This window comes from Cydia amplana, chromosome 2, assembly GCF_948474715.1.
Source record: "Cydia amplana chromosome 2, ilCydAmpl1.1, whole genome shotgun sequence".
Lineage (NCBI taxonomy): Eukaryota > Metazoa > Arthropoda > Insecta > Lepidoptera > Tortricidae > Cydia > Cydia amplana.
In genome coordinates this window covers 21665697-21788144 of record NC_086070.1, presented here as the reverse complement: position 1 = coordinate 21788144, position 122448 = coordinate 21665697, and the positions used below count along the sequence as shown (strand labels likewise).

At 35.3% G+C, this 122448-nt stretch overlaps 2 protein-coding genes and 1 non-coding gene across 9 annotated transcripts; 2 read left to right on the top strand and 1 right to left on the bottom strand.

The window, feature by feature from the left end:
* Positions 1 to 19833: 19833 nt before the first annotated feature.
* Trnaq-uug (transfer RNA glutamine (anticodon UUG)) lies at positions 19834 to 19905 on the top strand. Its single transcript has one exon. It is a non-coding gene; the product is annotated as a tRNA-Gln (tRNA).
* Positions 19906 to 42674: 22769 nt separating this feature from the next.
* Positions 42675 to 46995, bottom strand: LOC134662206 (uncharacterized). The gene is made up of 8 exons (XM_063518473.1): positions 46933 to 46995; positions 46647 to 46760; positions 45735 to 45834; positions 45130 to 45278; positions 44632 to 44709; positions 44422 to 44504; positions 43724 to 43846; positions 42675 to 43058 (listed from the first exon to the last, which is right to left on the bottom strand). Exons 1-8 carry the CDS (start codon positions 46979 to 46981, stop codon positions 42717 to 42719), a joined length of 1038 nt encoding a protein of 345 aa, XP_063374543.1. The 5' UTR covers positions 46982 to 46995; the 3' UTR covers positions 42675 to 42716.
* Positions 46996 to 63890: 16895 nt separating this feature from the next.
* Positions 63891 to 121985, top strand: LOC134660085 (uncharacterized). 7 transcript variants are annotated; one of them, XM_063515801.1, is made up of 3 exons: positions 63891 to 64045; positions 120481 to 120606; positions 121642 to 121976. In XM_063515801.1, exons 1-3 carry the CDS (start codon positions 63925 to 63927, stop codon positions 121842 to 121844), a joined length of 450 nt encoding a protein of 149 aa, XP_063371871.1. In that variant the 5' UTR covers positions 63891 to 63924; the 3' UTR covers positions 121845 to 121976. The 7 variants fall into 7 exon arrangements, with proteins under 7 accessions (XP_063371871.1, XP_063371863.1, XP_063371879.1 ...); XM_063515793.1 differs by lacking the exon at positions 63891 to 64045 and adding an exon at positions 67783 to 67937 and having other exon boundaries at positions 121642 to 121979; XM_063515809.1 differs by lacking the exon at positions 63891 to 64045 and adding an exon at positions 101914 to 102072 and having other exon boundaries at positions 121642 to 121979.
* Positions 121986 to 122448: the final 463 nt, after the last annotated feature.

The window sequence follows — 122448 nt, the reverse complement described above, 5'->3', positions numbered from 1 at the left end:
TCTTTTCTCTCGAGCGAACATCTTTTTCCTCACCTCAATATAGTGTTGAGTCGCTCACTCGTGAGGCACCTCATTTGTACCACTCATTTTGTTAATTTGTCGCAGTACTTCGTACCGCAAAAATGTCTTACTTCACTATTCATTTTACTTGATTCTAAAATTATCTTTCTCCTAAAAGTTCTATTCTTAACCTCCAGAATTGCACTCCAATTAAATGTTACTATTTATTTATTTATAAAGGAAGTGATGAATACATAAATATGTATATACATTAAATATTTTTGTCGCCGTTGGAATTAATGGAATAGTCGACGCTGAAAATATGCTAGTACCTCACCTCATTTGAAGTAAGACATTGTAACACCTCATTTTAGAAAATGAGGTACTCATACAAACTCATTTTAAATTGATGTCCTACCCATCACTACCTCAATAAGTGCACAGCGCCGCTAAAGAAGTTTTCACTTCAAAAATATAATCAAAATATGTACCTACATTGCAAATGTAGAACTCCCAAGTTGGAACCGTTGACTCCACTACGTTGTTTATACAAATTAACTTGACATTAACAATCTTAATAGCATTCTCATGTACCATTAAAGAAACAGACGAATAGGTACCATACCTACCAGCTCTATAAGGTGATAGATATCTTGCCCAGATAAGAATACATGGAAAGCTTTTTGAGAATTATGTAACATATGTGAACTGGGTTCTTGAAGATATGATTTTGCAAGTGTTTATTTATTTAACCTTCATTGCACAAAACATGAAAGTACAAATTGTGGACTTAATGCCTTAAGGCATTTCCAACATATTATTATTTTATTATCTTAGTCCACGTAAATTAAGTATGTCTTTAAATAGGTACATATTCTTACGGGATGGACGAATAACTTCAAATAACTCATAGAGGTCGTGGGGGTTATGAACATATTGAACATATGGTAGCAGTGGCACCCCTAGACAGGGAGCGGTATGCTTATGTGACACCAACGTACTCGTAGTACCCAAAACACTTTTGTATGCGGCCTAACAAGAGAGCCTGAATCACCAATCCAATTTAAAATAAAAATGTGCGGTGCTGATAAGTACGCCCCTGCTACGATATTTCCTAACATCTTAACTTAATACTTATTCAAGTCATTAACTTAATACCTATATTTACGTAGTTAACTTAACAAACTGTCTAACAACATAACTACCGAAATGCCTGAGGCAATAGCGGAAAATGTGGAATATAAATGGGTAGTTATAAACCATAAATAATGGTAAATGTAAACACTTGTGGTATAAATTTGCGGTAATATGGTAAACGGATCGCAGCTAAAGACCGATTTAGATTGATCCAGTGAATAAAAAATAATTTGGGCGTTGATTATTTAGGTAATAAGTACCTACGCAAATATTTTTTGCCAAGAGTTTCATTTTCTACACGCTTTTGGTGCTGACTGCACTGGGGGTCTAGTCAAGATGACAATCGTTGATAGAAAAAGCCAATCGAAACTTAAATAGACGAGGTTATCCTCATCTATGTTCGAAAGTGTTTCAGTACAATAAAAATAAAAACCGGCCAAGTGCGAGTCGGACTCGCGTTCCAAGGGTTCCGTACATTAAGTCCGACTCACGCTTGACTGCACATTTCTAATAGGTTTTCCTGTCATCTGTAGGTAAAGAACTATTTTGTGTATTTTTTTCAAAATTTTAGACCCGGTAGTTTCGGAGATAAGGGGGAATGGTCATTTTTTGCCAATTTTCTTGAATCACTGCAAAACTATTTATCCTAAAATTATAAAAAAATATATTGGAGATTTTTACATTGAGCTCTTTTATTTGATATGTAACACGATATAGTTTGAAAAACTTTATTTTTTAATTTTCTCATTTACCCCCCAAAAATGGCCTCCATATGTAAAATTCATTTATTTACGTTATACGTCCATCTTTGGGTCACAAACTTACTTATATGTGTGCCAAATTTCAACTTAATTGGTCCAGTAGTTTCGGAGAAAATAGGCTGTGACAGACGGACGGAGAGACAGACACACGAGTGATATATCCTATTAGGGTTCCGTTATTTCCTATTGAGGTACGGAACCCTAAAAAGTATTGCAAAAATGCAAACTCTAGTGAAGACGCGTATTTAAAAACCTTGCAAATCTTGGTGTCAGTGGCGCCATCTAAACCATGAAATACAGTGTTTTGTTATTTACATGTCTTTGTTAAGACAAAACAATTGACTGGGCACATAGCTGGCCGCTCTGGTAACATTCACCTGTTATTCCTTAGTCGATAACTAAAACAGGTTTACGATTGAAGTACAACAAATCCACTGTCTTGGCTCAGTAATGGATCACTGCGCGATGTGAGAAGATTGGATGTGACTTGCCATTTGCAACTTGGCCCATACATTATTTGCATCCGGTCTAAATGCCATCTTCTATACTGACAACTGATTTTAAGTGCGCCCAGATTTGGCAAATCGCCGCTTGCAAACCTTATTACGAGTATACTTCAATCCAAGACAACAAATATAGGTAATGTAATAGTATCTGATCTGGATGTACCTTTTGATTTGTTGTGAAGCATTGTCGTTGTGTGCATCGCGTTGTCGCGTTTGTCGCTTCCATATACAAGGCTGTAAGTTTTAAATACTAGTGCTATGACAATGTTTGAATAAGCCGAAAGGATCTCGGCTTTATAGGGATCATGAGATGTAAGGGGCTATCCGGCATAAGAAATTAAATTTAAATATTTGGTCTAAGTTTGGATTGGATTTAGTGCTAAAAAGAGTCCCAATTATATTATTATTTGTATATTATACATACATGGGAAATGCGACGAAATTGTATTCCGACATGTCAGTTTATAAATGCCAGCCAGCCAGCCAATTTATAAATTCGGCCAGTTTACAAATGAAGCTAAATTTATATTTATTAGTATTACAAAATACCCATAAATCAGTAGCAAGTGCACTTTGATTCCATTCCAACCCCCATGTTTGAATTTTATAGGCCATAAGATCGAAAACAACAACTAATTCAGTGTAATTCGAACAAGACCAAGCAAGGTCTGTCTTGAAAATGCAAGTGAAAAAGGACTTTCGGAGCAATTCAAGAAAGCTCAAAATCAGTCGATAAGGATGATGTTTAAAATACTAATAATTGCTTGTACTAAAGCTTATTAGGCTTTAGTGTTTTCGATTACATCTAGAGTAACCACAATCAATTGAAGTTAATAGAATTTACTTTCGTGGAAAATTCACCGAGGTAAGATACTTTTGGTCCGTTGTTTCATCTTCTACTATTGATGCTGACTGTAATACTGTTTCGATAATGCTTTCTAAGCAGGTACACTACTACTACTTTTACAAGGTAGTAGTAGTGTACCTGCTTTGCCTCTTTTTGCGTAGTACTACAATCGAAATCCAAGTTCCAGTGCCCGAGGTGTAAAATTCGAACAGGCACCATCAGGAATCGCGGATGGCGCCCCTAGCCCACCCGGTGATGGCGGGATGTTTAGCATCCGTCCTAATTTCCTGACCATATAAAAGTCGATTGCTACGGGATTTTAATACATACATGTAGACTAGGCGCATTTATGCATATAATTTTTGTACAAATTTTAAAATTACCAAACGCCCCAGCAGTTGCTGGAATTGTAGGTAAACGTGGTAATACAAAGAAATTAGATCAAGTGTTTTTACATACAAAACTTCTATTTACTATATTTTCTTTGTATAACAATTTATTTTTATAGCAAAGAAACCAGATACTAGTTATAGATATATATGTTATTTAAATGTTAATTTAATTTAAGCATGCGGTTTTAAAATAAGAGTGTAACTTCCATTTTATGGGAGCGGCTTTTAGCGGCGGGTTCGTGTGACCCTTAAACGTCATGTTTATCACGTCACGTCAAAATCGGTGCAGAGTTAGCTGAGACAGTATAACAGCTATAGTTTGTCAAAGGACTCTCTCATTTCAAACTTAGACTGAGAGAATCATACTATCTTTGTCTTACACTAGTACTAGCACCCAAAAGAAAAGGATGAGTATAGTTTTATGTGTTCTTATTTCCTGACAAAATGGTTTGACCAACTATAAATTTGCACTACAGCAGCTATGTCATAGCTTCACGGCCCGGTATTTCGCGGCGATGTGCGACGTCGATTAGAACAAGCAACTGAGACAACGCGCTTTAGAGTTATGTTATGGCCTGTAAAATAAATATATATTAAGAGTTGTTGCAACATCCGTGTTTGTGTAAGCTTGTCGAGACTTGCCAAGCGTGTAAACGTACCATAATAAAATTAAGAAGTAATGTGAGTTCGCATTCCCATACAAAACCAATATACCTACAGTCCTACATACGTCAAACTCGCGAATACGTCCGAGAATAAATTCACAGATTTTTGGTTTATTTCTGTTTTTAACCACGATGGAGAGTACTGGATATTGTGGACATACGAATAAATGTGTATCTAGGTTGGTGTCTATAACGAATCGACCGACATATCTGCGTATTTCTGTGAACGATGTAAGATTCAAAAATTGCTAGATGAGACTTTTGTAATATTAAAGTCAAACGTTTTTATTAGCTTGATGGAGTTGCATAAAAATACATTGATTAAATGGTCATTAACCCCTTTCAATTCTTTACAAAAAGTCCACTCTACAAATTTATTTCGTGTTACAAATTTATAAAGGCGTCAAAAGTCTGCAGGGGTATACACAGCTCCATGGAAAACGGATCAACTCACGCGCAGTGTTCGGTTCAAGTACCCGTTTTCGATTATCGAGCTTCGACTCCGGTTAATTAATATCTTGGCCCGCCCGCTAGCGTAAACATTGTTAAGGCTAAGTGTATGTGTATAGCTATTCTAAACTATTCTTGTTCTATAATTAAACTAGAAGTTCACCCCGAACAGAGTCTTTGCGTTAGGTAAGTATGTGCCAGAAACGTGCGCCATGCAATTAATAAAATTCCAGTCAGGGCTATCACCGTGAAAATCGAAGTTCGCAAATTGCGGGCATTATTCTCTCTGTCACTCTAATTACACCTTCATTTGAGTAAAAGAGAAAGATCCCCGCAATTTGCGAATTACGTTTTTCGCGGTAGCCCCTGAGATTATTCACATGATTTAGAGAGATATATGTATAACCACAGATTTTATTAGCATCTTATACCTTCTTGTACCTATATCTTCGCGCGCGCACCAAGCTGCTGCGCGAGGCGCCGATGACGCGCGCCGTGCGCACCCTGAACCTCATAGCCTCGCATATAGACCTATTTTCATGTACGACGAGTGAATTCACTAAAGTAGCTTTAATAACTCTTTGTTATATTGAATAGGTAAAAATATGATTTGTTAGATATAGGTACTTGTGTATTTGTATGTAATATTTTGCTACATTATCGCATTGGGTGCAACCTGTAATGATAATTGTATGTGTGTAAATAAATAAAAAAATAAAAAATAAAAAAAAATCTTATAATAATGAGTCTCCATGTTGAAATTTAAAAATTGTACATACCTAATATTTTAAGATACTCTTACAAACATTTGGAACCTAGAAATATCAAACGGTACTTGCACTCCTATTAGGTTGCGCCTTGCATCGATTAGTCGAAAATATTTTAGTACCTATTAATCCACAAACTCATATTTGTTTATTTATTTGAATTATGTGTCACATATACCTGTACATGGATTTGTATTTAATATTCGAAATAAAACACAGGTATCATAATGGTCCAAATTTCTAATTTCTCGGTTCTCGGTCTGATAACATTGTTGTTAATTTGGTTACCTATTTATAATATCAGATAATTGAAAAGGGTACTTTTTATACGTATGGGTCCCCAAAATAATACCTATTTATTTTTGAAATTGTACCTACTTGGTTTAGAATTACCAATTCATAAGAAGCCACGAAAAAAATGGGATGCATTACCCTTAAGAGTCGGTCACCCATCGAAATCTCTTGGGAGTTAACTAAATATTTGTCAATCGGTCATCGAAATTATTCGGCATAGACCAATCAACGAATCTTTTGTAGGTTTGTCATGAGTGTTTATGTTTATTGTTTGTACAATTACTGAAAGGTAAGTATAATATGTGGACCTAATGTAAAAATAAATTCATTCATTCATTCATAAACTTTTTAAGGACATCATATAATGGAATTCAACTTTTGCAAAGCTTAGGTACTTACTCGAAATTTTGTCACAGCTAAAACGAAATTTAGAGTTTCATGGTAAAAACAAATCCTAAGTATTTATAGTTGAAAAAAGGTAAGACTATTTAAACCATTTTTATATAAGCTTATTTGGCTGTTTAAATTTATTTTATTTAGTCCAAGATATATTTTAAAAGCTAAATAAATTTTGTATTATTTTTACTTTACGTGTATTAAGTTGAACATTTTATTCTTATTACCGAAAAATTTAATTTTTAAAGATGCACCTACTCGTATTGTGATGATCACACATCTTTCATTTGATGTAATTCTAATTACTTAAGTAAAAAATGAACCTCGTTGATTGTGTTACTTGAGTATGGCTCAGGGCCCTACGAGAGCCCGTTGCTTAATGAACTTTAATTATTTACGCATAATTAACTACACACGGCTTTAATATGTATGTACTGATTTAATTAATACTATTAGTAAACATTTGTATGTCATCAAATTATTACTAAAATGATAATAAAAATGGAAATGATGTTTCTAAATAATTAAAAATTAATGAATTTTTGGGAATATCTGGGACCTCCCAGTTTGCACCACCTGTATGGAGGTACCTATATATTTATAATTTAATGGAATAATGGTTTAAGCTAATATGTATCTAAGGCTAAAAAGCCATTTGTGCTCTTACAACGATCTAGTACCCTAAAAAAGGAAACAACTCGATGTCACCGAATAGGGTGTCAAATTGTTAAAATAAAAACTAACGCTTTCTATGTTCTGATGAAATGACATTGTCCGGGAATTGTGGACATTTACCAATTCGATAGCTGAGGAGGCGAAAAAGCTGGCTTCCAGTTCAATAATTTAATGACGACTAAAAACAAAGGTATTTTACAAAAAGAGTGACAAATAATAATAGACAAAAAGGTATAAAAAATATAAATCATACAAAACCTATTTAGTCCTCGGCAGATATGGATATCGTTGTCTGGTAAGTATATAATATTTTACTTTGGTTCACTAACGCGTATACATACACTCAAGATCATTATGTACTTTTGTAGAACACAGATTAATTAAATAAACACAAAAATACTACAAAATGCAAGTATGTAAATAACCAAAGTGCCTGTTGCCCTGACCTTCTAACTAACTGCTCTGACCAGATTGTAGAACAGATTTGACAAAAATAAACGTCTTTCGATTCCAAATAAATCACCACAGATTTACGCACGGCTCCAGTTTTACAACTGACATGCCGACAGCGCATAAAACAAAATCGCACTTACTGCTCCCATAGTATTAAAATACCGACCCCCTAGCATGATAACATTTATAGAGTCGGACCAAGACAACTCTGGCAAACAAAGTTACAGAGTGTGGGAAGTGCCACCAAAAACATATTGTCAATTCAAAGTCAGTACAAACTACAAAGTAAGCTTAGGTACTTTGGCTATAAACAGATATGGATCAAAACTTCTACGTATTAACCAAATAAGGTTTTTTTGAATAAGGGGAAATGGTATCTAGGTATTCGGCAATATTGAAAACTGCGGGCGGGGTACAGCTTGGCAAAAAAGCGGCCAAGTGCGAGTGGGACTCGCTCATGAAGGGTTCCGTATTTAGGGGATTTATGACGTATATGAGCCAGAACGCTTATGGTGACGTCACATCGTGGGATTTGACAGGTTAAAAAAAAAACTACTTACTAGATCTCGTTCAAACCAATTTTCGGTGGAAGTTTGCATAGTAATGTACATCAGATATTTTTTTTTGTTTTATCATTCTCTTATTTTAGAAGTTACAGGGGGACACACACACGTTTTACCACTTTGGAAGTGTCTCTCACGCAAACTATTCAGTTTAGAAAAAAATTATATTAGAAACCTCAATATCATTTTTAAAGACCTATCTATATATATCCCACACGTATGGGTTTGATAAAAAAAATATTTGAGTTTCAGTTCTAAGTATGGGGAACCCCCAAAATGTATTGTTTTTTTCTATTTTTGTGTGAAAATCTTAATGCGGTTCACAGAATACATCTACTTACCAAGTTTCAACAGTATAGTTCTTATAGTTTCGGATAAAAGTGGCGGTGATACGGACGGACAGACAGACAGACAGACAGACATAACGAATCCATAAGGGTTCCGTTTTTTGCCATCTGGCTACGGAACCCTAAAAAGAGTAGGAATTAAAAAGTGGCAACACTGTAGTGTCGTCTCGTTTTCTTATATAAATTGGTTTGAAAGGGACGACACTACAGAGTTGCCACTTTATAACTTTTTTTTTAATTTCTACTCTTTTTTGCCAAGCTGTATTTAATACCTTTAAACGAGCAATTCTTGCATATTTATTTATTTATATGTTTATATATTTATATGTATCGGTATATATTTCCGGGATCTCGGGAACGGCTCTAACGATTTCGATGAAATTTGCTATATGGGGGTTTTCGGGGGCGAAAAATCGATCTAGCTAGGTTTTATCGCTGGGAAAACGCGCATTTTTGAGTAGTAGATAAGACCTAGCTAGATTGATTTTTCGCCCCTAAAAACCAAAGTATAGGAAATTTCATCGAATTCATTAGAATCGTTTCCGAGATTCCCGAAATATATACATAAATAAATATACAAGAATTGCTCGTTTAAAGGTATAAGATTAGATTAGATATTCATATGAACCGTTTCTAAAATATACTAAGAACTTCGTGTATAAATATTCCGTCGCTGGTTCAAATAGATGGAAATGATGTGTATGTAACCGAAGGACCACAAACAGCTAGTGCTTATCTAGCATTAAACTCCGTTGACGGACGGCGATGAAGTTTAGACAGACAGCCATGCAGTATTGATTGATTGTACTGAAACCAGATTGCGATCGAATAAGGCAAGTCGTAAAACGTTATAGGTCCGCATTCAGCCGTCGGAATGAGGTGCATATTATGCGGATTATGTATACTTGGTAGTTAAAATTATCTTTTGAAAATTGTTTTTCACAGCTTAGCTATTTCGTATGCTGATTGCTGCCTGTAATACGGGCACATCTCAAAATTTATGACTTATGGAGGTTAAATATGTATTAATTAAAAAATAAAGAAAAGTAATATCCTTTGGGAGTCGTTGCAGACTTATCTTGGTCTACATATCCTTATGGGCTGTTTGGCAAAGAACCTTTTTCATTCACCAATACGACGTTTTGTCTGTCTGTCGAATATCAATCAATTAAAAATAAAACGTTTATTTTATTTATTGCTAATAGAATACACGAATTATAGTGATACTAAAAGCTAACCGACCATTATTTCATTAACTGAAAGAATTGGCAAAAATTGCACTTTCAATTGGCCAAATAGGTTCACCGTTACACCTTTGTCGCTGTCAAGTCATGAAGAAGTTTATAAACAACGGATACTTTTGGTTAAAGTGAACCTTGTACTTCATTTCCAGCTGACTAATTGTGCAACTTCGCGGAGACGAAAATAAACTAACGGATCGTCTATTCCTGGAAATTCCGAGCAATTGAATGGAACTAAATTTAGCACATTTTAGGACTTAGGTGCTGTTTGATTAAACAGTAGTTTCAGAACCTTACGTTGTAAGCATAGTAGAAAACAAATAACTACAGAACATTTAACGTAAAAGCTGGCACATTGAGATTGTTTTTAGAAACGTAGGCGATGCGTGTAAATAAAAAAAATAAGTAAAAGTATTACTACAATTTAAATGGTTCTTTATTGTAATTATAATTCGTCGTTTTTATCACATCAATTCAAAGTTAGCACAAAAAAATGCGAATGTAGTTATCAATATACTGACACGACTGACCGATTTGATTCAGATGTTCTTTAAGAGGATTACTGTCAATCTGTAACGAAAAACATTTATATTTAACCACTTGACACCGAAAAAAATATGATTAATTTAAACGCTCTTTAAAATAACTTGCAAAGGTTTTATTTAAATAAAATGTTCTATTGCCCAACGAATTTAATCATTCGTCATTTAAAATAAAACCTTTGCAAGTTATTTTAAATGTCAAATGATTAAACTCGTTAGGCAATAGAACATTTTATTTATTTTAGACTCTACTTCGTAAAACTAGCTGGAAACATTTACCATGTCTCTTCACAACAAAATATATTTTTGCAAACTACCTAATTACATACTTAAGTAGTTGGAATTTAGTATAGGTAAGTATACAATCACCAACGAAAGATAATAGTGCAGATCTTTATTTAGGTACTGTTTATAATAATTAACAGTAAGTAAGTTGTAAAAAACGGGTCAAAACTGGATAGGTACGTGGAAAGGGAGGAGGGAGGCCTTTGTCCAGTAGTGGGACACTGTAGGCTCATATTATAAATAATAAATATGTTGTAAAAAACCGGACTATTTAGGCTTTAACTTACTTTACCCAAGAGATTTATCTACATACGAGTACAGTATCTGTGCTTGGATCACCAAAAATATTGAGTTACAATAAAATGATTATGCAGCTGTTTAAAATCCGCTATTACGCAACACAAATCGTACTGACTCCTAAAGGTTTATAATCTAAAGTACCGTTAACAAAAAACAGATTAGTTACGGAAGGTTTCGTAATCGAGTAGCAAAAAAGATGGTAAAGGTACATCTTAAAGTGGCCCCAATCATTCACAAAACATGTTTTCTGACCGTTTCCGATACTATCCGTATAATTGTGTGCTTTTGGAGATCTTCTAACACTGGTTTTACTAAGGTGTAACTTTTGTTAATAAGATACCAGGTTATGTGATTGGGGCCTTTCAGATGAGGAATGTCGTTGTTATTATTATGCCTTATCATTGGTTGCAGTTTGTACTTTTTAGAGGTACATATAAAACGCGAAAGAGTTTTACCTTAAATGAATCTCATGAACCGTACAGTACAAGTACAACTCTTCAATTGTATAAGTATTAATACGACGTTAGCTTAGCTATACAAATTACAAGCATAAACATAACAGTATTGTAGACAATAAACAACAAAACTATAGATCATAACCACCTCCACTATTGATTAATGTAATATTATAACAGCCTCATAATGGCTAATTAAAACCCAATGACATCTTTAGTGCCGTAACTTTGTCGTAAAATTAATACAATTTGCTAATAAATTAGTTATTTCAGCGTCGTATTCGTTTTTGGGTATAATTAAATGATTGTTGCTAGTTTAGGGATAACGGCCAATTAGACGAAATCGGCCGCTTCTGTTTAGTCATAGAGTAGAGAATGATTTCGAGCTAACAAAATGTATGGTAGAAATATCAAGGTATTCGAGGTCTTTGGAGAGTTCTATTTTCAAAATCTTAGTACTTTTTAGGTTGCATCACATGCATCCCACAAGAAAGAAAAGAAAGCTATGTGCATTCGGTCCCGGTCTAAGGAATTTTACCATGGACTCCATGCTCCAGGCTAAATGTTAAATGATACGCATACGAAATTCATTAGTCCGATGATTCTAATTCCATTCTATTTAGAGTACAGATTATAATTCAAATAAATGATATTGATTTCGTTAATGTTGAGCACAGGGCATCAATATCAAGTTCATCATCTTCAATCATTTTTTAAATCTGAATGCAGCAATTTGAAACTATATTATTAAGTAATAAATTTCCCTAAAAAAATATTATATTTGTTTGATATTTGCTGCTCAATAGATATAGCGGTATTCAGTAATAAAGTATAAGTACCTACACTAATTTACCAGAAGTTAATTTAAAAATATTACCAAGTAATAGTTTAAGTTACTTACTTTCTTTGTTGGACCTTTATTCAATTATTTCAACCTCTTTACATTTATAATTTAACGTAAAAATTGTCTCTAAAAACTGCTCTCAACTTGCTATACCCGACTCTGCATAAGTAGAGTATTATATTCTTTGATAAGTAGGTAGTTAAATATGTGCTACCTACTTTAGTCTGCCAAATCGTCGTCTGCGCAGCGCGCACTGCATCTCTGGAACCGCTCATTATATTTTATCTGTTCGGACGTGACGTGTATCTTATGCGTGCTTTGCTTACGGCAATCTAGAAGCATACATGAAGCATATAAAGCTGGTCAAGCAAAACTTGTCAGTAAAAAAAGGCGCGAAATTCAAATTTTCTAATATGGGACGATATCCCTTCGCGCCTACATTTTTCAAATTTGCCGCCTTTTTCTACTGACAACATCTGCTTGACCAGCTTTTATGTATAAGTAGGAAGTTCTGAAAAATAACTTAGTACTTTTGCTTAAGTTGTAAATGCGCCTAATGAAAGTTGTCAAGGGCGAATTGAATTGTGTTATTGTTGTTTAAGTTAAGGTTGTGAGCTTGTGCTACATTTTTTTATAGTACAAAAAAGTTTATGTCAAGCTAGCCTCCGCATGCAAAGCAATTTTGATATAGGTATCCCTATTTTAATACATGAATTTATCGCTATGGGGCGAGAGGTGCAGTTGCCGTCTCCTAGAGATTAAAAAGTTGTAGCCAAATTCATCCATATAAAGTTGATTCCGTAGGCTTTAAGGGGCCATGCTCCATCCATCTCAATCTCATTTTCACCCTCATTTCGGGGTTGAATTAGAAAATACCCGTAGACATCTACAACATACGAAAAGTTTCAAACCTCCTTCAACGGTTTAGGTAGTTAGATATAAATTGATAAAACGGCTATCGATGATTCACTGATAAGCAATTACGCCGTCGATAGCATCCAGGCCTATCTGTAATTCCGTATGACCTAGACTTGCAATTTACGCTGTCTAGACTTGTTACAATATTTATGAAACTGGCCGATAGCTATAAGTTCCAAGGTGTGTATAAAACTTATATTTTTCATGTTTTTATTTAGACAATAAATAGAAATACACGTCTATTACTCGCATTCATTAGTTATTACCATGTTAGTAGTTCTAGTAAAATAAAGTAATCCCATTTTGCAATTTAAATGCAATTTCAATTTTAATATCCTGTACGACTGTGAAGACCCCTAAACAGTCCTTTGTATGGAAATGCGACGACAAAGTCCCTTAAATCCTTAAGCGCCCTATAAGTAAGTGCATGAGCTTAACACATGCAGGACTTATACAGGGTGTATTTGACCTAGAGGCCCATAATCTCATTAGTCAACGTTATGTCTTTCAAAACTTGTATGTACTTATTCAAGTAATAAAAATAATAGACTTTTAATCTCCATGCAAAGCTTTACAACTACATACTATAAGTAGCTGTGATTGCTCATCTTACTGAAGTTCCACACTGTGACACAACCTGGCAGCCATATTCGAACTTTTTAAGATATGTTAAATATTAGATATCTGTTAGACATCACCAAGATATGTCAGTGTCAAACAAGTGTCGAAAATGACGTTTTTGTTTGAAGAAAATGGTTGCTAAAAGCCCTAAAATCTTTTTAGAGATTTAGACACAAAGGACATGAATGCGTTTCAAACTCAACAAATATACTTAAAATGATGTCGAGACTCCGCCGACGTTGCTCCTAGCTTTGTATGGAATCGACACTATGTATGTTTGATAACTCGTCTCTGAGTAAGCAAGATATAATATGTAGGTATACAACGTTAAGCAAAGTAGTAGCGTTAAAATAAACCCTGTAAAACTGAACCTTATTCAAATGACCATAAGATCATGCTATTTCCAGATTTTATATGTATTTATACAATGATCTATAATAGTGATTTAAATTAATTGGCACAGTTTTATGGGTAGTAAAATGAATTATAATTTTATGGCAGCTCGTCATAACAGTTGTTTATTAGTCTGTGGGCTTCTTCAGATTCAATCTGCCGTATTCGAACTTCAAGATATTCACAAGAGACGACACGTATTAGATCCATTCTAGATACGTTATACATAGTTTAGATTTCAACTAGTTCTCTTTTGCAGCGCAATTCGGGCAACCAATGTCACTTTTACGTTAGATAGAGTTAGATATCTATTAGATGTGAATTGGATCTCTAAGCCATATCTGGTGGAAATCGTTCAAGAGTATCTCCAGAGGGCATACCGCGAACCACGTTCGACATGTTACCTCCCTGTCACACTTACGTACGAATTTACAAGTGCGACAGAGAGGCAACACGTTGAACGTGGTTCGCGGTAGGCGCTCAGAGTCCAGAATCGCGCAAATGTCAAATTTGACAGGTTAGATCTTAAACATATGGTTATCGTATCTTGGCGATGTCTAAAAGATATCTAACAGATGTCTATTTCAAAATCTGAATCGGGCCCAATGTCGTTTATGTTATGATTTATGTTACCTGTTGTAAAACAATTAAGATGTATAATGTATTGAATATTTAAAAGGTGCTTTAGGTTAATTCCAAACTATTTATTGGTAAATATTAAAATATATTATTTAATAGTGAAAATAATATTTTTTTTTATACATATTAATATTATCTTGATAAAAACACGGTTCGAAAATCGAGATGTTATAATTCAAAAATGCATTTAATTCAGACAAAATAATCCATATAGGTAGTGTTAGTAGTAACATATATAAAAAAATACTTAACTAAGTATGTTATCACCTAAACTTACCTAAATGTTGAGAGGTCCAGTGCCTGATTAGGGAACTGTCCCATCTGTCTACCACAACGGGTTTTATCAGAAACTTATTCATTTAACAATATTTATCATCAACACAACTGTACAATTTGTAGTTGTGTGAAAAGTATGGCTCATCAGCATAACGGACGATATCGGATAGGTAAGTTACGGCGTAACGTTACTCATTCTGTAAGCGTTATTAGTTTCATCTTGAGTATGGATATAAAATTATGTTTAACTTTACACTAAATAACCCACTTGAAGTGCATGAGTAACAGACTTAGCTGAGTCATCTCAAAAGGAAATCTTTTGCAGGTGGTTGGAGCTATGAGAAAAACCGCAAGCAGGTCTAGTTATTTAGAAATACAAGGAATTAAGAAAAATATTTCAAGTTTCTTGAATACCTTCCACACGCGTGGACGCTACAACATAGTTATCATCAGAAACTGTACTGTATGTAAACCTATCGCTGCGAAATGCGTTCGGTCCACCCAACTATCAAATTTAAGTGGAAATATGTACTCGTAGAAGCCAAACTTTCCAAGGTAAGCTATTAAAAAAATGTCGGATACTAGCCATTAGTCACGGCTTTCAAGTGTTATATCAAATCGTACATGATTAAAAGTAAATACTGGTTAACTACACCCAATTAATAAAACGAAACGAGACGAAAATGCGATAAATGTCAGCGACCAGCTTCTTTACTATCATTTCGCTTTACAAACTTAGTTTTGCGACTATAAAAGTCTCGGAGCGAATCTCAAAGTCATGGTAGATCTTCACAGCAACGCTTTTAGCTGACCATTGATGAACTGTATGTCGTTGCAATAAAGCTTACGAGATATCAGTTAACAGGCAGATGGTGCTGGTTTGCTCGCGCTAACAATGGTCTTCAGTGATATATTTAAATAAGGCTTACAAATTATCAGTTAACAGTGAAGACGATGTTTCTGGGTTGCCCGCGCTGACAGTCTTCAGTGATATATTTTCAATCCAAATGTTTCTGCTTAAGCAGTATGTGTTACACCTTTAGTTCCTCAAGTTTCCAAGGTAAATGTAAGCTTGTCGAAGTATAGCAACCGTCGAATGACAAATTTACGCTTACCTTTCGATATTTCGCTGCAATCACTCTACGGACTTTAAATAAGTTTCGAGGCTATGTAAGTTACTTTTCCCAGCCGCATTTATAAATTTGTAATGCAATGGAATGAATTCTCCAGCCTCAAAACTGAAATGTCGTATCTCCATACATGTTTCATAGGGCATTAAGATTTTCTTTTTTTGGCCCGAAGATGGCACCGGAGAGACACAGGTTCGACTAATCTTATCCAAATTTATGCAAATGTATAAATATGTATGAGAAAGATTACGATTTCGTGTATATCGAGTATGCACTTATTTTGATGGCGGATTTGAGGTTTTCGTCGGAAAATTATGTGTGAGAAGTTTTCGTGTCGTAATTCTGTGATGAAACGGAAAGGGCTTAAGAGTCAGCATGAAGCGAATCTAAAGCTTCAGCGTAGGTACAAAGTTTTAAAACGATATGTTATACAGTTATTATCATTAAGGGCGGTTACAGACTAGCGTTTTATTTCTGCGCGTATACGGTCGTTTCAGTTTAGCACGCACGCTACATTTCACTACATTTGGCCTGTACGCGGCTATACGTGCTTCCAAAAAACGTATAAACGCTAGTCTGAAACCGGCCTAATAACCGTAACACGAATGAATGTAGCATTTTCTATCTTTCTTTTCGATATATTGTAAGAGAATTGTTGTTGTTAAATAACGTCCTGTGAAAGAAAATTAGCACTGTAAATCAGTGGTTCATATTTATTTACAATGCAGCACATAATTTTATTTAAGTAAACCCTGATATTACCTAATAGAAAATAGTTTTAAAAGCCAAATATAACTGGCATAATTTAAAAAAAATGCTGTAGAAAATTACCTGACTTAAGTTGAATTTTACCTATTCTTGGACGTTAGCCATTACACAAGTTTGAAATTGCATCATAGCTACTTCATCTTTAAAACTATTATTTTTATGGCAATATTATTTAATATCTAAGAATGTTTATTTACTATTGTTTTGCCTGCTAATAGCTTGCTACAGGTAAATACATCGTATCCACAGTAAAAAAGTGTAGGTTAGCAGAGGCATCTGTCTCTGTGGGCCCGATTCGGATTTTGAAATAGACATTCTATAAGATATCTTTTAGTCATCACCAAGATACGATAACGATATGTTTAAGATCTAACCTGTCAAATTTGACATTTGCGCGATTCTGGAGATACTCTTGAACGATTTCCACAAGATATGACTTAGAGATCTAATTCACATCTATTAGATATCTAACTCTATCTAACGTAAAAGTGACATTGGTTGCCCGAATTGCGCTGCAAAAGAGAACTAGTTGAAATCTAAACTATAACGTATCTAGAATAGATCTAGTACGTGTCGTCTCTTGTGAATATCTTGAAGTTCAAATACGGCAGTGTGTCTCTAATTACACCTTCATTGGAGTAAAAGAGATAAAGATCTCCGCAATTTGCGAATTTTGGTTTACGCGGCAGCACCTCTGTACAAAATTTTCGGTCATTTGAGTCATTTCCGCCTGCATCTACTTACTTCCGTCCATCAAACCGAGGACAGGTTAAAGGGCAGGTTTTTATATAAGTACTACCTATTTACCTACCTTTAACGGTCGGTTATATTTTTAATTTATTTCATGATTTAGGTGATCGTAGGTCCGTAACCGAATTGTTACTTGTACAACTAACTTTGTATTAAATAGGTAAGTATATATGACGTAGGTATTAATGTATTTAATAAATTAAAAAATAATATTTTCCGTATGAAAGTTACTTATAGGTTACTGAATGATTTAAATAGTAGGTAATAAAGTACTTCCAAGATGCTTTACCATAATTCCTCGGACTAAGTACAATTATGTATTGCCCTTAAATCATGGGCGTTGGACGCGCATTTTGTTTTCCGATAGAGCATTTTATAATTATTATGTCGGTCATAGACAATCTTACAGTATATGTTATTTTGGTCAAAAAGAACATTTGGTTTCAACAAAAAAAAATATTATTAGCTATTAGCTGCTCTAATGAACACCGATCAAGTATTTTTTATAAGTATCGCTTCTTAAACATTTTACCCAATTCATTTTTATCTGTATTAAAAATATTATATTAGGTAAAATACATAGAAAACCTGCAAACTTATTCCACTCAAGCGAAAACTCAGCAACTGGCAAAACTTTTTGTAACTAAGTATTTAAACTTAAAAAACTAAGAAAAAATTACGTCATAAAAAACACAAACCTTCGCACTTAAAAAAAACAAAACACAGTCACCAACTGTCACTCTGCGTCGGTTTGAATTCGGAACTCGTTCGATACGGGTGGCGCGTGCGAGTCGCGCGGTATCCCAGCCTCCACTGGCGAGTGGTCCATCCGTCAGCACTAGGCTCTAGGCTTGCCTTAACCATGCCTTAACCGAAAATTCTGTAACGAGGGGTGTCTATTATCTATGGTGCTTGAAAAAGAGCCGTCGCTCTTTCAGATATTTACGAGTATGTGAGACCAAGGCCGATATGTCAAATCGATTTTTTGAGTGAATATAGAGTACTATAGAATAAGAATGATTTATTGCAGTACTGTGCACATTTGTCGATGGTAATCATGGTACAATTTGTTTCAACAGTTACCCATTTCGGGTAACTTAATTAACTTATTAGTTTGTCAAAGGACTGTATCATTTTAAACATAGAGAGAATCATACTATATTTGTCTTACACTAGTACTAGCACCCAAAAGAAAAGGATGAGTATAGTTTTCCTGGTTCTCACTGACTGAGAAATTAGTTTGACCAACTATAGCTTCCGTACAAAATTTCGTTTGTGGAATGATGACGACTATGATTGATTAAAACTACCCTATGTCCTTTCCCATTCAAACTCGATCATTCATCTCAATCATATCCATACCATTTTATTTAAATCGTTTCAGCGGTTGAAGCGTGAAAAGGTACCTATAAGACAGACAGACATTTCGCGTTTATAATATTATTACATCTAGTCATAAACTATTTTTTTCTACTCCCGTACTTTTATTTGTCATTTAAAGGGTCGTGCACACACCTTTTAAACCCTACCTTATAGTTGTCAAGACAAGTCTTTAGTCTATTCCCCAAAAAAGCATTTGGGCATACACATACACGCAGTATCTTTTTGGCACTTTTTCGATACTTCGTGTAATGACCACTTAAAAAATATTGAATGAAATACAATGTTGCCAACCTTATTTTAAATGTCATCTCTGATAAATAAGTGAACCATAGACATGTTTTTTTAATATCATTATTTTTTTTCCCGCCCGTACCCTCCATTTTTGCTACTGCTTGAATTAAAAATATTTGTTAAATTTACAATTTTATTTCAAAGTAAGTGCTTTGTCGTAGAAAAATTGTATGCAACGTTGTTTAACCGACTCCAAAAATACTCGTGGCGTCTTTATTAACAATTTTCGGCTCCGCCTCAAATTGTTACTCACGCCACTCGCCTTTTTTGACCTCTCTTAAACAACGGTTGCATAATATATAATACTATTTTAATCGTGTATTTTCTTAAAGCCGATTTAACGAATTCCGGAAAACCAATTTAATTTATACATAGCAACTAATCCTATTACACATGCAAATATTCCCAATATTAAGTTTATATTAGTTTCTTCTTAGACAACAATATTGTTATTACTTATATTTGTTAATTAAGTTCTAAGCCTTAGATATTATGGAAGAGCGGTGTCTTCTGTTACAAGTATTTTATACTTACTAGAAGACTCCAACCTTTACAACTGTACTGTGTTAACAAATAAACGTTTTTCATTTTCATTTTCACATGTGCATATAAATGACATAGATAAGGTAGGTAATCACTAATCAGTGTTTTGTCTTAGTTACACCTGAGTAAACATTTACCTCGACGTTTTGTATTCGACGCCAATATACCCAACAATTTGTGTTTTTTGGGTGCCTGGTATCTGGTTCCATGGTGTAATGGTTAGCACTCTGGACTTTGAATCCAGCGATCCGAGTTCAAATCTCGGTGGAACCTGTATTTTTAAGCCCCGACGGGGTGTTATGTTATGAAAAATGTTATATTATGTTATAAAAAAGAGGAGTGTTATAATTTTGACCGATATGTGCATCCGTATGTGGCACTGTATCTCTTAAATCGCATGTATCGGTTTGTTTGCGGCTTTTATTATTTAAAAGCAGGTGGTAGTTCTAAGACATGTATTATCGAAATCGGTTCATTTGTTTCATTGCGTTGGGGGATATTTTTAAATTTTTAATTACGGCTTAAATTATAAATTGTATAAATATTCAGAAACGCTCTATTGTATCAATTGTATGGGTTGTTGGTACACAACCAATTGAGCGAATTTATCGTATATGGAAAAGGATTAAAAACTACAAATGTTCAATATTTTGTCAGTTTAGTTCCAAAATATTAAACGGTGTGATTCGATTTTTTACATTTTAACAATCATGAAATGGAGCATTTTTTAGTAAAAAGTTGACTTTGACTCTAATTCCTGACATTTGTATAATTTGAAAGTACATAGTTTATCCCATATTAACATATAAACAATCTTGTTGAAAAAAGTGAAACACGCCAAGAACATTATTGTAGCAGCGATTTCGAAAAATGTTCAAAAGAAAATTATACCACATCGGTACTTAACGTAACTACTACATCCATGAAACACGCCAATTCATACATAAACAACGATCAGAAACTCAAGCGCAAGTCAAATCTGGTCTTGGCTCAGTTTTTACGCGCACCTTTTCTGGACTTGTATTAACTAATACGTCGGGAAAGTATGTCTGTGCGTCCGGCGTGGCGATATGTTTGTAAAAACTTGGCTGGTAAATATGTCCTGACAATTTAGGAGGGAGTAAATTAAACTTGATTTTATAATAACACGTCCGAATCTACGAATTTACGTTGACACATAATGTTAAGTGTTGAAGTGCTTTTATGAAAATCTTCACATACGTCAAGTCACATAATTGGCTATTTTACTAGTTATCGTAAAAATAAAGTGGAATTACGCTCCTGGCAAATGTAACTTTATTATAGATGGTCAACCAAATCTTGTCAGTAGAAAAAGGCGCGAAATTCAAATTTTCTATGGGACGATATGCCTTCTCGCCTACATTTTTCAAATTTGCCGCCTTTTTCTACTGTCAAGATCTGGTTGACCAAGTATATCACATATAAATCTATATCTTTTGTGCTTATCAATTCTTTACGGAGAATATAATAGACAATTAATCGACTCACTATAATATAAAATATAAACATATTTTCTCATATTATAGCAGTTAATTATGTAATTATTTTCAAATAGATTAAAAGTTTAAGTAGCTTCTTAAGTTATACTTAAACTTAAAGCCCGTTGATGTCTTTAACTCACAAGAGCGTTCGGTTTGCATCACAACTAGAGCGGTTATAACCACTCTGCACACACTCTCTCTCTCTCTCTCTCTCTCTAATGGTATTTATAAACTAGGGAATTAGTACTAATAAGTCTAATAACCAATAAGGGGCAATAACTTCAACAACGGGATCATTTAAAAAATCGCCAATACCTGCTAAATTAAAGTTTAGTTTTGATGTTTGGATGTGGATGGTTTTGGCGAAAGTTAGCACACAGATAATTTTTGGATGTGGATAGTTTTGGCGAAAGTTAGCACACACATAATTTGTAACCTGGAAAATGACATGGAATTCATACTTTTATCCCAAAGTTTAACTTCTATGGGGATGTGACGGGGTCGAGGTGGAAGCTTGGTCATGTAACGCCTATTATAACTACGACTACGACTATTATACATACGTGCTATTTACTCGTAAGACAGGTGAATTTAAGTAATTCTAGGAATGCACGTATTTCGTAATATTACACGTATCGAATAGCAAGTAAACCGTATGTGTGTGTATGTAAGTTAAACTGGAGGCAAAGTGAGCGGCGGTATTTTATTACACTGTATTTGACGATTGGGTAGCGTCGGTAAAAAATCCATACTATATAATATTATAAATGCGAAATTATGTCTGTCTGTCTGTCTTTCTGTCTGTCTGTTACCTCTTCACGTTTAAACCGCTGAACGGATTTAATTTAAATTTAGCATAGAGATAGTTTGAGTCCCAGGGAAGGACATAGGATAGTTTTTATGTCGGAAGTCATCCCTAAAGTGGGTGAAAAGGGGATAGGAAAGGAGAAAATTAATGAAACGCTGGTTAATTGGTATAAGCAATTAAGCATATACTCCAAATGACCGTAGTTCTATAGAAAGCGACTAACTTTTTATTTTTGTCTAAGTGACTTACACCCTAACTCAGTAGCTTTGGTCGCATTCTGCATTGATAAAAAAATTGAGTTGGTCGTTTTCTGCATAACTACGGTCAAATTATTGCCATTAGTTTTATCCAGGCGCTATACTTACTAATAACTGCTGGAACTAATTCCACGCAAACGAAGTCGCGGGCAAAAGCTAATATATAATATTGACTGATATACAGAGTGATTTTCTTAAGTCTGGCTATACTCTGAGGTTTGAATATGTAGGTTATATTGAAAAACCTTTACTATGAATTCAACCTCGAACACGCAAAAAAAGAACTCCTGTCTGATTTAGGCGAATTACCTTTCAATGTTTTCTATCGAATAGCAGTTTTTTTAGGAATTTTGGAGTTGGCTCTTTAGTAACAATTGTTCAGTATTACCTATGTTCACCATTCAGAGTATGGTCAGATCTAACAAAATCAGCCTGTATATGATTACAATGTTTATCAATCCTCACAACTTATTTTGCTGACGCTACCTAGATTAGGGAAAGCTGCGGTTGCGGCTGAAACTAACCCGCGTGGCTGCTAACGGTACAACACATATGGAGCAGCATTCGAATTTCAAAAGCCTGATCTTAATTTGATATTACTCGCAGTGTATCTTGCCCGTATCAATAAACAAGTGCGACCGAGATATACTGCTGAAGAGTGACTGCTATCGAATTAATATAAATACTAGTAGTTCGCCCCGAACTGAGAACTCGCGGTTAACCAAAAATTATATAGAGCCATTGAGTTTGTTCATTAAACGTTGCACCTACTTAATTTACTCTGAGCCTACTTAGGTACTCGTATAGTGCGACATAAAATAGTAGAAAATAAATGAGGGCGCCACTTTCTACGTAACTGTCACATTTTTGAAGTAAAATGTTTACACACAACAATTTAGTATGGACATTTTTGAGTTACTATTTTATGTCGCACTATAGGCGGCAATGAATCAAAAATCACGTGGATTTATTGCAAGGTCTGTGTAGCCCTTAACTGTTAGATTTAAGCAGGGTAGGTATTTATTAATACACGAAAACAGATTAGGTACTTTTAACTTGACTGTTGATGTAAATAAAATAGGTACCTATCATACACGGCTGGAATAACACACAATTGACCACGAAACAAAATTACACGCAGCAGGTTGTGCATCTACCCGCCATGATTTTTTGTGAATTTTCTGGTAATAAAGTTTTCAGCAACTATGATGGCGTATGAAAACTTTGTTTCATTTAACATTGTAAAACCGTAAGTATTTTTATTTATCTGAATTATGTCGTAGTAGGTACAGACAATAAATACGGTGTTTTAATATTTTGAGTTTTATTTGACTAAGTTCTTTTTTGTGACAATCGTCTCCATGGATATACTTGGTCAAGCAAATCTTGTCAGTAGAAAAAGGCGACAAATTTGAAAAATGTAGGCGCGAAGGGATAGCGTCTCATAGAAAATTTGAATTTCGCGCCTTTTTCTACTGATAGGATTTGCTTGACCATCTATAAATAATCTTTTCTATCAGATGTTTTTTGTTTGTTTCATGCCCAGCCCTAGTAGCACGGTCGCATTTTTATCGTTTATCACCATGCCTGTCACGTTCTAACAAGTATGTAAGTGCGAAAGTGACGGGCATAGTGATAGTCGATAAAAATGGAACCGTGCTGAGCCCGCTGGATTAAGACGTTTTGACGAAATAAAGTGCAGCCATATTAAAAAAAAGTATAGCGTTAAGTAATATAGATGGCGCTATTTTTTTTTAAATAAAGGGCTTTATATACGACTGTCCCTCCCCTGGATTTAAGTCACCATAGAAATTGAAATAAACTGTATCTGTGCTAAGCCGAAATATTTCCTGTCAAATGTCAAATACCTATATTATGTTTATATTATTTTATGTTTATCTTGCTAATTATTTCAAAATGGTAAATTTAAAAACGATATTATAAAAGTGTAAACCGAGCACTTTCATTTGATACTAAACTCGACCATGTTTTTGCAAATAAAATGACCAGAATAGCAAGACCTCTCACAAACAGCTTTTTGGCCTTTTAAGCTCTTCAATCTCAATAATCCCTTGATCGAGCCTGCTCATAATTTAATGACTAAAATATAATGCCCTCGACTACACGTTTACCCAATTTCATTTAAATTAGAACAAATTTACTTAAGTTCTTGAGTATCAAACTATCCTCTGACAGTTCAGCTTAAAAACATCGAAATGCCGGGACGTGCCGCTAGCCGGCCGCGTGTCCCAAGTCGAATGTAAGAACTTCGCTCGCTCGTTCGACAAGATTATATTTTTGAAGTTGAATACCGCTCATGGATGTTTGTTCATCAAGATCATGTTAACTTCGACATCAACTCATCATGAAAAAACCGGCCTACTCGCGTCCCCAGGGTATCCGTACATTACATTTTTTTTCCTATATGGTCACGCTCATAACTTCTAGTAATAAGTTTTCTATTATACTTAAGTAAATACCTTTTTCTTTAATTTTAGACCCATTAGTGTAGAATATGAATTGCGACGTATAGGCACTAGATATGAGCGCCGCGCCGGCGCGCCGCCGCCGCCGACGAAATTTTCGCGCCGCCGCCGCCGACGCTGCCCTATCGGCGTGGCATCGGCGTGACCTTGGTAGTTACTATCTACTTTCAGAGGTTTCAGAACCAGATAATATTATATTCAATCGAGTTTAGATGTTTAACGGCGCCACTTCGAATAGTTTATAGGCATTCAAAAGGTATTTTAGGCCCATATAATTCAAAAATATCGAAGGTTATGCAAATTTATCTGTCTAGTAACCGCGCTACTAGTCTTGGGGAAACGAAATTATTTAATATCAATTTAAACATCAATATACTCGTAATAAACATACTGATTTTCTTCAATTTTTATTGTGGAACGTTCTACATTACAATTTATAGATTGTATATACACTAGACATGTCAATCACAATGAAAAAATTACCTGTGATCAACTCTGGCTAACGTGAGACTCGAACCCACATCTTTGGATTATCGACCCAATGCATAACTAATTTCGCCAGCTATTAACCATCCGTAATTTACCGCGAATTTAACCATTGCAAGCATGATTAAACGTCTTTAAAAGGTTTAAAAAGGGGCTAATTTTGAGATATTAATGGTTTTCACGTCCAAATGTCCGGCCGTTGGCTTCGCACGGAAGGGCGTCGGAATCGGGTCTTATTTAAACTTGGCCACTGTCAAATTTCAAGCTTTGCTCTCTCGCAGCTCAGTCTTTGGCCTTGCATCGCTTGCATGGAAGTAAGCCGCTATATGAACCTGTAAGTTTTTTGCCCTGTTTGGAGCTCAACTTTCGGCCTCTTTTAAAACGCTTGAACATTGGTCCTTGTCTGATCTTAGCTCCATTGCAGCTCGGCCTTTGGCGTCGCACGAATGCGCCCGCAGGAAAGCTCCAGATCTTTAACACTATGGCTTCGGTCTTTATCGGCCTTCGCCCTCGCTCTGCTCTCTTGTAGCTCGGCCTCGCACAGAAGCGCGCCGCAATCAGCGCTCCAGGCGTTTGGCCGACAGCCAAGCTCACACTTGGCGTTCGATTCTTAGCTGTATGCTTACCTGCAGCTCATCCTCTGGCCTCGCATTGGAAGGCGTCGAAATCAAGTCTTCGGTGTTACATGGAGCTCGGCCTTGGGCCCCACTTTTTGACATAAATCGGTTTTGTTGGGTCGATATTGGTTAATGACGGAGCTCGATTTTCTTTGGACTGTCGACAAGACGTTTCCCTGATACAGTATATCCGCAATTTTTAACTTAGCACAAAAGATAAGGGCCTCGCTAAGATCTTCCGGCCAGAACCTCGCCAAGATTAAGACCGCCTATCCACAGTTTATACGATATAAAACTTTTTTCGTACCATTATTCAATAAATTATCCTTGAAAAAAGAAAAAAGCATTTATTTTATAACTTTCTTACAGCAAAAACATGTTTTTCGGTAACATTTTCGTTTGAATCGTTTTTTTCATTAATCGAAGGTGTTTCAAGGCCACGCCGCCGATTCGCCGCCGCCGCCGACCAATTTTGACCGGCGCGCCGCCGCCGGCTTAATGCCTATCGGCGCTCATATCTAATAGGCACACAAGTGATCCTGTGAGGGTTCCGTTTTTAACTACGTAAATATAACACATATATGTTCATAACTAGTTTCATGTCATTTACTTATGAATGTCGTTTATATGTTAGCGTAATTTCGATTGTATGGTATGGTGCCCTTAGATTGATATTCACAGGTCGTATAAACGAAAATTTCCCGTCTGCTTCCTCGATGCAGTTATGGAAATTAAGAAATTCTGGGTCGTCTCACTAAACTCAACTTAATTCATTACCATCAAATTGAATTTCAGTCTGATATACAATCTGCGGTTTAGCATACAACCACCGCTTTATATAATTTATAAATGCTCGCATTGCAACTGCCACTTCAAATGAATATCAACTCTAATTTACCTTACTATAAGATTCAAATTTAAACGAGCTTTCAATGCGACATATGACGGTTGCCTTGAATTATGTAGTTGTTACTGGGTGGCACCACGTGGTCTAATTCATTATTAATTGGCAATTGTAATGCTAAACTTAACTAACTGGGCGAGACTTTACCTCTGATTCGTAGTATAGTCAGATATATGCATATTTACGGCTGAGTTAAACTGACCTAGTCCTGGATTCGAATCCCGGAAAGGGCATTTATTTGAGTGATGAGCACGATATTTGTTCCTGAGTCATGGGTGTTTTCTATCCATCTTCCTCGCGTTGTCCCGGCATTTCGCCACGGCTCATGGGAGCCTGGGGTTCGCTTGGCAACTAATCCCAAGAATTGGCATAGGCACTAGTTTTTACGAAAGCGACTGCCATCTGACTTTCCAACCCAGAATGGTCATGGGGGTTTTCTATATATTTAAGTATTTATATACTATATATAGCGTTTGTCTGGGTACCCACAACACATACTTAAGCCTTCTTGAGCTTACTATGTGACTAGGTCTATTTCATAAATCATAAATTATTTATTAGCGTAAATAGGGTCAGATTACAGTTGTCAGAAGAAATGCTCGTCACGCAAATATGTTCCATTACTGGACTCAAACCCAGATCCGTCATCTTTGTACTATTGTTTATGTATGTCTGACCGTACGAACATAATTTAAACTATTTGTCTACGACTAATCTATGCGAAATACCTTCGTGCACCGCACATGTTGACAAGGATCGATGGGGGGCTATAGATCATCGATCTGGATTCTGGGGCGTGCACGAGCCGATGATTCGCTGCGCGTGCTCAAAGCGCTAGCACAGAACATATTGTACCTATAGCTTGTAATCTATATACCTCTTTAGACCTACATCTATCTTTTTTTGTTCGCTAGGTGCATTGGTGGTGCCCTCACACTGGCATCTTGGCTGTGTACGTACCGAGCACCGAGCTCACTCCGAAAGCTCACGTGAAAATTATTGAACAAAAAAACAGATTTATTCGTAGGTAATGAACTAATGAATTATACAAATGAAATACATATTTTTTGTGCTCTTTAGTTATGTATGAGTAAAACTTATCTAAGTTAATCGATATTAAACTTTCGTGAGACATATTTTAAACTCAGTGCACGAGTTGCAGTCGCCGCGAGCACTCGAGCCTGAAGAAGGACCCCTGAAGGGCCCGAAACATGTGGCCAATAGCGATTAGCGACTAAAAATTCAAGTGAGTGAAACCGTTGTCATCTAAACAGTTTATCTAAGTTATATGTAAGTTATTATTGATTATATATGACTTATATGAGACTATTTAGCTATTACTTGTCGATAGTCCAATACAAGATCCACTCGATATTGAAATCGTTTCGCGATATAAATTCTGTTTGCACATAACGGTTCAGGTAACTCGATGAGTGATGGCGCCGATTACCGTGTTAAGGGGTAATCTATGCCCTGCTTTATGCAACATGATTTGGTCCGTATTTTAATAGAAATGTCTAGGATTTAACCCCTTGAACGCCATGCGTATCGTACGCGCCGCGATTATGAATCTTGTCGGAATGCATAAAAGTTGATATTGGGCTGTAGCCTGTAGCCGCGCGCGTCAGTTGACGTCTTTGGCAGTCAAAGGTTTAAGACAAATGGATCACAAAAGCACGGAGAAAAAAAATTGTTTTTTTCCATTAAGTTAAAGTTGCTGGAGCCTAATTTCTCGTTGTGATTTAAGTTGGCAAATATTGTGAACATTGGCTTCATCAATGTTTAATTTTTTACTTTCGAGAATAGAAAGAACAAACTATAACTTATCTCCTTACTGCACTGACTTAATATAAAAGAAATAGACACACAAAGCAGAACAAAAACGTCAAGAAATGTGGATCCCAATGACGTTTCGCACCATTTGCATTGATGATAAAAACGCTTACGTAAATTTTGAGTCAAGATAAATGTTTCGTACAGAAAAGAGCTTAATGTCGTAAGCATTAAGTGTCAAATTTGCAAACATAAGTACCAAAACTGTTAAAAAATTTAGTCCGATGGCACTAAACGTAACGTATTTACGTCAAACAACGTCAAACGAGAATAATGAACGAATGGAGCCACTTTGGTACACTTTAATATGTATTACTGTACAGGAAAACCAATTGAAGTAATAAATAAAACAAATTTAATTTAATCGGGAGCTCAAATAAAATTAATTCGTAGTTCAAATTCAAACAAATTAAATTTTTAATTCGTAAGTATACGTCTTTAAATACTAATTTCCTTGAAATAAATTCTACTTATTAAATAACTGTGTATTTAAGATCTACATTTACTCATAGCACGGGTGCACGGGGAAATTTAGATACTGATTGGATTTTTTTATAAAGTCTACCTATACTTTATAAAAAAAATCCTGTGGTTGTCACTGTGTTCCGACAGGTTTAGCATTTACAGTTAGTCGATATAAGCCCTTATTGGTGGTGTATATGTCGGAAACAGGGAAATGGGCCGAACACACAAGTGCCGTTTTGCCTTGTTTAAAACTGCATCACCCCTATCTCTTGCTATAATTAAATAGCAGTCCACTTTGCACGTCGCATAGGTTTTCTTGGAAATCTTCAATTTAATCATAATATTATTTCTTATGAATTCCATATAAAAATAAATATTGACCTCACATCGACTCATTAGAATTTTGTTCCTTGACATCCCTTCTTTGGTACTAACAAATTAATTTATTCAAAACCATAAAATTACCACCAGATTACATAAATTATGTAATGCTATCCAAAGAACTAACCGAAAGAAATACATTCCATCCTTTTTCCTTGCTTTATCATTGTTATTTTTACATATTTTAACGGCACATTTCGTAATTGTTGACAACTTCACATTTGAGCGTTTCAAACAAGACTAAACGAAAAAGTAATGCATGATCTGTTTTGACATCACTTTTGTGGGGCCATTTTTGGCGGCTGATTGGGTATCCAGTTCTTTATACTATATCAATGCCTTACTGCATGTAATAAAAATATTTGTTTAAATTTGAACTTTAATAGCTCTCAATAGAGTTGAATATCATATCCGCCATTTATAGCTTCGTATGCGGTAAAGGGCTAAATGTCTGTTCGTCATACTAGGGAAATATTAGGTCATTAGAGGATAAAGTGGCTATCTACATATTAAACGATGGAGTTATTAAATAATTTATTTTGGAAAGTCATTTACGCATTGACATAGATATCTAGGGACTGGCTTTACGGGCAATAATAATGAGGCATGACATAGGCCAGTACAGCGGTGTGAAACCGCTACAACCATAACAAGTTTATTTTTTAGGAAAAAAGTGCAAGGTTGGTTATATTATAGTGTGCTATTTGAATTATTATTATTTAAAGAAGCAATTATAGATTCTATGTTAATTATGTCTTCAATTATATAAGTAAGCTAAGAGATTTAAATACCAAGTTACAGAATTATATAATTAAAATATTAATGTTAAATAGCTAATTAAATGTATGCTTGTACAGTTTCGCATTAAATTACAGTAAGTATCGCCATAATTTAACCAGTAGACTTTATTATTTACATATTAAGATGTTTTAATGCAGTCGGCTGTAATAACTATAATATGTCTCGTTTTATGAAGTACCTAGTAGTCATTATTTATGTTATGAGCGGGAATTATTTCTACATCTAAGTATTTACGCAATTAAATCGTTCACAGCCTTACTTCTAACAGGACAGTGTTATGGAAAAGCGAACTAAGCGCTACCGAACTAACTGTCGCTTGATCGCTTATTTCATAACACTGTCCTTATTATTATAATAAGTACGTATAGTATAATAATAAATAATGTTCTACATGACATTAAAGCTCTCCAAAGGGCCTCTACGTGTTGGATCTATATTCCCACGCATGCCTATCAAAAGACCGGGATTTATAGGCCCGTGAAATCCAAAAAAAATAATAATTCAGCCTGTATACGTACGTACCCTCAAGTAATAAGTACGTATCTTGTCAAAACTTTAAGATTACCTATTATGTAATACTTTACTTAGGTACCTACATATAACAGGCGTGGCTCACTCCGCGATTTCGTCGCTTTGCAACAGATAGCTACAAGTACATCCGTTCCATACCAATTTTGGTGGCTAGCCATAAGCCGCGCGTGGCGCTGTCGCCACCTAGCGGCCATATCTCTCCTGAGGGCCTACCGCGAACCACGTTCGACGTATTGCCTCTCAGTCGCTCTTGTAAATTCGCACGTAAGCGTGACAGGGAGGCAACACGTCGAACGTGGTTCGCGGTAGGCCCTCTGATCGTAACAGACGCGTTTTGTTAGAGAGTGAGTCTTCTGTACCTAGTACTATTATTTATTCTGTGCTTATAATACATTTATCTTTATTATCTCCTGTGTGGTTCCACGGCTCGCCAAGGGAGTCTAGGGTCTATTTGGCACTAAGGTCACAAAAAACTAGCTACCGCCATAAAATTAAAGTCACGCTTTCATTATAAAACAAAATTAATTAATATGATATAGGCACTAGTTTTCGTTGCTAGAAATTGTAATACAAAAAAGAGCTAGTAGAAGTTTTACATGCAAAACCTACTGTTAGTTAATTCGGATTTAGTAGATATTTATCAGTTATTTTCAAAATTAGGTTAATGCACTTTACTGAAAAGAAACTTGTGCAAAGCAATGATCCCGGAGTGAGTTAAGAGTCTCGCCCGAGAAGTAAATTTTTCCACTTTTCATTTATTTCTAAGCATGCAAAGCAATAATAATGTTACTGTTAATGTGGTATTGTGTTTGCAAACTTAGCTTTAAAGACTTATTGCTCCATACATTATAGTCAATCATATCGTACGAGTGTGTCCAGTGAAGGACCTAGGTTGTCTATTCCGAGTCTGAAGCTAACGGCTCTAGACAAACCATCTAATAACTAACCTACATGGAGTCTTTACTTATTTAGATGAAGCTTTAAGGCAGATGCGGGGTTTATTGTAATTTTATGATAGGCAAATGGTGTATTAGAACACGAATTATTAGACAGACAGACAAACTAGAAGGAAATTTTTCGGTAATAATATTATAAATGCAAAAGTAAATGTTTTTGGCTGTGTGTCTTTCTGTTACCACTTCACGCTTAAACCGCTGAACCAATTTAGATGAAATGTGGTATGGAGATAGTTTGAGGCCTAATTTAAAGGAAAGACATACTTAGGATAGTTTTTATCAATCGTCATCATCATTCTACGCAGACGAAGTCGCGGGCAGAAGCTAGTACCTATAGGTTATATAATATTAATATGAAACTGAATTATTATTTAATTAGGAATATTATTAACATTTTGCGTAGTTTTTTAGGGTTCCGTAGCCAAATGGCAAAAAACGGAACCCTTATAGATTCGTCATGTCTGTCTGTCTGTCTGTCCGTCTGTCTGTCCGTCCGTATGTCACAGCCACTTTTCTCCGAAACTATAAGAACTATACTGTTAAAACTTGGTAAGTAGATGTATTCTGTGAACCGCATTAAGATTTTCACACAAAAATAGAAAAAAAACAATAAATTTTTGGGGTTCCCCATACTTCGAACTGAAACTCAAAATTTTTTTTTTCATCAAACCCATACGTGTGAGGTATTTATGGATAGGTCTTCAAAAATGATATTGAGGTTTCTAATATCATTTTATTCTAAACTGAATAGTTTGCGCGAGAGACACTTCCAAAGTGGTAAAATGTGTGTCCCCCCCCCGTAACTTCTAAAATAAGAGAATGATAAAACTAAAAAAAATATATGATGTACATTACCATGTAAACTTCCACCGAAAATTGGTTTGAACGAGATCTAGTAAGTAGTTTTTTTTTATACGTCATAAATCGCCTAAATACGGAACCCTTCATGGGCGAGTCCGACTCGCACTTGGCCGCTTTTTAAAATATTTATAGAAGTTTCGAAACCCGTATCTACATATAATGTCTGCTATCTAAGGTTAAAAGTTAAGGCGCCGCGTATGTAAATAGTTACAAATCACAGCATAATGTTAAGTAATGGTTAAGTTTATTATTTCGCGTACGCTGTCTTGTTAGAGCTTGTTGGCTATCTGCCGTATCGGCCTTCTTCGGGTACCTGTAGGGTCTGCAAAAATGAACATTACTTTCGTACATAATTACCATCTTATCTTACCCTGCATTTACACATTCGAGGCAATAAATGAGCGATATTCAGGATTTACGTTCTCACATTCACGTTGCTATTAAATATAATGAATTACGAAGCGACTAAAAATTATTCGCTTCGTAATTCGTACGAAAATGAAACAATTAAATGCCAACGCAATGCAATTCATTTGGTAATGAGTATTGATCAAATAAATAAGGTATTCCAAAATAAATACGATTCAAATAAAAATGGAATCAAAAGCGTATTGGCCTAGGTATCATCAATTTCCGGACACTGATCTTTGTGTTTAGTGCAAATCGTATGTTATTTTATTTTTTAGGCTTAACACCGCAGATTTTTTTACACCATTTAAATTTAGTTTTCACTATTACTTAATTTACATTTAGATTCAAAATCTCAGCAATATTGTTTCCAAAATGATTTTTCTGTTCGTTTTTTAGCCGTTGTCCAAAAAATCATGGTTCACTTTTAACCAAAAAGTTATTAAGTTCGTAGTAGTAAGTGTAAGTTTCTTGTTATGTTAAAAAAAAGAAAACATTTGTGTTGTTATACACAAATGCCTATTAGTATAAAACACAACTTTTTATGTCGACGGTATCAATAAGTCCCAATCGCCTATTGTTCAACTTTGCATTTCGCAAATTCTCCGAATCGGGAGCTATTTTGCTATCGGTACGCATCTCAATGTCAGGGGTCTGCGAGGTCAAGCGTGCCTTTCTTTTTTGTCTCTTTCTCTCCTACCAACCGACGTGCGTCAAAATATTGAGTTAATTTGACGGTGATATGGGATTAAAGTGATAATGTTGGCAGTAATGGAGATTATTTTGTTTTACAGTGTTTATGTACTTACACACACAAGAAAACAACGATTGGTGAATGTGTAAAATAATTATTTTTATAGAGCCTTTTTGCGTAAAGGTTTGAAACAGCAAAATTAGACTTGTAATTAGTCTGTCATCAGAGAAATTTACCTCATGACAATGATATGTGATGTTTTAATTGACATATTATAAGTACCTACAGTACATAATTACCTCTATAATTCAAAAATGGTAAGTTGATATGGTTTATAAATATTCTTCTACGTTTTATGACATAAAGTAGGTATGACAAAATACCTGTTTTCTGAATGGGCTCTAATATAAGTAAGCATCGATTGATAATATTTTGATCTAATAAAATATGCATCGTTATTATAATGATGTTTGAACAAGCCAAAAGTCACCTAATACACTTTTACACTTGAAATCATAATGACTCAAGTCACTAAAAACTCGTAGTCTCATAATACATGTATGTATGTAGGTATAAGTATTTTGGTATTAATATACCTAACGTTTGTTCAAATATTCGCATTTTGACATTCATTTGATAGTAGTCTCATTAGTCCAAATTATTAATTAATTTAATAGCCTTTTTATGTCAATTTTCACTATTTATTTATTTATTTAGGGTCAGGAGATCCATTTAGGTAGCGACATATGTCATATTAAACTTCAACCAGTAGTAGCTGATCATAAAAAAACTTCTTACAAATCACCTCGGTTACATAAATAACCTCTAACCGCCCAGACGTCAAAACTTGCCAATAAAAATGCAATTTTGACTTGTCAAAACAAAGATTCAAATTAGAATGGAACAGGAGATCTTTTTATAGGTCTCTAGGCGGCTAGAGAGTATATTAACATAGGTAGGTATATATGGCAAATGGTATTTTGTGTAATTAACCATCTAGGCAAGTAATTGTATCCATTAGGGTGAACCACTATTTTACATAACTTTAAAACGGTTAATGCGACTTTAATATATTATCGTTCTGTCACCACATTTGACCATCGTTTACCTGTCAATGAAACAAAAACGGTCAAAAATCCAAAAAAAACGAGGTGTCACCTACTTAATGGCGAATTAGTGAGTCGCGTCAAAAGCGATAAACGCCATCTTAGATATCGGGGCCCGTAAAACGCGTGACGGATCGCTACCGGCGGCTCCAATGGGAGCACGGCCTTTTAGGGTTCATCAGTATTAGGGGCACGGAGAGGAGTAAACCTTTATTTAGAGCTATTTTAATGCATAACTGCAATTTAGAACTGAATTTTTTCCCCTACATAACCGTTATGTATGTCATAGTTAGTTAAGAAAGAAGAAGAAGAAGAAGTTAAAAAAGAATAAGAATATCGTTACGGTAGGTTGAATTTCTAAAAAACTAAATCATGTTAAAAATATCCTACGGCTACCATAGTGAGAACAGCATCAATCTTCTGAATTCTTATACCAATACGGCTATAAATAAGTTTAAACATATTCTCTGGTACCTATTGCTTAAAATATCTTATTCATTATCTACCTACGGAACCCTTCAATCTTATTCTTCCTTATCAGTTCCCTAAGGTGTGAACGCTTTTTCCGCTGTCCATTTTTTTGCCCCACTTTGTTTTGGAAATTGATATCTAATTTGGGATCAACAATAGTTTCTTCTATTCCTTTTTTAGTGACCGTCGTAGCGTATTGATATTTGATTCCCACGCGAGTACACTAAATAATTCATATGAATGGATTATGATTTTGAATTTGTTTCTGTTATCATCATGTTCTGTTAGGTTTTTTTTTCTATAAAAAATATATAATAAATGTTAAAATTTTCCTTATTAACCAAAAATCTGTCCCGAAATTATGAAATTGACGATAGCCTATCAGTAAAGTTAGTAGGACTGGATAGCTAGGAAAATAAAAGTTAATTATGTCGTTTATCAGGCGCCTCTACTGTTTCTGAATCAATATTCATCAGAATTGCGATTTTAGATCTATTGGAAATCTTCTGTAACTTCATAATACTACTGTTTCTGAGAGTTGTAGACCTAGAGAAACCCCAGTTCTCTATCATTAAAAAAAATCTTAAAACAGTATCAACTAAAATTCGCTTCACGCTCGGTCGGTCAATTAGACGATTAAGTTGGTATGTTTCGTTGTACGTAGTCTTTCCCTACTTAGGCATAAGACAATTTTTTTTATTTAGTGCAATATTTTGCCAGCGACAATCGTGTCGCAAGCAGGTAGAGTCGCAGGCCGTAAACTAGCTTAGCAGGCATTCCCAACAGCTCTATATCTTCCTGACAATGCAAATAAAGGTGAATATTGAGAGACCAGGATGTTGTGGCACTGGAATGCCCATATTTTATTTGTATTAAATATAGCCTATACCCGTCTGGACGCCCTAGGTACCGCTGGAGAGACGAGGTGCAGAAAGACCTTAGCGAACTCGGCGCCGTCGACTGGACAGAAACGGCTTTGGACAGAGTAGCGTGGCGGTCTTTGGTGTCGGAGGCCAAGATCCACTTCGGGTCGTTGCGCCACAGCAGTAAGTAAGTATAGCCTATACCCCACTGCTGAGCACAGACCTCCCCTGTCTTCCGCCACTCGTCACGGCTTTGTGCATGCTTGCGCCGGTAGCCACAAAATGTGTCTCGCCATCTCCTTTTTGGAAGAGGCAGCTCTGCCTCAGGTGATCTGTGCTGGGCACCTCTTTATATTGTATTATATATATTTCAGTAGGTTTTAGAGTGGTGCATATGTTTGTAAGTCAATGATAGCACTATTGACTTGGAAGGCCAAGGGTTTACATATAAAAATAAAAATAATCAACATCTTTCGTACTTCTCCAAAAAATGATCCCATGCATTGTTTATTTAATCCATATCAAGTAGGTACAACATATAACTAATATTTGAATAAGTACTAGGTACAGTTGAAATTTACAAGCTAAGGCACCTCCAGCAAAACTAAGTTCTTAGGCGTAAAAACCATAAATATCGTTATAGAAGTCTATACTCCACAATTCAACGGTCCAACTGTAAGCATTATATGCAATTACAGTCGTCATTTATCAAGAGTTATCACCGATTTGAATAATATAATAACCGGTGAGCGAGCCAAATCAATTATGTGGGTTGGTGTGAAATGCGTGTAGTGTGGTGCCGCGCCTGTGGACGCGCGCTTGTAAAACGGACAGGTTTGTGCGCTTGCGTTCGCATCGGCGCGATCCACACGGGGTGGTTTTATTACTTTCGCTCTTATCTAGTTGACACTTATGATTTAAACGCCTGACTACCGTCTTGATATAAATTGCGGTGTCCATGCAAGCCGCTGACTAATAGTTTGATTTAATCAGTTGTTTAGGAGTTCCTTAAGTAAATAAATTGCCTGTGATTATTTTCGCTTGTAATTGATGTAATCGAGTTTCTAAATTGTCTAACATGTATCACAAGTGACAAATTTACGTACTAGCTATATTTACGCCCTCGCTAATACTCGTGTGATTAATTATTTTTTAGTTATTATGAGTATAAATATCTATTAACAAACTGCTTACCTACCTGTTATCTATTTATGCATTGGTTGCATCCGTAGGCAAAGTCGACTTCAAGATCGGTTCAATCAAATACTCATCCGAAAATTGACCTGCTGTACTTTATATTGCCAACTGGTACTCTTAAATAAACTACAACTAACATAATATATTGAACGCTGATTTAAATGATACATTAATTATTTGTTAATTCGACATTTAAAAAGCGAGATTGGCCTGGGATTTAAAATAAAGGAGTTAGAGACTTCCGTTTGTTAAAAACTGCCGTAACTTATGTAACTTTTTCTTATCTAGTCATTTGTATGTTATTTTATGTCTTTCTTCTTTTGTCTGTTACCTTCCGTATCACTTGATCGTCTCATCGGAAGCTGAGCGCTGGAAGTTACCAGCAACATGCCATTTCGTGGCAGTTTATTATTTCTATGCTTTGTTATAATATATGTAATTTGTCTCGTTTGTGTGAATAAAAACATATTCTATTCTATTCTAAAGAGAAATACGAACAGTTGACCATAATTTTACATTTTTGCCACTTCGACTGTCATCATCGGTTATAGTTCCTCCACCACGCACTTCTCATAGTATACAAAGTTGCAACCAACTAGTCAGTAGTTGTGATTCAGTTCCCGCGCCGCAATGTATTAGAGCTCATAAAACCATTTACGGGACATAACTCGTGAATGTAACTCTAAAGTCAACCAGCTTGACTTTACTACAATACAAAATTTAAAACCAGTACCGTGGAATCACCCAAGTATAGTCCAGGGGCCCGTTTCTCAAAAGCTTGTAACTTGTAATACAAGCGGATGTCACTTTTTGACAGCTTTTGTTAGAAAGGGACTTCCACTTGTATTACAAGTTACAAGCTTTTGAGAAACGGGCCCCAGTAGGTACTACAACTATGGCCCACAAGTTCAACACGTATCAATGTACATGAATATATATACCAATCACCTTTTAGGTGTCGGCTGAGTTTTCACTTCCTTAATACTTACACGTGAAAGAAGATATTCGTGTTAATAGTTGGCAGCGTTTCTGGGTGTACATATTTAGTTTACGGTACGTCGTCTTATTTGGAATCTCTGAAACATTATTTTGGAACTTTGTAAGTTTTCAGATTTAAGTCTTGTTATTTCAATATCATTTGTGCCATAGGTTTCGATGATTACTTTTAGGTAGAGGGAAACGACACCTTACGTGAGGTAGGTTCTTCCTACTCAGTAGATAGCATTAAAGCATCATTTAGCATGTATTTTTGAAGTTATTTACCGTACGGCAGGTTTATTAGCTGTGATCGCAGCTAGGCTTTCAAACACTGATCTATCGGCTGCCTTTGAACGTCACGTATTTCATATAGGTACGTTTGTTCAAAATAATAACATAGTACATGTAAGTTATCGTACTGGATCTCTAGTTACTGACTGTAGTCGCAGCTAGGCTTTCAAACACTGATCTATGACTGTCTTGCAACGTCACATGTTTCATGTACAAGTATGTTTGTTCAAAATAATAAAATAGCATAAGTTATCGTACTGTATCTAGTTACTGACTGTAGTCGCGGCCAGGATTCAAACTCTGATCTATGGCTATCTTGGAACGTCACGTATTTCATACAGGTATGTTTGTTCAAAATTATAACATAGTACAAGTTATCGTACTGGATCTCTAGTTACTGACTGTAGTCGCGGCCTGTACGGATATGATGGTCGTTCTTGTCTACGTGACAGCGTGATAAAACGGTGTCCGTCACTTTCTTTCCCACGGTGTTAAACAGTGACAGTTATTTTATCACGTGGATAAAGATGGATAAAGCTATCCATAATAGGCTGGCAGGATTCAAACTCTGATCTATGACTGTCTTGGAACGTCACATGTTTCATGTACAGGTATGTTTGTTCAAAATAATAACATAGTACAAGTTATCGTACTGGATCTTTAGTTATTGACTGTAGCCGCGGCCAGTTTTCAAACTCTGATCTATCGATTGCCTTGGAATGTCACGTATTTCATACATTCCAAGAAATTATACAAAATAATAAAGCAATGTTTATTATCTGTTTTGACGTACAAAGTGAGTTTAGCACGAAATCTATTGTGGGATAATCGGCAATATCACAATCAAAGAGGTATTCTGTTTATACTTAACTAGATTTAGGATGTGGACAATGGGTCGATTTTTATGTAGGTACTTATATTTCCACACAAACTGATCTGTTTTCATTACTTTTGAGTGTAATTCTTAGGTATGACAAAAATGTATGCACAGAAAATACGATTTTCTACCCGTCCGCATAAAAAATACGTGCAAGAGTTTATAACCACTTTGCTGACTTTAAACAAAATCAAATTAAATTTTAGCCTGACATTACGAGTATATTAGTTTAAAAATACAAATACTGTCAAAAGTTTAGTTATCATGTTCCATTTAGACCAGTAAACCACAAAAATCAAATAAACATAGTTTTACAAGACAGTATATTAAGGATCTATTTTACTCTTACCTACCTATTTTATCAACCTTTTATCTTTATAGAAGGTTCAACGCATAGCGGCTTAGTAAAGGAATTAGGATGTTTTTCAATAGTATGGTATAAAGGTTCACGGTCAGTGGGACCCATAAACATGTCAACGGAGCGATTGTGCGTCTATGACGGGGTCCTTTGATTCTATTATGAGGGCTAGCATGGTATTTGTGCATTCCGTTTGTCGATTGTATTCGACATGTTCTTCTCGCTGTCACCCAGTTGATATTTTTTTTAAATTAATTCAACCGTATGTAAACCTAATTTTAAGTCTTGAACCAGGTCTCATTTTAGGGGATTTCTGCTGTCTTAGAAACAATATTGTGTGCAACGGTATAGGTACATAATTAAGTCTTAAAATTCAAGGGCCGAAGTTATTACTAATAAACGACTTTGTCTCTTTTAATCCTTAATATTATGTACCTGTTGCACAATTTCTTTTTTATACAACAGAGCCGTAGCGGAAAAATATCTGCTGAAATATTACAATGTCCATGCTTGCCATACAGCGCGCTGCGCCGCTCGGGTTGAACGTAAAAGCCATTTTAGTTTGATTTACGGACTCACGGCCTGCAGGGTCCACTTCGAGGTATTCGGTACATTCGGTCCAGACAGGACACTGCTCATGTAGGTTAAACTGCTTAAATAGTTTTTTTTAATTGGATACGCAACTAGTAATATTGTTTAGAAAATATATATCTGGAACCCGATTCAAAAGGAACAACTTGTTTCGAACTGGTTTTGATACGACCGTGACGATTGTCTTGGTGATTGGCGCGCATCTCACGTACGAATTTCACTTCATTTCGCATGCACAAATCAGTTTGAGCGATCTTCAAAATAAGATCAAAGCTGTAACAAGTTGCTAAATTTGAATCGGGCTTCTTGAGAAAATCAGTCTAAGCCGGTTTAGCTTAGTTTTCAAAACTGGAGTTCAAATAGCACTTACATACATAAATATTGTGAAGTGCCTAGTATGTCTATAGCCTCGTGATCGGTAACGGACCCCGGCCCCGGACTCTCTAGAGTACTAGTAGTACTACCGGTAAATCGATGAGATATTAGATCCTATTAAAAGTATTAATTAATTTTAATTATGTTGGTTAAACTAATGCGCGATTGGTTGTGTGGTCTCAAAATGTATGGACCATTGTTTAGGGCACGTGTTCGCATTGCACAGTCACCACACGGGATTGTTACGCCATTTAGGGTCCCAGCTAAATTGGTTGTTCCATACTTACGCTATGGAATGAAATGGCGTAACAATCACGGAGCGTCACTGTACATTATACCTACTCCGTCAGATTTTAACTAAATTAAGCAAGCATGTAGGCATACCTGCTTAATTGTAACTGTCCTTATATTTATTACCCAATTGGTATCATTATTAGCATTCTCGATTGGTTCTTAATTTTAAAATATGTACGATCTTGTTTTTATGTCAGCAGTACTTCTGCTTAATTCTAATTATTTGGCCTATATTTGACATTGTGATATTTGAGTGGCCATTGCCAAAATTACATTTTAGGCACATATTTGATATTCATACCTTTACCCTCCAGCCAGGACTATTACCGTCGCGCTTATTGCACAATGACAATATGATAATATGAGGACAGTCCCTTTCATCGTGTAATGCGCAATAAGTCACATTTGCAGAATAGTCAGACAGCTCTGTCAACCGTCAACCGACCTGCCTGCGTAGACAAGATGCCAATACGCTCACGCACGCTCCGTAGTGTAGCGTAGTTATCTTTCTCTAACACTCTTCCATGTTAGTGCAACAGAGACTGTTATCGTACTGGATCTCTCTCGTGTCGTTCGCTACCGAGCGTTAACGATTGGCATCTTGTCTACGCACCCTGATTCGAAATGTCGTAGTGTTATGGAAACACACCGCCCTCAACTATCGTAACTAATACACTTGACACTTAATACTTCCTCCAGGCTTGGGATTTTGAATAACAACACAATAATGTGACCCATTTGTTTGACTTATTGGGTTTGTGTTTATTCAACCGTTTTTTGTTTACCCGCTTTTGAAACCACCTTCGAAAACCAAACTTAAGAATCTACCAAATAGGGTTGAATTTTTAACTATTGAGCAGAGTTTTTGTATAAGTTTTTTTAATGGATTTTTAATAGTAAGGGGTTGATGTATGACATCATAATTAACTGGCACAAAAGGATTCAGAATCGTTATGTTAATGTTTTTCTAATTGATGGGAAGAGTTTTTTGCTTCACTAGAAACTTTAAAAGGCATTTTTTGAGCTGGATATTTCCGTTACGATAAGTACCTACCTAATTATTCGGTTGTGTAAGTTTTTTTAATCAAACATTTAAAAAATACTTAAACATAACCTTTTTTGCTACCTATTTTCATACCTAACCTATGTCTATAATTTTATCATTATGCCTATTATACCGTCTTCAGTTGATATATTTTATCAATAAAGAAATTGAGGTGCGGATAGTTCTCATCTCATGCTTTTCTGGTATAACATTTTTAAATATATTTCAAAACAAGTATCGGGTTTAGTTTGCCTCAAACGCTTTAGTTATTCTTATCATGTTCGTGCCCCTCCTTATATGAAAAATTTAACAAGCTTACATTAATATGTCAAATTCGAGGTTCTTGTCGGAGCGCGTTACGCGAGTAAGTTTAATGTGATGTTCAAAACCAAGCTTTGGTAATGAATTCGATATGTCAATGGAAGATTACAGGCTTTTTTGAAGTTTAAGAAAAAAAGCCAGATCTTGCAATACGTTATATTGCAAGATCTGGCTTATTTTGAAGTCTGTTGTTAACAACGCATATTCTTTGAGATTAGGTTTGTTAGAATAGTCCAGATAGATAGTGGAGTGTGTAAAAATGATGTAAAATGAAAATAAAAAACCTTGTATACAGAATCAAATTTACCAAAAAAAAAACAGCAATAATTATGCCTCTATTTTTACATAGCTTGAATTATCAAACTTTTCTGATGTGATATTATCCTGTTTCTGTGCACCCCAAAGTCTTGGCACAATTCCTTTCTGCTTAAGAAACTCCCGAAAAGTAATATTAAGTGGTTTACGGATTTTTTTTAAATAGTTATTCTCTATAACGTCTGTCATGTTTTCGAGGGATAAAGCGTCGGATCTTCTGACTTTGACCTTGAAGGGGTAATCGGCGTCGAAGTCCTCGATGTTGGAGGCGGAGTTTATCCAGTGCATGTAGGGGTACACGTCGATGAAGCGGGCTGGGGCGGAGCAGCCGGGGCCTTGGACGCCGAATCCAACCTATACCATACAGTAAACAAGTCAGGACTTGATTCGGCATCGGAATAAGCTCACTGAAGAGGTTCTTTCGAGGGACTACACTACAGTACGGATATGATGGTCGTTCTTGTCTACGTGACAGCGTGATAAAACGGTGTCCGTCACTTTCTTTCCCACGGTGTTAAACAGTGACAGTTATTTTATCACGTGGATAAAGATGGATAAAGCTATCCATAATAGGCTGGCAGGACAGACTAGGAATCCTCTAGACGGAGTTTAGAGCAATTATTTCATGAAACCGATGCTGCCAAAAATACTGGGGTGCGGGGGACGAGGTGAGCGAGTCCCGTGCCGTGATTAGTCCGTTCAATGATACGGACGTCACACAAAGACACTTTGACTCGAAAATGGAGTAAAACTAGCGTATATTTGTGGCAGAGGGGGTAGCGCTACTATGCTCAGTCTGGAGGATGTCTTGTCTGTGCTACAGGGTTTCTTCAAAAACACAGTAGCCCATGAAACTGGCCGTCTATCATGTCACGGCAAGCTGATCATAAGAGATTTGCTCAAAGCTTGTCGATCAAGCCTAAACTGACCTAAACTTTACCCAAATACCCGTGGCCGAAATTACCAAACCCAAATCCACAAATACAAACACAAAAGCAATAGCATAAACCACGACTTACCAGCACCCATTGACCCGACGCATTAGAAACTAATGCCATCCCGTTCTCCCAATCGCAGTGTTTCTTGCTGTTCACGGCGAACGCACAATTGTACAATTGCGGAGTATACATACCCTTCGCGTGCTGTAATCAAATCATAAAAATATAACGTTCTACTCCGTTCTTGAGAGATGGTACATAAGGATTTACATTGAACTTTTTGAAATGGGCCGCTGAAAATTATACAATAAAAATAATCACATACATAGATATAGAAAGCAAAAAGCATACATTTATAGCACCATCCAAATTAAGTAAAATGTTGTAGAATTAATAGAAAAAAACTATAATAAGTATCTTATCTAATACCTTTAAACGAGCAATTCTTGTTTATTTATTTATTTATTTATTTATATATATATATATATATATATATTTCGGGGATCTCGGAAACGGCTCTAACGATTTCGATGAAATTTGCTATACTGGGGTTTTCGGGGGCAAAAAATCGATCTAGCTAGGTCTTATCTCTGGGAAAACGCGCATTTTCGAGTTTTTATATGTTTTCCGAGCGAAGCTCGGTCACCCAGATATTATGTAGATAAAATCCACATATTTACAACGACAACTTGTCGGTTGTTAGCACAAATGTCTCTAAATTGGTGTTGTGTTTAAGGGATTTTGTTCCAAACTGCATAAGTACTGAATTGAATACTTACGCCAGCTCTGTCGTAAAACTCGTCGCAAAGGGCTTTTTCAACATATTCAACTGTGTATGCTATTTTTTCCAGTAATTTATTTTCTGTGAAAAAAAAACGCTTTGGTTACTTACTACCAAGTACCAACTAAGAGCGATTAAAAGGAAAAAACATCCACACAGTTATATAAAATAAAGAACAATTGTAATCACTCAGGAGTACTGGACTTACCATCAGTAAATCCAATGGCGTACAGTTGATTAGAGGCATTATACATGTATTTAGGCATACAGACAGGAAGCATGGGCGCTGGGAAAAAAATAACAACATAGACAATTTAAATAAAACAATTTCTTAATGGAGAATTTGTTGTTGTCAAGTTCACCGTTAGTCTACATAGGCCCCTCCAGACATGTGCACTTCATCATGCATCAACTTTTTCTATAAATCTGTGAACCATTGCAAAGTGTGGAGTTTTGCTTGAGAGTGATTTGTGTCTTAATAAATATACTTCAATAGGTTACCGTCACGCTTTATGATCGATCGCATAGTAAGATTCCCAAAATTGACCACGTACCGGAATGCGAAGCTAATTCCCCTAAGCGATGTATGGTCTGGTCAAGACTGCAAGAGCCCATTCCAAGAGTGCAGTATTTTTACTCAGGTTTTGGGGGTTTTGTCACTAGAGTCGCTTATTGGTTGCAGATTGTATGATTCAAAATGACTGACCATTGTTGGTGAGTGACTCCATATCTAATTCTACTAAGGCGATTGTGTTGTAGGTCGCGAAATCGTACTCGGGATGTAAAGACACATCACCCAGCTTGCATGTCCAGGTGCCTCTGTCTTGGGAGATGAACATGGCTTTGCTGTCTCCTCTGGAACATGAAAAGGAAAAGCGAATTATTGGCAATTAGTATTTAATAAATTTATTGCAACTAAGGGTTAAGCTGTCCATCCGTCTCGGCATTTTAGAATTTGGTAGTAATGCATAGTCAGGTGGTAAAAAGAAATAATAAGTACGTAAGGTATAGCGGAAGGTGTTTAAAAAATAATATTGCCTTCAGTAAATTCTTTTCGATATAGGGTTTCGATTATATTACAAATAATTAAAACTTGAAGTATAGAATATTAGAATATAGAATATATTTTTTTTAGTAGTGCTAATTATTAGTGTAGGTACCGCACAAAACTTTGTTCACGGTATACACTTATTGTTAGTTATAATTGTTGAGTCTGTGCGGAAAGAGAAGAGTCGTGGATTATATGGGAACCAATACATTCTGCGACTCTTTCCGCACATACTCTAGCATTGATTGGATCATCTCTCTTACTGTTTCCGTATTTTAGACATGTCATCAGCATTTGCTATAGCGTGTCTTGGTTTTATTAATACTGCTCCGGTGACTGCTATGTGAGTTCTGCTGCCAATATCTGAAACACGGAAATATTTACACAAATAATTTAGATAACATATCATTCTGATATCAGTGTACGTTCGAATTGACCTGTTTGTTGATTTCTCGAAGATGTTTTCAATAACATCCTTGGTTAGATGACCTAGATTTATGTTTGGTGCACTCAATGTTATACCCAGTTAACCAAATTTGGAACACAGATATTTGATCACATCTTTGATGGACAATCAGCGATGTTCTCAGATGTCTCTGTCATGTTCAGATCTGCTCGAATATTCTCCTCGAAGATTCTCGAACCTTTCGATTAGAACTCACTGAGATAATGTTTGAAAGCTCGGGTAACTACAAGTATTTGGGATTACGTGCGTATGTGTCCGTCAGATCAGATCTCAGGCATAGGTCTCGCGCACAAATCTGTCAATGTAGGTATGTCAAGGAACTTAATTTCAGTTGACGTCGCTGGGGATATCATGCTATTGTCACTGTGAAAAGGTACAGTCACCAAACGGGACTGTTACGCCATTTAGGGTCCTAGCTAAATTATTTGGTACATACTTACGCTATGGAATGTCCAATTTAGCTAGAACCCTAAATGGCGGATCAATCACGGAGCGTGACTGTACAAAATGGTACTGAAATTAAATTACCTACTTGACCGTACCTGTCGGAGATCTTTTGGATAAACTGTATTTGTTGCACTCATGAAGATGATCTCGGGTGAATATTTTTGGTGTACCATCACCCACTCAACTGTCCATCAGTGGACCTTATTCCAAAAGGCATAAGGTCCACTGATGGACAGTTAAGAGTGTTGCTGTTTGAACTTACGAAGATGCGCTCGGATGACTCCGAGCCAGGCAAGCATTCCCGTCTGCCCCAAGTTGCCTTCATGGAATGGCTGGTGTTTCAAGCTGTCGCAAGTTAGTTCCGGCCTGTTTTCCACTAAATGCAAGTAAGACAATCTGTTATTCTCAAGGAAAAGGGGTTTTAGACGTTTTAGTAACCTTAAGGGGCGCATTTCCGGGGGGTATCGATTGATTATAATGGTGCCCGCCACATGTATGAAAATAAATGTATCAAAAGCATCTGAAAACTTAAAATAAACAAGACATACCTTGAGGAGTGATCAAAACTAAAATAAAACTGACTAATTTTAAAAACATTTGTAAAACTACACTTGCATAAATATACAAATATCCTATGAAATGAACATTTAATGTAAGTAATTAAATTTTGATAAGGCTATTAAATAGCTAGTAAGATTAAGCAAAACGTGTATAAACAATTTTGCATTAGATAAGTAGTATATTAGATAAGTACAAATAGCATTTCTTACGAGTTAAATTATTTTTCATTTCTAATTAACTAAACAATACGTACAAGGAGCGGCCTTTAAACTCAGAAATCCAAATACATATTTAGACATTCAATAAATTCGCCTAAGGAAAGGGATGAAAAAGTATAGTTTTTACTGACAAATTCGGTTTGCTAGACTATACGTAATATATCTATAAGTAATTTTGTTTATGCGCGCTCTTTTTTGTCATATTGTGATTTATTTATATACTTATATACATATTATCATTCCCTACCATCTTCCTGATTATCAATAACCAACATTCAACATTCTCTCAAAGCGGCGTTAATATTTATCTAAATATTGACACTAACACTTCATATTGTCATTTGTTAACTGGCCATCCAATATTGTTGTTTGGCAATCCATCTACTTGTGTGCGAACCTCGTACCGTTTGCGGAGTGTTGGTTTCAAGACAATTTCCTTAATGCAGGCCTTGTATTGGGTAGATTGAAGACAGGTATCTATGCGGACGAAGAAGAGATCTGTAGGATCAGGCGGCCCAGCCAAGGTGACAGTCGCTATCGCTTCGCCATCGAATCGCTTTGTGTCTCTCTATCGCTCTTCCATATTAGTATGACAGTGACAGTTGCGTTTCGATCGCTACGGAGCGTAAGCGATTGCCACCTTGGCTAGGCCGCCATCGTTTGACTAATATAAATATAGAGGAAAAGTGACTACTTATTACTCTTACTTAAGGGAAGAGGTGACTTTTACACTGGGAACAGAGTGCTTCAAGATTTCACTTTTAAATTGGGTTTAAATTGAATTTTGACAACAGCTTTTCGGTATAAGAAGACATCGAGAAGAAACCGCGGCTTATCTCAACAATGCCTAGTTTTCCCCACGGTTTGGAAGGTCAGGTGACATAAATGCATTCATACGATCATGAATCATTATCATCATGTGTGCGCCAAATCTTAGTGCCCTGTCAGGGTAATTGATAAAAACGCTGTTAGCAATATATTGCCGATTTGATGTTCCGTTCGAGGCATCATTACGATGCATTATAGCGTCATCGGCCATTTCTCCTGCTTTATGTGAGAACCACGCCTACGTTTAAGGCTCTCAGAGTGCGCTTGGACTTTTAGGTTTTTAAGGTTATCGTATTCATAACTCCTGGCCATTAAAAAACTGGTGTTACCAAAGCTACTCGTAACGAACCATAGATTTTTTTAAATCGGGTATTTTTCTTATTGGAAACGCAAAGCGTATGTCACGTCACGCTAATCAAATGAAATTTACAATGGGTACAGATACTTCCTTTACTCTTTGGGGTACAGTAACCAGCCATAGGAAAAATAAATTTGTATTTTGCATAAGAATTAAACAATTAGTTTCCCAATGTATGCAAGAGTCTTCTTCTTTTTCCTCGTGTTATCCCGGCATTTTGCCACGGCTCATAGGCGACTGCCATCTGACCTTCCAAGTTCCAACTAATGTCCGGTTTCCTCACGATGTTTCCCTTCACCGAAAAGCAACTGGTAAATATCAAATGATATTTCGTACATAAGTTCCGAAAAACTCATTGGTATATAAGAGCCGGGGTTTGAATCCGCGACCTCCGGATTGAAAGTCGCGCACGCTCTTACCGCTAGGCCACCAGCGCTTCTCCAATGTATGCAAGAGTCTAAGCCACAGAACAAGTAGAATGGCGATGCGAGCAGGGTACGTGTCGCCGCCGGTTTTGAGCAAACGCTCGCATGATACTCGCCCGCGCTGACCGAATAACGAAGTAAACATGCCTTTTTGCGCCACAATAACGTTCAGATTACGAAGCCAGACATCAAATCTGTCTAAAGGAGGCGTATCCATTCACCACGCACACAAGGCGCTAGCTAGTTTTTACTACCGTTGCGTGACTGTTAGTAAAATTTACTAACACTCGCGCAACATTTAATGTGGAGAGGAACGAGCGGCGACAACACCGGTTCCGATACTAACTGCGCGCGATAGCCATTCTAACCTCTTTAATATGTTCTGTGGTCTAAGCTGTGTCGTAAAAGAAGAGTCGTAGAATGTATTAATTGGATCCCATACATTTCATGACTCTTATTTTCCGCACAGACTCTACCTACTATATGCTGTTATACCGTCTCCAATTCTCCCTCAATTGCTCAAAGGTTAACTGGAAGAGATACCTTAAAGGGATAAGTTCGCCTTTGTACTAATGATGAATGTTATTTTTCCTGTTTTGTTCAGATTTTTGTACAATAAAGTGTTTTACTACTACTACTACTACTACTACTATAATTACGTATATTAAGTGTAGGAAGTATAAATGTCACGTCGTATGATGCCCGTAATACGGCCACTAAACTAACCATTGTAAGCAAGCCTCCCCTTAACAAGAGGTGTAAAGTTAAGGCCATTAACTCCCATCGTGCCATCCCACAATTTGCGGAGCCACAATTTAACATTACGGTGACAGTCGGTTCCTGGTGGCTTGTTGCCCTACAAATATGGCTGATGTATGTTGTTGGAAAACATTTTATTGCTTATGTTTATCAAACGTACGTCTGTACATTTTTACCAAAATCAATACCAGCGGTCCGTTTCACAGAAGCATGTAACTTTTTTTTTATTATTATTAGAAATAGGTAAGCATTTGACCACAATCTCACCTGATGGTAAGTGCCGATGCAGTCTAGGATGGAACATGCTTACCTAAAAACAAGCAAACTTGTAATACAAGCGGATGTCACTTTTTGACAGCTTTTGTTAGAAAGGGACTTCCACTTGTATTACAAGTTACAAGCTTTGGAGAAACGGGCCCCAGGGAGCCTGGCCAAGGTGATAATTGTATATCGACAAAAGCAAGGACCGGAAAACCCCTCTTTACGCTTAATCCTATCCATTCGGTAACCCAATCAATTCGGTTACCGTATCATTCGGTAACCCTATCATACTGTTACCTGATTGTAACGGTAAGCTTATTGAAACGGTAACCTTAACTAAGGGTTTTTGTTAGGGGTTTTTAACCGGTTTTTATTCAGTTATGGTAACCTTTATTATCGGTTGCTTATTGGTTTGCTACATTCGTATTTAGTGATGTGCCGTCAGTCAAATACCTACTAAAAGAAAAAGTTAATTTATTAATAGAACTAATAGTTTATTTTGTTTTTTTTTTTTTTTTAATTTTGCTTATTTTAATGTTTTTGTTTATTTTAATGTTTTTGTTTATTTTAATTATTTTGTCTATTTTTTTATTTTTTTATTTTGTTATTTTACTTATTTCATTTATTTTATTTGTTATTAATTTTGTTAATTTTATTTATATAATTTATTTTAATTATTTTGATTATTTTATTTATTTTGTTTATTTTGTTTATTTTGTTTATTTATTTATTTTTTTATATATTTTATATAATTTATATATTTTATATGTTTTATATATTTTATTTATTTTATTTATTTTATTTATTTTATTTATTTTATTTATTTTATTTATTTTATTTATTTTATTTATTTTGTTTATTTTGTTTGTTTTGTTTGTTTTGTTTATTTTATTTTATTTTATTATGTTATTTTATGTATTTATTTTATTTATTTATTTTTATTTATTTTTTTTCTTTTTTTTTTCTTTTTTTTCATTTATTTCATTAATTTCATTTATTTCATTTATTTCATTTATTTAATTTATTTCATTTATTTCATTAATTTTATTAATTTTTATTAATTTTATTAATTTCATTAATTTCATTAATTTTATTAATTTCATTAATTTCATTAATTTCATTAATTTCATTAATTTCATTAATTTCATTAATTTCATTAATTTCATTAATTTCATTAATTTTATTAATTTTATTAATTTTATTAATTTTATTAATTTTATTAATTTTATTAATTTTATTAATTTTATTAATTTTATTTATTTTATTTATTTTATTTATTTTATTTATTTTATTTATTTTATTTATTTTATTTATTTTATTTATTTTATTTATTTTATTTATTTTATTTATTTTATTTATTTTATTTATTTTATTTATTTTATTTATTTTATTTATTTTATTAGGATAAAGTGCATTTATTTAACTTAAAAGGTAATAATAAAAAAACATTACAACTAACTATGAATTAAAAATTTAAAAACTAAACTAAAATTAAAATAAACCTACTTAAAAATTAAACTAATACTTATAATATTATATAAAAACTAAAATGCAATACTAATAAAATAGATGTACATAATATAATTTATTTTATTTGTTTTATTTATTTCATTTATATTATTTGTTTTATCTATTTTATTTGTTTTATTTATTTTAGAAACTTACAAAATTAAAAGTAGTAGTATGTAACTACAAAAGTTAAATTAGTTCAGAATAACATTCTAATTGAATAAAACGTTATTTAGTATAGGTAATCCTACATCTGGAATAAATATTCCGTTTTGTCTTTTTCATTGAAAATAAAAGTGTCATGATTTTTTCATATTCATTTTATTCTAAAATAACGAGTGCAAGAATTATTCTTATTCAAATCGATTGGAATAAGAATGAAATTTCTGTTTTTATTCTTATTCTTATTCAAGTTATTTTTTGCCCAACTCTGCTCTAGATTACTCTCGTGTTGTTGAAGGTGACTATTGAACAAAATCTGCAAAATATCTTTCATGTATGAAGTCAATTATTTGCACTTCCTAGTACCTAATAACATGAAGATAATAAATATACCTACACAGGCGAAGCAACATGCGTATTTAAATCGAAACGCTGCGCTCCGCTGGCACGCGCTACAACGCAAGTGCACCGAATGTTTAAAGGTCGTGGTATTTTCTATTGTATTAGGATATTTAGGATTAAGCAGAATGCGGTGAGAGTCATAGTGACAACAATAAAGCCTTATTATTGTACTACACTACAGTATTGTTATCAGTGCTCTGCCGTGTCATGACTAATTGATGTAATTGTAGATACATGAGTTAGTGGTAACAAGGTTAAATGGCATTTAGTTGGTCATATTATACGTCATATTATATGTAGTACAATGTATATAGATAGTAAAATGAATTTCACCCCTCTTTTCAATGGTCGGATTGATTTGAATTTTTTGAAGCCTTCGAAACGGTGATGATAATTTTATAATGAAGCTACATAGAAAGTAAACTGCGAAATTATAATTATGATGGTTCAATGTATATTTCTTTGCGTATTAAGTATGTATTTTGTTTATTATTCCTACCAGCCTTGAAGTCTTACGTATGCTATCTCTTTCACACCTACGGAAAGTGAATGAGATAGTAAATTACTGCAGGTAAGAAAAGAGTCCTACGCTTATCACTATAATTAAATAGATTTGCAGAAAGTTGCAGGCGTGTTTCCACTTGAGACCGTCATTTATTACTCATTGGCAATAACAATAGGATTAAGTCGTGGCGTGGTGAATTCTTTGTCAGCATTTGCTAAACACGTGCGGCAAGCGTTGTGTCAAACGATATTAATACCTGTTAATTTCCGTCTAAATAATAAATGCAAATTTTAAATATCAGAAGAGCTTTTAAAAACACCATAAGTCTTGGTAGTAACTCGGATACTGAAACCACATACTATAGTTCATTTTTTTTTAGCATTAGAAATAAGGTAAACAATCTTGATGTCTCTTTTAATTGAAAAGCACATTTTAAAAATAAGTTACGGTAAATATGTAACAATTATGAATCTAATACGATCTTTTATAGTCTTCTGCTTTCATAAGTAATAGTTATGGTTTTAAAAAAGTGTTTTTCAATTAAAAGACATGTCAAAATCGCTTACCTTCCTTCAAGTTCTTTCTAATGCTAAAAAAAAACGAACTATAAACATAATTCGAAAACAGAAAAAAATCATGAGTATTTTCCCCATTTGTTCCTGCCCAACGTGATCGCCGCGATACATGAGACGGGGACATATGGGAATGATTTAAATGAAGCGCCTATTCCCATCTGTGCCCGGCGGGGAGAAATAGGAATACACCATATCGAGCCATTCCTTATCCTACCTTTAAAAACATCTTCTTTTTTAGGGTTCCGTACCCAAAGGGTATAAACGAGACCCTATTACTAAGACTCCTCTGTCCGTCTGTCTGTCACCAGGCTGTATCTCATGAACCGTGATAGCTAGGCAGTTGAAATTTTCACAAATAATTAATTTCTGTTGCTGCTATTACAACAAATACTAAATATAATACAGCATATAATAAATATCTAAGGGGGGCTCCCATACAACAAACGTGATTTATTTGCTGGTTTTTGCGTAATGGTGCGGAACCCTTCCTGCGCGAGTCAGACTCGCACTTGGCCGGTTTTTTATTTTTTACATTAATTTAGGCACAGTGAGCCATTGAAGAATTTCGCTATCCACCATCCGTTCAGAGCAGCTGAATTGTACCTGATGAATACGGGTATCGTCCAATACCAAGACTATGCGGCAGTAAATTAAATTTGTAAGATTTTATTGCATAAAATCACGTATAAATTAGTCAAGAAACATAATAGTTTCTTGTCTAATTTACTTCTATCTATACGTAACGCCTATACGGCACGCAGACTACATGTTTAATCCAGGAATATTATTTAGAATATAAAATCATGATTATATTTATTTATATTTTAGTTATAAGTGTTTTTATGTAAGTACTAACATAGGATGTAAGTTTCTCTGGTTAACTAACAAAAATATGGATCTCATGGTCTGAAATAAACAAATTTTATTTTATTTATTTATTTATTTATATTTATTTGATTAACAATGAGATTATTCTTATTCAATTTTTTCACATACGAATTATTTCCGATCAAAACTATTTGAATAATTTTGACGGGAATAAAATCAACATGATTTTATTCTTAGGAATTCTTATTTAAATAATGATTTTATTCTTGAATGCCCAACACTGCTTACTAAGTATGTATGTATCTATTTAATTTAATCAAAACTATTTCACCTACCAATGTTATAGATACCCAATGAATATGTATAATGAATTTTGCCCTAGTAGCACGGTCGCATTTTTATCGTTTATCACCATGCCTGTCACGTTCTAACAAGTATGTAAGTGCGAAAGTGACGGGCATAGTGATAGTCGATAAAAATGGAACCGTGCTGAGCCCCCTGGTATTAATGAAAGATTTGTAGTATTAAAATAAATTTATAACTGCTATAGATATATATTTTCTGATCGCTGCATTAAGCGGTACAAGGTAAATTACGACTTAGCTCATACAACTCACCGCATCTGAAAACATTTAAAACTAAAGTCTATTTTTTATTCGGTAGACTAAAATGACATTTCATAGTATGAACATCATGTGTCTTTTCTTTTAATACTATGAAATGTCATTTTATTCTACCGAATAAAAAAATAGACTTTAATTGCTTATTATAAAATAAGCTCATAATAACTAATACATGCGTCATTTGTTAACAATGGTAAAATATCTACCACAATCCGCCAGCGCATGTATCTTTATCACAAAGTGATTTTTTTTTAAATCACTTAAAGATAAATTATACCTAACCTAACTAGGTACCAGTAAAATTACTAGTTAGGTGAAAATTTTTCTTTAAATCAGTCTTTAATCTGTAGGTACCAAGTGTGAACCCGAAAATAAAAATAATAATCTAAGTAGCATAAAATATAACTAAATAATAGCAGATATTACTAGGATATGATGTTGTTTACTTGCAACCCCTTTTCTAAAAATTTCTGAACTAGAATTGCTCCGAAATGAACAAAAACAATAGGAACACACAGGTATAAAGATAAACAAAGGAATGGCCGCGCTGCGGCTGACGCTCTAAAATAATACTGTAATCGCTCACTTATACTTTCAATTTTAGCTTAAGGACTCAAAGTACAATATTGTTTGAATTGACAATAAGCGAAGTTACCGGCAAAAAAACTTGTTTGTGCTGGAGGCTTCATAGACCGCCCATGCCAACCACGGTTATTCAATAATAAGTCGAATTTAAGTCTGCGTAAAGATTACAATCGTTTGAACTGGTTGAAAACCTTATTATGAGGTAACAGAATAGACTGGGTTTTTATTTCGGTTACCGGTAACAGGGGTTAACTCGATCTGATACGGTTACCGAATCAAAGTGTTACCTTATCAGACGGTTACCGTTATGGTAGGGGTTTTTATAACCACTTCTAAAATAACCCTATAAAAAACCCCGGTTAAGGTAACCGGTTCCGGTCCCTGGACAAAAGCCAAACGAAAAGAAAAATAGTATCGGGATGACAGATCCTACTGCCCTCGTAACGCTCAAGATTCCACGTTTCGAACAACTAGCTACGATTCTAATTCAATAATGGAATCTTTCGCTTGCTCGGGTATAAGTATTATCACGAGAGGTTAAATAATAATATAACTTTGCTCCCTTATAAAATAAATAACTATTGCTTATCGTATTTCAAAATTTTGATTAATATCACGAATGCACTTAAGGTGCTACGTCACGAGCTGTCAAACCCCATCGTAAAATTGCGCTTCAGCGACAATCAATAACGTCTGTTTCCTCCTTAGATAAGTCCAGACTCAATGCAGATGGCAACAGTAGATTGTACACAATATGCATAGTTAACCTTTTGACCGCAAATTCTATTACGATATAACTACGGCTAAATATACCTACTACTAAAATATATGTATGTGATTGCACATTTTGTATTTGAAATCATAAAAATAATTTAAGAAAGTTTATATGTAAGTAATTTAATAAGTAGTTGCCTTATGGTAAGCAAATTAACGTCGCCCATGGACCATGGACACCTGCAACACCAGAGGGCCTACCGCGAACCAGGTTCGACGTGTTGCCTCCCTGTCACACTTACGTAAGAATTTACAAGTGCGACAGAGAGGCAAAACGTCGAGTTTGCGGTAGGCCCTCAGAGGGCAACGCCGGCGACTGTTCATTCCACTATTAAGCTATGCGAGGTAGGAAGTTTCTGGAGAAACACACAGTTGAGAACTGCCAGTGCCAACCATCTGAGTGGTCAATGACAACTAGATCACTACATAGTATAAAACAAAGTCGCTTCCCGCTGTCTGTCCCTATGTATGCTTAGATCTTTAAAATTACGCAACGGATTTTGATGCGGTTTTTTTAATAGATAGAGTGATTCAAGAGAATGGTTTATGTATAATTTGTTAACACGTGCGAAGCCGGGGCGGGTCGCTAGTATAATATATAAAGTTCAATGTATTGATTACTAGATAAACAAGATTACAAAAATAGTTATCGAATGAATACTAAGAGCTTTTATTAAAATATCTCCGGCATGACATTTAGTGTCAGAGTGGATGTCAAACAAGAAATTTTGCCCCCAAGGCGCACTGTATATATCTTCGATTGGTTTCTACTCGCGGTATGGCATCTTCATTCGTTACCCATTCTGTAAGAAATAGGTAAGTATAATCGAATCTAAACTGTTGTGAGACATACTAACATTGAATAATTTTACGGTTTAGACTCACTTATTTAAAGTCACTCGCGCGACATGTTTCGGAGAGCCTAGGTCTCCTTTCTTTTCTTTCGGTAAGTATAGTTGCAAATTGTCAGTAAATAAGAACAAAAAAAACTATACTCATCCTTTTCTTTTGGGTGCTAGTACTACAAAGATAGTATGATTCTTTCTGTCTATGTTTGAAATGAGACAGTCCTTTGACAAAGTATACCTAAGGTAATATTTATTGTAAGTATTTAGAAACTAACATAACAAGAAATAATAGTGCCTGTTTTCCGAATGAATGTTTTTGTGAGACCTTGAGGTCTACTTACAGAAAAAAAAATTAAGTGTCTCACGGAAGTTTTCGTTTCATTAAATTTCTCTTCACTACATAGTATAAAACAAAGTCGCTTCCCGCTGTCTGTCTGTATGTCCGCTTAGATCTTTAAAACTACGCAACGGATTTTGATACGATTTTTTTCAGTAGATAGAGTGATTCAAGAGGTTTATGTATAATTTGCTAACCCGTGCGAAGCCGAGGCAGGTCGCTAGTTTATTAATAAAACTTTCTTACTTGCTTACAAAACCAAAAAATATTAAGATTACAACCAACGACAATAACAAGAGTATACAACAATGTGTTTAAAATGCAAAGCGGGCTCGATACAAAAATGATTCAATCTTTTTGTTTGTGTTATCGAGGTGTTAATTATATTAAGATGGCCGCAAGATACGGGATAAATATCCCATCCCTCTGGACAGATGGCAAAGCACACAGATTCTGTTAATTTTGTATCAATCATCATTATGATCACCTGAAAGGAATCCGATATAGGCATCCAGCTGTTCCTTGCGATTTTGTCCCTCGTTCGAATACATGTACGGAGAAGTACGAGCAAAATTAGGTTTCAATTTGAAGTCAAAATGTGCCCGCCTTTTTTGGGTTTATGTAACTTTTTGCCATGCAGCTTAAATAAATAAATTAAAGACATATGTTAATACGTTTTACTTCTATTCGATATCGGATTAGACAATGTGAAAACGCTTTTACAGTTTCAGACTTTCCCTCTGTCTCACGAGAATGGAATACCCATGTATTACTCATAGGGCGGTATTGCACAGGCTGCACCGCTGTTAGCAACCCATTTACTGGGCAGGTGACGACGTATTGATATTTCAATGAATGTGAAATGAGCCGGGATGTTTATGATGTGTAGTAACTGTAATTTGTAGACCACTTGGTCTACAAAACTTTCGACACATACATGCTCCAAGTGGGACGTTGAAATAGACGAAATACATGATAATGTACTATATGTCGCAGTCAAAAGTGTGAACTGGTCAAAAGAACTTTTAACCGACAAAAACAGGCAAAACTGTTTTTGACTGAGCATGTTGGTCAAAAGTAGTTTTACCTGAAAATCATTGGTTAATAGTAATTGTGACTGTTACTATCAGTCAAAAGTACTCGCACTTGACAATTTTTACATAGAAATTTGTTTTTATCTAATTTTGGGCTAGTTTTTAGGATTTGTATGGTAATATTTGGTACATTGGGGTGAAATTCTCTGCTCCCAGAAATAGGTAGGTTAGGGTTCTTTTTTTTTGCTACGCCCTAAAAACGAAACTGTTCCCAGAGATAGGTAGGTTAGGGTAATTTTTTTTTTTGCTATGCCCTAAAAACGTAACTGCTGCCACAAATACGTATGATTTTCAGGTAAAACTACTTTTGACCAACATCCTCAGTCAAAAGCAGTTTTGCCTGTTCTGGTCGGTTAAAAGTTCTTTTGACCAGTTCACATTTTTGACTGCAACATATACAGCGTGAGATATTGGGATTGGTTGTTTATTAAGCAAACCCCGTTACCCATGTTGCAGTTCATTGAAAACCCCTTACCTATTTGGGGCATTATCTATGAAAAGGGACCTTATTGTCGATGGCGCATACGCCGCACAGCGTCACACGGCATTGTATTTATATCGTAGCATCGTTAATAATGGCGTAATCGCCATCGACAATAAGGTCCCTTTTTATAGATAACGTCACATTTTAAAATCCCTTATCTAAAAGTACTTAGCCTGAATTCGCTTTTGGTACATAAATTCGCCATAAATGGGCGTTTAGTTATTTAATATTTAGGTTTTGGAAAAAGTTTTAATATAATTTTCAGATTAAAAAATAAATTATGCGAAGATGTCACGGTGGGCAAAGTCACGAGTAATTTAGAATTATTGTTGTTTACGAATCTCTATTTATTTACCCGAAAGTATATAAATTTAAATATTTAGGTACCCTAGCGAATTCTACCACACCAAATGAAATTAGCGGAAAAAAGTGTCAAAACAAAAGACAATTCCGAGTGGAATATTCATAAAATCATTACACTCACAAATGCAAAGATTTAAGAGCCAAGACTGACAGGACAACCCCCCACGCCTAACTTACCATTTGCCGTTCAATTCTAAACTGGCAAAATAATCAAGGACATTTTCTGGTCCATAATACTTTCTAGATTAGTACCGGAATATAGTTTTGCGTTACCAAAGTGCTTAATTTAGGTAATCAATGTATTCACTCTTTTGGCTATAAAAGAATAGCCTAAGAAGGTGCATTGGTCTGTATTCTGAAGTATTAAATTGCTGAAGCTATGACTTAAGTTTGTTGTACAGTGAAGTGGACGTCAAAGATATGTTTACATTTTTGAACCTTACTTAATTCCTTAGTAATAACTTAATAAGGCAAAACATGTAAACATATATCTTTGACGTCAACTGTACCATCTGATCTTGGTCAATCTGCGATATTTTCTTGGAATTCAAAGCCTCGAAGAGTAATCACTTAATCAGAGTACTTCTGGAATCAGTAGGTACCTAACATTGTGTTTGGAAACTTGGCAGTTTGTTAAGTATATTATATCACCACACGACAAAGGTCCACCCAACTAAAGGTCACTTGCTACTCTACCACTCTAGGCATATCACCAATTATCATTAAAACCAGTCGAATTTGCCCATAAACTTTTAACAACGACGCACAGACAGGTATTGTGCCTCAGAAGCTGGCCAAAATCCATTTTTTTTATTTACGCTGTACCCCTTCTCAACCATTGTTTCTTAAAACTAGGATAACCCCTCCACACAGTAAAAAAAAATACCACGTGCTAAGGCCATCCACCACCCGCGCAGGCTTAGTCGAAAGTTACCGTTCGCCGAAAGTGTCCGCGTGATTGTTCGATGCGCTCAAATTTCATAGTTTTCAAATATGTGTTATTCCTTGATCGGGAAGTTTTGTGTTGGTTTTTAATATGGATCATGAGGAACCAGGTATGTACTTTATTTAACACTAAATTTTACTTAATAATTAATTGATTTTCTTCATTAATACCCTTGAGAAGTGAGTACCGGGAAATTTTATATAAAAAGACAAGTTTTTCAAGAACATTGGAAGTTTTAATAAGTTTCCAAGCATTTCCAAGCAAACATTTGAATGGCATGTGATAGAATGGACTTTCCTTAATAATATAAAGTGAAAAATAGCCACCCCAATGCACCCCTCTATTTTTGGTGATTTTTTTCTCCGTAAGCACATTCGATACTCAGTACATGAGATTTTACTTATAGTTGTGTTTTTTTGTTTTAGGTTCTTCTGGAATGCGGATATTATCTAGAAATGATTTATTTGCTATAATTGAACGCTCAGATAGCTCAACTTTTAACGAAAAGTTGCAATTTATGGAGCACGAACTACTGAATCAATATACAGAAAATGACCACAATATTCCTGACATAAAGCATAAACTGTCTCAAATCAAGCATCAATTTAAACAAAAATGGTCAGCTGCTCGCAATACAAAAGCCAGATTCCTAGATAACAACGTCGAGTGGCTCAAAGGATGCATATCTCTACCGAAAGCAGGTAGGTGATACCCAAATTTCGTTAATTCTTTTGTTTCGATTTTCTACATAATTAACACGTGGTTATTTACTTAAAAAAATATTTCGTGTAAATTATGATGTTCCTAGTAACTTGTGTTATAAAACTATCATCTTTTTCTTACAGGAATAAGTCCTGGTCGACCTCAAAAAACTTTCTTAGAGTTGAGCGAAAGAAGCAAAAGACGTAAAACAGAAGAACTTAGATCGTTAAACACAGATGAATTAACATTTGCAACACAGATGAAATTACGGGAGACAGGCAAATTAGAAGCGTCGTTTGAGATGTATTGCCAAAAAACGGCTGAGTTATACGTGAACTTGTATGAGTTCTACCCAATGACTCCGACCTTACACAAAGTGCTACGTCATGGGTCCCAGGTGGTAGCGGAAGCCATTCTTCCCATTGGACAACTTTCCGAAGAAGCGGCAGAAGCCCGCAACAAACATATAAGGATGTTCCGACTGAACTATACACGGAAGTTTTCCCGGGTAGCCTGCAACGTAGATGTTTTGAACAGACTGCTATTAACATCTGATCCTGTCCTGACAGGCATGAGAACCAGGAAAAATAAAAATAAACATCCACTTTCTGCTGATGTCCTGAACTTATTGTTAGAAAGTGACATTGCCAATGTAAGCTTTGAAGAAAATGACCAATAAAAGTTGAAATATAATACTTAATGTCTTTTTTTTACCTTCTTAACTCTAAAACCTAAATAACAAATGGTTAGGAGGCCATTGGGACAAAAAAATATTTTTGGCCAACTTTTAGGGTCAAATACCAGTCTGTGCGACGTCCAAACACGAAAAGCTCTAAATCAGCTGTGTAATGATGCCGACCGGTTGCCTTTTTCGAAATAATGACATATGTTTCTCGCGAACACCTACATTTTGACATGTCTGGCACATTGCTTTTAAAGGTACCGACGGAAAATAAATATTGTTGGAGTCTTACGTAAGTTTCACTGTTTCGTAAACCTTTAATTAACAAAGTTCATAAATACATTTCATATTAAGTGTATTGCTAGTTATGTTATACCTAACAATTATTTGAATAAATGCTTAGGTATGGTCCACGAGTTCAACTCGTAAATACCAATCTTCTTTTAAGTAATTTTGGACCATAGTTGGTAACTTTTGGACTATCCGATCCTCCTGACGACCGGGTTTCAAAATTTGCCAGCTTAAATTTAACCCAGTCTAGTTGTCAAAGAGTCAAAAGTTATTTGAGGCCTATGTACTATATTTAGTACGCCGGTAGTAGGTAGCTATAGCGGCTATAGCACATAATAAATAATAGTTATAGTTGGTCAAACCAAATTCGTCAGTAAATCTGTATATCCTTTTCTTTTGGGTGCTAGTACTAGGGTGCTACTCTCTCTGTCTATGTTTGAAATGAGACAGTCCTTTGACAAACTAAAGTAGGTAGGTACTATAATTGGGTGGTTTTACGGTAGATCTATTTTATCAACTTCTGTCTGGATCTGGTCTATTTACTTATTTACTTGTTCCTTCCTACTATTTTTCTGACGCTACAAGCAGACAAACAAACCCAGGTAATGAATGCAGCTCTGATTTACCACCAATTGTCTTCCAGGAGCACTCGGTATTTTAAGTCCACTAATTACTGGTCGAGCCGACTCGCTCGAGTTACTCGACTAGTCACTTGAACCTATACCTAAAACTTAACGCGGATGAGTTCACTTGAGAGGGCATAGACAAAAACTACGGAATATTCGGTACATTGGATATAATTATTAAATAGAGATAGCTCTTTTTGCATTTTAAATGATAACGTTTTTTCTGCTGTATATAGCAGAACCTAGTTTGGAACCCACCATTTAGGTATGACCACTACACACAGGTTAATGGGATTACCGTGGTGTTGTATCAATCTAGTAGTTCTTATGTGTGTTCTAGTAGTTCATCTACTAGTTATTGAAGATTTTTTCATGTTTCTACTACTTACTTTTTATTTATATTGTTGTGGTAAAAAATAGGGAACACAAAAGTAGATTAGTAACCAAGGGTTGAAAGCGACCCATTGCAACTAAAATATTTCGAGGGCGCAATGGGTGCTTTCACCCGAGTTTTTTCACTCTATTTTTCATTTCGAACTACTTCCCCCAGAGTGGGCCATAGAGAACGCCTTCATTTGAGTGCCAAAATACCCTATCTTACCCTACCCTATATCTGATGCAGCAGGTCACTTCAAGCCAGCTTCAAGCCTTGATAACTACTGTATTATTTCAAACTCTCAGTAAGTACCTACCTATACTCGGAGGAACTTATTCCATGTAATTCTTAAAACCACTTACTAACACGACATTATTTATGTGAAAGTACATCATATAATTTTAATTTAGTAGTTTTAATTAAACTTAAAGTAGTTTTTTTTTTGTTTCAGATTTTTTTATTATATGATTTCGACTGAATGAAATACAACATATCTCAGGCATGACGGCCATTATAATCGTTCGGTTTCGCTATTTTACTTCGATAAACAATGATTGCTATCGTTAACATTGTGATAGGCTTATCAGCTTATCGTTAGCCGTAAAACGCACTGTCTCAAGCAAATTTAACTTTAATGGCGTATAATTAAGGTTTAGTTTAGAATGCAATTGGGAGAGGAAGATTATTGGTTACAGAGTTAAACAATTTCTGAAGTTTTTCAGCTGAAGTGAAAATGACACAGTGTTTGGGGATGCACACACGAAGGCGTTATTGGTAAAACTGACACTGCTTTATTATTGGACCTTAGAATGGAAGGATTAATAGTACATAAAACGCCTGACTATTTTAGCGCAAATAATCGTTACAAGTTTGTTACGGTTTTAACGCAGGGATTTGTAAGTTTGTTAGCTGCGATCGTTATTTAAAAACACACGTACGATCAACAAAAATGTGTATGCTTCGTGGTAAATTACTAATGTTAAGTAGGAGTATAATTTTACATAGTGCAGTACAACTAATCATATTCATATTCCTTTATTCAGTATTGATTATACATTGTCAAACAGATAACAAACAGTAATATGTACAGATAGAGAAATAAATTAAATTTGGTCAATATAATCTAGACTTTAAAATACTAGCCATAGCCATATCATATCTGACCAACCGTCTTCCTTGTATTATAAGTATACCTACGTGTAATATGCATTGCCAACACCGCCAACGGGTGTACACACAACAATCTGCTTCCGTCCTATACATCTCAGCTCACAGCATCTAATTTATCCACGATATTGGATTATAACCCGACCAAAACCAAAAGCCATAACCTCTACAATGGACTCTAATCTTAGCCGTATTCTCAATTGAGTTGTATTGAAAGTGGTTGACAAGTGAAGTCGTCTTTTGTTTTAAAAATGTTTTTAACCGAGAAAGAGATAGTTTTTCTGTTTTTTCTCGTCATGGTCCTGTTTCTGGTGTGGTCGTATTTGCAAATATGTGATTTGTTCGTGGGGCGAATTGTCTATAAAATATTTGGTAAGTATTTATTTGTATGTACCTCGAGATCAGTGTTCGAGTTTTGAAATTGCACCTTTGTTATGTGGCATGCATTTGCCTATTGTGCATATTTGTAAAAAAGTGCAGTCAATGGCGAATATGTACAGTTATCACATAAATTACAAAATGTATTCAGTCGCAGGAAGCTCAGTTAATTTCTTGTTATGTCACAGAATAAATAATAGTACTAGGTACAGAAGACTCACTCTCTAACAAAACGCGTCTGTTACGATCAGGACAGGTATGGCCGCTAGGTGGCGACAGCGCCACGCGCGGCTTATGGCTAGCCACCAAAATTGGTGTGGAACGGATGTACTTTTAGCTACCTGTAGCAAAGCGAGGAAATCGCGGAGTGAGCCACGCCTGGTTATGTCTATGGCGGCACGTTAGAAATAGTCTCGGTCTCAGGCAAGACGGCTAATTTAGCTTCCTTTTTCTTCACGAGTTTTAAGAAAAGTGTTCAACCCTGTGAAAATGAGGCAAGCCGATGGGGATCGAGTTCCATGGACGCAGGTCACTACTATCAACGTTCAAAGTGTTTTTATTTGTGAGTATATGTCAAACTGATTACAGTGGCGGTCACGGAAGAAAGAATGAAGTCTTTGTTTTGTGGTGGCGGTATATAAATATTCCTATTATCTACAGAAATATTCCTATCTAGATCTTGATGGTATTTCAAAGTAATTAAATTTTACAAAACATTATCCAATCTTAAGTGGGCGGATTATTTATCAGTTTAGGTACCTAATCGGAAAAGAGTCAATGTCATCGCGATACATTTTTTTTCCTTTGGCGTTTGTTGATGTCATCTCGTCATCTTGGCGATTGTCATCTTGGCTAGGCTCAGAGTCTCAAGTCTACGTGTGTGTGTGTATAAAATGATAACTTCTCAAAGTTTAACATCGCATGCAAAACAGAATGTCCGAGTCATCACTACTTTGAGTCCCAAATGTATTATTTATTGTAGATATAAAAAAAGCGGCCAAGTGCGAGTCGTACTCGCCCATGAAGGGTTCCGTATTTAGGGGATTTATGACGTATTAAAAAAAACTACTTACTAGATCTCGTTCAAACCAATTTTCGGTGGAAGTTTGCATGGTAATGTACATCATATATTTTTTTTAGTTTTATCATTCTCTTATTTTAGAAGTTACAGGGGAGGGGGACACACATTTTACCACTTTGGAAGTGTCTCTCGCGCAAACTATATTCAGTTTAGAAAAAAATGATATTAGAAACCTCAATATCATTTTTGAAGACCTATCCATAGATAACCCAAACGAATGAGATTTTTTTTTGAGTTTCAGTTCTAACTGTTCTAAGTATGGGGAACCCCCAAAATTTATTGTTTTTTTTTCTATTTTTGTGTGAAAATCTTAATGCGGTTCACAGAATACATCTACTTACCAAGTTTCAACAGTATAGTTCTTATAGTATTGGAAAAAAGTGGCTGTGACATACGGACGGACAGACAGACAGACATGACGAATCCATAAGGGTTCCGTTTTTTGCCATTTGGCTACGGAACCCTAAAAAGAGTCTTCCGCGACTTATCTCTGTATTAATTAAATCGTATCGTAGATACCCGATATCTGCACTTAGATAATATTCGTTTATACGGGTAGTTGTATCGCGGATTTAGGAACGAAACAAGCCATGGATTCGTTAATTCTGTTCCTACCATTCTTCTTTATTGTTTTCTTATATACGGTGACGTGTGTGTGCTTAAGATGCTGTGAGATATTTGGTAAGATTTTCGTATACTTTAACACAATAGTCTCGTACCACTTTGGCCCGTGAAGTGTCAAATTCCATATGAAAGGAAGCGGAAGTTAGACCCTGGGATCAAAAAGTTTGGACACCCTCCCTCACCTTCACCCTCATGGTATGGCTCAAGTAGATTTAAAGAACATCACAAATTTAACAAACGTATGAAATTCATTACAGTTTGAAGAATGGTTTGAAGTCTATTACTGATTAGTTTTAAGTCTTGTTATCATTGAATAATGTCACTGGTTAATTTTCAGCTGATGTTAGTTTTGGTACTTTTTAGATTCGTTAAAGTGTTGTCACTAGGTAAGTAAGAGGAATTAGAAAACAGCAAACCAAATAGGTATTATTTGTACATTTTTTCATATATACATTGTTATCCTTTGGTTATGTTCCTTTTGGTAGCCAGAACCACTATTTTGAGACCCGTATAAAATGATTACTAGGTATTGACATAATGGTAACTTAAAACTTTTCTGTTTTTTTAAATATTTTAGGGTAAGAGAAACAGTTGCATGGAAACTTACGATACATATTGTTGTTTAACAGCGCCATCTAGCATCGAGTAGCATAACTAGCACTGCTTGTAGCAGCTTATTCATTATCTATTTAGTTTTACATGTCGCTTACAGATGGCGTGGCGTGACTAGGCAACACCGTGTTGGCTAGTTTTTATACCAACAAACTTTAGAATAGTTGTACATAATATAGACAAAGACTAGCCAAGACGTAAAAACTAGCCAAGTCAAATCCAAAACTTTAATTAAATCCCAAGCAAACTAGAACTTGGCACCCATTTAAATATCAATTATTTATTATATATATATTCATTTCACATTTATGTTTTGATGGGTAGGTATTATGTATTTCGAGGATCTCGAAAACGGCTCTAACGATTTCGAGGAAATTTGTTAAACGGGGGTTTTCGGGGGCGAAAAACGATATAGCTAGGTCTTATCTCTGGGAAAACGCGCATTTTTGAGTTTTTATGTTTTCCGAACAAAGCTCGGTCTCGCAGATATTAAATTTTTATGTAGGTAACTCGGAGAAGAAGATGAATAAGTAGAATCTGTAGTACGTAGATAGGTAATAGTATTGCATAATTTATATTTATTTTCATTGTCCTACGATACGTAATGTTCACGTTTTCGCTATTAATATTATACTGATTGTACACGACGTCTAATAGAAAAAATACCTGCACTACCTAATAATTATACCTTTACGAGTATAAAGACGAAATGCGAAAGTGGAGATCCGCTTGAAATCGTCTTGTCATAGAAATGTAGGTAGTCCTCATTTTCCTCTCTGGATATTAACAGATATTTTTCCGAATTTTTCATCCTTATAACAGTTAAGTAGGATTAAAAAATTACATAGAATTTGTTTTTCGCTCCTAATTCTTATAATAATAATAAAATCTAAAACAATCATACAAAAAATGAGCATAGGGTTTAATATACATCAAATTATGTAGGTACCTACTTAAAAATATTTTCCATAACGTCAATATCCAGAGAGGAAAATGGGGACTACGTTTCTATGCAGAAGCGGTCGTCCCCTTTCCTCTCAGAATACCGCACAAGTATAGTGCAAAACAAACATCTATGCGCCCAGACCTGACCTCAGTGAGGTAGGCGAAGCTCTAACCAAGGAGACGTTTTTATCAATGAATCTCGGCGGCAACAGACATCTCCACGGTTTGTTTGTAGTTGAACGCACTCCATTCAAGCGGATAAACGTCAAATAAACGTCAATTTGCGATAAATTTATCGATAAATAATACGCTCGGCTTTCCAGAAGCGCAAATAACCGGTCTATTCAAACGCGTTCAGTCCTAATTAAAAAAAAGTTCGATTTATTTTTAAATATAGACGCCGCGAGTGAATAATAACAAATGCCTTATTTTTAATTGAATATCACACGAAGTGGCTAGTTTTCAAAGACTGAAAAAAATAAAAGATGGATCAAGAAAGTTCGATGGACATTAAAATTGAGAGTGATTTCAGAAGAGACCCCTATTTTTATGGACTTATACCCGTTTGTATTTTAGTGATAGTTATTTTTGTACGAGTCACATTTGTTCTATGCAAAAGCTATGGTAAGTAGTAATATTTTTTTAATTTAATAAAACAAATAATTAATCTAAGTATCTACTTGTATTTAAAGTCTATCGTGTTACAGTTAGTTGTATCTACTACAGATAATAGCCTATAAAAAAATCTATAGTAAAAACATTTCAATCTTTCTGGTTTTTTTCTGAGCATTTTATTGTATCAAGGTTTTTTTTCTTATCAGAATTGCTTCGCAGTACAGGAAGTTATTAAAGTTATTTTTAATTACTTATACGTGTTATTTTCATTCAACAATAAATACCAATTTGATTTATTTATTGTTAGTGTCGTTAATATAAAAACAACAATCTCAATAAATGTTTTTCTTTATAGTCTGTTCGGAAGGAGAAGAGTCGTGGAATGTATTGGGCCCCATACATTCCACGACTCTTCTCTTTCCGCAGAGACTCAAAACGGTTACTTGATTAGGCGATGCTGTTATTTTTATGATCATGGCAATTTATCATTTAGGGGCCTATTGCATAACATTTTACAACTCATAACACAAGCGGACGCCTCTTTTCATTCCCTTTTATTAGAAAGAGACTTCCGCTTGTATTATGAGTTGTAAAATGTTATGCAATAGGCCCCAGGTAGGGTCATTGGGCTAGTTTCCGTGCATGCTCTAGTTTTCGTCCACTTGACAGATTAGCAAATATATTATATTTGATATTTAATTTGCTACTTGCGATCATTTTTATGTAGACAGATATATTGTTTCGACATTAAGGATTGCAATAAGTCCAAATTTGTGCAGCAATGTAGGTTTATATTCAAATTTCGTCAAGTGGACGAAACTAACGCACCTACAACATAATCAATGAAAATGTTTATTTCAGGCTAAAATGCCGATTGATAAAACATTAAATAACAATATCACATTAATTACTTAATTAAGATACATGTCAACAATGTCTACTGTATAATAAAGCTGTAAAACTAAAGTAACTTGGATAATTTGGTATTTTATATTCTGTGAGGTTTTCACCGTGAAGGATGTCGTAGTTTCGAAATATTACAAATATAAAATTAGGCTCATTGCAATACCATTCATTAATGTTCAAATTAAATACCTACCTCTAAATGATACTAATACACCGTATCAACCAAGATTATTTTGTAAAAAAATAGTATTAGGTCGACATTAAAAGGGACATTTTCATTTCATAGTATGGAATGACACATGATGTTCATACAATGAAATGTCATTTTAGTCTACCGAATGAAAAAATAGACTTTAGTAAGTGGAGATATTACTGAACGAAATACATGAAATCGAGTGGTCGAAATTCAAAAATCGGCCCCCAGGATCATTTTTCCAATAACAAATTAAAATAGCGTTGTTATTGACACATGTTGAAATTATAACTAAATCTAGTTTAATACTTAAATAGAAAATGAGCAATTTATCACAATACATTGCAAACTTAAAAAATATATGGGAATAATAAAAAAATACAAGATTTGTATTGCTTTAAGATTGATTGTTATTAAACAATCATTTTAGGCGACTAGAGAAATTGAATCATTCAATTTGTCTACTCACTGTTCTCCCTAAAGACAAGGTACGATTTATTTTAAGCTAGGTTAGAAATTAGCAAGACCTACTACAGTAAAGGTCTCGGGAAAAGTACTAAAATTACCAAACCCCGTTATCAATATTGCAATTCATTGGAAGTTAGGGTTGCCAAAATTGTTTCCCGTGGGGTACAATAACTTCGCACTTAAGGAAAAAGGGTAGGTAGTTTTCGTTAGAAAACAAGGATTTTTTGGGATTGCCAAATACGCTGGTGGTGCTAATAAGGTGTTTAGGACTTGGGCATTACGTTTTTATTGTCGCAACGTTACAAATCGTTAGCAAAAGTATAATATTTCATAATTAACATAACATGATTAGGTACACATATTAATTACGCATAATTCACCACTCTCTATGCAAGTACTTATGTAGTCAAGATTGCCTCTTATCTGTAATTTTAAGATCTCAGTCGGGAGGAAATTACTAAAATACTTTGTCTACATTGTCATAAATAACTAAAATAGGTACTTGGTTATTTACACTGTCATAATACTCATAATGTACTAATTAATGGAAATAACTACATTAATTTGATTATATTATTATATTGTGTGCCAAATCAAAATGTCGGTAGAAAATAATGTAGGCGAAAAGTCGATCACCCATATAAATTACAATTTCACGCCTTTTTCTACTGGCAAGTTGGTTAGTTGTTTTTAGGGTTCCGTACCCAAAGGGTAAAAACGGGACCCTATTACTAAGACTCCACTGTCCGTCGGTCCTTCCGTCCATCCAGTGTTGGCCGTAATGTGTAATTCTAATTAACAATTAATCATTTCCATTAACCATTAAATCCGCAATTAGTCAATTGCATTACGCATCAATTTAAATTAAGTTAATTAGAATTGAATTTTGAGACGTTTAATTACATTGATTGTCAATCTAAATTAACGTTTAATGCAATTAAATCAATTTTTTCATAAACTAATAATTAATGTTACTATTGCTTAGAAACTTGGAGCTAGGTATTAAAATTAAAAATAAGCATATGAATACAAGCTTCAGTGAATTATCAGGTCGTGATATTTTAAAATGAGACAACAAAATGACCCGGAAACCTAGCAGTAGGTACCTACTGGAACCACAGACTACATATATACAGACGCTGCTATCCCATACATTCAAATGTGACCGCCTAAAAGCGCACCATTACCAGATGGCGTCACTGAAAAAGCACTGTTGCCTATCATGGATACAAGATGGCGCTGTGTCACATCCAAATCATAGAATTCCTAACGACATCTATACGTCTTCATTGAAAGTTAGTAGACATATGTCGTTGCCAACGATTAGAAGTAATCAACAGATGTCGCTTTATAGCGTATTGAATAAATCATGAATCTAGTTTAAAACTGGATCAAGCATGAGGGGTGGAAGGAAATGACCGAACAGGATAGTCTTATGTATCTTTCAGTATGAGTAAAGAGAGTTCGGGCACTTAAGGAGTACAGGGAGGGAAGGGAGAGGCAGGGTACAGAGAAATAGCGTAGCCAAACGGTATAACCATAAAGTAATTTCGGAAAACGATACTGTGGTGATGATAATATTTATATATTATAAGAATGCTACATAAGTCTTGCCGAAACTATTTAAACCGGCTGAAAATAAATACCTGTCATAATAATTTTGCGCATGCTACCATTGGTGCATGGCAAAAGGATTAGACATTACTACTGGCGTAAGTCCGTCTATATGCCACCATGCCACTGGTACTTGAGCGTTTCTTTATATTTTTTTAATCCAATTGCTCAAAAAGTTTAGTTTTTGTAGCTGCAAATCGTGCGTAAAGTTTGATTTTTTTACACTAGTGCTAAAAAGTAATCTGATTGATACATTTTAAATAAATGAGTATTATGCGAGACCCGCTTATAAATGACCCACCTGAACAACGCGCGATTGGGCATAAAGGAGTATTATTCGAGACCCAATAGTATTACTTGAACAACGCGCGACAGAATGAAGCTGACGTTCGTACAATACACTTTATACACTTAATATAAATGTAATTAATTAGATATATATCAATATAATGAAATAACAAAAGATTCATGTTTTTTTACATATAGCTGGTCAACCAAATCTTGTCAGTAAAATAAAGGCGCGAAATTCAAATTTTCTATGGGACGATATCCTTTTCGCCTACATTTTTCAAATTTGCCGCCTTTTTCTACTGTCAAGATCTGGTTGACCATGTATAATTATATGTTCTGAAAATTAATTTTATTAATTTTAATAATACAATTTCTCTTCAATTGGCATAATGCTGACAACAGTGACAACAGAATCCACATTGAAAAAAATGGCAATTAAAAGTAAAACTTTTTTTATTCCCTTCCCGCCTTTTTTATTCAACATTTAAAGTGATTTATGTTTGTAAGTAATTGCCAAGAAAGCATAAGTTATTAAATAAAAATGAGTGATTCAGACGATTTTGGAGTTAATTTAACGCCACCAGATATCAAAGCAAAGGCATCCGTTGTAAGTGACAGGGCTATAACCGCGAAAATCGAATTTTGCAAATTGCGGGCATTTTTCTCTGTCACTCTAATTACGCCTGCATTGGAGTAAAAGAGAAAGATCCCCGCAATTTGCGAATTTCGGTTTTGGCGGTAGCCCCTCAGTATATTTCCGGAAAAATCGAAAGCTCGGTACTCGTGCAAAATGACATACTTCTCGCACTTATATCGAAAACTACTATTTTTTTTTTTTATATTGTGATCTTTTTTGCCACTTTTGTGTTATTTGTACTCAAATTCACGAGCTCTTTCGATCCTAATGAGATAAAATACCTCAATTCATGCTCAATTCACTCTTATCGTGCCTTCTAAAAATTTACGATACAAGTTGCATTGCAATAACTATAAAAAAGTAACTGATTTGACTAGTACGAAAATACCCTATTGTAACAATACGATGCGACGTTGTCGAGTTAAACTGGACTCGCTTCGCAGTAACTCATAGCAGTTTGGCAACGTCGCGTCGTGCTTTTATTTTTAAGCAACAGATTTGTACATGATTTGTACCATCTTAGTACCTATACATACAAAGATATGTTTTCATAACGTTCCTTTTCAACTTCTCCCATGGCAAAACCCGTACCTATCAAACCTGAAATTATTATACAAAAGCATTTAATGTTTGTTTTAATAAACTTTTTCTGTTATAATTAGAATAAATATATCTAATTTTGCGTATATTGACCAGGCAGGTGTTTGTATCACTAATTATGTGACCTATAAGTATAGACAGACAACAGCGTGCACAGAAACGTCAAAAACGGCATCAAGTAATGATTATTGCTATTTTAAAATTAGTCCCCTACTTCAGGGTAATGTTATACGCCTGTTCCTTAAAAAAGCTGAGGGCCTACCGCGAACCACGTTCGACGTGTTGCCTCCCTGTCACACTTACGTACGAATTTACAAGTGCGACAGAGAGGCAACACGTCGAACGTGGTTCGCGGTAGGCCCTCAGAAATGGACACTGAGGCATAATTATCATTATTTTGGAATTTAAGTACTATATAATATTATTTGTAGTCTTTTGGAATATCATATTTGAACTAATAATATTGTATAATAATAAATCATAAAAGCTCTATTTAGGGACAAGAAAGAACTTTCAACGGCAACACTAAAAATAAACTGTCAAATAGTCAAGTCGCCACAAAGCGGCACCGCGTTTGTTGCCTTATTAATTTCATATTATAGCTTCATTTGAACTATAGTACAAGTACGTGAATAGAATACCTAGACGTGTCTTGCTTGGTGCAGTTGCGTAGGTATGCTAAAAGGAAAGTTGGAAGACCGATGTGGCGCTTTAAAGACTGTGCTAAGCGTGACATGTGCCCAAAATGTGGGAGGTCGTGCCGCTCACGCATCGGCCTCCACAATCACCAAACCCGTTGTCTAAACAGCAATGCATAAATCGTCTGCAATAGACGAAAAGACCTGTGATGATGACGTGAATTACCGATGTAGTAACGGAACACTACTAATGGTAAAACCTACATATTAATCTGACAGTGTCTACTGTTTGCCAATAAATGATAAAATTGATAAAAAATTAACACTTCAGGTAAGTTTGTTTTGAATACAAAGGTTAATTAAATAATTTATCACCACACCAACTGGTAAAGGCCCCCTTGATTGTTCAAATACTAATGAGAAAATTGCATTTATCCCACATGTGGGGCAAAGTAATCAGATCTAAATTTTGAGTTTCCTTATGTTAGCTGGTAGAATTTACTTTTAAATGATGATTTTGAATTATAAATTCTTTATAATGTTCATGTGGATTTGATTTTTTTGGTATTTTATAGTTGGTATTTTCCCTGCATTGGCATGGTGATAAATTCTGTGTTTCATTAGGTGGCAATGTTTGTTTAACCCTCGTGCCTTGAATTCTCACAACGCTCAAGATTCCACTTCTCGAACCACTCGCTACGCTCATAGTTCAAATCTTCTGCTTGCCCTGGAATCAACATTAGCATGAGCGGTTAAACAACTGCTTTGCCCCCTTGCCCACTAATAACTATTGTCAAGTTTTATTTTAACCCCCCATGCTAATATTGATACCCGAGCAAGCAAAAGATTCCAAAGTATTTAGAGTTAGAGCAAGAAAGAAGAAAGGTACGTCATAATTTCAAAGATGTTTGACATTTAAAATAACACATGTACTGCGCAGGCGATCAATATCGCTGCATACTTTTCTTGGTCTAAATCTATACAATGGTTAGTGTTTGCAAACAGACTCCAATGTGAAGGCAATGTGTATTAAACTTTATTGTGATATTATTACATTTTATATATAAAAAATATGTTTCTGATTTCAGGACCCAGCCTCTAGCCACTAGAAGTTACAATGTATGCAACAAGAGAGTGAAGATGAAATAGTCAATGCATCTCTGTACAGTCGCCATCAGATATATCGGAACGGCCAAGGTGTTCACAATATCTGAACACGCACTCTAACGCCCTGACAATAGAGGCGTGTTCAGATATTTGTGAGCGCCTTGGCCGCTCCGATATATCTGATGGCGACTGTACCACAAGTAAAATATTTTGAGTGGAAGATGGTTGAGATTGATTCCTGTTTCAACGGACAGACACATGCTATGAAGATTCTCTTAAAAATAATAAAATACAATTAATAAATTCAATGTTTAACATGATAGTGACTTTATTTTGTCTACCCACTAACAACCAATTTGTTCAATGCTGGCGGGCAATGGCGGTAAACTTAAATATTTGATGTGGTATGAAGCTAAATGTTTTGAACATAATGGCAAGCCACTAAAAAGTTTTAATCCTAGATTAGCCATTAAACTGTGGCTACCAGTCTGATTTGTTAATTGTTATATAAGTACAGTCAGCGTCATATAGTAGGTAGCATCCAAAGTATTCAAATAGTTCGGTACACCATATTATTTGTATGGCGTACTGAACTATTTGAATACTTTGGATGCGACCTACTATATGACGCTGACTGTACTTAATTTAAATATATATAAATTGTATATTATTTCTACGGCCTCCTAGCTAGTCAGTAGTGACAGTGACCCTGCTCTGCTATGTGCTATGAAGTAGGAGGTCCTGGGTTCAAATCCTCATAGGACATTTATTTGTTTTTTAATTGTGTGTGTATATATTAATGGTCTATATCTATTCCCATCTGTCCACACCTCTTGTATGGCGGCGGGGACAAATGGGCCACCACCATGGGACACCATATTAATACACTTTTAGGGGGATCCGAACCTAGGACTTCCAGCTTTGATATGATCATAAAATATAAGATATGTATGTATTTACATTTACACATTGTATTATTGCTCTCATACATATAGGGATATTTTTTTAAATGTCGGATGTCTCTTCTCTTTTGAGCATGAATAGAAGCAGGGGATAACTGACAGAACGGGATAGTCTTATGTATCTTTCAGTAGGAGTAGCAGCGAAAGCGCTATTATTGTTTGTCCTTGTCACAGTCTCACATCTTGTTTTATTCCCCACCGTAAATTGACCACCGTGATTGGTCGAATTCATTTGTTGCCCACCATAACAAATAAATTCGACCAATCATAGCGGCGCAATGCGACGCTATGATTGGTCGAATTTACATGTTTTGTCCCTCACGGAGGCACGCGTACACCACTTCTATAGGATGCTACCTTCTATGCTTTTGAGCAAGTTTTTGTCACCTGCCCTGCTATTCAAACTACTCAAGAATTTACAATGTTTTGTTACCAAGTAGGTCGATTAGTGTAAGACTGTCCTAAAATATATGTATAGCTATATGAGGACAATTTTGTAATGCGTAAGGTTAAGTAAATTAATATACAAACAGCAACACTCCTAACTGTACATCGGTACAGTTAACACTTAACAGTGTGGCTGATGATACCATGTAGGTTTAATATATTTTAATTATTATCACGTTTCTAAGAACAATAGTACATTATTGTCGAGGTTCGGAAGTAGCTACTTGCAAGCTGAGGATTCGTTTTAAACGGACGACCTTGGGAGTCCGTTTAATTGAATCCGAAGCCAGCAAGTAGCCTTCCAGCCGAGTCATATATAGTGCTTTTCTCAAAAATGGTGCAAGAGATATTTTACAGAAGCAACGTTCTAATTTCACAGAGAAAAGTAAAACCATTAAAAAGATTTGCTTGCCGCCTTTAAAAAAAATAGAAGTGTATTTTTCTGCTGAAAATACGCCAACGTATTTGAGACACCTAAATAGTCGCGGTACCAACATTATATTAATAATAAGTGCTGATCATCTGTTCGGCTGTTTAATGGACCTATGCCTTCATTTGATATGGCCATTTAAAGTTTTAAAAAGTTTGGAACTCGTTTAATAATGGAATTTGTATGCAACATTGCAGTCCCGAAATCGAGACAGCAATGTTTTTAACTTTTTAATTTTTAGAATGACCATAAACTACACACTTCGCGACCTATTTTTTAACCGGCAACGTCGACTTTGCCGTCCATTTTTGAGAAAAATTATATTATTTATTACTTAATAATGTTGATATGTTGTCTGTGATATGATCATAAAGTATGAGGATTTACTACAGTGACATCTATTGATAGTCTTTCTCAAACAATCGAGCTATTTAGTGTGTTACAACGGCAAGAAACTAACTGTCTAGTAATGCGATAGATGGCGCTTAGAATAGTTCATGCCATTATTTATTTATTTTTTTCTGCGTCGATTTACTATGTGTAAATGGATGTTTTAAAAGGTTTTTGTTGTAATATGCTAAATAAATTAGAACTATACATGTTAATTTAAAAATTGGCAAGATTTGAAATAACACAAATATATATTTAGGCCCAATGGTGCTCTGAGTGACATCTCTTGGATTTTTGTGGAACTAAGCGAGGCTTGTATGGGCCGATTACTCTATACTATACTTACTTTATGCTGGAACTCAGGTTTGGTGCAACATAGACACACGCCGTTTTGGTCATCCGACTCGTCTTGATGAGCGCTTGGGAGAGCAGTACCCAAGATAGAGCTGATGCTGAACCCTGGCAGTACCTAATGGAACTCAGGTTTGGTGCAACATAGACAAACGCCGTTTTAGTCATCCGACTCGTCTTGATGAGCACTTGGGAGAGCAGTACCCAAGATAGAGCTGATGCTGAACCCTGGCAGTACCTAATGGAACTCAGGTTTGGTGCAACATAGACAAACGCCGTTTTGGTCATCCGACTCGTCTTGATGAGCACTTGGGAGAGCAGTACCCAAGATAGAGCTGATGCTGAATCCTGGCAGTACCTAATGGAACTCAGGTTTGGTGCAACATAGACAAACGCCGGTTTGGTCATCCGACTCGTCTTGATGAGCACTTGGGAGAGCAGTACCCAAGATAGAGCTGATGCTGAACCCTGGCAGTACCTAATGGAACTCAGGTTTGGTGCAACATAGACAAACGCCGTTTTGGTCATCTGACTCGTCTTGATGAGCACTTGGGAGAGCAGTACCCAAGATAGAGCTGATGCTGAACCCTGGCAGTACCTAGTGGAACTCAGGTTTGGTGCAACATAGACACACGCCGTTTTGGTCATCCGACTCGTCTTGATGAGCACTTGGGAGAGCAGTACCCAAGATAGAGCTGATGCTGAACCCTGGCAGTACCTAATGGAACTCAGGTTTGGTGCAACATAGAAAAACGCCGTTTTGGTCATCCGACTCGTCTTGATGAGCACTTGGGAGAGCAGTGCCCAAGATAGAGCTGATGCTAAACCCTGGCAGTACCTAATGGAACTCAGGTCTGGTGCAACATAGACAAACGCCGTTTTGGTCATCCGACTCGTCTTGATGAGCACTTGGGAGCGCAGTACCCAAGATAGAGCTGATGCTGAACCCTGGCGGTACCTAGTGGAACTCAGGTTTGATGCAACATAGACACACGCCGTTTTGGTCATCCTACTCGTCTTGATGAGCACTTGGGAGAGCAGTACCCAAGATATAGCTGATGCTGAACCCTGGCAGTACCTAATGGAACTCAGGTTTGGTGCAACATAGACAAACGCCGTTTTGGTCATCCGACTCGTCTTGATGAGCACTTGGGAGAGCAGTACCCAAGATAGAGCTGATGCTGAACCCTGGCAGTACCTAATGGAACTCAGGTTTGGTGCAACATAGACAAACGCCGGTTTGGTCATCCGACTCGTCTTGATGAGCACTTGGGAGAGCAGTACCCAAGATAGAGCTGATGCTGAACCCTGGCAGTACCTAATGGAACTCAGGTTTGGTGCAACATAGACAAACGCCGTTTTGGTCATCCGACTCGTCTTGATGAGCACTTGGGAGAGCAGTACCCAAGATAGAGCTGATGCTGAACCCTGGCAGTACCTAGTGGAACTCAGGTTTGGTGCAACATAGACACACGCCGTTTTGGTCATCCGACTCGTCTTGATGAGCACTTGGGAGAGCAGTACCCAAGATAGAGCTGATGCTGAACCCTGGCAGTACCTAATGGAACTCAGGTTTGGTGCAACATAGACAAACGCCGTTTTGGTCATCCGACTCGTCTTGATGAGCACTTGGGAGAGCAGTGCCCAAGATAGAGCTGATGCTAAACCCTGGCAGTACCTAATGGAACTCAGGTCTGGTGCAACATAGACAAACGCCGTTTTGGTCATCCGACTGGTCTTGATGAGCACTTGGGAGAGCAGTACCCAAGATAGAGCTGATGCTGAACCCTGGCGGTACCTAGTGGAACTCAGGTTTGATGCAACATAGACACACGCCGTTTTGGTCATCCTACTCGTCTTGATGAGCACTTGGGAGAGCAGTACCCAAGATAGAGCTCTCCCAAGTGCTCGTCAAGATGTGACGGATGACCTAAATAGCGTGAGCCTATGTTGCACCAAACCTGAGTTCCACTAGGTATAGCCAGGGTTCAGCATCAGCTCTATCTTGGGTACTGCTCTCCCAAGTGCTCATCAAGACGAGTCGGATGACCAAAACGGCGTGTGTCTATGTTGCATCAAACCTGAGTTCCACTAGGTACCGCCAGGGTTCAGCATCAGCTCTATCTTGGGTACTGCTCTCCAAAGTGCTCATCAAGACGAGTCGGATGACCAAAACGGCGTTTGTCTATGTTGCACCAAACCTGAGTTCCATTAGGTACTGCCAGGGTTCAGCATCAGCTCTATCTTGGGTACTGCTCTCCCAAGTGCTCATCAAGACGAGTCGGATGACCAAAACGGCGTTTGTCTATGTTGCACCAAACCTGAGTTCCATTAGGTACTGCCAGGGTTCAGCATCAGCTCTATCTTGGGTACTGCTCTCCCAAGTGCTCATCAAGACGAGTCGGATGACCAAAACGGCGTGTGTCTACGTTGCACCAAACCTGAGTTCCACTAGGTACTGCCAGGGTTCAGCATCAGCTCTATCTTGGGTACTGCTCTCCCAAGTGCTCTTCAAGACAAGTCGGATGACCAAAACGGCGTGTGTCTATGTTGCACCAAACCTGAGTTCCACTAAGTACAGCCAGGGTTCAGCATCAGCTCTATGTTGGGTACTGCTCTCCCAAGTGCTCATCAAGACGAGTCGGATGACCAAAACGGCATGTGTCTATGTTGCACCAAACCTGAGTTCCACTAGGTACAGCCAGGGTTCAGCATCAGCTCTATCTTGGGTACTGGTCTCCCAAGTGCTCATCAAGACGAGTCGGATGACCAAAACGGCGTTTGTCTATGTTGCACCGAACCTGTGTTCCATTAGGTACTGCCAGGGTTCAGCATCAGCTCTATCTTGGGTACTGCTCTCCCAAGTGCTCATCAAGTCGAGTCGGATGACCAAAACGGCGTTTGTCTATGTTGCACCAAACCTGAGTTCCACTAGGTACTGCCAGGGTCCAGTATCAGCTCTATCTTGGGTACTGCTCTCCCAAGTGCTCGTCAAGATGTGACGGATGACCTAAATAGCGTGAGCCTATGTTGCACCAAACCTGAGTTCCACTAGGTATAGCCAGGGTTCAGCATCAGCTCTATCTTGGGTACTGCTCTCCCAAGTGCTCATCAAGACAAGTCGGATGACCAAAACGGCGTTTGTCTATGTTGCACCAAACCTGAGTTCCACTAAATACAGCCAGGGTTCAGCATCAGCTCTATGTTGGGTACTGCTCTCCCAAGTGCTCATCAAGACGAGTCGGATGACCAAAACGGCATGTGTCTATGTTGCACCAAACCTGAGTTCCACTAGGTACAGCCAGGGTTCAGCATCAGCTCTATCTTGGGTACTGGTCTCCCAAGTGCTCATCAAGACGAGTCGGATGACCAAAACGGCGTTTGTCTATGTTGCACCGAACCTGTGTTCCATTAGGTACTGCCAGGGTTCAGCATCAGCTCTATCTTGGGTACTGCTCTCCCAAGTGCTCATCAAGTCGAGTCGGATGACCAAAACGGCGTTTGTCTATGTTGCACCAAACCTGAGTTCCACTAGGTACTGCCAGGGTCCAGTATCAGCTCTATCTTGGGTACTGCTCTCCCAAGTGCTCATCAAGACGAGTCGGATGACCAAAACGGCGGGTGTCTATGTTGCACCAAACCTGAGTTCCACTAGGTACAGCCAGGGTCCAGCATCAGCTCTATCTTGGGTACTGCTCTCCCAAGTGCTCATCAAGACAAGTCGGATGACCAAAACGGCGTTTGTCTATGTTGCACCAAACCTGAGTTCCACTAAGTACAGCCAGGGTTCAGCATCAGCTCTATGTTGGGTACTGCTCTCCCAAGTGCTCATCAAGACGAGTCGGATGACCAAAACGGCATGTGTCTATGTTGCACCAAACCTGAGTTCCACTAGGTACAGCCAGGGTTCAGCATCAGCTCTATCTTGGGTACTGGTCTCCCAAGTGCTCATCAAGACGAGTCGGATGACCAAAACGGCGTTTGTCTATGTTGCACCGAACCTGTGTTCCATTAGGTACTGCCAGGGTTCAGCATCAGCTCTATCTTGGGTACTGCTCTCCCAAGTGCTCATCAAGTCGAGTCGGATGACCAAAACGGCGTTTGTCTATGTTGCACCAAACCTGAGTTCCACTAGGTACTGCCAGGGTCCAGCATCAGCTCTATCTTGGGTACTGCTCTCCCAAGTGCTCATCAAGACGAGTCGGATGACCAAAACGGCGGGTGTCTATGTTGCACCAAACCTGAGTTCCACTAGGTACAGCCAGGGTCCAGCATCAGCTCTATCTTGGGTACTGCTCTCCCAAGTGCTCATCAAGACAAGTCGGATGACCAAAACGGCGGGTGTCTATGTTGCACCAAACCTGAGTTCCACTAGGTACAGCCAGGGTTCAGCATCAGCTCTATCTTGGGTACTGCTCTCCCAAGTGCTCATCAAGACGAGTCGGATGACCTAAACGGCGTGTGTCTATGTTGCACCAAACCTGAGTTCCACTAAGTACAGCCAGGGTTCAGCATCAGCTCTAACATGGGTACTGCTCTCCCAAGTGCTCATCAAGACGAGTCGGATGACCAAAACGGCGTTTGTCTATGTTGCACCAAACCTGAGTTCCATTAGGTACTGCCAGGGTTCAGCATCAGCTCTATCTTGGGTACTGCTCTCCCAAGTGCTCACCAAGACGAGTCGGATGACCAAAACGGCGTTTGTCTATGTTGCACCAAACCTGAGTTCCACTAGGTACAGCCAAGGTTCAGCATCAGCTCCATCTTGGGTACTGCTCTCCCAAGTGCTCATTGTGACGAGTCGAATAGCCTAAACGGCGTGTGTCTATGTTGCACCAAACCTGAGTTCCACTAGGTACAGCCAGGGTTCAGCATCAGCTCCATCTTGGGTACTGCTCTCCCAAGTGCTCATTGTGACGAGTCGAATAGCCTAAACGGCGTATGTGTATGTTGCACCAAACCTGAATTCTACTAGGTACACCCAGGGTTCAGCATCAGCTCTATCTTGGGTACTGGTCTCCCAAGTGCTCATCAAGACGAGTCGGATGACCAAACGGCGTGTTTCTATGTTGCACCAAACCTGAGGTCCACTAGCTAGATAAAAATTACGGGCGCCTTTATAAAATTACGATATATTTTTGTTAATTGATAATTATCAATAATATTTTTAATTGTCATTAAAAATTGATTTAATTTTTAATGGTTTGTGAAGCATTAACCATTAATTCTTTTTAATTTTTAATGGTTCGAAATAAATTAATATTAATGCAAATTGATGTTAATGCGAATTGACAATTAATTTTCCTTCAATGGTTAATGGTTAATTCGAATTAACCTTTTCAATGGTTAATTTTTAATGGTAATTGGGATTAACGTTCGGCCAACACTGCGTCCATCCGTCTGTCACCAGGCTGTATCTCACGAACCGTGATAGCTAGACAGTTGAAATTTTCACAGATGATGTATTTCTATTGCCGCTATAACAACAAATATTAAAAACATAATAAAATAAAGATTTAAGTGGGGCTCCCATACAACAAACGTGATTTTGGACCGAAGCGTTGCTTAAACGCCGGGCGGGGTCAGTACTTGGATGGGTGACCGTTTTTTTGCTTGTTTTGCTTTATTTTTTGTTGATAGTGCGGAACCCTCCGTGCGCGAGTCCGACTCGCACTTGGCCGATTTTTTTTTAAACAGCAGTCAGTGTGGAATTGTCACTTCTCGTTCTCGTTCTTTCTCTCTCTCTCTTCAATGAGCTACCGTGACTACGGATAAAATAAAATAAAAAACTAAATAGTCCAAAAAACTGCAGTTGAATTAGAATGAACATGTATAGTCCGACAAGAAATTGTAGAAAATAATTGAGGGCGCCACTTCCTATGTAACTGTCACATTTTTGACGTAAAATGCTTACATGGCAATAATTCAGTATGGAATTTTTTTGGTTCCATTTTATTTAAATTTTACTATTTTTTATCACACTATAATTAGGTATATAACATCGCACATTTACCTTAATTGATTAACTTCTAGAATCGAGCGATGTTTCAAGCGAATCCCTAAAAAGAAAATATATTTTAATATACTTTTGTCAATTTTTATAGATCTAATTTCTTTTTTACAGATGACAAATGTCTTTTAATATTTATTATATTTAATAGTGTATATCAGTAATACGAAAACGTACAAAACTTAAGAATTAAAACCCGTTCTGAGCCATGCCGCGTCCAAAGGTCCCCATCACACTTAGCAGCGTTACAATCTAAATTAATTTTGTATCAAGCAGGCACGTCTGCGAACGATGCTATTACGCTTAGAAACAAATGAAAAGTGGAAAAATTTAATGTCTTGGATGGGATTTGAACACAACCACTGGACTGTATGGGCACATAGCACACTGGACTAGCGATCCAGTAGTCATGCGTTCAAGTCCTACCCAAGACAGTGAATTTTCCACTTTTAATTTGTTTTATATAACTCAAATCAGAACTAAACCAGGTTCCGTTGTCAAGAAGAAACTAGGTTTTGGTATCTATCTTCAAATCAGCTAGATGTCATTATTAATTTCATTGTCACCTGTATTTCAAGATGATCATGATGATGTATTCCTGTTATCTTTCCATGTCCCTAGACATAGGGCTCGCAGAAGAATTCACCATTTGTCGTACCGGTCGGTCCGGTCTTTCATAAGTATTATAAGTACCTGAAGCATCAATTTAATTATTTTATTACCTAAATAAAAAAATCAAAACTAACAAGAAAAAAAAATCTTACCAAGTGCGTGTCAGACCACGCATAATGGAACACAAATATATTTTACTAACTTCAACTTCTAAATAAAAATAAAAAAAAAAATGCTAAAAAAAAACAAAAACTAAAGTAGCGGCTCACTAATTATACCTATGTTCCAAATTTTATTTAAATAAACCTTATAGTTTTCAAATATGACACACGGACGGACATGAGTTCACAGTACGCAACTAGAAGTGTTCTGTTTTTGCCATTTTTACTACTGTACCCTAAAAAGCTTGTCGAACAGATCACACTGTAGGTGCATGTAGTAGGTCTACTTCTATAAATATACATTTCCTTATCAATAACTATGAATATTGTGTCAAATCTATATTTAACCAGATTATTCGCGAAAGGTACTTGAGAAGGTTTTATTTCTGTTCAAAAGGGCCCATATCAAGATCATGACTAAGCATCACATGCTTTCGATTTAGGACGGTCATGTGAGACTGACGATATTGAAGATACCGCTATTTACCTACATACTTTCATTTCTTTATTCTATACTTTTTAATCCTGCAACTCCCCGCTATCTCAAAGAGCGTTTCCCTTATGTTAATTATCTTAGGTCCTCTCAAAATTTGCTCCTATCTTCCTCTTCCAAATTGTATAATTGCTCATTTACTTTTCGGGCCATTCGACTATGGAACTCTCTCCCTGTTGAGTTAAGACGTTCTCAATCTATTACCTCCTTCAAATAAAACCTTAAGGAATACTATCTTTCCTTACCTTAGTTTTTATTTTTATAATAATTGACACTGTTGTTTCTTTATTTAATATTTACTTTTCATGTATGTATGTATGTCTATTTATGTTCATGGTTATACGTAGGTATTTAAGTATGTTTATCTATATTAATGTTTTGCGTTGTTTGGTTATATTCAATTCGACTTTTCATATTTTTTCTTTGCGCCACCTACCGTATATTCTAATTCTTTTGTCTCCGATACCCAAAGGTTATCTGGAAGAGATCGCTCTTAAGCGATAAGACCGCCTGTTGTTACCTATATTGCCTTTGTTTATATTATTATACATTTATTGTAAACTACGTGTATGTGAAGTGTGCAATAAAGAGTATTGTATTGTATTGTACCTATTGATTTTTTTTGTCTTGTACTTAAGCTGTCGATATAGTTAGGTATTATCTTGACAATTGCAATTTGTTTTGACAAAAGAACTTTCATGAAAGAAAGATTGGCTTTGCAGCGTATCTTACCGTTCTATCGGAGTTGTAAGATAATCGCATGCATGAGTAAGTGGGATAAGATTTGATTTTTGTTGAAGTGGATTAGGGAATAAGGCACTTCCGAAGATGCGCTGTGTAGGCTTTGACTGCGTTTATTCTTTAATAATTAAATAATCGAAAAAAGTCGAATTAAGGTGCCCCTGACCTTCCTCCCTTTCCTTTTTGGTTGATGTTGACTAAAGAATAGTTAAACGCGTTACTAGGTTCATTCTGAGCTGCGCACTTCCACCATAGTTCACTGCGTAATAATAAATACGAGTATTACACTTCAGTCAATCCGTCGTATAACAGATAAATTTAAGTAGCTTTAAATTGAGGGTAGTAGTTTAGTTTTATAACTATAGTAGTGAGTGTAGTTTTTTTATTGATAAAATATATCATAGATATGTATTAAATAAAAAATATATCAATCAATTACCATCGAGCTGAAAAGGCTGCGGTGACTTAATGCTATCGGACATGACAGTTTCATTAATGAAGATGAGAATAATTATTAATGCGTAATAAGGAAGGTTTTTTAAGGAAGGTTTAATGAAACTGATAATGACTGTGATGTTGCACTAACTTGACAACCCTACCGATTTGAACGTGACAAGAAGCATAACTATATATCTTACCTACCTGTAGGACATCAAATTTATTTTATACAGTGCGCCTTCTATACGAAAGTAGTACCTATAATCTTCTTGTGACCTAACCAGACAGACTTTTCTCGAAATGCGGTTTTCTCTAGTTACTGTAATCAGTTGTTTTAATACCATATTTGATAGGAAGATGTAGGTAACTTATTTTATCTTATGTAAGTAAACAATTATCTTATGTAAGTAAACACTTATCTTATGTAAGTAAACATATGCATGTGGGGTAAACTGGCAGATAAGACTCCTAAATTAAACACTTGTCATAAGGCAAATATTACGCACAAAACTAGGCAAATTAGACTATAGTAGTAAGAAAATAAGAGCCATAATGTATTAAAAAAAAACACGATACAGGTATGACGAGCGAGATGTCATGTTTGAACAGTCTAGTTTTTGTGACAATCAGTGTTTTTGCGAGAGTCGGTATTGTACTGAATTAGGGTTGTCACCATCACTGTTGGTCGTTGCTATACACAGTTAAGACCATGCTAGTTATTAAATTACTAGAAGAAGGAATGAGATAAATACAGAATATCTACTTCATGGTTAAAAATTGTTTGAAGCAACACTACTGTTTCGTTTGCAAGCAACACTGCAACAAGAATGAGGCCTTTGTGTTGCTGCTAACGTCTTTTATATGAAAATGCGAGTATACAACCCTCGTCTTATATATCTTATAAGTTCTTCAAAATCCTGGTGAAAGTGCAGGACCAAGGTTATAAATTATACTTTAATTACTGTAAATAATTGTTCTGAACATATGTACAAAGGTGGTGTCACGTAACAAATTTAGCATAGTGTTACGAGGGCTGTTTGATAAGTACCCGTTTTCCAAATGTATTAATATCACGGGCCGAAAATATGTATACAATCGTTTTAAGCCATTTTTCAGAGGTGGGAAAATTTTAAAAAAAACAGCATTCTTTTGTTTTTTTCTCATTTGACAGCGATTCAGTGAAAGCGTGAACTTAAAATTGTGAAAATGGAGAAAGAGCAGTATCGGTCTGTAATTAGATTCTTGTTTTTGGAAGGAAAAACATGTGATGAAATAAAAGTAAGAATGCAAGCGGCTTACCATGAATGTGCTCCTTCTATGACAACCGTCAGATACTGGTTTAACGAGTTTAAGCGGGGGAGAACAACCGTCTTTGATGAGGATCGCCCAGGCCGCCCAATTGAGGTCACTACAGACGATATGGTTAAGAAAATTGAAAATATCGTTTTAGCCGACCGCCGAATTGAACTTTGAGAAACCGTTGATGCTGTAAATGTTCTAATCGAGCGGGTACAAGACAGTATCGGCGAGGTGGGTGCCGCGTTTACTCACGGAGGAACAAAAACGGAACCGACTGACTACTTCGGAGCAGTGTTTGGCCGTGTTCAAACGTAACCCGAAGGAGTTTCTGCGTCGTTTCGTGACCGTAGACGAAACGTGGGTCACCACTACCCTCCGGAAATGAAAGGGCAGTCGAAGCAGTGGATTTTACCGGGTGAACCTGCGCGAAAGATAGCAAAAATCGTTCCATCGGCTGGAAAGGTCATGGCGACCGTTTTTTGGGATTCGCAGGGTATTATACATATTGAGTTCTTAGAAAAGGGGAAAACGATAACAGGGCAGTACTATGCCAATTTATTAGATGAATTTGACGCTGTGTTGAAGGACAAACGACCCCATTTAAAAAATAAAAAAGTACTGTTTCATCACGACAACGCACCAGCTCATTCGTCTAGAGTTGTGATGGCTAAATTAACACAATTACGCTACGCCCTATTGCCTTACCCCCCGTATTCTCCAGATTTGACCCCATGCGATTTATTTTTGTTTCCCAACCTGAAAAAATGGCTCGGTGGTAAGCGATTTGGATCAAATGACGAAGTCATTGCCGCCACAGAGGCCTATTTTAATGACTTTCCGAAATCATACTTTTTGGATGGTTTATTGAAGCTTGAATATAGGTGGAACAAGTGTAGAGGTAAAAGGAGACTATGAAGAAAAATAAATGCATATAAACAAAAACAACTGATAATTTTTTTCATAAACGGGTACTTATCAAACAGCCCTCGTATCCACTCAATGGAACTAACTGATTGTAAAAAACAAATTTTAGTTTTTACTTTGCTAATGCAAATATTAAATCAAAGAGACACTTTCTGGATACCGTTTTACACACGACTTCTTGGTTTATCATATAATGACCGGCAAAATAAGGCAGTATCTGTAACAACCGCGGATATTTGGCAGCCCTACCAAAGTGGGTAGAGTGAGCTCCAAAAAGTACATAAGAAAACTATTTTTGGGTCATTATTTGATTTGGTGTAAATCGCATGTCGCCGGCGTGTTGCGGTACTAAACGAAGTTGGATCTTTACCGTGTCTTATACTTATAAGTAGTAAATAAAAAAAATATTTATACATGCCATTTAAAAATATTTATACATGCCATTTGCGTCCGCATATATTTTATTTTCAAATAATAAGTCGATTACCGTGGAGTCGTTCAGAAAATTTGTTAGGTTCTGGGCGTCTTATTTCTCAGTAAGTGGAAACCACAGTAGAAACCATTTTAATACGAATTTACTATTTAATACGATGGCTTATTCGAATTGTTATGACGTAATTGGAAGAATGTTCTGAAACATTAACTATGTTTAGGGTTATGAGACAAAATGTAAGTTGTTATCATTACCGTGGTAGTCATTACCATGGAATACCGTGGATATTTCGTCCACGGTAATGACTATTTCACCACGGTAAGGACATGGAACGCTTTTTTATTGTTTATGTTCTCTTTTAACAGAATCTGCCGAAGGAGAGCCTCCTAAACATTTGATTATGGTCAAACCAATACCTAAATTAAAGATTTTAGTAAAGATTATTTTTTACTGTGGACCTGCCAATTTACACCAAATCAAATTATTACCCTTTTACTCTTAAAAAAAAAACATTTATATCAGGTGTTAAAAACCCATATTATAGCCTGACCAGTAATATATAATAATTATCAAGAGGGCGCTGTTATTCTCATGTATAGAGTAACAATTCAGTGTAGTATGAAAAAAATAGTTCCAGTGAAATTCCGCAACATGGCGCACCCTCAATAGATCCTGGTTCACCTATACATTTACAAAATAAAAAAAAGATGATGATTAATTGATGATTCTTTGATGGAAACGTGTACCTATAGTGAACATGGCAATTTTTTTATTCGTACATGACCATATTAATTTTTATTTATATTAAATCGTACCCAATATTTATTACGAGACAATAGTATGTTAAGCCCGTAGTTACTAAGTAGATTTAACGAATTAAATTAATCGATCAAAAGCCGCAATAATACAAAAATCGCATGTGATTTGTTGCAAGGATAGAGCCCTTAATAAAACTTGTGTGCAAAATTAAATGACGTCTACATAAACGAAGTTGCGGGCTGAGGTCAAATTTACATTTAGAACCAGGTCATTAATCTCGTATGCCGATTTTAGTAAACAAGTATCATGGTGTCTTAAAATAACTTCGCGATACTAAATAAATTAACAAGTTTATTGTTGACTGTACTTGTTATAAATAAAGTCACGAATTGAGATTGACTATGATGGAGAACATGACGATAACTAGTGAAGATCATAGGCAGAATGTCACATGAGGCTATTGGGCTTGAGGCTTCTTATTTTAGCGCTTTCCAACAAATTAAAAGGCTTCTTCGAACATTTATAAATAATGACAATAATGGTCTCCTTAGCTAACATCACATCCAGTAGGTATAACACTTTAAACTCTCGACCGCTGAAACTCAGCTGAAACGTCGTAATTTAAGGTAAAAACAATGAAACTACATCGCGGTAGACCCGAGCCCGCACCATGAGTCACTGACAGTGTCAAAACTGACATACTATACGCTATCGAGAACGTAATTTACTTTCTATACATCTCGTTTGCACTAATATGCGAGTACGAGCGAGATGTATAGAAAGTAAATTACGTTCTCGATGGCGTTTATGTCAATGCCAAACTGGTGGTAGCCGTACCGTTTGTGTCATTAAATATCACTTGCAGTTAGGGTTGCCAACTATTTTTTGGTGGAATATAGTATTTTCCAGAATAAGGCATCAAAAATATAGTACATTTTAAAAAATATATAGTACATTTAGATAAAATACTAAACATAAGTGTAAAATACGTTTAATCGGAAATATAGTATTTTAGCGTACTATATATTTTTCCAAAAGTATATAGTACAGAGAGCCAAAATATAGTACAATACTATATTATATAGTACGGTTGGCAACCCTACTTGCAGTGCATGTGCCAGCGACATGCATTGGGAGTAAAATCAGAAAGGTCATTTAGTAAAGTCATTAAAATTATTTTTCATCAAATTATGAGTTAAACGGTTTAATAACTTTTTGTTCCATATTGAGTTCTATAAAATAAAGGAAATGATAAAGAGGGACATTATAGTCAATAGATTAGAAAAATGCCAGTTTCAATTAATAATCTTAAATCACCATTAATAGATAAGGAAACATGAAAAGACATTGGCATTACAATTGATACGATAAGTAGCTAGTGGCCGACCTTTTACACTCACGGTCAGGGTATCGTTAGTATTTACTATGGACTATTACCTGTTTGAGACTCCGCATTAATTCTTATTTAATTTTTAGGGTTCCGTACCTCAACCATATACTCAGGTCCACAGTCCCTTAAAGCTGTGAAAAAATCAAACTTCTAAGTTAACGTAAAAAAAAGATATGGCCGTTTATGTCGCAATAAAAATGTTAATATAGAACTGAGATAACTGGAACTTTATATTTCGGAGTAAGTAAGTAATGCAACTTAGCTCAACAGTATACCTACTTATATCCCTTGCATTCTAGAATCATTTTTATTTTTTTAATGATTTTTTTTTATATATATGTATGTATAAAATTTCAAATAGACATATCCGACTGCAGTGATTTGCCACGCTAAGGTATTATCCTCTCATATCTTTTTTCACTTATTACAGGCATTTGTAAAATTAAATATTTGTTTTTTAACTACTTATAAAAAAATGTTCACGATCACGAGGTTGTTCGATGAAGGTACCTATAAAAAACGGCTGCATACATCCAATGTCAATAGACATTCCGGTTCTGTAGTCAGACAGACAGTCAGTCAAGGTTCTATTATGACATTAAATCACATGCACGCGTTTGTAGTTGAGCATAAGTATGCTCTTTGTAAAGTGTTTGGGGTCATGAGAAGCATATCCATGTTCAGTTAGTAAGTATACGTGTATTTTGGACTTTTTGATTCTTTTGAGAAGGCCGAAAATTACGTTTTTTAAATCGCTTGGATCTCGCTTAAATCATCACAGAAAAACACACCTGTGTGAAAATTAAACTTTGTATAAAGTTACTCATTTTCTTGGCTCTTGAGCGTATATCCTTATATGATAAGATAATAACAATAACATTCACCAGCCGGCGTATTATGGATAGCTTTATCCATCTTTATCCACGTGATAAAATAACTGTCACTGTTTAACACCATGGGATAGAAAGTGACGGACACCGTTTTATCACGCTGTCACGTAGACAAGAACCACCATCATATCCGTACAGGATATGATTATGTTCGATCAAGAAACTTAGATAATACTGTAGCGTATAAAACCAAAAATTGAAAAAAGGATTTTGAATTGGATTGGATCATAATTTTATTACGATTCCCTTACTACGAAGTAGCTTACGAGCAACTTAGGTTCCCCATTCAATGAATAAACTTTACTAACCTCACTATGACCACCGCTGTAATAACCTAGGTATGTACTTATTTACAAATAAAACACTTAGTAACTTACATAAATGAAAGTATTTATACGGTCTACTCGCGACCTCTATTGATGTTATATCTTCTTGTATTCGATGCATTATAAATAACTTTTTGCATTATAAATAACCCAATTTTCTGCAAAATTATTTATTAAAATATTTACTAGGTCTGCGCCGATATAGGACACCTAAAAGGCTATAAATCAATATCGCATTCAGGTAACTAGGTCACGCCAACGAATCGCAACAGGTTCTTAGGATCGGGTTTTAATAACAAAACACTATACGTACCAGTGGCGTGCACTTCATAAAGGCAAAAAGGCACTGCCTACCCTACTATAATTCCGATATCTATCCTTTTAAACTACTTAATTTAATTTATACTTGATCGTATCTGTAATCAATAAAACATTCTAAAATTTAATAAGCGCTCCATCTACCGGTGTCCGTTGTCGTCATCTATAATTCTACGCGACGAAGTTTACACCACGCGGGCCACGCGGCACTAGCGCCGCTGTGCGCCTGCCGCCTTGCACGGCAAAGACAGAAAACATTTCGGTCTAAACCTTTCTATGTGTGCATGTCCGTGAGTCGTAGTTACGCGGTAACAGTTTAGTGGGCTTTCCGAGCACACAATGATACAAGTAACGCACACATTTAGACGCTGATAGGCAGCGCCTATCGTTCGAATCCTTAACGATGACGGCCGAAGGTTTCCGAATACTTCCGAATACTTCCGATGCGATGCATGATTACGTGACTATTTTAAAAAGTAGCATTTGTTATGGTAACTTAGTACAAAGACGAGACTACTTTTTTATTCGTTTAGTTTATTTAGGTAAGTTTATTTATTTACATTTTGGTGAGATAACGATAACAGTTACCGGCAATTAGAATAATTGTGATTAGTGAAAATATGGATATTTTGAATTGTGAACGTTGTACGCTGTGTGTGTGTGTGTGTGTGTGTGTGTGTGTGTGTGTGTGTGTACCGAATATTAAAAATTATGCATATTCAAAGCTTTCTTTTAGCAAAAAAAGTGATTGAAAAGGGCCGGTGAACATCGGAATTGCAGTTAACACAAACAAGTGGTAAAGTAAAATCAATCACTTTTCGTATATTTGCCGTGGTTAATTACATAATTACGTACGTCATTATTAACCGACTTGACAAGGATGTGAAACCATGACGGATTTTTGTTGGTAAGCTAGTAAGACTGTTAGTAGCTCTTATTTTAAGGGTTCCGTACCCAAAGGGTAAAAACGGGACCCTATTACTAAGACTCCGCTGTCCGTCCGTCCGTCTGTCTGTCACCAGGCTCTATCTCATGAACCGTGATAGCTAGGCAGTTGAAATTTTCACAGATGATGTATTTATGTTGCCGCTATAACAACAAATACTAAAAACAGAATATAATAAATATTTAAGTGGTGTTCACATACAACAAACGTGATTTTTTTGCCGTTTTTGCGTAATGGTACGGGACGCTTCGTGCGCGAGTCCGACTCGCACTTGGCCGGTTTTTTTTTGCCTACCCAGTCTCAAATCTCTGTGCACGCCACTGATACGTACTGAGTCTGGACTGGAACTCTGGACTGATAGAAAGTTTAAATAGTGGAAATAATCCAATTTACTAATGTTACTCTATACTTTTAACACTTTTTGGGAACAAACATGATCAAATTATAAATTTTTACACTAAAATTTTGTGGGTAATATAATATTTCACTTTTAGTTAAACTACATATCTCTTTCTTTTCATTTCGCCAAAATATTAGGTAATAGGCTACATGACTAATTATTTTTTATGGTATCAATCGATCGGGTCTGTTTTTAGGATCAAATGTCTATATGGGACCCATTGCATTAAAGTAACACAAAAGTCAGAAATTGTAGTCAAAGTCCGACAGTCGCACTCCACTCGCGAAACGCCCTATACAAAACGGCCAGAGGCCGTGACGTCATCGCCCATCTTGTAGTATGGACAAAACAAGAAAATTGCGTTTTTGTCGGTGAAATATTGCGTTTATTTATGTATATAGTTGCTATACAATATTTTTTTTTGGTGAAATGTAAGGAATCGAATGGTACCCTTACTTTTATCGTTTTTGGAAGTTAAAAAATAAACTTAAATTTTGAAACTTTCAGGTCCTGTAATTTTGTAATTTTTCGATATTTTATTTTAATATCCACATTATTGTGATAAATTGCTCGTTTGCTATCTATTTTACTAGATTTTGTTATAAAATTCAACATGTGTCATCATCCCTATTATATATCAAAATCAAAATAAATGCAATACGGTCTTATTAGGTTACCTTTTTACCTATAATTGGACCTGATTTATTATATTTAGTCCTTTATATTCACAAAATCCTATTTACAGTTTTAACTGTCGCGACAATAATGAAACGTTACCCTAGAAACTTCTATTGTCATACCGTACCTACCGTTTAATTAATTAAAGACTGCAATGTAGGGCAGTACTACAGTACTACAATAAAATAGATAACCTACATACAGTTAGCACTTCAGAAATGTATTTAGAAACTTGAAACGTACTACCACTAATAATTTAGTAAGTACCTACTATATAGAAAATGTTTAGCTCCTTAAATATGGAAAACCCACGGAAAACCCAACGTTATTCACTGAAAAAAAAACCAAACTCATTGAGTATACATATATTATGTAAATAAATGTTGATATAAGTATTATGAACAGATATTTCATAAATAAAAGTATAAACTTAAATAACTAGATGGCAAAGAACGATGTAGCATTTGGGTGCATTTCTAAAGTCCGCATCATCATCAAAAAATATTCTGTTGTTTTCTCACTTATTGCTATTAGGTAAACATACTTACTATCCCACGCATATACCTACAGAGTCTATATATAAGTCTATAGCTCGTAGATAATGATAAATAAAACATGATCTACCTTTTATCAGAGATAGGAACAAATGTTGCAAATTTGTACGTTGGTTATACATTCGATGCAGTCAAATATGCAAAAAAGAGAAAGATCTCTTTTATTCCAATTAAGGCGTACTTAGAGTGACAGAAATAGTTTCTCGAAATGTACGAACTTCGATTTTGGCGGTTAAGTATATAGTGGGCTCAAACCTTGTTTTATACGGATAGTCGGAATTAGGGCTAATTAAGTTCTTAGTTGGGGTACAACAAGCTATGAAGTGATGAATTTGCGGGGCCACACTTTTGATTATTATACAATTTGACATCTATTATTAAACGTTTTGTTTTTGAATGTTTCCCAATCGTCGTCAGGCGGGCATACTAACATATAAGTAAATTTAAATTTATTCGAACAAGAATGAATGCTACAACAGCTTTTCTTAAGATGTTTTCCTTCGCCGAAAACTTGTTTTGCACATATCAAGAGAAAAAAAAGAAGATACATGTTATGATAACTAGTATACTTACTTGTTTCCAATTTAATATGAAATGGCCAATTTACACTCAAACGCTTTTAGTAGTGCAAAGCTTTAAAAGCTAATCTTATCGAGAAACTATCATAATCGTTTAAGATAAATAATAACAAGATAAGTAATATAAACATTTAGGACATTAACAGAACAGTGTTCTGTTGGAATTATCGCACCAAGCTCAAAACTATACAACATTACATACTTAAAAATATAAAAGTTATTAACGATTGTATTAAACTTACTTGTTGAAAAAATGAATTCGTCCGAAGTTGAGGATGATAATATACAAGAAGAACTGGCAAAGATTGTGTGGTTGAGACTATTATCATTAATTGTATTTCCTTTCTTGCTACTTCTGTGCCTCATATGGAAATGCTATAAAGCCAATAAAATAATGTAAGTACTTTTTAACTTTACATAAATAAATCGGTGTATAGAGTAGGACAAAAAATAAATAGGTATTCATAAAACATGAAACATATCACTTTCTGTACACTTGTTAGAACAACAATGAACAGTTCAGAGCATGAGAAATGAAAAAGTTAAAAATGATGTACCGTAAAACGGGGTGAGTAGGTTTCGCGGGGCGAGGTGGGTTATGAATGGGGAGAGAAGGTTTCAGAGGGGGGTGAGAAGGGATTTTAAGGCTACTGCTACAAAAATAATGTATTCCAATTTAAAATGGAGCTATACTAATACGCATAATAAAAAAAATCGATCCAACAATCTTCCAAAATCACCTATGTATGAAAACCCCTCTCACCCCAAATACGAGGCACTACGGGGTGAGGTGGGTTTTCCTCTTTATCGTCAAAGTTATGAAATGGAACTACCCAAAATAAAATAAATACTAAAATACAAACGTCCGGAACACTTATTATATACACCATTCAGTTTTCATATGTCAAAATAAAATGTTATCGAGGTTTGAATTCCAGTTTTGACCCTACTCACCCCATTTTACGGTATCATCATTGACATTACATGTTATAACCTAAACTGAAGTATGTCGAATTCCATATGAAATGTCCGTGTATACAATACATACGACAACGCTTTTAGTGCAAAGCTTTAAAAGCTAATCTTATCGAGAACCTATCATAATCGTTCAAGATAATATAAACATTTGGGACATTAACAGAACAGTGTTCTGTTAGGATTATCGTATTAAGCTCAAAACTGTAGAACACAAAGATAAAAAAGTTATTAACGAGTAGTATTTACTTGTTGAAAAAATGAATTCGTCGGAACTTGATGATGATCAAATAGAAGAAATAGCAAGAAGAGGGTGGCTTAAACTATTAGCATTTTTTGTAATTGTCGTCTTCCTACTTCTGTGCCTCATATGGAACTGCTATAAAGCCAACAAAAGAATGTAAGTACCTACCTACTCAATTTTTCATAAATCAGTCAAATAAACGAAACAAAATAAACAATTATTCATCAAACAAATTATAAATTAAGGAAAGCTGCATGTTAAACTAGTCTTATTTAAGCGCCGATAAACATATGTATATGATAAAAATGAAACGGTCATATTAAGCTTTATCACAACATATTAACGAAGCCATTCTCATCACCGATTAACGTTTATCCATAGAAAGCTCTAAATACGAAATAATATATAAATAAAGGATTATTAAGTAGTGTGCTTCAAGAACATGAATCCTTCGGAATGTGAAGATGAATGTAAGGGGGAAGACGTACCAAAACAAGTAATTCTGAGGTTAATTTTGGCGCCAATAGTTATAACAATTTTCTTGCTCTTGTGCCTTTTCTGGAACTGCTATCAGAGTAACAAAAGAATTTACTGTTTTAACCCTGAAAATTACGTACGTTTCCTTGAAATCTCTATCTGTTCAACAAACAGAGAGATATTTGAAGTGTTGTGTGTTTGTATTGCCTGTTGTCACAAATAAAGAATTTATAGCCAGGAGAGGGAGTGGGTATCAGGTACCCGTAAATAATATAGGTATTTAATACTCGTAACATATATGAAAAAGTAGTTACTATTTTGCAGTTTTTTTTTATAATACTATATTTTATATAGGTCGCCTAAGATGAATTTTTTAATAATAACACTCCATATTTCTAAACATTTATTACTACTTTTCTATCTATATAAATTTATTTTCTAACAATAATTAGGTACATAATAAATAAGCTTCCCTGTTCTTTTGTCGTACCCTAAGAAATAATATAGAGTAAAGATAAGATCATGCTAGGTACCTTCTAAATTAGAGACAAGAAAACCATAAATTACACTGATAGTTAGTGACATCAACATTATCTTTAAAATGTAAATAAATATATATTTCTTATGGCGTATTAAAGTACCTAAGTATAACCATAGGTATAACATAAGTTTTACTTCCACAAGTCATCTTCTGGCAAGTGTCGTCTTGTTTGTTACGTAGACGAACGTAGGTATATATTTTTGTCAAAATTATTTACTTAAGTGCCTATAAATTGTTTTTGTAGTGTTTGAATTACTTAAGGGGCCCACTGATTACCAGTCCGCCGGACGGTATCGGCATCGGCCTGTCAGTTGTTCGGAGCTGTCAACTTTTTGTTCCAACTGACAGGCCGATATCGTCCGGCGGACTGTTAATCAGTGGACTCCTTTACATATTTCATTTAAACGTGAATCGTGACTCCAATGTGGCTATTTTTACGGATGCTATGATTTCGTATCGTATAAAGATCATATCGTTTGAACACTTAATAGAAAAGCATTAGAAACGGCTGCTTTACATGCTATTTACACAGATACCTTGTGATTTCCTATTGCATAAGTCATTGCTACATATAACTTAATGGAAATGCATATTTTTAAAAACGTCTGCATTACATGCTACACGTATTTACATTAACACAGATATGCCATGGGATTTGGTATTGCACAAAAAAGATGGTAAATATTTTACATTATTACAGAAACACATATTTTTCGAAAACCCTACATTACATACCAAATGGCATTACAACTGAGCAATAAATGCCGATTCGTCTGTTATTTTATTAAATACTCATTTCAAGTTAATGTTACAGTCTTGACAATCAACATCGCCTTTGCCATTCAGATAATCGTCCCATATTTCCCTGTGCGATTTCATACTCAAGTACGACATTAGCAGAATTATTTCACAACCGCAAATACATATGAAAAGATAGTCGTAAACTCCAGGAAAGTAGTAAAGAGCCTGCGCGAGAAGCAAGATAAAGAAAGCACTTGTAACATACAAGAATATCTTAAATATTTGAGAAGTATTTTCACTACTAACCATTCTTACAGTAGTCAGCTTTAAAAGGGCGTAAATGATGCTCAAGTAAATGCCTGTAATGACATAGGTAATAGCATGTGCGACATAGATGTGGGAAGCGTCCGTGCTCACTTTAACATATAAAGAAAAGATAGATTCTAAAATAGCCAAACCCCAAGCTAAAGCGTTAGCTTTATAATATTTGTGCTGTAGGTCTCCACTAAAAACCTTTAAGATTTTCGTGTAGATAACAAGACACATGATCAGCACCCAGTTGGCGAACGCAGATATAGACAATGTGTGAACGAAGGTCATTATAGTGCCACAGCAAGGCCAGTCTGCAAAGCAGCCAGCGTACGCTGCGTTCATCAAAAACATGGATATGACTAAGTTGAGAAAGATGTAATTTTTGAATTGCCGCCAGGGTGGTATTTTGATCCAGGAAATGGCGACGAACGTTAAAGCCCCTGTGAACACTATGAGGACAGTGACACTGAGCGCGAGGCTCCAGAGCACGGACGCTTTGCTAAGGGATATGTATTCCACCATCGAGGCTTTGTAAGCACTCGTTTTGTTGGCGTCGTGTCTCATGTTTAGATATTTATGCTCGCAGCTCCTGAATATTAATGTACCTAAAGTAATGTAATTATGTACATAAAACGTGAATGTATCTAATGCATGTGTTGGATATGAAGTTTTTCTGCAAATATATTTATTTGTACTTCTAGATCGAATTAAAACAAAATTACACTCTATTTACTACGTATTGGACCCAACAATCAAAAATAGATTCTACTTAATACATTTGTACTCAAGCAAGTCCAAGGGTTACTTTGAAATTTAACTACATTTGTATCTAAATTTAACTTTTTCTTTAAATATAATTATTTTGTGGAATTTCCTTCAAATGTCAATAACAATATAAAATTAATATTCTTCTTAGAAGTGCTCTGTAACATCTATTAATACTATTTAGAATTTAAGAATGTAAATTTTACGAGTGTGATTAATAACAAATAAGAATGTCTATAGGTACTAATATAATATCACATATATAAATATTTTAATCATTAATTATTTTTCTATTTGCTATAGACTCCTTAGTATCCTCTATTATTGGTCGCTAAGTCTGTATATAATTTAAATATTACATACTTATATTCCTCGTTAAAATTATCATTGTAGATACTTTCCTCAGAAGACGAATGATGTGACTAAATCCACATGAGATGACAAATAAAAGCTTTCCTTCGTTTAGTTTTTATCGCCTTGGCCTTGCACAATCTGCAAATAAAAGTTTGTTTTGCACATACTTCCTGTAGTTTTGATAAGACAAGCTGTAAAACCACAATTATACCTAATACAAAATTCGCCGAATGCAATATTTTATTAAATCATTCAATTCATGTATTAATATGAATATTACTTTAATATTAAATTTAATGTTTTATGCTAAGGTTTCAAAATAAAAGCAATGATTTTATTACAATGAGTGTTTTCAAGGGGTTGTTTCACCAAAAATTCAAATTTATAATATGTAGGCAAACAAGTGGAAATTTCATTTTTGAACTTTTGTTTATGATATAAATTTTTCGTCGGTTTTTGATATTCGTTTTTTTACACTGGCTGACAATTCAAAACCTGAGACAGTACCTAACTACATCTTTTCATGCCATGGATAAAAATAGACAGCAATCTGATCTAATAGATTAACTGAACACGTTATTCATATTTTAATGCATGCACCTAAAAGTCTGACATCAAATGTTACTTACTAAATTTAAGGACAATCCATTGCAGTTACATTGGTTTTATCTATAGTTATTCTGTTCCAACTTATAGGTACACACATGAATATACACAATTAATTTTTAAATGCCAAGTTCAAAAAATAGGTTAAAATATCATGATGGAACACACGTGTGAGCTATTGCAAGCCAGAAGCTATCTGCTAGGTTCGGATCCAAATAAACAAAAGTGCAAGACCTAGATCTAGTACGCAAACGCGATGCGCAATGCATTTTATTGATTGAAAACTATTTAAGAGCCCTATGTTTATTAAATAAGTAAAAATTTATAACAAACTCGTTCATATCAATTTGGCTCTGTATCGAAATAATGTCGATGGGATGACAAACACACTATATTATAATAAACTGCCACAATCGTTAAGAGACATGCCACTTATTAAATTTAGACGGGAATTATAATATTTTTAAGCGAGCACAACTTTTAGAGCGTTAAGGAATATTTTAAAGTAGATTTTTATTAATATTGTGACACTTAATTATTTATTTATTTATATTCTTGGCTCTAATTTCTTTGTAAATACTTCATAAATTATTGTAATGGATTATGTAAATATGTAATTTAATGTAAATAGGTTTCAAATATTTTGCATGCCTACAAGGTATTATTAAGGTATTGACATTATCTGGACATAATAATATTGACTCTACCATCTTATCTGTACATAATGTTAAGCAAATAAACGCATTTCATTTTCATTTCATCAGTTTAGATATTGATTAAAATGAAGTTGTTTCAATGTTTGAATCTTTTTTTAATGTTTCTTAATTTCAAGAGTTTATAAATTATATACAAAATCACGGCGGGCAGAGGCTAGTAAAGTAAATAGGTACTTGACCAAGCCCCAAAAGCATTTTAATGATCTTTGATACAAGAATGGTACCTAACTGGTATATCCAAGAAGCTACCTTTTCAAATAAAAACTTAAAACTCGATGACACCGCTGACAACTTCATTACTTTTAGAGCACTCCTGCAATCCCTGAGCCTTGCCTGAGAACTTCAACTTCCAATAACATTACTGTCAGGAATGTACAGGGCGGGAGGGCGCCTCCTGTCTCGGGCTAGGCATATCGCATAATACAGGTGGAACTTCACTTACAGGTAAGTTCGTTTAATCTTGTAATTATACGATACTGCCTAGCCCGAGACATAATTATATTATATTAATGCACTTGAATATTTTCAGAGGTTGGAGTTACGGGCAAGAAGATAAGAATGTTGTTCTCCATAATTAACATTATACCGTACCTACATTAATTAGACTTAGATACAAGCGTTTTAATGATGTATTTAATCAGTAGGTAAGGTTTATAAATAAACAAAAATTATATTTTAAATATAGATTCATAAAACATTTGAATACCTAAACAGCGCTGAATGCGGCTTCACATTGCGTTAACTAATCCGATAAATTCGGATATATTTTAAACACTTGATTATAAACCATGATAGTATGCTGATAGAAGCTATAATATCGTGGACATAACACAATCGTATAGGTGGTAAATGGATTACCTGCCCTAAAATCTCATTAAGGCAAACTAACTGTTTTTCCCTGTTTTTCTTGTTTGGTTTTCCGGTTTTCAATTTTATTGGTACGGTTAAGGAATTCGATATCTGTGCAACTTCGTAGTCTTCGTACCTTGTTACAATGGCAATAATATGAGATCCCTAGCGGATTTCATATTGATTGCCACTGTGATAAGTTATGAATTGGGACAGAAATGGCTCTACCGTTATAAGGAAGAATCACACCATTAAAAGTATCCCACTATCATTTAAGACCATTTGATAAAAATACGTAAAATCAACACTGAACGACAAACATGTCGTATTTATTACTTGGGTACATAATAGCTTCGCGCCTCATTACATCACGGTTTTCCTTTAGATAATAGTAGATCAGACTGTAGAAACGACGTTTCCGCGTTTTATTTGGATTTTCATTGAATCTAACGGTGTTTTTGGTCAGAAATGTTGTCGGACTATTCTAAACTGCTCTTCATATTGTTAATACCTGTGTTTTCGTATTTGTTGTACTTGCTGCTGCTGACAATACTTTATCTAGCGAGATATTTTCTCGTAGGTAAGTGCATTTATACTTAATGTTTTAATTGCCAATATAACTTGGCTGTTACTGAATAAGTAAATGTCATTTAGCATGTAGAAAAGTTAAGCCTTGAGGTTATTATAGGAAGGAAAGAAAAATCCCAATTGAGTGAAGCTACGGGCATGGCACAACTAATATAAAAATGAATTCAAACTCGTCATAACTACAGGGTGCCATTTGAGTCGTGATCAGTAATATGTTTTTCTAACTCCATAAACAACGAGCAATTTAATAACTCTTACTAAAATCAGACAAGTTTTTTTTTTATTTTTTGTTTATTTTTTGTCATTTATTTTACTTTTATAAGTGGATTTAGGATATTACAACGGCTTATTAAGATATTTAAATTAGTAAATTGAATCGCCTCTTTAAATCGGAACTGTCATTGACATCAATTTTGTCATTTGTCCCAGTTAGAAACAAAATTTACTTAATTTTTCATTTCATATCTTACTAAGCTGTTTAAATACCACACTGCTACTTGTAAAAGTAAAATAAATGACAAAAAATAAACAAAAAATAAATGTGTATAATGATATCTGGGCGTTTTTTTTTGTTGTCCCCTACACTTTTTTTTTTCAAATTTGGGATTTTTTATGTTATTTCTACTCAGAATCACGAGCTCTTTCTATCCTAATAGGAGAAAAAAGTGTCCCAAAATTTCCATACATTTTTCGATCTTTCCATTCCGCGACCGCCATACAAAGTCTAAGAAAAATAAATAAAAACCTTAGGACACTTTTTTGCTCCTATTAGGATAGAAAGAGCTCGTGATTCTGAGTAGAAATAACATAAAAAATCCCAAATTTGTAAAAAAGTGTAGGGGACAACATAAAAAAAACGCCCATCTAATCTTTTGAGTTAAGTAGCTCATTATTTTCATCCAGTTATACCTTCATGGAAATATGAGATGGGAAAAAAATCTAATATTCTGACATGACCGACTGGATTATTCCTTTTTAGTCAACTAGGAACCCTTATAGTATCGCCATGTCCGTCTGTCTGTCCGTCCGCGGCTTTGCCCCATGATCACTTTTGGGGAGTAAATGAGAAAGTTAAAAAATTAAGTTTTTTTTAAATTACATCGTGTTATATATAAAATGAAAGGGCTAATTTTGAGAATTTCAAATATATTTTTTCTAATTTTTAAATAAATAGGTTAGAAGTTTTTTTAAGAAAATAGCCAGAAAATGACCTTTCCCCCCGTATCTCCGAAACCACCGGGTCTAAAATTTTAATAAAAATACTCAAAATAGTTCTTTACCTATAGGTGACAGGAAAACCTATTAGAAATGTGCAGTCAAGTGTGAGTCGGACTTAATGTACGAAACCCATGGAACGCGAGTCCGACTCAAACTTGGTCGGTTTTTTTTTAATAAAAGTCATATCTATATATTTTCATAAAAAAATACATTAAGGATGATATTGCCACACTTTGGGTAGTTTGGCTTTGCAAATGCCTTGCAATGTTAGCTTGGTCCATCTTGGTCGTAGAAAAAGTCAACACTTTTCGCGCCTTAGTACATTTTTCTGATTTGCCGTTTTTTTCTATTGAAAAATTGGCTTACATTTTCGATTGGTTTAATTCTAGTTTTAATCACGTTTTAATAATAATATCATTTAAAGATTTATAAATTTAATACATTACAATCATAGAATTAGAATAGACAAGAACAACAGTCAATCTTCAAAAGTGCGACCAAAAATGAAATGCAAGTGTGTGCTTAAATTGTCTATGTGAGATCAAAAATAGTGATGTCATGTTACAACATATTAATAATCTGTCGGTGTTTGATTGCTTTATCGACTACTTTTTCAAATGAGTATTTGCTAGGTTTATTTGGCCCCGTGACACTGAAATCCGGTACACTACAAGACACTATCTTCATTGTATTACTTTATCAAATAGTTTTCTTCCGAATTTGTGTATATTTTTCAAATTGAAAATTACGGTGATACGCTCTTGGCCGTCCGCGGCCGTCGTCAAACTCAAAAATGGTCACGTTTTCTCATTTGTAGTCTGACTCTTTCGCACTCATGCGATGTTCATATACGTGATGGCTTCCCTTTCGCACACTTCAGCTGTCTGTCAAGCGCGAGCGCGAGAATGACAAGTCTGTGTATAAACTACGTAATAATAATAATATCTGGGAGACAGCTTTGCTCGGAAAACATTTATAAACTCAAAAATTCCCGTTTTCCCAGAGATAAGACGACCTAGCTAGATCGATTTTTGCCCCCAAAAACCTCCATATAGCAAATTTCATCGAAATCGTTAGAGCCGTTTTCGAGATCCCCGAGTATGATTATATATATAAATAAATATACAAGAATTACTCGTTTAAATGTATAAGATGGAATTTATATGAACATTACACAATGACGTCACGGTCAACTCGCCTACTTTTTATATTTCTATCCGATTTATTAAATATAATTTGTGTTTAAACAATAGCTGATGCTATCTATGTTTTTCAAATATTCAAATAATTATCTGGTGCTTTATTTCATGCATGGTGTGCAATAATTTATTTACAAATACCCTATACAATACAAATCTTCTTTATTCTACAACCTCACAAGGAAACACACATAAAATACATAAAGACGTCGGTATAAAAAAAAAGTAAATGAATACATTTTCGTAATTTGCACCATCTAGCGGTGAGTAGCAAAACAATGCTGTGCTTACCCAAGCATGCGATAGATAAGCCCGTTGCTTCTTTGGTTATTTAGTGTGTCAGTTATTACAGAGGTGGCGTCACTGATATTATTTTTTTTTTCATTTCACAGGAATTTACAGCCAGTTTAAATTGAATTAAATGAGAATGAGTTTTATGTAAAAAAAATAACGATCAAAGCTCAATGAGTTTCCGTCCGCGTCAAATCTGTTCGTTTCTTCTAGTGGTTGAATTAAGGCCCAGTATGTTCGTGTTCTTCTCTCACTCTCACTCTCTCACTGAGCGTAAGCATGAGCAAAATGGATGTGCGTGCCCGCAAAGATAATACATAGAGTGTAGGTACTTATAGAGGGTTATTGTCTTAGTAAATTTTGTAGTGACAGTAAATTTACTGCCATCATTCGACGCAGAAAACTTGATTAAAACGTAAGACGAAAAAACGAGTACCTAGCAAATTGAAATATGTACATGAATAGGCTATACTAAAGTCTATTTTTTATTCGGTAGACTAAAATGACATTTCATAATATGAATAGGTATAAAATAACATTTCATAATATGAAATGTCATTTCAGTCTACCGAATAAAAAAATAGACTTTATATAGGACTATCTGTATACGTATTTTACGAGTATAAGTAAATAAACAGTACAGGTACCTATTTTGTGTGAGCGAGACGAAAAGATCAGAAATTCATCTCGTACTATGTGTTTGATTACTTAGGTAATTAAAATAAGTCAGTAAGTATCTAGATATTGCAGAGAGCGACCACGCACACAACTATAAATATTATGTCGCGTGTAAACATGAAAAGTGTCAATGTCATCTTAAATTTGGAATTCTCTTCTCCATACTTTTAGACCTGTGTGCGAAAATTCATTCACTCATCTCATTACAAGTTCAATTTACCGCTTTCTACCTATAACATTAGTCCAGGATACCTATTAAATCTAGGTTTTGACGTCACAAAGCACTCTCAAGCTCGCACAATAAGCTCGATACTGATAAGATAAACTTATCTAACAAAGTGGATCACATATCGACCAGCGGAATGTGATTCCCTTCTGATATTACGTTTTGGGACGGGTTGAGAAGAACGTTCCATTTTTGAATTCGAAAATGTAACAACTGTTCTTTGTTTTTCGAATTAGAATAGTGTTGTCCTTTTGTCGTGAACGTTTTGCGTTACAGTTTTCGTTTTAAGTGAAACTTGGATTTTTGCTCATTTATAAATGGAGGCAGGGCCATTTTTATTTTTCCCTGGAGTCGTTGCTGGGATATTGTTTATATGTGTGTTGCTGCGTTGTTGCATTTTTTGCAATGGTGAGTTAGAACTTTACAACATTTACCTATATTATCTCTGTATGTGATGCTGTATGTATTTTTGTTATGAAATACAATTTTAACAACACCATTTTATATAATAAGTAGTATTACCAATATTATCATTCGGCGTGCCACCTATATGGCACATTAATTAGTAACAATGCATTGGTGCTAACAAAATAAGCCTTCAGGCCGATGTCAGAATGACATCTAACTGATGTAATTCAGTAATTGTGTATTTCGCTCGTACTTGTTCGTAAATGTATTGGCGTGAGGGGGACACATGATAACTAAATCACATCATATAGATATCATTCTGATGTCAGTGTACGTTTGAATTGGCCTATGCCTGTCTCTTTGAATCTGTGATGCAATACCCACGCAGTTCAAAAGTCAATTGGATAATGTTTCCTGCCGTAACTAAGGGCCCGATTCGGATTTTGTAATAGACATCTATTAGATATCTTTTAGACATCGCCAAGATACGATAACGATATGTTTAAGATATAATATAATAATAATATTGCCGAATTGCGCTGCAAAAGAGAACTAGTTAAAATCTAAACTATAACGTATCTAGAATGGATCTAGTACGTGTCGTCTCTTGTGAATATCTTGAAGTTCGAATACGGCAGTATATTTGTTCTCGGGACGTCTTGTAAATGTGTGGGCAACATATTAACACATCCTTTAATTTGTTTTCCGCTCTATCGGCTCTATTAGAGTATGTGCGGAAAGAGGAGAGTCGTGGAATGTATGGGGCCCAATACATTCCACGACTCTTTCCGCACAGATTCTAAGAACCTTGAGTATAAAATTTAATCCGCTTCTATGTGTAGGTAGGTATATCCTGAACTGATGAAGCTACTCGTACAGTCGACGTCAAATATATGTTTAAATTTTCGTTACAAAGGAGTACGGTGCAAAAGTGTAAACATATCTTTGACGTCGACTGTACATGTACGTCGACCACAAATTACTTTACATGTCAGACTCAAATTAGTTACATTTATATTTTACATGTACAACAATTATGAGAATGGAAACATCGGATCTGGAATGTCCTTTTAAACCAGTATTTGTCTAATTGAGAAATAGATGTTTAAACAGTTGTTCGGGATTGTTTGTAGGTTTTGGCCAATGTGTCCGATCATTTCAAACATCGACACTTTAAATAAAGCACGAACATCGAAAATAAAAATTTCGTTACCCCTATATCGTTCGTATACGGAAGAGTGATAGAGAGGCAAACAGACGGACGAATAGAATTGTTATATTAACAAATCGTTATAATCTTATCATTAAATACCTAATTCGGGAAACAAAGATTACACACTGAAAATTAATTATCTAGTTCGCGATTGATAATAACTTTTTAAGACTTGTTGTTTATTATCAAAACGGCATTAAATAAATAATACAAGAAAAGGAATGAGTGAAGTTTTAATTCTAATATTAATCACTACTGTGCCCGCTGTTATGATATTTTTGCTTTTCTTACTTGTGATGATGGCGGTATCCCTTTATTTCTATATTGGTAAGTTTCTTACATAAAAAATAACTTAAATATATATTACACGCGATTAAAGTATGGTGTTAGGTGATAATTATGGTCTCATGACTATTATAATTATAGTAGGATCGGTAGTCTGATAATTACAATGATTTATAATATCATTAGAAAAACACAGGCTGTTAAAAATTGCGTGTCTAGTCACAACTTATACTTCTATAGTTGTTAAAAAAACTCTCTAAAGGTAGATTCTCAAAAAGAGAGGTTATTACGTAGAAAAATCAGGTTTTATAGTTAATTTAGGTAGGTATAGGTATTGTTGACATTTTTGACCCTAATTAAATTAAAGGAAGCACTAGGTACCCTAATTCGTGAGCTGCCTAATGTAAAACATCCAAAACAGGTCAGGAAGTAAACTTGCTGTAGGTATATTATTAGTTATTACCATTAAATAACGATCAGAACTGACATAAAACAAATCAACGAATGTATTTACTTAGTAGAGGGGTAACGAATAGTTCGAGTATTAATAGGCACTCAAATTACTTTATCTAAAGTGGAAGTCTGCTACTATAGGATATAAATTTACTAATCATCGTGTCAAAGTGTTTTCAATATTATTTTATTTTTATTTACCTATTGCTGCAGATGCAATTCCATTTTGAGCGAGGGTTTCAAGACTTTCAAGATAGGAGAGGTGATCGAACGTTGTTGCCAAAACATGTTAAGCTCAACCGGGGCTCGGAACTCAACACCATGACGAAAATACCGGTACCTAGTTGATACATTACAAATCGATCCAAATGATATTAACCATTTTATCATTCAAAATAATCGCATAAAAGTCTCTCGCGCCAGCTAACGTGCATAAACAACTCTGCGTCTAATTACTTTGCACTCTAGAGGATAAAATGCAATTTTGCACTGATTTCAAAGAATAAAGAGTGTAGGGAGCTGTGGCGTATATTCGCTCTCTCAGCTAGAAAATCATAGAACCTAGTAATTTGTGAAAACCACTCGTAGTGTAGTGACCAATGATTATGATCCGTAATCGTGATACTGCGTATTGCATGTGGGTTATCAGTCCTCTACCCACCTGTGGGGGAGAAAGAAAGTGTTTCAACAAAGTTACAACAATATTAGTGTTTAGTAGTAAAAATAAATAACCAAACACGAGAAATACCTTTGATTTTGTAACTTTTTTTACAAAAAATAGAACTTTTGTTACACATAAGTACTGGTTTTCTATCATCGCCTCGTCATTTCTTTTTAACTCTAATTTTGCCTCGATTTACACTTTTATACAAAAAATCTACTTTTGGTTTTTAAATCGTTATTTTATGACATAAACGTATAGTAGTGATTATACATCTAATGAAAGAAGATTATGTGACGATGGGTTGGCATACTAAAGAGTCTTTGACCATAGCTACTGCCACCACAGCGGCGTGTATGACGGTTTCCATGGGAGTATTGTGTATTTGCGTTATATACCGCAAAAGTAAGTAAATTAATCATAAATAATTTATTCGGTGCCTCTACTATTAGGGTGTAGCAACAAATTTTTACCTTCATATAGGTACAGAAAAACAAATAATAATAAAGTACACTCAACGTCATATTTATTACCATCATCATCACATTTCAATTAAAAAAATGTTCTAGTAAGAAAAACAATCTTGTCCGGTTAAAATGTCAGAGAATACAATTAATGATGTACATACTTATTTAGGTAAAAAAAAATAGTAATTTAATACTAGTTTTTTGAAGTAGGTATTGATTTCGTTTAGTAGATACTGCAGCGATACGCTTTGGTAGAAACCTTTTTTTTCTTTTTGACTTAATTCCCGACGACGTCTGGTTTGACAACAGACACGAGATTCATTTATTTTCCAAATGAAGTTGGTGTCAATTCTGCCTATATTATTAGCGCAATTTTTAAACGTTCATTGAATATCCTTTTTGCAATTGGGAAAACCGCTTTTTGTCGCGGCGTGGCCTTTCTCTTCGTCCGCAGTTTTCTTTTTCGGGAACATTTTACCATTGCCTTTGTGGACACGAACCAATAGCTGGAGAGCTAGCCACACCACAAGGCGCACGCCACGTTACCTGACATAGTTCGTCCAGCGATTCAGACATCAGCCTGAGCATGGGCAGCGCACCATTGGCCTAAGCCTATTCCCGACATCAGTCTGAACTGAACGTGGTCGGTTCGCAGCTCTACCCCACAACTTAAGGGAAGTGTCCATCCTTTTAACGAATTCAACAAAATTTACAATTTAAAGCGAACGCTAAACCATTCAACAGTTTCCTGTGTGCATTTTATAAAAATTTAATTATTCTTACATTCTTATTGCTCGCAGCCTGTTCCTTACTGGTACCATTAGGGAACGAGAAAGACTTAGCCAGGTAGATAGCCTTTTAGTTCATAAGACTGATTTCGGTGTCACACTACATCTTAAAAATTATCTGACTCTGAAACTTAGCTGATTTCGGAGGCAGTTACCTTTTTTTTTATACTATCTATGATTTTGTGTGGGCAAGGTGACTACTTATTTATCTTAAACTGTTAATTATAAAGTAGGGAACAAGAAAGAATTAGCTGATTTCGGTGGCACTTATTTTTTTATATTATCTATGATTTTGTGTGGGCAAGGTGTCTACTTATTTATCTTAAACTGTTAATTATAAAGTAGGGAACAAGAAAGACTTAACTGATTTCGGTGGCACTTATTTTTTTTATACTCTATGATTTTGTGTGGACAAGGTGTTTACTTATTTATTTTCAACTGTAAATTATAAAGTCTATTATTTATACTTTCCGAATAAAACGTGGCAATCTTGTAATTTTTTTCATTTCTAACAAATTTGCTACAATACACAGTTTCCGAAAAAAAAGAACCCTGGCGCATCTGAACAAAAACAACGTATTATTCAATTATTCTGTTAAAACCACATCAGCTTATTTGCCTTAAATGAATTATTTTAATGTGGTTTCCACCATTGCTATGCTAGCTATATTAAGTCGCAGCTCATCCCTTTTTCAAACACTGCTAATAAAATTTCCGACACCGAATCACAATGGACAACCACATTCTAACCACTCATTCATTCATTGTAGTTTGTCGTTCACTCTTCGGCCGCGCTCTCATAGTGTCATAACTCATAATATAATCAATTTTAAATTTCGAATCGATTCTAAAATGCCACAGACGTTGATAGCGACAGATAAAACAAGATTAAAGTGTTATTTATTTTAGTTTTAGTCAAGTTTGAGTCAGTAGCAATGATGGACATAGTGGCGTCTTTAATGATCGGGGTGTTTATATTTATGTGTTTGTATTTGTTTTGGTTCTGGTTCTGTCTCGGGTGCTGTATAAAGAGAAGTAAGTTTTTAATAATAATGTTATTAATAAACTTGAGTTATTCTAACGCTTTGGCGGATTAGGTACTACAAGTATTAATATAATATATTATGTCTAGCTTTGTTTCCCCAAGTTTGAAATTAAGGATGTGCTAAAACTCAAGAAAATATCTCTCCATTCTTCACCTGGCCAGGAAATCGGGCTCAATTCGGCACTTTTTATGATAGCTGCTAAGATAGAATTTAAAAAAGGAAAGTAACATAATTATAACTTTTTTTAAATTTAGAATCTAGAAGGTGTATTCGGGTCATTCCGACTAGATAGGTATTTTTGTGTTTCACTCGGGAACAAGGTTTGTTTAACCCTTAGTCCCTTGAAACCCTCGCAACGCTCAAGATTCAATTTTAGGTCCAGTCACTACGCAACAACTATTATTGGTTTTTTTACTTATCGTTAACAGTAGCAATAGTATTTCGATTGCATAAGTATTCTGCTATTAATTTATATAAGGCGTTAATAATATTGTTAGTAAAAGTGAGTCATCTAATTATGACAACTGAGTTGTTCCAGATGTTTTTTTTATTCTGTTCGACATCATAGTTGATTCCCAATGGTCATGATTACTCATGATCTAACGCGGGACTTACCTGCGTCTTTTGTAGGTTTGCATTGTGTAAGTAGGTACCTAATAATTGAATGACTGGAACACACTTAAATGTGTAATGTCAAACCGTGATACATAAAACGTCAATCATCTGTGGAAGTAGTTCCCAGTGGCAATTTTATGACAGTTACTAGTGGCAACTAGGTACAGTCAGCAGCAGAAGTTGCTAAGTGGGCGAGGTGTTCAAAATTACCTTGACGCGCTCTTAGTCTCTTAACAATAAGGTCGCGTCAAGATCATTAGAACACCTCGCTCGCTTAGCAACTATTGCTGCTGACTGTACTTGTAACAATTACATTAACGTATAAATAAACTACAAAGCCAGAAGCCTCTTATGAGACCAGTGTCCTGTTTATCAAAGGCTTGTAACTTGTAATACTAGTGGACGTCCATTTTTGGGCGTTTTTAGGGTTCCGTACCCAAAGGGTAAAAACGGGACCCTATTACTAAGACTCCGCTGTCCGTCCGTCCGTCTGTCACCAGGCTGTATCTCACGAACCGTGATAGCTAGACAGTTGAAATTTTCACAGATGATGTATTTCTGTTGCCGCTATAACAACAAATACTAAAAACAGAATAAAATAAAGATTTAAGTGGGGCTCCCATACAACAAACGTGATTTTTGATCGAAGTTAAGCAACGTCGGGCGGGGTCAGTACTTGGATGGGTGACCGTTTTTTTGCTTGTTTTTTTTTGCTTGTTTTGCTCTATTTTTTTTTGTTGTCCTACACTTTTTTTTCAAATTTGGGATTTTTTATGTTACTTCTAATCAGAATCACGAGCTCTGTCTATCCTAATAGGAGAAAAAAAGTGTCCTAAGGTTTTCTCTCTCGTGATTCTGAGTAGAAATAAGATATAATAAAAAATCCCAAATTTGAAAAAAAAGTGTAGGGACAACAAAAAAAAAAACGCTCTTTTGGCAGCTTTTGTTAGAAAGGGACTTCTACTTGTATTACAACATTACAAGTTACAAGCTTTTGATAAACAGGGCACAGATAAAGGAAATACCTAAATACTTTTCCTTATGAGGCGATAATAACTAGAGAGCGGATTTGAAGTAGCGATCTCAATATTAATATGGTTATGACTGGTATAATAGAACATTTTAATCCAAGTTTTATCAATGAAGACTAATTCGAAATTGAATTCTATGTTTGAAAGGATACATTCCAAAATCGAATATGTATTAAATTATCTACCGCAATCTCGTATAAAACTTCCTTTCTTTAATGAAATGTGAACTTTTTGTGGCAGAGTTAAGGTTCATTATTCTGAAGATAATGTCTTTGTTTTGAAAGATAGACAAATGCTAATCTGATTATCTGATTAATGTTGCCAATAATTTGCGATTAAGTTACTAGTTTATTAATAAATATAAGAAGAATTGAACGTGAAGAATTATTATTCAAGGTATTTTTATAATAATCGCGATAAAAGTTATACATAATGGACGAATTGACAGCAGCTTTACTTTTTATGGGAATAAACATAATGTTGTTTTTCTGCCTTTACGGGATATTCGTGAAATTTATTGGTGAGTGTTTTTGTTTGCGTGGAACTCGATAACATGTATCATATATATAGGTACTTATAAAATTGTTTGTCATGTTCTGCTTTCATGAGATGGTATCTTACAATTTTTTTAATGGCAACACCAACTAAACTCAGATTTAATGGGATATTTGTCACTTAAAACATTGCATTTCATGGATGTATATGTATACCTTTATGAAGTATTCTAATACCTTACGTAAACTTTGAAGAGAATTAAAACTTGTCCCTCTAAAGATATCTCCTTTTATTTGTTTAGAATGGCACTTAAAAGTGATAAGCAATCGTTATGTGTAACAGACGCATCATTTCCTGATATCAGTGTTATATTAAATGCATTACTAGAACGTCCATTGGCTAGCATATGTTTTTAATAAGTTCAGTGTACATTTTCACTATCTACAATACTTATTTGCTGGCAATATCTTTAACTTAGTTCTAAAAAGTTACCTAAATATGAACGAGTTAATGGCAATAGTAATGCTTATAGGAGTGAATATTGTGTTAATGTTGAGCATTTATAGGTGCATGTTGCGACATTTAGGTAAGACATGGATAGTTTGAGTTATTCTACCCATCTTCTTTGTATTTTGGTAGTTAAATTTGGATCTACAAATTCCTGGGATTACGTAGCTAAACGGGTCTTTTAGTTACCGTGAAAAGCGCTATACGCAAACATACTCCTAAAATTGTCTTCAATACATTCGTCCTGAGGACCTCCTGACGCCCGGCGTCGCACAAATAAAGTTATGAGTTTTTGTCAATTTGACAGAGTTAAACCTTAGCAAATGAATGATATGATGGTGATATGTTAGAGAATGATTTATTATGACGATAAATGGTGTTATAAAATGATGAGATTAGCTCAGGACCGGGACAAGTGGCGTACTGGAAGAGAGGCCTATGCTCAGCAGTGGACGATAAAGGGCTGATATGATGATGATGTTGATGATAAAATGATACCCAATCCTCAGGAGGATACAATTTATCAAATACCTAATTAATATAGTCTTATCTCCAAAACCCCGATAGCTGAATTACTTATTGATTCAGCTTTAAACACAACCGCGTTGTGTGACCGTGTGCAATGACGTATTATAATCAGTTGCTACGTCTATTTTTTTTGGTATTATTTATTGTACTGATCATGCTGGCAATAACGTTATCCAGAATCTGTAAGTTCAGTTTTGTTTATTTAATTGCATAATATTGGGAATTTCACATTTTATTTATGTTTTTTATCTATTTAAGCATATTGATAATATTTATTATTAAATATCTTAGATATACCACTGCCTTTAATCTCAGGTATAGAAATGTATAACAGCAAAACCCCTTTCATTTAAAAGCAATTTCCAACATTTTCCATTATAGCTCTACCGTTATCATAATTATTTGTCTTATCACGAAACCCTGATACGTAAATTAAATCAATGATAACCGCCTAAAATAGAGATTTATCGACTTTTACTTTATTATCGTTAAAAACAACCGTGTTATGTGAACGTGCACCATGCAGTACTACATTATGTCCCCGAGTGTATATTTCTGGATTATATTCTTCATTCTACTCATGTTGGCAGTATCACTGGCGAGGATCAGTAAGTTTGTTTTGTGCTGCTATATCTTCACTGTTTAATTTTACAATCACGGCAAAATTTACGAGGAAAGCCCTATTGATACAAAATCATAACCCTCCTTTTGCGTTGCCGTAGTCGGGTAAAAAACATAAAATAAAATAAGCATACTGCTAAAGAACAATTGGCGAAATGGCATTACGTAGTTTTGAAGTGAAAACTTCTTTAGCGGCGCTGGGCACTTTTTGAGGTGGGGAAAAAATGATAAACTCGAGACAGCGTAAGGCGATCACGTAACCGTAAGGGGCGTAAGGCGATCACGTGACCGTAAGCCCCGTAAGGTGGCCATAATTTAAATGGCATTTAAATCGATAAAGAAAAACTCATATGTTATTTGACATTTATGTTGCGGACTCCTTTTCAAGACGCAGGCAGCATTCCCGCGCTGTATAGCGATGGCAATCCTTTGCGCGAGAAAGCTGCCTGCGCGAGAGTCCCCTGTTGCCTCCCTTAAGCACTTACCAAGCTCCTTAGTAATGATAATTCAGATTAATATGGATTTGTAGTAGTAATTTTCATTCTGACACATGAACTGACCCCGATTCCATAAATAACGATCTCATCACTCAATATTTCAATTAAACTTACCCCATTAAATAAGGCGAAAGGACACAATTATTTGCAAATATATAATACACCACTCAGATCTAATTCATAACCTGTCATTAAAATCAGAATACGCCTGTAAGTTATCGATCTCCAATAGCGTCTAAAGCTGTCATAATTATCCTATATGCTATTGTTATTAAAAATTAAAATCACCATAATAATTGTTAGTGCGTTCAATATGTTGTTGCTTATTTCGACGAAGTTAAATATTTGAGCAAACATTTCCTATTTCCCGAAAACAACATTTTTGCTCAGAAGTCAGGACACTAAGTGAAAACGCGGCTTTACCGGTCTATCTTTATCGAAGTTATTTATTTGTCTTATCGACAAAACGTGAATTAATTTGATGATAACCACCTAAAAGAGGGATTTACCGACTTTAAGTTTATTATGGAAAAGCCAGCGTTTAACGCGACCGTGCATAATGATGTGGTATTATTTTATGTCACCGAGTGTATATTTTTGGATTATAATCTTCATACTCATCTGTTTGGCAATATCAATGGCGAGGATGCGTAAGTTTATTTTGTGTTGGTTAATCAATGTAGACCATATGTTTGTACCTGAACAGCATTGATGATGTACTTTATTTTTAGACTAGACAATTTAGTAATAATAAACTATTTATAAAAACTATTAATAACCTGAAAGATTATTTCAGGTAATTTAAAATATATAAAGTAAATAGTAGTATGTAGTAGGTAAATTAAAATGTCCCCCAAATCACTGCGGATCGGCCGGCCGCGTTGCCACGTTGTTTTTTATTCTAAGAATCTTTGATCTTTAAATTATATTATAGAGTATATTGAATACCTACTGATCCGAATAAACCTATAATAATTCTTTTACATGTCAACATGTCAATGATAAATCTGTTTAAAGATAACGCAAGGAATTTGTGCACGGGAAATTAACTCAACAATGTGAAATAAGTATACCTAAAGATGAATATAATAAAGGTCAATTTTGCATAAGCGTTTATTTTGAATACATTTGAATGAAAATACAAAGCTATAACAGTGTCTAAAGTACTTGCTTAAAATACTGACGGGTTTCAGTGCAAAATGAGACGAATAAAAAACAACGAATAAATTTGTGAACAAAAGTGAACACCTAGAAACTCGATAATTGTTTTAAAAGGAGACAATGACTAAAGTTTAAGAAACAAAATAATATCACAGTTTCAATAATTGAAACCGTCGAGTATTTATAAAAAGAGTGGAAACATATCGAAAGAAGTAATTTTATGTTTAAAATGGCTCCTCTTTCTGATTTCGAAATAGATTATTCTGATATGGTAACAATTGTGGACCAAGTGCCTGGACAAGATGCCATTACACCAGAGCAATCTCTATCTTTAGCAGCTGTCATATACTTGTCCGTGTTTTTCACGTTACTTGTAATGTCTTTCATGATGATGTGTTTGAAGATATCGTCCCTTGGTAAAGTATATTTGTTTTATTTTAGTGAATATTTTACTACCTACTAGGTATTATATTGTCTTATTTTTCTGAATTTAGTTCAAGTACTCCCAACATTTAACTAAGTTGACTTACCTTTATCGGCAGAGAGAATGAGAGTACTTACTTATTTTAGCGTGACGTTAGAGCTATTTTATTAGTATCTCACACTCACACTGTAGATAGATCTGTAATATTATACCCATTTACGAGATGCAGCAGGTAATGAAAAAAACATCCCAACTATGTCTAAATATACAAACGTTCAATGATGATATTAGTAAGACAAAATTAAAATTTTCGAAAGATGCCAGTTTAAACGAAATATTTGATAACAATGATAACAGGTATCTTATTTCGCACTAACATGAGAAACAGTTCTCCCTTCATATCTTTAAGCTTGTCCTGTCAAAGATAATTTTTAACAAGATAATTTAAGAAAAGAATGTCCACGGGATAAGAAATTTGAATCTATAGAATGTATATACCAAGAGTGATCAATGTTCTGTCACGCAGTTGGCGAGCTAATATAATCTCAATATTTAAAATAAAAGTCACTTTCATTAAACATTCGTTGGTATGTGTTGCACGTAAAATTACATATTGTGAAGTATATATAAGTAGCAGCAGAATATTGCCAATTAAAATGGGATTAATATAGTCGACGATTGGTGTACGCTAGTAAATTGTTAACTTTGTATTGTTTAACAAAATAAACAAAAACGAAAGTTAAAGGTGAAGCTTTTTTCATAGTAACAGTGAATAATTTAATGCAAGAAGAGAAATATTCAGTACAATGGCTCCTCGGATAGACATTGATGAATTTCCAGAACTAGGTGTTTTAGATGATTCATCAAATTTTACTCTTCATGCAATCATATTTTGGTCTGTGACTTTCATGTCAATGACAATGGTTATTGTAGGAATCCTGATCATCCGCATCAAAGGTAAATATTTAATTCGTTGTTTTTCATTATTATATCTTGAATGTACTTCGGGTGTGGCATCGAAAACAATGATTATATAATCTGATAATTTATATAGATACCTAGTTCATTATAAAGCAGAAATCCGATATTTATTGGTTGTTTGTATATCAAAAGTTTGAAAATATCAATTACCAAATAATATATAGTAGAATACTATAAAAACTAAGGACTAACTTAGGGATAAGTTCGCCTTTGTACTAATGATGTATGTTCTTTCATGTTTTATGTTTCTTTTTGTACAATAAAGTATTTTACTACTACTACTACTACTAAAAAAGGAATAAAACTAAAATCGCTAAAAATGTTACGCTGGGGCCTGATATAGGTAACAGCATATTTCAAAACTTTGTCGCAGACATTGAGTAGCAAGATGTCAATTCGTCAACTGATCAGATATGATATCAACCAAAATCTCCCGTAGATATCTCATTATCGCAAAGTTTATTGTAAAAGTGACATGCTCCGGTGCTTTAAGTAAAAATGTGAAAAATAAAATAAAATCAACTTCTAAAAACTGCGTTAGAAAAAATAAAAGTTACAAATACTCCAATCATTTGTTAATTCAAATGATTGAGAGTGATTTCTCTTTGGACAACTCGCCCGTTTTTGAAGAAACGGTCCGAGTTTTTAAGTCCAAACTGATTGAACATTAATCCAAAATGGCGCCCATGTTTGGTCATCCGAACTTCATCTGGTCGGAGGAGAATTTGAGAACAGATTCTGAAGAGTTTATTGAAGCTGAACACGAAGTTGATAGTGCAGAGTTTCAAGACATGGCGTTCGGGTATATGATAATACTGGTGGGGATGCTGCTATTGTGGCTGCTCGTGTACTTCTGTATGAGGATGATTTCGTTAAGTAATGCTATTTTATGAAATATATTTAGTTTACCTATAACTTTTTTGTTGCACCGTTATGGCATTTAACAATGAAAGTTTATTTTTCTTGTTTAGATTTCTTGGACAGATTTAACTCAGAACAGAGCAGTTAGCGTTTTAAATTTAGCATTGGGTTTAATTATCAAATGACTTTAGTCAAAGTAGTAGGACCATACTTTTTTTTTCTACTTATAGTATAGGTACCTACATTTAAGTACCTATATTTTGCTGTGTTGGAATATATTAAAAGTACGCAGTAAAATTATATGTTAATAATAAATAGATATCGATAAATTGTTATCAAAGCATTGTCCGCGACGACCGTGACGTACTTATTAGATAAAAGGTAGATACTTGAATGCCTAGCAATCGACGCTCAAAATAATGATCTAATTGTCTTTTTATATAATTTTAATCCTATTGGATAATTGCATTCCTAAATTACCGTTCAGATTCAGATATATTCTTCATTTGCGTAATGCATACTCTCATATTATAAACAAAAAGAGGCAATTAAAACAATCAACCATACTTTGTGATACTAAAACTAGTTTAGCAGCCATATACCTACTCTGAAACGTAACTTTAGCACATGTAGATATTGGGCACACACGCACATATATGTAGTCATCTTAGGTTTACTTTAGGTCCTATTTACCTAAACCTATCCACAAGGAAGATAAAACAAGTAAATAACTGGATAAGGGCAAAAATATTTAAACGTATGCCAATCTTTATAGACCTGACGATAATAGGCACCAACTATATTAAATACTCTATAGTTAAGACATAAAATTTAGAATAGCTTGCTTTCAGCACTTATAATCGATGTTTACTACTTATAATTGGATAATTCTTAAGACCCTTAATCCCCTACGATAAGTATTTAACCCCCCACCTACTTGAAGCAATCAATATTTAATCTTTTTTAGATCATTCTCTTTTAAGATATTTGATTGAACAAGCGTGTTCATTGTTATATTAACTTTATTAAAATTACATTAAATACAGTTAAAAATGTGTGTGTTAATTATTTAACGTGCTATTATTCTTATTTTTTGTTAATAACGGTTGTTTATCATTTACATAATGAACTTGGAAGAAGCAACGGCAAACTCTAGATTTAACAATTATGAAAATGTAACTACGAGTAGTACTCTGCACGAGTTTTCGATTTATTTAGTTTTATCGGTGTTAATGATTTTGCTGGTTATATTACTGGCTATTATAACTCGTATCATACAAATAGGTAACCAACATATAATATAAATATTTCGTAATATTATTTAATTACAATATTTGAAAATAAGAATACTATGTAAATTTTATAACAAGCCACTAATTATTTAATTTAAATAGTATATTAAATAAAAGGATGACAGTAGATACGAGTATAATATGTATATTATTCTTTTCCATCTTAATATAATTGAAGGATTGTGTTGTTACTTTTATGTCCCTACTAACGAATTTACCTATCCCCTGACTTTTTGGGCCATATAATTCAAAACCAATATACCTCTAATAAGGGCCCATATAACAGGCCAAATTTACCCTGGATATAAAGTACCCAGTCATAACACGTATCGGTCACGAAATAGACAGGAAAAATATCGCTACTAATGGATAAACGGATGTTCATCCAAGGAAGGTCTACCCTTTTGGTAAATCGTTTTGATCGTTGGTACATATTTTGTTTCTTTCTTTCCAGGGCAGAAAACGCGCACGCCACCGCAGAGGAGGATGTACGTGGGCTCCCGAGTCCGACAGTCGCTGTCTCAAACCGAGCCCACTATCTACGTCAGCCCCAACAATTTGCCGCCCCCACCCAAATATGGTAAGCGCTTATACAATTGATATTTTCCTCTTTTTAGAACACTTATATTTAACTTTACTGACAATGTACCTAGTCCTACAGTCAGCAAAACTATCTCCGTTTAAGCTTGGGCCAAAATTCCGTAAGTCCTGATGTTCAGGTCGCAATTCTCAACCGATTCTCGTCAAATTTTGTAAGCAAGTTTGATGATTGAATTTTTTTGTAGAGCGAGGAGATTTATTCAGTTTTAAGTTATGCTCGTGAGGTCTAAAGCTCACAGAGTAGTAGTAGTAGGGTTGCTGGCTGTATATGTATAATGTAATCTTGCAAGTCAATTTTAACCAGCTTTAAATAGCCGTATTAGTTTAAGCTTTTACAGTACCCATTATATAAATGACGAGACAATGACTACGCTATTCTGATGATGGAACCAGAAGATGGATGGTGAAATTCTTTCGGTGGCTACTAGTACTAGTAGACCCTTCAGATTGGGCTCATATGATTCGTTTTGACGAGTGCAACTTTTAAATGTGTTTTTAAAAATGAAATTTTTGGTAGTAACCTAGTCCCGTAAATGCATCGTTTTCTCGTAGGTGCATGTTTAATGAAGTGTTTGATTTAAGGAATAAAACCCCCCACGCTTGGGTTTTCAGCTATCTAGGTATTCTGGGTAGATTAGAGAGAGACATGCATTAGAGATTCCCTATTAAGCTATCGATGATATGCGGGATTGCGTTTGATATTTTCGATTAATTACGTAAGTATATTATATTTCTGAACAATGATAATAAGACACCTGATCAAGTATCATATTAACCTAATCGAGTACTTGCGGCATGCAAGTTTGCTAGTGGATAGCTTTGATTTATAGCTCGAAATAATGGAGAAATTTTTAGTTTTTGTGTATGTTTGTTCCGTAATGGTTTGTAGATTATTAGAGTATGCACCCTTGTAACTCTTCATTTTACAACACTTCTGAAATGGAAATGATATTACCGTAACCCTTTTTAACTTGTTTTGAGGACCTAACCTTACTCCAACTTTTCTCATTTCCAGAATGCCTAGCGCCACCCAGCTACGAGGAAGTAGTGGGCATCCACTACCCTCAGTACCAGAACCAGCCCATCACCCAGCCCATAACTGCTGCCATGGCGCAAAACACCCCGCTGTCGCAGAACGCCACCGACGCGCCGCCCGCGCCGACGATCATCACCGTCACGTCAGAGCGGACGTCAGTGCAGGTCGCTGCGTCGTCGTGATTTCGTTAACCCGTTATTTTAGTAATAACGTTATTTACCTATAACGATTTTAGTAATCGCGTTGTTGATGGTATAAAAGAGTTAACGTTGTTATTATTTTATAAACTAACGTTGCGTTCGGAATACTTTAATTTCATTTCTAAATGCAACTTAAAGCATTTATTTTAAGCGTCAATTTTGTTTCTTATTCACGTAAATTAGTATAAACTCCTTTTCAATCCTCAATTTTATTGTTTTGTTGAAATGACAAATAAAAGTGCAATATTAGTATTCATTCTACGCACTTCAACATTATCCAGATTTCATCGAGTAATTATTATTAATTTAATATTTATGTATTCGAGTCAAAATTCCACTCGATTCAAAAACAAAATCAGTATATTTAACTTTGCGTAGAAAATTAAATTTAAACTGTAATATTTTTCCAATGATTTGACATTTACACACTTTCATTACAGTAACATTCCTTGAGCTTCGTGCAGTATTATGTTATATTTATACCGCCAATAAATACCACCTATTTACTGCTGGACAGTAAAGTAAATGCACGCAATGATTAACACGAGCATGAGATTTTCAATAATAGTCGAAACATTGTGATACT

Bases quoted from the DNA above. Each gene is read 5' to 3' on its own strand.
- LOC134662206 (XM_063518473.1), bottom strand. From the start codon at position 46,981: ATGTTTTTAAAATTAGTCAGTTTTATTTTAGTTTTGATCACTCCTCAA. The intron at 46,761-46,932 runs GTATGTCTTGTT...ACTTGCATTTAG, and splicing joins AGTTTTGATCACTCCTCAAG to TGGAAAACAGGCCGGAACTA. The intron at 45,835-46,646 runs GTAAGTTCAAAC...TCCGTGTTTCAG, and splicing joins AGTCATCCGAGCGCATCTTC to ATATTGGCAGCAGAACTCAC.
- LOC134660085 (XM_063515787.1), top strand. From the start codon at position 118,551: ATGGCGCCCATGTTTGGTCATCCGAACTTCATCTGGTCGGAGGAGAAT. The intron at 118,750-120,480 runs GTAATGCTATTT...CTTTCTTTCCAG, and splicing joins TATGAGGATGATTTCGTTAA to GGCAGAAAACGCGCACGCCA. The intron at 120,607-121,641 runs GTAAGCGCTTAT...TCTCATTTCCAG, and splicing joins GCCGCCCCCACCCAAATATG to AATGCCTAGCGCCACCCAGC.